Genomic DNA, 144,179 nt, shown 5'->3' on the forward strand with positions numbered 1-144,179 from the left:
CACGTTTGGGCCACCATACTGAATGCATGGTGTTACCGGAACTTTTTCTCCCTGCGTTGTGGTAAAGAAAGCATGGCTAAATTTAGACGATATTTAATATGCAAAAAAGAGGTGAGGCATGCAGACAGGATACAAGAGTAGAGAAGTGGACAACACAAACGCGAAAAACACAAGAAATTTCATGAAACTGCTTTAATACATACAATTTTTGTACTATGTTTCATTCATTATGAGGGTTCATAACCGCAACATATTTCATATATAAGCAGGTAGAATTATCAGCTTGGTCAGTTTGTACAAGCTCGTTTGAGGCAAGAAATCGAGTTTCACAACGACAACCTCAACATTCTTGATTGAAAAAGGAACACCTCAGATGACATGCATTCCTGTGAGTGGGAATTGCATAGTTCAAGAAAAACAAATTAGAACTGGCGCACCGATCTTGAAAAAAAAATAAGCACCTGCTACTGCAAAAAGCTAATTGATTGATAGGTTTTAATAGCACAAGGGCATCTTTGGCCAGAGAGCGCCAAGTCTATACTGCAAGACATAAACTTAGTGCATCTTTACAATGCAAATATATAAAGATGACTGATGCCTCTCTGCACTACACTTGCTTTGCAATCGTTGCAATTAATAGCAATTATGCGTGTTGGCGGCGTCTTCTGCACTTCGAAGAGTATAGACTACGCTGAAATTTAGGACAAGATTTATATAGCGTATAATATACAAAGCCACAAGAACGTCTGAATTCAGAAGCACGAAGATCACACAAATCCATGTGCTTCCCATCATTCCCATGGTGGTACAACCATTGCAGCGCAAGAGTTCCCTCTAGTAATTACTGTAAGAAACTCTATGGCAGAAATAACCGAAGTGCCTGGCATTTTGCTCTGGAGTAATAAACTAACTGTTGCTGTCCCACAAATCTTACTGGTCAGTAATTCCAAGTGTTAGTGCAGTCACATGTCTAGTAGGCAATTGTGGTATTTTGCATAAGCATTGCAAAGCCAACTGTGATGAAAATTCACTCTGGTAAATTGGTTATGATGGAGCAGCATAGACTACTGAAGCAATCTCAGCAATCTCTGGAAGGCTAGTGAAGTAATTTTCTTATTAGCAGCCTTTAAACAGCATTTGAGCATATGACACATGCACCTCAGAAATGCAGATATTTCCTTGACTCAGCAAGAAGCAATGCTTCAATTTCCTAGAGGCTACCTCAATCAACACAGTATTGGTGCTCTCTAAAAACAATGCCAATGCAGATGATACAAATATTTTTCAGGGGCAACAGTTATGCCTGAAATCATGTTAGATTACAGTTTATTTAAACACATGATCAGACCATGTTAGAAGTGCTTCTTAAAGTCCTCCTATTTATTAGACTAGTCATATCTCTGTACACAAAGGCTACTAATTAGGTCCAATGCTATATCAGGTCCAATGCTATATCAAAAACTTCACTTAGTAATACACATGCTGTGGTAAGATTTCTTTGAGACCACATGGAGATGCTGTACAAGGTGAATTCACTATTTTTAAAATGAAGCTCCTGTTCTTCCAAACGAGAAGAAAGGGAACTGAGGGTAAAAATTTTTAATCACAGCTGGGAGATGCCAGGGAAGGCACGTGGAAGCTTATTTGTAATTTTCTATTTAAATGTAGAAAGGATAAAGGCGAATGAAAATGGTCAAAGAAAAAAACAACCAGCCATGGGTGGAGAAACAACCTACAACCTTTGCATTAGGCATGCGATGCACTAACCACTGTGCTACCAAGGCAGCATTCAACCATCCACAATGGCCCCTCAGATTGTCGAAGCTCGAACGCGGCCGTAGTACCACAGTGGTTAGTACATCACGTGTAATGTGAATGTTATGGGTCTGTTCCCCACCCACAAGTGTATGTCTTTTCATCCACTTTCATTTCCCTTCAATTTATCATTTTTATACTTCATATAAAAAACTTAAAACATGTTCCTGTATGCTTTTCTTGGCCTCATTATCCGCTGGCTTCTTCCAGTTCTGTTACTTCGAACACTTATACATATTCTCATCTGGTAAGTAAACAGCTTTTGCATGATGCTGGAATGCAATATAAAACATTATTGCAGGGCCGTGTTACGTAGAAAGCCTTACATTGCCCAGGCAAGGTGCATTAATGTAAATCTGAAAAAAAAAATATTCCCACTTTAGACAGCAATGCTGTGTACTGCTGTGTGCAACAGGGTTTTACGAAAAGAACTTGTTCAGAAATAAAGCCACCAAACGAGGAAATATGAAACCTAGATGAAAATTTGTGCAGTTGCATGTTAAAAATTTAGCACAGCAACAGATGAAGACATAATGAAGGAAGCACGAGGATGGTCTATTTTGGAAACACGAGGCAATATACTTGAAAGATGCATATGGGCTTACATGTGGAGAAATATTGTTTATGTAGCAGCTAAACTACGGACAAGCCAAGAACACAGATACAAGGTGTTGAGCATGTAAATCTCATTGTGTCCTTGAGTCAAAGAAACATGGCTTTCTCATGATTCGCTACGCATGGCTGGCTCACACAACTTAGCCGCTTCTATATATGCCTTGTAAGTACCAGTCATATCATAAGAAGCCAACGAACACTGACATCAAGGACAACATAGGGGAAATTACTTGTACTTAATAAATGAAAATAAAGAAATGATAAATTAATGGAAATTAAAGTGGATGAAAAAACAACTTGCCGCAGGTGGGAACAGAACCCACAACCTTCGCAAGTTGTTTTTTATCCACTTTAATTTCCATTAATTTACCATTTCTTTATTTTCATTTATTAAGCACAAGTAATTTCCCCTATGTTGTCCTTGGTGCCAATGTTCGTTGGCTTCTTATGATATGACTAATAAAAATCGGGCCCCTCGGTTAACCCCCTTTCTTCTTGTAAGTACCAGGTGGTCTGTGTGACTTGTGCAAGCTTTAAATATGTACAAGTGCCACCTAGCTGGACAGAACCAAGGTAATGTCGTTTGCCATCGTTTTGAGCAAGTGAAACCAATTTTTGCATTTTTCCTAATTAGGTAATTAGTTATTAACAATTATTTAACTGCTCAAATATTATATTCAAAGTAACAGTGTCAGTGCGAAAATTGTAGAGCATCCTGAAAAATTCCCAATCCAACTTTCTACTGCTGAATAAGTACAACACAATTTTTTTTTTCAAGCTTGAATGAAGCCTGTGAATACATGCAAGAAGTGCTGTGCAGCTAACCACTCGTGCACCTCAACACCATTTGGCTCCTTCTTTCACGCTAGAAAAAAAACACTTTTTGAGAAGAATATTTTAGAAATTGATTAATTATTATTGACTATGTTTTAGGCAATATGCATGAAATAGTGTGCCTGCCACCTATTTTCAGCGACATGAATTGATTCCCAGCTATACAGCTATACATTGCGCGTTTGGAGCTGGTTCTGTAATTTAGGCTGGTTTTGACTAATTGAAGCTTCGCACCCTAATAATGGAGTCTGCAGCCTAAAAAGAAATTGGTACATAAACGGTTGCTGTCAGTACTCCATACTCCTTTAACTTAGTGCAAAGTGCTTGTGAGCCAAGAAGTTGGTAGTTCTAAGCTGTATTTCTCCTTCTGACCTGGTGCTATAATAACCCAGTTACTATGATGCCATGCTGCTCTGTCATGCTGGTCACAGCTTCAATCTAGGCCATGGCAGCTGCCCTCCAATGGGGGTAAAATACAATAACGCTTATGCACTTAGATTCAGGTGTACATTAAAGAAGCCCAGGTTCACAAAACTTCAGGTTGTGACTTTGGAATGTAAAGGCCCTTAATTTAATTTTAAAATCTAAAGGTGCTTTATTAGGAGCAGGACATCATGAGCTTTTACTGCACTGCCATGGCACCAAGAAGCTCCGAGTAAATAAAAACAATTTCTTAGACAATCTCTATCTCTTGCAAGCATTTACAAACACTTCTCTGCATGCACCTCTGTTGCTGCTATATTTAGTTTCGCATGACAAGGCGGGTTAGGATGTTAGAACTTTCAAACCTGTTTTTTTACCGCTTTAAAGTTGTTCGTTATTTTGCATCTCTGTGTGTTCCGAATGCACAATTCAGTGCGTCAATTTCTGCAGAAAGTGCACTCTTTATTTATTTGTGCATGCAAAAAGGGGTTCAGAAGAACTGCTTTCTGAAGATCTGTATAGCAAGCAAAAAACAATGCTATGTAGGCTGCACAAAGAGAAAGGATTATTTTGTAGATATATTATTTAGTTCCTTAAAAAAAAGGCAGCTGTCAGTATTCTGTTCCAAAGTGAAAATTGCCCCTACCTGGCTCTGCTTCATTTTCCGATGTTGATGGTCCATTCGGGGTACTCAACTGACAGGCTGCACTTTGGCCATGTCCGGTGTGGTCACCAGGCCCAAGGCCGATCGACAGCCTCACCAAAAGTCGAGTCCGAACTCTATAAAGAAACATCTCGTCATTTTGCTATTGCAGTTTTGTCATCTTGTGTGTTTCACACACGGCCGTCAGTGAAATATTCCGTCAGTTGGATAATGAAAAAAATTCAAGCATTTTCTAGCAGCCAAGATGAATACACAATAAATGGAGAACATTAAAGAGCAAATAGAGTTGTCACATTATATTGATCAAGTACAGCAGAAATGGAAATAAATCAGTTATACTGTGTCTGCTGACTTTGAATGCAAGAAACGTAAAAACAGGAACTTGCAGCCACGCCACTTTGAATTCCCCGCGTTTGTTACACCTCACAACAAGTTTGGCATCGTCCGGTACTCGGGGATAGTAATCACTTAAAATTAAGAACGAGCGTCGGCGTAAATTAACAGGATACTTAACGGGCAATATTCGCGCATAAAACAAATCACGTAGCGAAGCTACTGTCAAATACCCGATGACGCATCTGCGGGCGGTGCGGTTTGGGCGACCAATTCAAAAAGGAATGCCAGTTTCACTTGTTTCACGCCTACTAAGCTAAGATAGAATTTGAGTTTCCTACTAAACTATACTGGATATTTACGCTGCGAATAGAACGCTGGAAATTTTGTTACGTCACGTTGCATACGTATGAAAGTGAGAAAATTGCTTTTATCGTATTCTGCCGAGGCGGCATGTAGCAGCAACCACTCTCATGCAACAAAAGCATGAAAATGGTACTCGCGGCACGGAAAATAAACACATACAGTGCCAACGTTACACCTCTTGGAGTTAGAACTAAGCACGATCAAGTCAGTTTTCTAGCCTTCATAACGCCAAGAACACGACCAAACATCGAGCGAACCAACTGTCTGCTCTAGAAAATTATTACCGCTTCCATTTGCACACCTATCGCTGCCACAAGCAAAAGTCAATGGGCTAGCTGTCCACAAGCCGCAGGTTAGACTGACAGCAACATATTACGGTAACGTAAAACAATTTCCACGCTGACTTAGCAGCCGCGGTGTGCGCTAAGTGCCGCAGTTCTCGTTTGCCGCTCTAAATTCACACCATGATGAGGGGCACTGCATCTTTCACATGAAATAGTGCACGCTTTGCTCCGGAGCTCAATAGGAGGGCGAAACGCATTTGCACGTACCTGAAATCCGCATGCCGGAAACCCGTCGACGCTTCCGAACCCCGTACGGCCTCTTCACTTGGACGGGAGGCACTTCTATCAAACATTTCACATGCGACATGGCTCACACCGATTATGCGAACACGAGAAAATGACGCAGGCCGCATTGCGACGCCGTGCATCCACGGATGAGCTGCGTGCGCGGACTTGCAGAGAACAAAACCATACAAAACGTTAGGCGCGAGAAGATGGCGGCTCTCGTTGCGGAGACGAAGCAGCGGTGTAGCTGGTGTAGCAGTGAACCAATGTTGCCAACTGTTGGTTTCGACGTTATGCCGGCGGTGGTGGCGTTAGTTGCGTGTGTTGCGGCTGTCTAACTTTTTATTTCTTTTCCCCAAACAGTACGCTTAAGATCAGTTCTTTGTTTACATTTTTCTACTGTGTCACTTCGCATTATGTTTTTGTCTTTTTATGCGATTAAGCGGCCAATTATGGCCTCCCAGGTTCGCGCGCAAATCTCGGAGGCCATGAGACAACACGCTAAGAAATGCCGTTGTTGTCGTCGTTAACGTTTCATCATCGTTTCTTCAACTGAGATAGAGGAGTAGTGTCCCTTTTCCCGGGGGTGGGGAGGGGGCGATCAAGACAGCATTGCTCAGCGGGGGAGTAGGTTGGTGTTGGTTGTTATCGCGAAATTCGCGAACCCTGCGATTTTTTTATAACGTAAGCATTTTTATACTTACCCAACAAGAAAAACCACCCGTCTGTCAGTCCGTACCGTACGATATCTTTCAACATAGAACCCGCAGCAGCGAGTGAATTCACCTTCGTGCTAGCTCTCGCTTCAACGCGACCGAAGCGGCGAGAACATAGCGCTCACGAAGCTCTCAGCTCATGCCGCACTATGCGCTTTTCGCAGATCACTTTCAAGATAGGTGTACGCACGTCTGTTTTCAAAGCGAAGTCAACGGTGAGAACACAGCGCGTGAAGTTTTCAGCAGTTGGCACACTCTTTCCGCATTGCAGTTCGCTGTCAAGAGACGGTTCGCGCGGCCGTGCCACAAGAAGCCGCCGCCGGAGAACGGTTGATAATGGTTCGACGGGGATGAGAAGGGCTAAAGAGCGATAACGGCTCAAAATGAACGGAACGTCACTAGCGCACCTGGCCCCGCCACCTGCAGTACTTTGCGCCATTCACTTGGCGCCGCCGACCACAGCAGCTCGTGTCGCCGCAGCGTTGTCGCTTATACCGTCGGATCAAGTCTCATAACATTGATGACGACATGGACTGCGCGTAGATGAGGAAGAGTCGCAATGCTTACGCATACTCAGACAAATCCCAGAGGAGTTCCTGTGTGATTTTTTTTTACCGGAAATGTGCAGTCGGCGATGACACAGAGTTGACAATGCATGTAAGAGGGGTGCGAAGCTTTTCTTTTTATGAGTCTTGCCCAGCTCCCAAAGATCTGCCCAAGCTAAGACTTGCTGATGGCTGTATGTGTTTTTTTTTTTTTTTTTTATTGAACGCATGCCCTCGAATCACCTTGAATCCTACTGTGTAATGACATTAGAGCAGTATTCACGTCCAAAAGGAAATGCAGCCGGTAATTGGGCTGCCTAAGGTTTGCGGCCTGGCGGCAGCTCCCCTCCCCCGTTTCCGTTGACAAGTTAGGGGGAGGGGTCTAGAGCAATCTTACACCCCCCTCCCCACAGTGGCGTAGCCAGAAAATTTTTCGTGTGAGGCGGGGGGGGGGGGGGGGTCCCAATTGACCATGGAGGGGAAGGAGCGGGGCCATTGCCATAGTAGAAAAAAATTTACTGTTAGTGAGCGTTAAAAGTGCACGGCGTGCGCCCCTTGGCTACGCCGCTACTAGCCCCCCCCCCCCCCCCCCCCCACCGCAATCGACGCAAATAGAGATATCAGAACGTGCATGACGCGCACGCATGAACATAACATGAATGACATGCCGCGAAGCTGGCATGGATATGGATGTCGTGACACCATCATCATTATCAGCCTATTTTGATGTCCATCGCAGGACGAAAGCTTCTCCAGCGATCTCCAATACCCCTGTCCTGTGCTAACTGGTTCCACGTGTCTTCAAATTTCCTAATTCCATCTCGTCCACCTTATTCTCTGCCGTCCTCGACTATGCTTCCCTTCCCTTAGCACCCATTCTACAACTCCAATAGACCAGCAGTTATCTCCCTTACGCATTGCAATGTCTGCCCAGCACGACTTCTTCCTCTTGATGTCAACCAGACTATCAGCTATCCCCGTTCGCTCTCTAATCCACATCGCTGTCTTACAGTCTATCATCGTCGTGCCTAATATTTTCCATTCCATCATTCGTTGCGCGGTCTTCAACATCTTCCCAAGCTTCTTTGGTAACTTCCAAGTTTTGGCCCCATACGTTAGTAACGGTAGAGAGCAATGATTAGCAGTAAGCTCCATGGTCATCATTTGGTAATGCCTGCCGTAAGCTCTCCAACCAATTATTTATTTTTGTTAATTTCCTTCATCAGAGGCCCTAGCGAGTAATTAACCTCAATAAACGTATTTGTGCGCAGGTTCTAGAGGCTGACTGCCGACCATGGCATTTCGTTCCCTAGCCAGGCTGTGGAATATTACTTTTCTCTTCTGCATACTACCTTTCAATCCCACTTTTACACTTTCTGCGCTAAGGCCCTCAAACGTTTGTTGCAAATAGTCTGCAGCGTTGATGAGTATGCCAATGTCATCTACAAACCGTAAGTTGGTGAGCTATTTACCGTTAGCCCTCACTCCTAACCATTCCCAGTCTCACTGGTTGCACACCTTTAAGTATTCAGTGATAGCATTGTAAATATTTTGCAGTTGATCATGCGAAGCCTTTTGCAGATATCTGGCTATGCAAAGTCGGCGCGTTAGTGTCATCTATTCGATATCAACATTCGTGGGAAACTTCATTTTTGACCGCTGTTCGGAGTCAGTGCGCTGCTGCCTAGAGGCCCCGATCTAGTCATTCCAGCTACCTGATTCAAGCGCAGGTAGCGCGCGTTTCATGTATAGCCAATATCAACGCGTTAAATATGAATACAGCAATCAAACCCCGACCCTCAGTCCCCAGCAGCCGCGAAGCAACTGACCACGGTGGCGGTCAGATCTGTGACGCAGCAGAGGGTGCTAAGAATACCTGGCTCCGGACAGGCCGCCATTGGAATCTGAACCTGGCAACGTTTAGCGTTAGAACGTTATCTAGTGAGGCGAGTCTAGCAGTGTTATTGGAGGAATTAGAGGGTAGTAAATGGGATATAATAGGGCTCAGTGAGGTTAGGAGGACAAAAGAAGCATATACAGTGCTAAAAAGCGGGCACGTACTGTGCTACCGGGGCTTAGCGGAGAGACGAGAACTAGGAGCCGGATTCCTGATTAATAAGGAAATAGCTGGTAACATACAGGAATTCTATAGCATTAACGAGAGGGTGGTACGTCTTGTTGTGAAACTTAATAAGAGGTACAAATTGAAGGTAGTACAGGTCTACGCCCCTACATCCAGTCTTGATGACCAGGCAGTCGAAAGCTTTTATGAAGACGTGGAATCGGCGATGGGTAAAGTCAAAACAAAATACACTATACTGATGGGCGACTTCAATGCCAGGGTAGGCAAGAAGCAAGCTGGAGACAAGTCAGTGGGGGAATATTACATAGGCTCTAGGAATAGCAGGGGAGAGTTATTAGTAGACTTTGCAGAACAGAATAATATGCGGATAATGAATACCTTTTTCCGCAAGCGGGTTAGTCGAAAGTGGACGTGGGGGAGCCCGAATGGTGAGACTAGAAATGAAATCGACTTCATACTCTGCGCGAACCCTGGCATCATACAAGATGTAGACGTGCTTGGCAAGGTGCGCTGCAGTGACCATAGGATGGTAAGAACTCGAATTAGCCTAGACTTGAGGAGGGAACGGAAGAAACTGGTACATAAGAAGCCAATAAATGAGTTAGCGGTAAGAGGGAAACTAGAGGAATTCCGGATCAAGCTTTCTGCCGCAAGGCATGGCCTATTAAACGCAGAAATAAAGACGTATTAAAAAAAAAACAAAAAAAAAACAGAACAGGTATTCCAATTTAACTCAGGAAGAGGACCTTAGTGTTGAAGCAATGAACGACAATCTTATGGGCATCATCAAGGAGTGCGCAATAGAAGTCGGTGGTAACTCCGTTAGACAGGAGACCAGTAAGCTATCGCAGGAGACGAAAGATCCGATGAAGAAACGCCAATGTATGAAAGCCTCTAACTCTACAGCTAGAATAGAACTGGCAGAATTTTCGCAGTTAATCAACAAGCGTAAGACACCTGACATAAGGAACTGTAATTTGGATCGAATAGAACATGCTCTCAGGAACGGAGGAAGCCTAAAAGCAGTGAAGAAGAAACTAGGTATAGGCAAGAATCAGGTGTATGCGTTAAAAGACAAAGCCGGCAATATCGTTACTAATATGGATGAGATAGTTCAAGTGGCTGAGGAGTTCTATAGAGATTTATATAGTACCAGTAACACTCACGACGATAATGTGAGAGAGAATAGTCTAGAGGAACTTGAAATCCCACAAGTAACGCCGGAAGAAGTAAAGAACGCCTTGGGAGCTATCCAAAGGGGAAAGGCAGCTGGGGAGGATCAGGCAACAGCAGATTTGTTGAAAGATGGTGGGAACATTGTCCTAGAAAGACTGGCCACCCTATATACACAATGCCTCATGACCTCGAATTGTACCGGAATCTTGGAAGAACGCTAACATAATCCTAATCCATAAGAAAGGGGACGCCAAAGACTTGAATAATTGTAGACCGATCAGCTTACTGTCCGTTGCCTACAAAGTATTTACTAAGGTAATCCTAAATAGAATCAGGAACACCTTAGACTTCTGTCAAACAAAGGACCAGGCAGGATTCCGTAAAGGCTACTCAACAAAAGACCATATTCACACTATCAATCAGGTGATAGAGAAATGTGCGAAATATAACCAACCCTTATATATAGCTTTCATTGATTACGAAAAAGCGTTTGATTCAGTAGAAACCTCAGCAGTCATGGAGGCATTACGAAATCAGGGTGTAGACGAGCCATATGTAGAAATACTGAAAGATATCTATAGCGGCTCCACAGCCACCGTAGTCCTCCATAAAGATAGCAACAAAATTCCAATAAAAAAAGGCGTCGGGCAGGGAGATACGATCTCTCCAATGCTATTCACAGCGTGTTTACAGGAGGTATTCCGAGACCTGGAGTGGGAAGAATTGGGGATAAGAGTTAATGGAGAATACCTTAGCAACTTGCGATTCGCTGATGATATTGCCTTGCTAAGTAACTCAGGGACCAATTGCAATGCATGCTCACTGACCTGGAGAGGCAAAGCAGAAGGGTGGGTCTAAAAATTAATCTGCTGAAAACCCAAGTAATGTTTAACAGTCTCGGAAGAGAACAGCAACTTGCGATAGGTAGCGAGGAACTGGAAGTGGTAAGGGAATACATCTACTTTGGGCAGGTAGTGACCACGGATCCGGATCATGATACTCAAATAACCAAAAGAATAAGAATGGGCCGGGGGGCGTTTGGCAGGCATGCTGAAATGATGAACAGCAGGTTGCCACTATCCCTAAAGAGAAAAGTGTATAACAGTTGTGTCTTACCAGTACTCACGTATGGGGCAGAAACCTGGAGGCTTACGAAAAGGGTTCTGCTGAAATGGAGGACGACGCAACGAGCTATGGAAAGAAGAATGATGGGTGTAACTTGTGGGGTTATCACACCGTGCTCTTAGGACAAAGGAACGACAACACAGTAGTGCAAACAATCACCAGGGCATTTATTGCACCTTTCATAGATTAATGCCTGCTAGCCGAGTTGCTATCCCCAAAACATGCCGATGCGCGCGCGACAAATCTAGAAGTCCGACACACCGCAACCGAATAGCGAGCGAATATGTTCGCCCCATGCTGGATCCCAACGCCTGGTCATTCGCGCGTACGGTCACGCGAACGGTCTCGCAGAGGCATGGATCGGCGCACGCGCGGCACGGCACGTCCGTACTGCTTGCTGTCCCGAACCAAAAAGGAAGCGCCTTGTCTTTCGGCGCCCAAGTAACCCCGACTGTCGGCGGTGTTAGCAGCGCAACACTCGCGCCATCTCTCGTACTGCGCCTCAACCACTCCGACCGCCGCGGGCGCCAGGCCACGCTAGCCGTGCTGGAAAACAACATATCAGGGGACGCGTGAGAGTCGCTCATCCCCACATCCCCCCAACCTTTAATCACTACATATTCCGGCGAGACATGTGACACGGTCTAACATCAACCCGTGCTTCGCGAACAAGATAGTACATGCAACAGTGGCCGCGCTGAGGAAATGTCCACACGCTGTCCATAGCATGCGAGTCGACATTGTCCTTGGGTACACCGCTGGCGTCCGCCGGTCACAGCAGCAGCTTTGCAGACTCGACGGCGCCATTCTAGGCCAGGGCTCCGGAAACGACGACGCAGTAGTCGGTACGAGCAAGCGTCGCTCGCGCCGACGCGCCCTGCTGGCAAGAGCCGCCGTAGCTGTCGGTGACCGCCGGGTCTTTTGTCCGCCGCCGAGGGTTGTGAGCTGGATGCAGGAGGCCGCCGAAGTCGCAGCGCCGAACGGGCCACAGCATCACCATCACCCGGGGTGACTCGATCGTAGTCCGGGGCAGCAGCGCAGACGATGTGCAGGTGACAGCAAGCCAGGGGTGACTCCAATCACGCTGCGTACACTCAACACACTCGGCAAACACTAAAGTAGTGCAAGGGAGAGGAATTTTGCATGCGCATCGCCCACATGGTACGATGTTCAACTCGGCTAGCAAAAGATCGGGAAGCTACTCAGATGCTAAGTTCACGTGAACGAAGCTCGCTTCCTGGAGTCAAACGAGTAATTTCAATTCGTGCGAGGCGAAATAGAATGAGGGAAGCAAATTGCAACACCTTAATGCCACGGTCCACCAGGTTGTGCCCCTCCACGTGCGACAGGCAGCTTCGTAAAGCCTTAGGTCTAAAGCGTCGCTACACTGACAACAACCGGCATCCAAAAACACCCAAAATGAGCGCAACACAGGCAGCCGCGAGGCGACGTCAGCTCTGCGAGGTGGTCGTACTCCGCTCGGTGCACACAGCATCCGAGTTGACGGCGCCCACCGTCCCAGACGGTGTCGGAGCGCCTGGTGCCAGGCCGCAATACCAGTCAGCCCGTAGTGGCACCCGTGGCCCGCGGCTACCCGGCTGCCAAAGCCGCGACTTCATCCGAGTCAAAGAGATAGAAGCTATTTACATAAGAAACTCGGACCACCCACGAGGCTTCCGTACTCACTCGCTTCAGGCTTGCGAATGCTCCGCGGGCGCTAAGCCTCGCTCTCCCAGGATGCAGACCACGTGGCTCTCGTACCGACGAATGTCATTAAAAAAAAACACTTGCGAAAAGGCTTAGCATGTTGACATATTCAAACACACTACAGCCACCGTCGCCTCGCTCAAGAAAGCCCGCCGCCGACGCTAGTGATTAAAATCCACTCTAGGCCTACGCTTCGGTTCAAACAAAGGTCTCAAACGAAGCAAAACTGTTAAAATTATCGTCCGATGCCCCAGGAGCCCCACGTTGGGCGCCAGATGTGGGGTTCTCACACCGTGCTCTTGGGACAAAGGAACGACAACACAGTAGTGCAAACAATCACAAGGGCATTTATTGCACCTTTCATAGATCAATGCCTGCTAGCCGAGTTGCTATCCCCAAAACAATGCGACAAACAAGACAATGCGCTGCGGCGCAGCTATCACTTACGAGGCGCCCCGCATCGGACTTTGCACCCACCAATTCCGCGGTGAGCGTCGAGCAACGCAGCGTTCGGCGCGGCAACGAAACGTGCGCCTGAGCAAGCGGAACGAACCAAAGAACTCGTTGTCTCGGAGGGGGAAACGATCTACGCCAGCCAAACGTCGTGATCGGCACGGGCAGAGAGATAGACAGATAGTGATCTAAAGAAAGGAAGGACGCTTGATTCTGCAACTCGTGAGGGAGCACGGTGAAGCGTCGTCAGGGGAGAGGGGGTCCGGGCGCGACGCGCCTCGCACCGGTTCCCCCACAGCCCCAATCCGCGCGTGGCGCGCCACCTGTCGGGGCAGCGCTCTGCGTGTGCGGAAAGCGCAGAAGAAATGTAGCGGAAACGCACTTCGCTACTCGTGTAACTGCGACTTCTGTAAGTTACATGTTCATAATTACCGATATACACCGCAGTATAACTTTGTACGGCTCACTTCTAAGGCAACACCGCATTCACTAGAGGCGCTTTTGTACAGCTTCGAGGCATCGAACTCGTGGCTGAGTGGTAGTCGCCGTCTCACACTCGGGAGACCCTGGTTCGATTCCCACCCAGCCCACCTTGCAAGTTGTTTTTTATTCATGAAGTGCCTCCCGGGATTTATCGCTCACGGCCAACGCTGCCGACGCCGACGACACCGGGTTTTCCGCGACACGAGCTCCTTAACGCTATCGCGTTAAAACGCGTACACTAGTCAACGAAGACATCAAACGCACGGGCTAATAAAAGCGCGCGTTAGCGTTGTACCGCCGTTGAATGCTGCTGCATACACCGATGAACTGCCGTTCCCGCTGCATTTTTTGCAATTTTAAGTTCCTCAAGGAAGCTGCTTGGAAATGTACAAAGCTAAAGTCTGGCTAACTTTTGACTACTTCTTTTTAAAATTTTACTGGAGAGAGGGACCACATGAGATATATAAAGGCAGAGCAGCGGCAGTCAAAGTAGATGAGCACTGACAGCAAGGTTAGATTTAGTCCTCTGCGGAGTAAGAATAATAAGAAAGAATTCAGTTGAATACAAAATTCACATGCAAGAAGGCACTACATTGTGAAACAAACAAATCACTCGGCGTGTTAAATCTGCTCAGACAGCATCGAGGTGTGATGACTTCCCAAACGTGACGCGAACTTTTCAGCGAAAAATGGAACAAAAATAGCATATGTAGCAACTATTAGCAATTCTCGCCCCCTGAACTACCTATTTTCTAAACACGTTTCCACGCCCCCCCCCCCCAAAAAAAAAAAAAAAACTATATATAGGATACCCTCCTGCGAAATGAATAAAGCTGTTAAAGAAGAACTTGCTTGGTATCATTCCGATAAGACACAGCGTGATTTACACCCTTTACAAACGAGGCAGGGTGAAGACCTCGCAGCTCAAAAGAATCAACAAGAGTTATGCATGGAGCAACTAGCAACAGTTAAAGATGTGCGAAGCCACGCATAAAATAGATGTAAAAACATGAAGTGCGCGACAGCTGGTGCGAGGATTTACCGGGTCACATAAAACCAAAAATTTCAGTTCTTGCAAACTTCAGTAGCTTTAACATACAAGACAATACGCTCGTGCAGTCGTGCTGCCTAGCTAGCGCAACGCGGTAAAGAAGCGGAAAACAATATATAAGCGGCAAACGGCATTCCGAACTTCAGCGAAATGCCTTTAAAAACCGCATGCTGCACTGCAGACGAACTTCGTCGATTACGCGTCTAGCTATGATCGCGTGGAAAAAAACACCGACGCGACAAAGGAAAGGGCGATAAGAAATTTCCCGCCGAAGCGACGATCCTTTGCTACCGTTGCTCCCGCTGACGAGGCTTTGCGGGGAATGATTACAACCGTATCGCGGGCACGTTTTCGTCAGTATTTGAGAGCCCCCCACCCTGCAACAATTCCTCTTTGACATTCCTTGAAGCTTTGGCCAACCCAAACATGCGAAGGGTGTTGCCCACTTCGCTCTGAAAACGTGAATAAGGCAGAGAAGCACTATCAACCACACAACAAACTACGGCGCGCGGCAGGCTCCTCTCCCGTGTGTTCTGCGCAGGGCCGCCACCAATGGCGCGTCCATCGGCACGCACTACGCGTATACACTCTTTTTAACGCGGCGGCCGTTTGATGCTGTCCGTGACGTGGCGTAAGAGTAGCGCCCTTTGCAGTTCGTGTGCGGCCTCGTTGGGGGCGGCGTGATTTGGAGGTAAAACGCCACGGCATGCTCGTTTGCAGCATTGGATCCGTAGTACGAATGGAGTGGCGGTATAATGTAAGGATTCCTTTTTCTCGGTTATATTCCGTTCTTTTCAGCCGCCCTTCACGACCCTCTGGTCTCAGCGATAATATGAGCGGAGTGCCGCTCGGGTCTGTGACGAAGCGCGAAAATGACTCGCATTGGAGTAGAGTTGTGATATTATCGTGGCTGTGACTGCAGAAGCTCATGTAAGAAAAAACGTTGTCACTTGTCAGCGCGGTGGAATGTACAGCCGACAAATTCACTCAGGTCGCGCAGCCATGGTTGCGAGGCTCGGTACGACGTTTGGTATTGAACGGTGCTACGGCTCACCTCGTGACAAACCTTAGTGTCAAGGCTATTTCTCATGCGGCGACTGGAACGACGAGAGTGGTTGCAGTCGCACGCATCGCAATGCGATTTTTTAAGGGTCCATTTCACATGATTGCGATTTCAACAATGCGACTTGTGCGACACCCAGGGTTGCTTGCTGGCATGTTTTGTGGCACAAGCTACATAATTCTTTTAATATAACGAAGAAAACGTATAAATTATAATATTATCGACCTGTCTTTATTAGGAGCAAATAGTAGGCGTCTTTTGAAATTTAACAACGCTTTGAAGTTTACATTTATTTGGAGCGCGCAACGGCGGTGTCTGAAGTTCTGTGCGATGTGACACGGCGACGTAAACAACAGCTGTTCGCAGCTGGTTGTTCCGCGCTGTGTGTTTCGTGCCTTCTATGTCCGTGTCGTTCTGCCTGCGCTACAACAACCTACAAGATGATCTATCAACAAGTTCGTACGTAGTATTCGGAATTCGGCTGCAGCGAAGTCGTTGTCAGCCCAACAAGATCCTCGCGCTACCCGTGCTCAGCGTCAGCTTCAGGAGAAATGATGCGTGTAATTGCTCGTGATTGTGCATAAGCAGTTCCTGCTCCTAGCCATATTCTTGCACTAAACGCCGCAACAAGCACCAACCCGAATGCCATGACAGCCGCAACGAAGCCGCAAATGGTATGTGTGTGATTACTGAACATGGAAGGGAAATTGTGTTGTGACGTTCAACCTTAGCGCCAGCCTGGTTCGTCCGTTGCAGCGGGCGTGCTGTGAATATATATAGCAGTCTTCTCTGAGTATTTCTAAAGGCGCAAAAGCCGACACATCAAATTTTTTGAGCAGCTACCATCACTTGTTCAGAAACCTGTACGTGGCATCATACCATTCTGAAAGACACGTCTATCGTCTCTTTGTTGTCCTGTGTCTCGTGCTGTTAGTATACTGTGGACTTCTAACAAGAAGACCTTATCAATACGTGCTGTGCATAATGCAGGAACGTAAGGCCCACGGCAGGCGCACTTGCCGTAGGTTTTTTCACCTTTCTGCTCAGCCTCGCATGCAGCTCACGGTTAGCCTGTTTTGTGGAAATAAATATTATTATTGTATTATTAATGTTATTAGACGCTACAGTTTCTTCACTATAGTTCTGATGGTGCCATCGCAGCGATGTATGCATTTTTGTAAATATGTTGCCAGAAAGCAATTAATTGAACTTTGTTTTCAAATCTACAAGATGTCGCCACACAGTAACGACGACATTAATTTGCAAAAAAAGAAAAAAACTGCAGATTCAGTGCACACGTTGGAATCTATGCAAAGTGAAGTATTTGTCAAATGGTCAGCTAAATGCTGTTAAAGTAGCTGCGTGACAATATATACAGTTGTTTTTATTACCAACAATCCAACATGTCTTCTTTTGTAAGGTTTGTTAATGCACCGCTTATGTACCAACCTTAATATCATGTAATGTTCATGCAGTACACTGTCCACAAACTATACCAAAATGAAAACGGCAGTAAATGTGGATGCGCATTGCGAGACATCAACGCAGTGTCGTTTTTTGAGGGAGGTATTGTGAGAGGTGTATGCAGAGAAATGAATGACATGTGTTTGTTTATTTATTTATTCATTTATATACCTCATAGGCTGCAAGGTTGGAGTATTAGGTGAGGGGGAATAAAAAAAGTAGTTACGAAAGAATAAGGGCGCAAGCTTGTACAATACTTAACGAACAATAGCAGAAAAAAGAATGAACGCCTTTCTGCTAGAGACCAAGGCACACTAACAAAAGTTTATTGAACACACCGAGTGAATGCTAGTGGACAGTACAAAAAGGAGAAGCAAGAACTGATGTGTGTCCGTACAAATCCCAACGGGAAACGCATCCTTCTCTGAAAGCGTAATAGAGGCCATACTGGCACAACATTCTCCCATCATTTTTAGATCTACAGCTTCCATAACTTCTCTAGGTGTCCGATCTGGACAGAATGATAGCTTGTTCATCTACAATGCATGCTCAGATGTCCCGACATCAGAGCGTGCATTGTAGAGGAAGAAGCTAGCTTTCTATGCAGATATGATCAGCTGCCTTGAGAAATTATGGAAGCCGTAGATCTAAAAACAGTGGGAGAATCTTGTGTCAGCATGTCCTCTATTAGAGATACATGCATTTCCTGTCCAGAAACACACATTTGTTTTTGCTTCTCCTTTTTGTATATGTTCGGTTTATTGCTTGTCAGCCAGCATTTACTCCTCATGTACTACATTAAACTTTCTGTTGTTAGATCATCTCGGTTTTCTTGTTCGTCCTATGTGTTTTCTTGTGCCATTTGCAGCCAGGCTATTTATTTTTTTAGACTGTAACAAGTCACCTTATTAGCTTTTATGATGCTTCTGTGTACCCTATAAAATCATTTGTTTGGGCGATGTTGCAAGAGTGTATAATGTGAAGCAGTAAGAACAGGGTACGCTAACTTCTGATTAAAAGGTTTATTGTGAAAATACAGTGATGTTAAAGGTTACAGAAAGTAGTACAGCAAGAAAGCCTGATAAATACCAGTTCTTCATGAAACCAAACATAATCAAAAACAGGAAATACAGAAAATACAAATAAATATACAAGTCCAGGGAAGAAAAAGCATTCTGATAACCAACTGCGTATGCGAATACCTTCCAAAAAACAAGTTTTTTTCTTCCAATGCCACGGAACTGTATGAGGGTGCTTGCATAAGTAAGCTGTCCGTGTGTCTATTAGAAAAAGAATAGTGTTTCTTGAAAGGTGCTGGCATGCACGATTGGCGATTGCAATAATTTGTTTTTTCCTGCACTTGGAATCGCTATGTTTATTTTCTTTCTTTAACGTTTCTGTTTATGTTCGGACGCATCAAGCACCAATTTTTACCTGGCTTTCTTGCTCTCATTTTGTTCTGGTAAACTGTACAATTTGCCTCATTTTCACAATAAACCTTAGTTGGAAGTTAGCCCTCATCCCCCTCAAGTGTCATGTTTTTGATACTGCTTCATACTGTCACGTGGTAGTGACGGTGAAGAAAAGCAGCAATACGGTGGAATACAAAACTAGCTTTTATTGGGCGAACCTGTGCCCACAAAAACAGGCTACATTTATAGCACAACGATAGCGGCGAACACGGTCGGCGATCGTCGGAAATCTGATCAGCGAGTCAAGCGCGTCGGCTTTTATACAGCAGTCGTCGAATGTTGCAGACTAATCGTTCGGACCCGCGTACCTTCCACAAAGTTCTACACCATTCGCGTCACACGATGAAATCAGATAACACAACGTTCGGCGACAACAGATAGCCGGGTAGAAGTATCGATAACTTTCCAGAAACTTCGGATACATGCAGGCGCATCCCGCGCTGTGCGATTACATTTGTTAGGTGGCGAAACGTGGTCGCCCGATAAAGATAAGTACACGTGTCAATACTATGCGCCGTCGCAACATTTATGTGTGTGCGTGCGTGCACATAAATTGAACAATTTCGTTGTCTACAGATTTGTTTTATTTTTTTTTCCTCTATGTAGGTAACAGTTGCAATAAGTGCGCCATTGCAAAAAAGTAGTTTGTGGTCCTTTTTTGAATATACTACATATTGTGTAGAGATAAAATGCAGAAATTTCTTTTAGAATCCCAGGGCGATATATTCTTGCAAGTAACATGGCACTTCATTATTTATAAAGGTAGTAATCAGACAGTAAATCGTTATATGTATTTACACACTAATAAATGCGACCACAAACTTACTAGAAACGGTTATTAGAAACATGTAAGGCATGGATGTCTCTGCACACTTGATTTGCTGTGGACGTGAAACAACCGTTTATACTTAAAAGATTCAAAAATTCACAGGAAGGGATGCAACTGGCTGATTTCACTGCACATGACGGTGCAGGAGGGTGCATTGTGAGGGTGTCACTATAGCAAGCCAATAATTTACGAACTTTAGCGTTAATTATCATTAAAAGCAGATATCAGTACAGGTGCAGTAAGGATACAAAGTCCGCAGCATATTCAAGGTTTATTAGTTTCTGTGCAGGAACAAAAATTATCCAGAGAAGAGATGCATCAAATAAATTATGCAAATAGATAAACAAAAATCTTAGCGAGCATGAAATATTCCGAAACAAATTGACGACACTGTTTATTCAAGCGACGGACTTAATGCTAAGTAGAAAATTCATTACGATAGCCTGCAGGTTTGCCACGTCAAATTTAATAAGTAAGGGAGATAAGGTAACCTTTCAAGATGCATCGGGAAATTCACGCTTGAAAACCAACAAACAAGAAAATGCAACTGTACGGTACCACGTTCAGCAAAACGTTGAAACTTCGGGTACTTTGCTCTCTTGTCATTTGCCCTTGCTGAGGTTGAAATTATTGAAGCTGCTCCGCATGCGCGATTTTTGTGTGCTACTCAACAAAAAAAATTGTGACAACCCGAAAGGCCATGTCGTCTCGTGGGGATGAAGCACTTTCCAGTATTGACAGCTCGCAAAGGTGGACGAAGCTAACGTGAAAATGCACTTCATTTACTAGGTAGCGCGTCTACGAAGGCATAGGAAGGGGAGAATGGAATCTGCGGTACAAGTATTTCGTTCTCGCTTCGCGTACGTACCGAATTCACCAATCCACTACTCCGGGCATTGCACTTGTTGAGCGAGACGCCATTTCCCAAAACAAACTGGCGAAATAGCTATCCGCGCAATTTCGCCGGCAAATCGCAGCGATCGCAGCGATCGCACCGACTGTGCGACCAACCGGTTGGGCGCAGCCGAAAATCGGGTAGTCGGCACTGCGACTTTCGACGTAAAGGACGGAAATCACACTTCCGGTGCGACGAAAATCGCAACGCGTGAAACAGTCTTCATGCGGACTAAACGACAACAATGCTTCGGATGTTATAAATTCAGGAGAGCGCATCAAGCGTAAAACCTGAACGAGCAAGCCCGCGAGCGTCGACGACGTCCGTTCCATCCCTCTCGTGAGCGAAAGTGTTACCGAGAAGCTATAAAACGAAGACGTGCATTACAAGCTCACAGTACTTCAGCTTTGAGACTTCGCTCCTCATTATGAGCGTCTTGTGGCGTTGACCGCTGTTTACGTGAGGATGTGATGAAACGCTTTTAGTGCGAAAGCACTACTAGCCTACCAGCCTGGATTTCGCCTCTGTCTCTGTGAAGCTTCTTTATGCGCGCGTTTCTTCACGTGCGTTTCGCGTGCGCAGCCTCTTCTTCTTTTAACACATACGCGCGCCTGCGTGTGTGGAAAATAAATGCGAAAATATAATCGGGGATCGCATTCGGAAATGCCCAAAGAAGAGATTCGTCGCCACAAGCGCAGCGATCAACAACGAGCTCGGCGACAGAGGCAACGGGATTGAACCGGCGAAGAAGATTTGCCCAAGTGATGGTGACTGCAGCTACCCGCCGTGGTTGCTCAGTGGCTATGGTGTTAGGCTGCTGAGCACGAGGTCGCGGGATCGAATCCCGGCCACGGCGGCCGCATTTCGATGGGGGCGAAATGCGAAAACACCCGTGTACCTAGATTTAGGTGCACATTAAAGAACCCCAGGTGGTCGAAATTTCCGGAGTACCCCACTACGGCGTTCCTCATAATCAGAAAGTGGTTTCGGCACGTAAAACACCATAATTTTTTTTTTTTTTTGTGACTGCAGCAACAAAGAAGATAATTCATGGCGTTGAAACGTGTCAACGTAACTGCCGAAGAACAACAGAAGCGCTAGGAGGGCGACAGATTGCCGTGCCAAGTGCGTTGCACAAGGCTGATGAACAGCCACTACCCCGACTAGCTGCGGACGTTGCATACCAGCATCGCAAGGGTGAGGAACGTCCGTTTTTGGCAGCTGCTGCGACGACCATCATCAAGCGGGTCTTCATAAACAGCCCGTTTGGCTTTGTGGCTGTGTGTGACAGACTATTGCAGAAGAAGGACTTGGACTGCGACACAGCCCCCATGTACGCGGCCTTGGCTTCGGCGTTTCCCGACGTTTAAGAATTCTCTTCGTTTAAGGTGTGTAGAATGTGCAATTCTTCGCACGCCCAAACTAACAGGCCTTTATACCCTGTGAGCAATGGGTACAAATATCTGTCCAAGCCTTCCCACGTCCCTCCGCTCATCTGTATAGTGGAGTGCATTATTTCCCCCCGCTTAGCCTTCATGCAAGTGCGAAGGCTGCTCTACAACACTGGCCAGTACAGCCTGAAACCACAAAATGGCCTTAGTACAAGTCTGCAATCCTCCCCCTCCTGTGTCCACTGAGTAACCCTGTATGCATTATGTAACCCGGTGTACATGACTATGCGCGTCTAATTTTTTTTTGGGTCGCCTATATATACAAGGTGTTTTTTTTTTTTTTTAGCTGCACCAAAATTTTTAAAGATTGTCTACGGCAGATAGTACAATGATACAATAGTACTTGATGGAAATTACTCGATGAGGCGGACATTACCCCTAGGAGAAATCGAAATGTTCAATTGAATAAATAACGTAATTAGGCTAATTAACTTTTTTAAATAATTACGTTACGCCAGATATTTCAATCTACAAATTATAGCCGCTGAGTGCCCACGGCGTATTCACTTGGAACGAATGCTCTGGCCAACACCAGTTCCGAGATATTATTTTCAGTGTCCGACGAAATGCGTTAGCGTTTCAGTTACTTCTTCAAGAAAACGCGGTTCTATGCACTGAAGCACAAAAGTAGCTGGCGCGTCAATGCATTTTGACTGAAATTTCGAAAATTAATATCTGGAACTGGTGCTGTCCAGAGAATTCGTTGCAACTGGATACGCCGTGCGAACTCGGCGGCTATAATTCGTAGATTGAAATATGCGGCGTAAATTAATTAATTAGGAAGGTAATTCGTGTAGTTACGTTAATTATTGAAATGAACATTTTGATTTTTCGCAGAAGTAATCGCAGCCTCATCAAGTGATTTAGATCAAGTGTTAGCATTACGCTATCTGCCATAGGCAATTTTTTTTAAAAATTGCAATTTAAAGAAATTGTAGCCGGAAAAACACTGTATAGTCTCTGCCTGGGTCTTCTTCGCTGCTGGCCGAGCTCCAGACCACTTGGTCAGTGCTTCTCCTAGGGACTCGTGGGCGCTTTGCAACTGCGTTTAAAGGGGGATACAACTGTAATTTCCGTGGTACTGCACGTTTTTTGTTGTATGGCCATTGCTGCGCGTGATCGTGCTCATGATTGGCGGATGCCATGGGAAGCTTCCGCTTTGCTGCCATCATAGTCTGCCAGACGTATAGTAGTTCCTCATAGCATTAAAGCCAGTCTATCTTGAAGAATAAAAGTAGATGTCGTAGTTTCGCCCAAAAGGAGAATAGTTTGCAATAGCAAATTATTAGACAACTATACGAGGTCAGGATAATAGTTTTATCGGCTGTATAAAGCTTTGAACGTTCGCTTACTACCTAAATTAACAAGCATGGTATCCCTCGCGCGCAAGCAAAGGAACACATCACACTCTGCGACCGCGGACAGTCACTGCCAAAACGTTGGCGTGAGGAAGAGCGGCAGCAGCAGCGAGCGAGTTAGCCTTCGTGGTGTCCCTTGCTTCAGCTCGAAATCGGCAAGAACACAGCGCACACGAAGCCATCAGCCCTAAGTGCGCCTAGCATTTGTACCCACCGCTGATGGCTTTCAAAATAGGCCCCACGTTGACGGGCTAAGCCGCACCTACGGATGAATATAACTTAGGAGAGGGACAATCCCACCCGCGCCAGTGCAGGCGAGCGATGATTCAGCGGCATGCATATCGGGAGGAGGAAACTGCTTTCGGCACGAAGGCAATGTCAGTACGCGCTCGCAGTGCAGCGGAACCGTTGGTCCGCGTCCGCCAAGCAAGATAATGAGTGCGCCACCGAACGTCGTCTCCTCACCCAGTTGTGTGCCGAAGCCACACAGTTATATAGTCGGGTACAACTTTAGAAGATAGCGACATTAGCTCCTCAAAGGTGGGTGCACACGAGCCTCAACCAATGGGCGCGCACTCTAGACTCACGTAATGAGCCGGACGGCCGGTGATTCTGTCGATGGAGAAGATGGCCGCCAGCTCTTCGAACAGGGCTGAGTTGAGACAAAAAATGCTGGCAAAGTAATTCAGGGTTAATAATTGTACTTGCATGCATGTTACTTGCTCAGTCAGATAAACAAATTAAACAATGGCTACGACAAGACTGCGCTTTGAAATGCAGACTGCTAACGGTGCCTTTCAAACGTGCCCCGACTACCCATATTTCAGCACGGGGCCCGTCAAGCTCGACGGTGGCTGCTCGAATGAGCATTTTAGGCCTCACTAATCTAATTCTTTTATATTTATTCTAATATTTGCATTAATGGCATGAGCCATATAACCACAAATAAACAATGCAACCACATGAATGTGCTTTGGCGTGTAAGCTGCTAGCAGCGGCGGTCAATTTCGTGTTGACTACTGCTATTTCACCAACCATAGCTACGAGATGACTTAACTGTGCCTTTCCAGTGTAAGCTGCTAACACTGGCTGTCAGTTCCGCGTTCACTACTGCTATTTCACCATTGGTCCTGTCAAGCTCGCTGGTGTCCGCCCTAATGAGCCTTTTGGGCCTCACAAAGTTATTCAGGGTGAAAATTGTTTACATTCGGATTTGCTAGCATTTGGGCATGTTTCCATGCCAATACTTAAATTGAGCACTATTCGTGCAGGACGTCGCTTGTCCAGAATTGAGCTTCCATTCAAAAGTATATGCGATCAAATAAACTGCCTATTTACTTTAGAGGTCGCGGGGTGGATGCTCGGGCATAGCGTTCCTACAGGAAAAAGTTTGGTAGTCCTAATAAGGGCTGTTATTACATTAATAAGAAGCCGTTAGTCTTCGTGGAGTGGATCAATGCCGGGCTGCTCGCAGTCAGAGTCGTTCTCTTCAGTCTCATCTTCATCCAGTTGGATGACGATGTGTTTTATATGGTATCTCCCAGACATGTCAATTCTGAACGTTGTCTCCAGGTCCATCACGTAATGACGGTTCTTCCTTTAGCCTTGCGCCGTTACGTTCATAATTTTCTCCGCCATGATGTCCTCGACCATGGACAGTTGAAATCTGTTATCCACAGCGATGCCATTTTTGACATTTGCTTGCATGAGCTCAATGGTATTAAATACGCAGTGGTACACCGGGAGCCCAAGTACAATGCAACCGGCCCTTTCTGTTGTGTTGTGTACGATGTAGCTCAGAAAGCACGACTTTACAGATGTCACCAACTGAAGAAGCTACTTCTTCACAATCCTTTCACTGTAGGCGATGGTCTTGTTTTTGAGCTACTCCTGTACTTTTTTTACTTGTTCCAGTCCATCGTCGGCAATTACTCTTTTCGGTGGGTATGGTAAGGTGCATTGTCCGTAACAATGACGCTACCAGCTGGCAAGTTCTGCAGAACGACATAATAACATTCCACAAAGACGCTTCGTCCATTTCTTCTTGGTAGTTGCCTGTTCTTTGGCCTCGGAATACATCCAAGCAGCCGTCGACAAAGCCACCTTCACTGACGACCGGTGTCATGATCAGGCGCTGGCCTTTTCCTGAAGATTCTTTCAGACCCGTCGACAGGCCATATGCTCGAGTGAACAGGCGTTCATGCTTCTGCGCCACGGAGTCTGTCCACACGATCGTCCGAGTGTGTACCGCTATCACCCATGTCTCGTCCAGGAAGAATATCTTTCGGCCTTCTGCACGGTAGTGCTCCACGTCACGAAGGTAGTGATTCCGCCACTCGGCGATGTCTTCCTGGTCGATAAGCAGCGAGTTACGGCTCCACTACTCGGGCTTAAAGCCAATTTCGGCAAGCAGGTGATGCACAGTACACCGCTTCAGTGTTGAGAGATCCATACGCTTCGAGAACTCGTTAGTTATCTTTTCGACCGTGGGTATCTCGTTGCGGCAAAATAAATCGGGCACACATGACCTCAGCGCGCACAACGTGAACCTGTCGTACATCGTGCTGCGTCTTCTCCGCATTTCATGGGCGCTTTCACGAGGACATCGAAAGTTTGCCATCCGAAAAAATGCGAAGCTTTGACCTCCCCATCACACTGAACACTGTGCTTTCGCTGACAACGGGCATCTCCGCGACAAACGTGATAGTGTTCTCCACGCCACGTTCAGGCTCCCTGTTACGCCAATACGTGCATCAGTGGAAGATCATGTTACGTTTAGTAGTTTGTTGGGCCAGTGGGTGCTTGGTTAACGTATAGGGGGTTCTAGCAAGTACAGATGCCAGCACAAGTGAAAGGAACGGACAGGACAACGCTGGACTTAAAACTGAAGTTTTTTGCGAACGCATTGCACAAATCTCCGCCACGCATGCGTGAAAAACCAAGAACAATAACTAGGTTTATAGTCAAAGATGAACACAAGAAAGAAAAATACACCAGAAAGGCCTTGCCACCCCCCTCCCGACAAGGGCAACAACACTTGGATTAACGAGATAAATTTAAACAATTGAAGTTGTTTATTAGTGAGATGGACCGAAGGTTCACTCACACATATCTGCGCACCCAACTTTCTTATATTGAACGCTTCGCTTATTTCCCTTTCTAGTTTACTGCGCTCTCTCCCCACAATCGATACACTACCAAAAACTGGCCAGTAGTCGTGTTTCTTGCAATGCAAGGGCAAGTTCCCTCCTGTACTGTAGGAAGCAAATAGCGATACGCACGCATGTGATCACTGATGCAACAGCCAGTCCGGTCAACGTAGTAGAACACGTTGTGGGGCTAGTTGGTTCATAACTTTCAAAAGATGAAGCACCAACAGAAACAGCCAGACCAATGAAGAAACAAAGAATAGCAGGACAAGGCGCTACCTGCAACTGTTACTGTTTGTTTCTTCATTGGTGTGCTGTTTCTGTTGGCGCTTCATCTTTTGAAAAAAAAAGGGGGGGGGGCAATGTACGACAGCCGACATGAGAGAGGTACGCGATATGCGACCCAAGATGAACACTTTTTGTGAAAAAAAGTCGTGTGGTTTTTTTTCTACAGCCGCTACTCGCATCTTTCTTCTCTACTGTGATGCTTTTGCACAACCTAGCAAGTTTGCTCGGCGCCGTAAACACTAGCGTACTGGCGTACGAGTGCACCAGCGTACGTTGAAAACTCTGGATACTTCGATTTCAACGTAAGCTGGTGCTCTAGTACATGAAAGTGGTCAACGTGTCTTGATTTCGCTTTCGCGAACAGATGCTGCGGCTGGCTGGCGATTGATGTCACGTGCGTGTACTTTGCCCCTGTTGGACTGAAACGTTTTCTGCATGTGTCGTTTGTGTTCGTTGTCGCCGGACGTACAGATGCACCTACCGCCTGGGTTACGACAACGTGAACAGACCATGTTGTACCGTCTGTGGATAGGCGTTGCAGTTACGAATTCATATGCTTACTTTATTGGAATGCCCAACAGCCCCACGTGCGGCACATGCAACATCGATGAGACGCTCGCACATATTATCTGTGTCTGCCCGCGATATAGTGCCCAGAGACAAGTGATGTACAGAGTACTGGGAAAGTTGGACACGAGGGTTGCAATGTGGGCTTGTTGGTAATGCATCTTCAAGGGGGGTATGGTAGCGCGATTCAAAGACGGGACAAAAGAAGACACAAAGGGACACACACAGCGCTGTGTGTGTCCCTTTGTGTCTTCTTGTGTCCCGTCTTTGAATCGCGTTACCATACCCCCCTTGAAGTTGGGCAATCGTCCACTATCACAACTCAAAGCTTTAGGTCAGTACGTACAAAGAACGTCCGCGCTGAAGGCATTACTCGCGTTATTAAGGTTCCTGTGGTCTACGGGGCTTCACGATAGACTTTAAGAACGTCGCCCCATACCGCTCTGTAGCGTACGCGGTTTGTTCGTGCTGGTCTCTCTTTCTCTCTATCTCCCCTTCCACTCTCTTTCTCTTATTATCCCCCTTAGCCCTTCCCCCCGTGCAGGGTAGCCAACCCGAACTACCTCCTTTTAACCTCCCTGCCTTTCTATACATCCTTTTCTCTCTCTCTCTCTCTGGATACTTCGAATCCTTTTGGCGTCAGCTCCTTGGAAGCGGTGGACTGGTTGAGTCAAGCGAGATATGTGCCAACGCTGCGATGTCTGTAGATATTGAGAACTTGTTCTATTCTATCCCACACAAGGATCTTTTTACAGTTGCACGTGATCTCATTTAAGAAATAGGGGAAGTAGCTTTAATGAGTTCATGCGCTTTGTCACTTGAGTCTTTTATGGAACTTCTTACGTTTTACCTGTCAACTACTGTTGCGTCCTTTAACAAGGATGTCTTCATTCAGAGAAAGGATAGTTGCATCGGATGTAAGGTTGCTTCTGTACTGTGTCGTATTTTTTTTTAATCAAAGCTTGATAGTAATGTAATTCACACGCTGCCGGACAAACGTATTGTGCGAAATTTTAGGTATGTGGATGATTTTTTAGTGCTTTTAATGTTAAATTCCGATGATAGCCTAGTATCAAACGCGAGAAGCCCCGGGATCTTAGGTTTACCTTCGAGCTCTCAAAGAAAACTTGATTAGATTTCTTGATTTGCAAATTAAATTTCAACGTAAGAGTCATGTGTGTTGGCGTTATTGCCTTAGATAAAAAAAATTGCTCATCCCGTCGGAATCGTCCCACTCTAAATTAATAAAACGAGGCATGGCTTCCCCTTGTGCTTCACGAATGCTCTGAACAAGAGCTGCACCCACTCTGCAGGAGCGTTTTGGAGCCCAGAAGGCGAGGTTAATGTCGGCAGGTTAGCCGGCTTCACTTTTGATGGCTGTGGCTGAAACCTTGCTTAGAAAGATGACGAAAAAGAAACCCGTGGAAACCGCAGACGACAATAGATCCTCAAGAAGAAAAAAAGGTCCTGATGGCGTATCTGCATGGTCTGTCTCATAATCTTAAGAGGGTGGTCACTAGGAATGAAGTCACGCTAGTGTTTTCGCCGCCGAGCTAACTCGCTGGGTCGTGCAAATGCATCACAGGAGAGAAGAAAGCTGCTAGTAGTGGCTCTGGAAAAAAGTACACCCTTTTTTTTTTCAAGAAGTGTGCATCTTCGGTTGTGTACCACTTACCTCTCTCATACGGACTGTCCTACGTTGACCAGACTAGCCGTTGCATCAGTGATCGCATGCGTGCGCGGCGCTATTTGCTTCCTACAGGTACAGGAGGGAATCTGCCCTTACTTTGCAAAAAAAAAAAAATGAATACCGACCAGTTTTTGATAGTGTACCGATTGTAAGGAGAGGGTGCAGTAAACTGGAAAGAGATATACGCGGAGCGTTCCATATCAAAAAGTTGGGTGCACATATATATGTGTGAGTGAGCCTTCGGCCCATCTCACTGAGAACTTCATTGTTTAAATTTATCACGTTAATCAAAGTGTTGTTGCCCTTGTCAGGGAGGGGAGGGGGGGGGCTACGCATTTTTGTGTGTGTTTTTCTCTTGTGTTAATATTTGACTATAAACCTTGTTATTCTTCTTGGTTTTCTAGGCATGCGTGGCGGAGAATGTATACGGAAAAACGTCAGTTGTCCAACGTTGTACTTTCCGTTCCTTTTACTTGTGCTCGCGTCTGTACTTGCTGGAACGCCCTATACGTTGATCATATTGCGTAAATCACTCTTCAGGATGTTCCCGCTATTGTTCTTCTTGCCGAGGTTTCTCGGTGGTGTGGACATTGCGGGGACACAAGGTTCATTCGGCAACAAAGCATCGCGTTCCGATGTCGCTCCGCTGGGCTCCATGGTGGAACGCAGATCTGGAAAAAGAATGCAAACGTGAAAGTGAACAAAAATTACAAAAACCTATAACATTTTTTAAAATAAGTTTTTGAAAGCACAAAAAAATATAAAACTAAAAGTGGAGCATCCTATTTAAAACTATTTAAACATGATATTTCTACCTAAAAGACAAGCATCCGTGTATTCATTTAAAACAAGAAATGAAGCATTTTTGTAACTTTCTTGCTTCTACCGTCTTGTCGCCGCAGGTTTTAATGGTTTCAATAAATGCATTGTTTTTTTTTAAGTATTGATAAAAAGAAACTTATTCATCGTAAGCTCGGAAAACCAGTAGTAAATGTTCCGTGTAAATCTAAGAACGATTTTTTGATGGGGGTATTTCTTTTGTCAGGAGGCTATTGGCCGCGGCACTTCAGCTATCTGGGCGGGGCCTCTCCCGTCTTCTTAAGTTGAACTCGACTTTAGTTATTTTGTGTCACATTCGTGACCGCAGCTCTTTGCACGTGCTTCTGGCGTGCCTCGGCAGAGGTGTCTAGCCTTTCTCTTTCATCTAAGCAAAAAATTTAAAAAAAAACGGACAAGAGCAGCGAACTTTGTAAGAAACGCATGCGTCCTAAATATCGTCGTACTTCCCCTAAACCTCACAAATGCAATAACGTGAAATAAAAATGGTAAGTCGGTTCGCTTGGACAAACTTTGTATTCACTCGTCTCAATACCTTACATATAAAAAAAAAAAAACATCGACGCACAATGAGAATGCCCTTGAAGCCCCAAGCTCAACAATTGCAGAGTTCTCGCACATTCAATAAAGTTCAAGGATTCACAGGCATTAGCAGATAATTGAGTGGAATCAGGAAGCTATTCGCTTACTTTGGCAATAATCTTTGATAATTTCTCCATTATTTTTCGTCCGTTTCGAACAGTACCACACTTGAAAAACGCCCAAATCGTCCTCAGGGATCGTTTCTGCTGAAAAAACATGATCATAATCTGCATTTCTCGCCGAACCCCCCTCTCCCCTTTACACACACATGCACAGCACTTTCATGGTCCACAATAAAATCATTTTCTAGCAAGTTGTCTTGCGGATTGTATTACCAAATAATAATTATTGGCTTGAATTGTGAATTGTAACGTGGTTTCAGAACACCTATGACAAATTGAGTCGTTGCAAGTTCTCCATTTTTGCCACTTCGGCGGTTTGCCGATGGAATATTCGGCGGTAGTTTCCGTGGAGCGCGTGCACTCACCACGAGACTTGACGGTCAAACCAATATTCTAATCCTAAAATTGTTATCAAGGTCTTCTTGTGGGCGTTATGGCAGAAGTTCAAAGCAACTAATTAAAAAATTACTGCAATAAAGCACCTCCATTAGTCGAAATGATGTATATAGGCCGGGCCCTTACCGTTACTTACCTTACTAGTTGATTTTTGATAATTTTATCTGCTTCATTATTGTCCGGCCCTCGACACCGCCACTGGTCTCGAATCCGAACTTGTGGCTAAACATTTTGCAGACGCCTGGTTTGCAGGAAATGCCCATATAGCCTGACTAATTAGGTATGCGGCGGCCACTTCCCACACCTGACCTATTCGACTCAACGTAACCCTACCACTTTGCTATACGTCACTGTCGCTACAAGATGGCTCATTTTATCGAGGAAACACGCGCGGCTGACGCCAAAATCATGGCGCGATGCGGAAAATGCATACGGTCGCTTGGTTATTCGCTTCTATCGTGCGATAAAGCTTTACGGGCGCAACGGCCGACCTTATTTATGTTGAGTGGCGGCAATAATGTCAGCTGCACCACTTCTTTTATGGCAGCCAACACTCGATGATACGGGTCTGCTCGGGCAGCGCAGACTCTGCAGAAGACAGCGCTACGAGGGGCACCGATGCTGCCGCGAGCGCGCGACTGCGAATAACAAGCGCGGCGGACAAAAGGGCACCGACAAAACTGGCTGCGGCATATCGCGCACGGCGTTCTTCCGTGCGCCTCTATACAACCGATCGCCGCATCGGCCGTATGTCGAAGGTGGCTCTGAGCAATCGCTGCGGCCGCTCCCACTCAGCGCTTCCCGTTCTCCTTCCTGCTCGCCCAGATGATCAGGTATATGCGCGGCGGCGAGAGCGCGGTCCGGCCACAGCAACCGCTGCCACCGCCATCGCCTCGCTGAGATGGAAAGGCGAGACGAACGCGCCGATTTATGCGTATTTGCGCATATACGGCGCGCCGGTCGAGTAGTCTGGAGTTGGCAGCGCCGTAAATATTCGATGGGTGGGCATCGGCCCACCCCCCCCCCCCCCTTCCACACCCCCTCTCCTGCTTCATGAATCATTCATCGGTCTTCCCGGGCGCGGTTTGGTTTTGAGCTGCTAAGGAAAGCCCCGTACCTCCCTACTAAGGCCGCGTTCAGCGGAAGTACAAGCGCGGAAGCACGTTTTGGATGAGACAGGCAAATGCAGATCCCGCTGGACGCCACCATTCCTCCAATTTACGTTTTCGTCGTGCTTCCGTACGTGCTTCCTTCGTCCCTGTACTTCCTCATGTGTCCTCTCTGTGCTATGCCAGCGTACATCGATACCAGCGCATGCTTTTTGTGGCCACGTGGCGCTCGAGGCGGTGCGATCGTTTTTACAGCCAAGCCGTAAAATGACCACACTGCAAACCCTGCGGCGGTGGTCGATGTCCGTCCATCTACGCTTCGCGTCGACACGAAAAGAATGGCGTCTCCAGTTTCTGGCGAATGCTCCGTAGCTTTCATTCTGATGTAGGTATGGTGAGGAAAAATATACTTAAATTTGCCACTAAGACGACTCTATCATTACACCGAGTTTCATTTAATTAGTTCTCAGTGAAGTTGTAAACGTTACGGAATTCCCGTGTGCTGTCAATACACGACCGTATGCGGAGGGATTATGGTTACAGAAAACGGTTGTAACTTTTGTTTGATTGAAACAATCCGAAAACAAATTATATGAAAATTACCCGCTAAGACGACTCTAACATTACGCCGAGTTTCACCTATTTTCTTAATTAAGTAAAGTTCACAGCGATGTAACTATTGTGGACTTCCCGTCTGCTGTCAAAAGATGGGCTTCTACGGAAGAGAAACGGACATGCCCATGTTGGTCCGCTAGAATAAAACTCTTTTTATTCAGTTTTATTCAGTTTTATTCAGCTAATTAACTAGGAAGTATGATGAATCGCTAATTACAAAGAAACCTGCTATATATCGTGCGCTACTTTGACTGCACCCCGGTCAGCGCATATCATAGCTCGCGTTGAGGCTCGGTTTAACGACCACCTGCGTCCTATACACAAAGTTACCACCAGTGGGTGTTGTGTGTTGTGGATACGTCATAGTCACCTAGGTGGCCTTATACTACTACTACTACTACTACTACTACTACTACTACTACTACTACTACTACTACTACTACTACTACCACCACCATGGGAATGAAATGCGAAAACACCCGTCTACTTAGATTTACGTGCACGTTAAAGAACAGCGGGTGGTCGAAATTTCCGGAGTCCTTCACTACGACGTGCCTCATAATCAGAAAGTGGTTTTGGCACGTAAAACCCCATAATTTTTTTTTTCAGCGTGGTTACTCCCATGCTATTCATAGCTGAGAGCTTGGAGCAACTGTATTTTGTGTAGTCTGCATGCCGTAGTTTTAACGCGATAGCGTTAAGGGCCCTGTGTCGCTGAAAATCCGGTGTCGGCGTCCGGCGTCGGCGTCTAGTGAGCGAACATTTCCTTATATATTTCAGTATATGGATATGTCACGCCTCCCTATAAAACATTCAGCATATACGGGTTATATTGCCACACCATTCTATGACGAATGTTGCTCCTAGCTTGTGATACATTCTTGAAAAAAGTTATTCCTCGGAATTTTGAGAACGACAGCCTGCATACAAATGTGATGAAACAAAACACCGACAGTGCAAGCCTTTTATGGTAAATCTTCACATACTGAAATATTATAAGTGCGAAACAATAACAGAAACCTGAAAGGGATGTAAATTCTTTTGGTGCAGCTGTGAACACGCAAGAGGCCGCGTTTCTATCAGAAAGCTACAGAAAGAAGTACAATGCAAGTTGTACGTGGTAGCAGCTCCATCGAGATCATTTCTGAACCGTACCTCCCATTTGAAGAAGCATGGATTTCAGGAACTACTTTTCGACGCGGCACTTTTCGCTATCGACTTATTACCCCATACAGACCCCCTTGCTTCCCGATTGGGACACTCTAACCAATTCATAGGCTCTAATAAAAACATGTTTGCTTTTTGGCTTCCTGTGACGTGGTAATTGCGAATTAACTAAACTGTTTCCGATATAAAGGGTGTTTGACCCTAAGAAGGCCATTCGCTACAAAATTCGGGCGCCGTGCCCGTATTTTGTAACGATCTATTTCATGTTCTCAACTTCCTGCCCTTCGTCATTGTCTAGAAAACCACAGCAACCGCACACTAATCGCCGGGAACGGTCTATTGGTTAAGCGAAGAATATGAAAAAAAGTAGTGCTCGGCCGTAGTTTTGATGCGTGTAGTTTTAGTGCGGTAGGTGTTGGTGGGTGAGGCTTTGGGGCATTGCCAGATAATGTGATCGAGGTCAGCGCGGGCCTCGCACGCTTTGCAGAATGGGGAGTACGCATCGGGGTAAAGGGTAAAAGAGGTTGTATAGCACGGGGTTCGGGAAAGTTCGCGTCTGAAGTAGTCGCCAAGTGGTGGATTGAGATTTCTTCAGTGTTTCGTGTGCTGGGGTTAGCGTAACCGCTCTCTGCGGTAGTAGAGGAGGATTTCTCTGAACGTGACCATTCGGTCGCGCGCGTGACCGCGATGCAGAAGAGAAGGCTGGTCAGGATCGGAAGGCTCTAGAGAAGGATGATGCGGCCCGGTGTACGAGAGCTCGGGCGGCTTCGTGGGCGGCTTCGTTTCGAGCGAGACCCGAGTGACCAGGGGCCCAGATGGTCTAGACGCTGCGTTGCCTTGAGGGAGGAGTGGCAGAGAGTATCTTCTGCGCTTGGGTCGCTATCAGTCTTCTTGTGTAGTTGCGAATGGCCATTTAGAGCACATCTTTCGTCCTCTACACGCTGAGTTTGTGGACAATTGTTGTAATTTCAGTGGAATTCTATAGTATCTAGTCGAATACGTCATTATACTTTACTCCCTAAATAAATTACTGCACACGTCCGACGACCAATCGTCCACGTTTTATCACTACAGCCTGCTGCATGGCAGCTATTCGCTATGTATGATGTATACCTGATGAAAGTTAGAAATGCCGTCTCTAATTTTCTTTCGTCATTTCCGTACTCTCGGTTACGTTCGTTAATACCTCTCAAGGGTGGAGAGCCAACTGCCGTAGCCTGACCTGACGCAATAAACTTGTCGTCGACAGCCTAGTTCCTGATCTACACCTGCAGGTCGGCATGTAAATGATTCCAGATCGATTTAGATCATGTCGAGCTGTTGAACATACAAACAAACAAAAATCACTGACGATTACGGTACTCCCTAATGCAAAATTCGAGCGCATCTCTATGTGTGTTTTCAGTTCGCGATATATGGCTGGCGCGGACAACCTGTCTCGTGCGGCACGTTCCAAACAGAGCTAAGTTTGGCGAGACTTCCTTGCCAATCGGGAGATTGCGAGAGCCAGCGCGTGGGGGACGCGTGGGCGCTATTCACAGCTGCCGCCACCGACAGACTTCCCAGATGACGCGCGTTGCGCTGACGCCATCTGGTAGCCATCGTCCGCGCACTGCGCTTTTCTTCTCACCCTTTCGCCATATCCTTCTCCTCCGCTTTCGGCCTCATGGTTGCGCTGCAACCTCCTCATCCGCTCTCCTCCTTACGTCTCATCTCCTGCTGCACTCCGCGTTCACTCTTTCATATTTCGCTGTGCTCGTTCGCACAGTTACGCCGATGGGTGCCTAAGAGTCGCGCTCTAAAAAAAAAAATATGCGGAAACTTCACTGGAGGTGTCTAGGTGTGCCTAAGCATTGTGCCACGTGCTCATGTCCACGCAGCCTGGTGCCATTATGAATCTTATCAAACTTGATCTGACCATTATAAATACTCATCAAACCTTACCGGTCGTTATCAACCTTATCGAACTCGATTCGACTCTTATCAACCCTTATTGGTATTTATCAACCTTATCGAAATTGCTCCGATGATTTTAAACCCTTATCGCTCTGTAGCGCCTTATTCATCTGCATTGAACCATTACCAACCGTGATGAGAGCCATATAACCCCTCCTCACTCGTTATCATCCTTATTAACTCATTGACTGTTTAGTTGTCATTGCTGCGCGACGCGAAGCACAGGGCCCCTCAGAGATCGGTGGCATTCGTTCGGTGCAGGAACGTCCCAAAGGAAGGCGCTTTCCGCTACCACCGAAACGAAGCGGGGATGTGGCGCTTGTTTGGCATGAAATTTTTGAAAAGTCGTAATTTTCGTGATGTCTACAATGCTCCAAGGTGACTCTACATGGGGTCCTAGAGATGGCTTATTCTACCACCACCAAGATGGATAGGGAAAGAGAGATGCAAACGAGAGAAAAGCAGGGAGGTTGACCAGAGTTAGAACCTCCGGTTTGCTACCCTTCACTAGGGGAAGGGGAATTAAACACGGAGAGAAGAGCGGTGACAAAAAATAAAAGCGTGAAAAAGAATAGAAGGGACGGAATGAGATCATTATAGTCTTTCTAGTCGGCCAATGCCACGTAAAAAAGTCAACAAAGCCTTGACCGACTTTCGGTGCGACGACAGTTCACGTTGGCATTCCAAGACTGACTGTTCTGAAAGTGGCCTGTCATCAAGGCGGGCCAACGCGGTCTCTAGTGACAGCCTGTGCGCGCTGTATCGAGGACAGTGGCAAAGTACATGTTCGATAGTCTCCTCGCCGCCGCAGTGACTGCAAACCGCGCTCTCGTCCATACCGACTCGGAAGGCGAAACATCTACCGCCACTAAATCTTTCAGCAAAGCCTTCGAGGAAACTGTTCTCTTTTGACATTTGTTTTGTGCCACCGGTACAACACATTCAATTGGTTTGGATATACTCGCCTTTTGAAAGCGTGGGTTTCAGCCCAGTGGGTAAAAGACGCTGCCTCTGAGCGTGTGGTCTTATGTTCGGAACTCACCACCGCCCACCGTTTTTCCTTCATAACTCATAATTTCTTTATAAGGATTCGTCTTACGTCACGGACAGGCTGCCTCGTTTGGGAGCCACAGAAATGCTTACGCATTTAATATCACTATGTGGGCGTCTTTCGCTTTCCGCCTTCGCAAGATGCGGCCACCGCAGCCGAGAATTAATTTCGCACTGCAACAGCCCGGTTTCGAAGGATGCACCTTGCATCTGAGACAATCGCAGACGTCGTTTTGTGATTCAGGCGAAGTCAAGCGTAGAGGTTGGTTTGTTCTTTGGCGCTACTAGGGTAGTTTTAAAGTATCAGCTGTGTTGTTTCTCAGCTGCTCGACGAGCCAAGAAGTGGTGAAATGTAAACAGGATGAACAGATGAGCTAGCTAGCTGAAAAAAAAAAAAAAACATGAATGGTACAGGATACGATAAAAAACTAAAGCTGATCGTAAAGAATAGAAAATAACTAAAAGTATGCAATAACATACAGCACTGTAGCTGTTATTGTCGTCCTGAAATAATTGATTACGCGTTTTTACTGATTCTAGACTTCAAGGAAATAAGTTGGAGGCACAATGCCACAACAGAAGCGACTCCTGCAATATGAGGAAAACACTATAGAGTGCCGCTGTTTGTCGTGCCCGGAGGTAAAGCTCCAACTCCGCATGATGGGAGATGAGTAAACGATACCCCCACTGCCAAGTGTCACAGCAGTGAACGATAGCCTCGCCCGCTGGTCTTGAGAAGCTCGCCGGTCTCGGGAAACGGGCGTCGGGTTGCGACGGCTGCAGGCTTCTGTGAGCGCACCATGTGCAATCAGCGGGGGTATATGTGTCTAATAGTGCCTAGCTTGATCGTGCAATATCCAGGCCACGAGATCTCGGTGTACTGTTCCGAAAACACTCTGCCGTCGCTCCTCGCTGTCCAAGAAGCCACAGCTGATCCATCAGGATCCGAATGCCGCAGATCGCGTAGCGCTGCGCAGCCACACTGTGGGTCGCATATTTCGTGCCTCACGCTATCGACGTATTCACAGTCTCACTGCAACCCTGGTGGTCCTTTAGCTCGGATAGTGGACATCGCGAGATAATCTGCAAAGAGCTGGCCCACTTGAGAGAGCTGCGCATGCGATGTACTCACTGTGACAGTGCCAGCAGTGCATAGGCAGGCTGCACAGGTAGTTGCCCATGCACGACGGTGCAGCTACCGATGCTTTCGCCTGGCAACAACAAAATCCGTCTTATAGAACGCCTTGGCTGCAGGCACGCCTACTGCACGCCTACTCGGGACCGCAGATGCTCAAATCGCGGCTGTCACGCAGCGGCTGCTGCAAGAGGCTCTGTGAAGCACAACTTCAGGAGGAGCGTGAACAGGTGCATGTCCGTTCTACGCTTTGCGTGATTTGCCCAACTCCACTTCTTACCGTTATGTTCAACCACAATATCAGCCATCTGTGTGTGCTCGCTAGTGCATACTGTCGTCTCCCTGTCTCTTATTACTTTACTTTTCGCCCAACGTTTTCCGTTCCATCGACCTTGGCATGCGCCTTGGCTACCGTTAATGTTTCGTCGTTAACCTACAAGTATCGACTTGGTAGTGACGCATTGCATTATTTAGAATACTTTTCAAGGATGTCAGTATGTTGCCGATAATGATAGGATGATGTCTTTTATGTGCGCTCCAATTCCTTTTTACTCAGCAGAGCAATATATATATGTATATATGTATATATATGTGCGTGTGTGTACATGTATGTATGTATGTATTTATAGAAAATTTGAGAACACGCCGACTTGAAAGCCCAACATAAATACCACTTCATTATTAATAACACTTTATCCTGGCAACCTCTGTGTCTGACTGTTATTTGTGTTGTGCTATCAAGTAACCGCATTCTCGACATCAGGTTTTTGTATTCATTCGTTGATTTCTTTGTCATGGTTCGGGTTTCAGTGACTTTAGTATTGATAAACGTACTCTCTTCTCTGGTTCGAAATGTAACTACCAAATGCGAACTGTCGTTTTCTTGACTGACGACACTACTTCAATTCTCCTCGTAATAATATTCAAACCTACCCTTAGTCTTGCTAGTTCTGGTACTATAAAGGAAAGCCTTCTGGTACATACTTAAAATACTGCAGAAAACACCAGTAGCACTAAAATTACCAGACGGCGAGCTGACGAATGGTTTATTGGAAGGCGGCTTTCTCTACAAGCGTTTTGTTGAAGATGCAAAACCACAGCACAGAGATCCCCTCGCTGTCTTCCACGTTTTTGCGTGTTGTTTCATTATTCGTAAATCAGCTCTGTGAGCTTCGCTGTTTCGCCTTGCTTGGCACAGCATGTGGCCCAGCTAGACCACGCTGTCAAGTCAGTCGGTGTAATAATAATAATAATAATAATAATAATATAGAGTGATGATGATGATGATGATGGCCCACGCGGTCAAGTCAGTCGGTGTAATAATAATAATAATAATAATAATAATAATAATAATAATAATAATAAATTTTATTCACTTCAATTCGTACAACGTGTTCCAGCCTGCATAAGCGTTGCCGCTTGTGTGCGGAGCTGGGCAGCCAGGTTAAGCACATGAAACAACAGCGAATAAATCATAGTAGAAAAAGAAGTGAAATAAAATCAACCAAATACGTGCGCAGCAATTGCTTGTGCGACGCAAGAACAAACAAACAAACAAGAACCAACAGTACAACTGATAGCAAATTTTCCACCGTGCACACTTTCGCACACGAAATGAAAACATTAAGAACATGGCAAATCATAAATTACCTCAGTCTATATTATCGTTCAACCAAGGTCGAAGGAACGTCTTAAGGTCTTTTAATCCGGTAATGCTGGAGAGGGTTCGTATTTTATTGAAGTAATAAGGAACATAGTAGATGCGGGTTCTTTTGCCATAAGTGGGGAAGATGCGGGGTATGACATACTTTTCGGAATGACGGAGAGACCGTATTTCAATGTTGCAGATTTTATAGGAGCTGTGAAAGAAATGCTTGTATGATATGTCAAAGATAAATTGCTCGTGTACAGGTAGCATGTCAAAATGTCCCATACTGGCTCTGGCTGACTTATCGTGATAGTTGGTTCCGTAGGCGAGACTGGTTGCAATTCTGTGCACTATGCGGCTTAGTGTGTTTAATTTATATAAATATGCGGTTCTGCACATTGTTATTCCGTATCGTAATATGGACTCTCCTAATCCCTTATATACCACTTTTCTAACCGATACATCACAAATAGGTTCTAGAGCATATATATAAACACACACTAGGCGTAAGCGTTTGGCTAACTCTGCAATATGTAAGATCCAGGACAGGGTTTCGTCAAATGTGATACCAAGATATTTAAAATTGGATTTAAGTTCCAAAGGTGGGCATGAACAGCACGTACAGTTCCTCTCATGAAGGTATATATTTGAGAATGTTCTAAACATTTTATATGAGCTATGAAAACCAAGTAGGCAGGTTTTTGTAGTATTGGTAAACGTCTGATTAGCGTTTAACCATTCTATCAAAAGATGCACATCCTGTTGCATCCTGTTGGAGGCTTCATCATGAGTTTCACTTGGTATCGCCAGGGCAGTATCATCCGCGTCATATCATTGACGTAAATATTAAATAACAAGGGTCCTAAAATTCAGCCCTGAGGAACCGCTGTCGAAACGTTCAAAATTGAGCTGCACAATCCGCGTAGTTGGACACATTGGGATCGATCAGCAAAATAAATTTTAAAAAACGACATGTAGGGACCTCTGAAACCAATATTGTCGAGTTTATCTAATAATAGATTGTGATTAATAGTATCAAAGACTTTTTGCAAATCAATAAAAAGTGTAAGGACAATGTCATTGTTATCTATTTGTTTGCAGACTAAGCCATTAAAATCCTCTAGTAGGTTTACCGTACTTTTGCCTTTGCGGAAACCATACTGGGCTGCATTTAGTAGATGGCACTTCTCCAGAAATGATGTCATGCAAACATGTATAATTTTCTTCATGATACAAGCGAGGGTGGACAAGATTGCGATTGGCCTATAATTATTATAATCCTTTTTGGAGCCTTTTTTGTGCAATGGTCTTAATACGCTTATTTTCATGCACGTGTGAATGTGCCCAGTTATTAAAGTTTCGTTGATAATGAAAAGCAATGTAGTAACACTATCATAGCCCGGTGATTGATTTTGTTATTGGCATTGTTTTCAACACATCCCATAATTCCGGCTCAGTGACAGTAGGCATGTAAGCTGAATGAATGCTCGAAGCAACTGCAGTAGTGTTAACCATTTTCCTTCCCTGTCTACACAAGAAAGTAACAGATTCTACAAAGTGCTTATGGAACTCAGTGGCCAATTTTACTTTGTTTTTATCTCGAAACGCCTATTCTAAAGTATCATCAATGATTTTTTTGGATGGATTTCCTATGGTGGTTTGCACTAATTTCCATGTGTGTTTCTTTTTTGTTTTTTTACATCCTTACTGCATGCCGCGAATTGATTTAGCTGGTACTGTTGCTTCGCCAGTCGTATTTTTGCTGTAATTTTATTTCGCAGTTGCCGGAATTTTTCTCTTAGTACAAAGTTATGAGTCTGTACCTTTAATATGTTCAACATTTGCTCCTCGGGTGCAAGTTTGTGCCTTGACACCCTACTTTAAGAACCAAATGAAAAGACAAATGGTGATTATTCTCACGATGACGGTTCTTTCCATAGCGAGAGGGGAAGACGAGGCCTTTTGGCATGGGGCCTGCTACGCACTCAGCGCATTCTCAACCACTCGGCAGACGCATGCAAAATACGCGCTTCTCTTTCGCCTACCTCTGTCATATTTCGCTTTATTTTGTACCCCTAGATCCTTTCAGACCTGTGTGTTTATTGTGATTTAGGCGTTCTAGGCAGCTCAGGCACGGTAATTTGCCAGTCACAGAAATGTACGGCCACGAACTCCTATTCCTGGAAGCCCCTCGATCTCCTCGTCCCTCTGACCTCGCCCCTCCTTTTATTCCTACTATCATTCTAGGTCGTGTTACGTAAGTTGATACATATACATATTCACAAGCGCGTCTATGAGAGTTGCGATTCTTATCTTTCTGATTCAGTTAGCGAAAAATGCATACTTTTACTGAAAAATAATACACGGGATTGTCTTACGCAAGTCACTGGCTGCTTATATATGTAAATTATGATGTTAAGTAGCATAGCCGAAAGACTCATAACAGATAACGGTATTGGTACGTAAATTCCACAGCTATTTCCTTTACCGAGTTCTCAAGCACTTCCGCACCCAACATTGGCGAAACCGTTTTTTTTTTGGTCTACGTGGTCGCGTTATTCACGGGGAAAAACAAGCTATATACGTGCTCCCTGTAACTAATCTAATGGCTGCCTTCATGCCTGAGTCGTCGTGCTGCAGTTTTCTTTCTATTATTGTGCTTTTTAGGCTTGAAAAAGCAATAAACGTTTTTTTCCCTCTACTTCGCAGCTTTTTTTTTTCTTTTCTGTTTTCTTTTTTTGTTTGCCTAGTGGCTTTCTTGTCGGTAAGTCACGTCATCTCTTTTCCTTTTCTCGTCTCTTCTCCCAAGCGCCGTCCAGCCAAACCACTTCGGATATATCCGGGAAATCCTCGTTATTTATTGCTTCAAATAGAAAATTCCCACCATTATTTTTGTTCTTCTGTCTGCCCGTTCCTTTCTCGCTTTTCCCATGGCATCCAACTTTCCCTCTTATGGAAGCTTCCGACAGCTGTGCATTTCAAATCACCGTGGTCGCAGCCAAGAAGCCTGGCGAGTCACGATGTTATACAAAAGCGAAGAGCAATTGGGGCGGCAGGGTTGAGATAGGAAGTGGGAAGGGTGTATGTGTGTGGGAGCGGGGCTTTGAAAACAATTAATTAGGAAGGAGGAGGCGCCAAATTGAACAGCGCACTAATGGCACCTCTTAATCCCTGCTCACGAATGCGTACCCAGACACGAATTCCGGGGGTTGCCAGGCTGGTATAGGAAGCGACTAGAGACGGGATACTGGAAATTAGCCCCGTTGGTAGATTTACTTTTCTTTTTCGAGACTTAGAAGACGAAAGCGAAGGAAACGCACGTAAGGTAAGTTTCCGCTCGGATAGGTAGCGCACCATATGTGGGAGTCGTCATACATCGGTCAGGGCAACGTTTGCATAAGGCTTTTGCTACGTTGGGTCATTGCAGTGAGGCAGAAGAGTCGCGGCCGGTTTTGTTACACGGGCGTCCACTGAGTTTTGCGGCAGGGAGATGCGTGCCGCAGGGAGCACACATGTATAAGGCTATGCGGCATCAGACGGTCAGTGCTCTACTGTCGTTTCATTCTGTGTTGTCTGGCATTGCTCAGCAATGCGCGTACGCTGATTGACTGATGGCATTTAACGTCCCGACGCAACGGAGGAGCTGTACTGACCGTAATGATTCGCATTGATTGTGAGAGCGTACTTGTAATCCGCGCTCTTTTTAAGGTTAGTCGTTCACGGGTGCTTCGCGTGTTTTCATGCGCGCCAACAGGGCGTGGAATATTGTGCGCGCATTTGACGGGAAAGGTTGGCTACGCATGCATTTTTTGTGTGTGTTTTATTTCTTCAGTGCATTTTCGTTTTGCGTCCTGTTTGGTACTTATTTGGTATTTCCGAAGTTTAGGGGGCAACCAGTTTTTCGCTGACATATTTTGCTAGCCTTGCGTACTTGTAATATATGCAACCGACAAAATGGGATATGGGGTACATAATAAAAGAAAATATATTCCTTTTGACCATCTGGAGTACGTAGGGTGTAGCAGGAGCTCGGTACACGAACGTTTTCGCATCACGCTCGTATTGAAGCGCTGCCGCCACGGCAGTAAATATTTGCCACGCCTTCGTGTTCAGCGGCAATAGGCCATCAGCCAGTGAGACAACGGAGCAGGTAACCTTCTTGTAGGGAAAAGCGGTTTTCTTGCTTTTAGAAACGTCGACACCCTGGTTTTTCAGACCAATGTTTTTTTTTCAGAGATATCTGCGGTTTAAAAATATGCAGGCCTCGTCGGTACTGGCACACTCTTTAGCTATTAAATATTAACCAATTGGGGTGATACTGTCACGTTGCAGTGATGGTGAAGAACACCGTGTAGCAACACTGTAAATCACGAAATTAACTTATTATTGGGCGAACTTGTGCCCAGAAAAGCAAGCGACGCTCGTAGCACAACGATATATTTACAAACACGGTGGCCGATCGGCGAAATCTGATCAGCGGGTCAAGCGCCTCGGCTTTTATACATGATTCGTCGAAGTTCCAGCGTAATCGCTGGTTCCGGCCTGCCTTCCAGAAAGTACTACACAATTCGCGTAGCGCCTACAATAACATTACAAAAAAAAAAAATGTAGTGCCCTTCCACTATGTGAAGAAAACTAACTAGCGAAGCTCTATTGGAATCACTAAATTGTCAACTATATTGATTTATATAGTTATTGCTATATTGATTGAATAAAGAGGCACGTAACTTCGTGGTTCTTATCGTCATTATTTTTTCTCATTCGTTACCACAGTGACCACATCTTTGTGGTCGCTGTGGTACACAGCGAGCGGTTGTATGGCTGTGTTATACACGTTCTTACCAAATATTATATATATACACGACCGGTGACGCGTGGGCGGCACATTGACGTCCGTGTAACACTGAATTCCAAACCGTTCCAACAAAAAGGATACAATCCACTTGCCGTAGACGCTTGCTGGGTTGACGTTAAAGTCGACGATTGGTGTGTACACTTTTGCGTTTTAAAATACTTTTCGACCCTCCAATGGGAGTGAAGGAGCGCCGCCGTCCCACGTTTTATATATCGCCATGAAGGTGATGCATAATAACAGTGTAGATAAGGTGATAACATTCAGAGCGACCGCCGCGACTGATAACATCACGCTGAAACAATTGGACGACTATATATATATATTTTGCCATTATACATAAATTTTGCACACGGACACATTTTTCATCAGAACCTAGCCATATAGAGCTTCGCTGAAACGCTTTAGTGACGACAACCAATGGATAGAGCCATCGATAACATTCGAGAATCTTCCGATAGTTGCACGCGCCTTCTGCGCCTATGAATAACGTTTAACATTTGCTAGCTGATGAAAAGCGGTCACTGGAGAAAGATTAACAAGCACACGTGTCAACATACGTTGTTCCTTGAAAAAGACTGACCATCAAAACACAAAGGGCGCGCACACAAGGCAACGGCGTTAGAGACGGACGGACGCTAATGTCTAACGCCTTTTCCTTGTGTGCGCGTCCTTTGTGTTTCTCTGTGTCAAGGTTTAGTGGTTGGATTACCGAACTCTCCATTCCGGAGGGTATGGGGTGACAACAATTCCACCCCGCGTGCATTACGGGTGGTTCGACTGCCTGACCGGCGATAATGCCCACGCCTGATAGAGCGTGGACCCGAGGCACGAGGCAAGAGGTGGCCGAGAAAGAACAAAGTGTTTAATTAAACCCAAAGTCGTACCAGCGAAGTATGATGACAATCCACACAGAATACACCCATGCGGCAAGCCTAACCGGCCGTTACCAATTAATAATACAAAGATAATGCGCGACAAGTGAAGGATAAACCTGGCAATACACGCGACACACACTGCAATAAAAGTCACGACAACCGAACTCTGGCGCAACGCGCAAAACAAAGCCCAGCACGCGGGAATTTCTAACACTCGCGAAATAATAAAAGAAATACACGGCGCAAATGAAAAATGCACGCGGCAAATACTATGCTACAGAACGTACAAAAATCAACACGCTATCAATAAGAAAATGAAAGATGAAACGCGATTGAAAAAGGAGTCCGGCGGAAACTTCTGAGAGCAGGTTGGAACACGAGGCTTATCTGTGGCGTGCTCGCCGAGATCCCGATCTGAAGAGCGTCGGGCTGCTGGTACCTCGCTGCCGAAGATCTTGACGGACTTGCACCGTCTATCGATATACCGGCGAAGACTTCGGCCTGGGGGTTTCAGCCTGTCGACCACATCTTCAGCTGTCTCTCGGCGCACTACCAAGCCGCTCCGTCTTCCATACTACTCTGCCCGCTCACGGTGGCCAGCTCGTTCCCCGTCACGCCAGTCTGGCGACCCACGTCACCAACGACTCCGGCGAGCTCAGGAACAATGGGGAGCCCTCTCGATCACTGCGCAAGCGGCGCTGCGGCTGCGGCGGCAATGGCGGCCATCTCGAGATAGACGCGGGCACGCATTTTGTGACACGCTGGTATCCCTTTTTCAAGTTTTATCATGCACCAACTGGCCCAAGAGCTTACGCTAATACGTTTCCTACAGCTGCGGAGCATAGATTATAAAAACCGTAGGTAAACTTTTTATTCCAGTGTCTGTTGCACGAAACTTGACAAAAACATTCTAAATGCGCTTTGAAACATGGTCCGCCTAGTGCTTTATGATTTTGAGATGATATTAAGAGAAATATTGCTTTTTTGTTGAGTGTTGCATAAATGTAATGCTTGACACTAACGCTAGTCTTGCCAGGTGCTACACGTCTGTGACCAGATCAGTCTGTTACACTATATACACTCTAAAAATTTTCACACCCTTATGGGTGTAATGCGGGTGTATTAATCTTTTCACCCTTGTAAACACCCTTGAAACACCCTTTTTTAACGGAAAAGGGTGTTCAACAAGAAAACACCCTTGGAACACCCCAGTCTTTCTAATTTACACCCTAATTATAAGGGAGTAAGTGAACAAGCTTACAGTATATGATAAATGAACATTGCCAGTTAAGGCGTTGATATTGGCTATACATGAAACGCACGCTACCTGCGCTTGAATCAGGTAGCTGGAATGATTAGATCGGGGCATCTAGGCAGCAGCGCACTGGCTCCGAACAGCGGTCAAAAATGAAGTTTCCCACGAATGTTGATATCGAACGGATGACACTAACGCGCAGACTTTGTATAGCCAGATATCTGCAAAAGGCTTCATATGATCAATGGCAAAAAATTTACAATGCTATCACTGAATACTTAAAGGTGTGCAACCAGTTAGACTGAGAATGGTTAGGAGTAAAGGCTAACGGTAAATAGCTCACCAACTTACGGTTTGTGGATGACATTCGCATACTCAGCAACGCTGCAGACTATTTGCAACAAACGTTTGAGGACCTTGGCGAAGAAAGTGTAAGAGTCTGATTGAGAGTTAGTATGCAGAAGAGAAAAGTAATGTTCCGCAGCCTGGCGAGAGATCGAATGTCATGGTCGGCAGTCAGCCTCTAGAACCTGCGCAGAAATACGTTTATTGAGGTTAATTACTCGCAGGGGCCTCTGATCAAGGAAATTAAAAAAAAAATTAGCTGGACAGCTTACGGCAGGCATTACTAAATGATGACCAGGGAGCGTACTGCTAATCATTGCTTTCTACCGTTACTAACGTATGGGGCCGAAACTTGGAAGTTACCAAAGAAGCTTGGGAAGACGTTGAGGACCGCGCAACGAGCGATGGAATGAAAATTATTAGGCATGGCGATAATAGACTGGAAGACAGCGATGTGGATTAGAGAGCGAACGGGGATAGCTGATATTCTGGTTGACATTAAACGAAGAAGTCGTGCTGGGCATACATTGCAAACGTAAGGGAGAGAACTGCTGGTCTATTGGAGTTGCAGAATGGGTGCTAAGGGAAGGGAAGCACAGTCGAGAACGGCAGAGAATAATGTGGACGTGATGGAATTGGGAAACTTAGACACGTGGAACCAGTTAGCACAAGACAGGGGTATTGGAGATCGCTGGAGAAGCTTTCGTCCTGCGATGGACGTCAAAATAAGCTGATGATGATGATGATTATGTGACGACATCCATGCCAGCTTCACGGCATGTCATTCATGTTATGTCATGCATGCGTGTCATGCACGTTCTGATAGCTCGATTTACGTCGATTGCGGGGGGGGGGGGGGAGGGGGCGGAGGAGTAACGGCGTGGCCAAGTGGGGCACGCCGGGCACTTGTAACGCTCACTAACAGTAAATTTTTTGCTACTATGGCAATGGCCCCGTACTTCCTCCTCCACGGTCAATTGGGACCCCCCCCCCCTTCACACGCAAAAATTTTCTGGCTACGCCACTGTGGGGAGGGGGGTGTAAGATTGCTCTAGACCCCTCCCCCTAACTTGTCAACAGAAACGGGGGAGGGGAGGGCAGCTGCCGCCGGGCCGCAAACCTTAGGCAGCCAAATTACCGGCTGCATTTCCCTTTGGACGTGAATGCTGCTCTAATGTCATTACACTGTAGGATTCGTGGCAGTTCGAGGGCATGCGACAATAAAAAAAAAAAAAACATACAGCCATCAGCAAGGCTTAGCTTGAGCAGATCTTTGGGAGCTGGGCAAGACTCTCACAAAAAAAAAAAAAAAAAAGCTTGGCACCCCTCTAACATGCATTGTCAACTCTGGGTCACCGCTGAGTGCACATTTCCGGTAAAAAAAAAAAAAAATCACACAGGAACTCCTCTCGGATTTGTCTAAGTATGTGTAAGCATTGTGACTCTTCCTCATCTACACGCAGTCCATGTCGTTATTAATGTTATGAGACTTGATCCGACGACTATAAGCGACAGCGCTGCGGCGACACGAACTGCTGAGGTCGGCGGCGCCAAGTGAATGGTGCAAGCAAAGTACTGCAGGTGGCGGGGCCAGGTGCGCTGGTGAAGTTCCGTTCGTTTTGAGCCGTTATCGCTCTTTAGCTCGTCTCATCCGCGTCGAACCATTATCAACCGTTCTCCGGCGGCGGCTGCTTGTGGCCCGGCCGCGCGAACCGTATCTTGAAAGCGAACAGCATTGTGGACAGAGTGTGCCCACTGCTGAAAACTTCGCGCGCTGTGTTCTCACCGTTTACTTCGCTTTGAAAACAGACGCGCGTACACCTATCTTGAAAGTGATCTGCGAAAAGCGCATAGTGCGGCATGAGCTGAAAGCTTCGTGAGCGCAGTGTTCTCGCCGCTTCGGTCGCGTTGAAGCGAGAGCTAGCACGAAGGTGAATTCACTCGCTGCTGCGGGTTCTATTTTGAAAGATATCGTGCGGTACGGAATGACGGACGGATGGTTTTTCTTGTTGGGTAAGTATAGAATGCTTACGTTATAAAAAAAAAATCGCAGGGTTCGCGAATTTCGCGATAACAACCAACACGAACCTACTCCCCCTCCCCCCGCTGAGCGATGCCGTCTTGATCGCCCCCTCCCAACCCCGGGAAAAGGGACACTACCTCTCTATCTCAGTTGAAGAAACGATGATGAAACGTTAACAACGACAAGAACGACATTTCCTAACGAGTTGTCTTATGGCCTCCGAGATTTGCGCGCGAAGCTGGCGCGCGCGAACCTGGGAGGCCATAATTGGCCGCCTAATAGCATAAAAAGACAAAAAGATAACGCGAAACGACACAGTTAAAAATTCAAACAACGTACGGATCTTAGCTATACTGTTTGGGGAAAAGAAATAAAAAAAATAGACAGCCGTAACACACGCCACTAAAGCCACCACCGCCGGCATAACGCGGAACCAACAGTTGGCAACATTGCTTCGTCCGCTTCGTCTCCGCAACGAGAGCCGCCATCCTTTCGCGCCGGCCGTTTTGTCATAGTTCTGTTTTTCTGCAAGTCCGTGTACGCCGCTCATCGGTAGATGCACGGGTGCACGGCGTCGCATTGCGACCTGCGGCATTTTCTCGTGTTCGCGCAATCGGTGTGAAACATGTCGCATGTGAAATATTTGATAGAAGTGCCTCACGTCCAAGTCAAGCCGCCGTACGAGTGTATGGCTGTGTGCCCCGTTCTCGGAAGCGTCGACGGGTTTCCGGCATGCGGATTTCAGGTACGTACAAATGCGTTTCGCCCTCCTGTTGAGCTCCGGAGCGAAGCGTGCAATATTTCATGTGAAAGATGCAGTGACCGTCATCATGGTGTGAATTTCGAGCGGCAAACGAGAACTGTGGCACTTAGCGCATACCGCGGCTGCCAAGTCAGCGTGGAAATTGTTTTACGTTATCGTAATATGTTGCTGTCAGTCTAATCTGCCGATTGTGGACAGCTAGCCCATTTACTTTTGCTTGTGGCAGCGATAGGTATATAAATGGAAGCGGTAATAATTTTCCAGAGCAGGCAGTTGTTTCGCTCGATGTTTGGTCGTGTTCCATGGCGTTATGAAAGCTAGAAAACTAACTGGCTTGATCGTGCTTAGTTCCAACTCCAAAGGGCGTAACGTTGGCGCTGTATATGTTTGTTTTCCGTGCCGCGAGTACCACTTTCTTGCTTTTGTTGCATGAGAGTGGTAGCTGCTGCATGCCGTCTGGGCAGAATACAATAAAAGCTTATTTCCTCACTTTCATACGTATGCAATGTGACGTAACAAAATTTCCAGCGTTTTATTCGGAGCGTAAATATCCAGTATAGTTTAGGAAGAAACTCAAATTCTGTCTTAACTTAGTAGGCGTGAAACAAGTGAAACTTTCATTCCTTTTTGAATTGTTCGCCCAAACCGCACGGCCCGCAGATGCGCCATCGCGTAATTGACAGTAGCGTCGCTACGTGAGTTGTTTTATGCGCCAATATTGCCCGGTTAAGTATCCTGTTAATTTATGCCGACGCTCGTTCATCTTGATTTTAAGCGATTACTATCCCCGAGTACCGGACGATGCCAAACTTGTTGCGAGGTGTAGCAAACGCGGGAAATTCAAACTAGCGTGGCTGCAAGTTCCTGTTTTTACGTTTCTTGCATTCAAAGCCAACAGACTCAGTATCACTGATTTATTTCCATTTCTGCTGTACTTGATCAATCTAATGTGACAACTGCATTTTCTCTTTAATGTTCTCCATTTACTGTGTATTCAGCTTGGCTGCCAGAAAATGCTTGAATTTTTTGCAGTATCCAAGTGACGAAATATTTCACTGACGGCCGTGCGTGAAACACGCAAGGTGACAAAACTGATAGCAAAATGATGAGATGTTTTTTTTTTTTATAGCGTTTGGACTCTACTTTTGGTGAGGATGTCGATCGACCTTGGGCCTGGTGACAGCACACCCGACATAGCCAAAGTGCAGCCTATCAGTTTAGTGCCCCCGAATGGATCATCAGCATCGGAAAATGAAGCAGAGCCAGGTAGGGGGAATTTTTATTTTGGAACAGAATACTGACAGCTGCCTCTTTTTTAAGAACTAAATAACTTATTTACAAACCAATCCTTTCTCTTTGTGCAGCCTACATAGAATTGTTTTTTGCTTGTTATACAGATCTTCAGAAAGCAGTTCTTCTGAACCCTTTTTGCATGCACAAATGAATAAAGAGGAGTGCACTTTCTGAAGAAATTGGTGCATTGAAATGTGCGTTCGACACACAATGAGATGCAAAATAACCAACAACTTTAAAGCGGTAAAAAAAAAAACAAGTTTGAAACACGTTCTAATATCATAGCCCGCCTTGGCATACGGATCTAAATATAACAGCAACAGAGGTGCATGCAGAGAAGTGTTTGTAAATGTTTGCAAGATATGTACATTGTCTAAGAAATTGTTTTTATTTACTCAGAGCTTCTTGGTGCCATGGCAGTGCAGTAAAAGCTCAAAATGATGCCCCTGCTCCTAATAAAGCAACTTTAGATTTTAAAATTAAATTATGGGCTTTTACATTCCAAAGTCACAACCTGAAGTTTTGGGAACCTGGCCTTCTTTAATGTACACCTGAATCTAAGTGCATAAGCGTTATTGCATTTTACCCCCATTGGAGGGCAGCTGCCATTGCCTAGATTGAAGCTGGGACCAGCATGACTAGTAAGTGGGCTATAACACCAGGTCAAAATGGGAAATACTGCTTAGAGCTACCAACTTCTTGGCCCACAAGCACTTTGCACTAAGTTAAAGGAGTATGGAGTACTGACAGCGACCGTTTATGTACCAATTTCTTTTTAGGCTGACTCCATTATTAAGGTGCGAAGCTTCAATTAGTCAAAACCAGCCTAAATTACAGAACCAGCTCAAAACACGCACCATATATAGCTGGATCTGGAAATGAAAATGGAGTCAATTCATGTCGCCGAAAATGGAGGTGGCAGTCACACTATTTCGTGCATTTTGCCTAAAACATAGTCAATTATAATTAATAAATTTCTAAAATGTTCTTTTTGAAAAGTTTTTTCAAGCATGAAAGGAGGAGCCAAATGGTGTTCAGGTGCACGAGTGGCTAGTTGCACAGCACTTCTTGCATGTATTCACTGGCTTCTTTCAAGCTTGAAAAAAAAAATTGTTGCACCTATTGAGCAGTAGAAAGCTGGATTGGGAATTTTTCAGGATGCTCTACAATTTTCACACTGACACTTTTGCATTGAATGTAATATTTGAGCAGTTAAATAATCGTTAATAACTAATTACCTAATTAGGAAAAATGCAAGAATTGGTTTCACTTCCTCAAAACGATGGCAAACGTCATTACATTGGTGCTGTCCAGCTACGTGGCACTTGTACATATTTAAAGCTTGCACGTGTCACACAGACCACCTGGTAATTACAAGGCATATATAGAAGTGGCTAAGTTGTGTGAGCCAGCCATGTGTAGCGAATCATGAGAAACAGCCATGTTTCTTTGACTTAAGGGCATGATAAGATTTACATGCTCGACACCTTGTATCAGTGTGTTCTAGGCCTGTTCGTAGTTTAGCTGCTACATAAACAATATTTCTCCACGTGTAAGCTCATATGCATCTTTCATGTACATTGCCTCGTGTGTCCAAAATAAACCATCCTCGCGCTTCCTTCATTAAGACTTCATCTGTTGCTGTGCTAAATTTTTGACATGTAACTGCACAAATTTTCATCTAGTTCTCATATTTCCTCGTTGTTTGGTGGCTTTATTTCTGAACAAGTTGTTTTCGTTAAACCCTGTTGCACACAGCAGTACACAGCATTTCTGCTGTGGGAATTGTTTTTTTTTTTTCAGATTGACATTAATACACCTTGCCTGGGCAATGTAAGGCATTCTACATAACACGGCCCTGCAATAATGTTTTATATTGCATTCCAGCATCATGCAAAAGCTGTTTACTTACCAGATTAGAATATGTATAAGTGTTTGAAGTAACAGAACTGGAAGAAGCCAGCAGATAATGAGGCCAAGGAAAGCATAAAGGAACATGTTTTAAGTTTTTTATATGAAGTATAGAAATGATAAATTCTGGGTAAATGAAAGTGGATTAAAAGATATCCACCTGTGGGTGGGGAACGAACCCGTAACCTTCACATTACGCAAGTGATATACTAACCACTGTGGTACTACGGCCGCGTTTGAGCGTCGACAATCTGAGGGGCCATTGTGGACGGTTGAATGCTGCCTCGGTGGCACAGTGGTTAATGCATCGCATGCGTAATGCAAAGGCTGTAGGTTCGTTCTCCCCCCATGCCTGGTTGTTTTTTTACCATTTTCATTTCCCTTTATCATTTCTACATTTAAATAGAAAATTACAAATAAGTTTCCACGTGCCTTTCCTGGCGTCTTCCAGCTGTGATTCAGAAAAATTTTGACCCTCAGTATCCTTTCTTCTCGTTTGGAAGAACAGGAGCTTCATTTGAAAAATAATGAATTCACCTTGTTCAGCATCTCAATGTGGTCTCAAATCTTATCACAGCATGTGTATTACTAAGTGAAGCTTTTGTAAAGATGATGATATAGCATGAGACCTAATTAGTAGCCTTTGTGTACAGATATATTACTAGTCTAATAAATAGGAGGATTTTAAGAAGCACTTCTAACACGGTCTGATCATGTGTTTAAAGAAGCTAATCTAGCATGATTTCAGGCATAACTGTTGCCCCTGAAGGATATTTGAATCATCTGCATTGGCATTGTTTTTAGAGAGCACCAATACTGCTTTGATTGAAGTAGCCTCGTGGAACATGAGGCATCGCTTCTTGCTGAGTCACGGAAATATCTGCATATCTGAGGTGCATGTGTCATATGCTCGAATGCTGTTTAAAGGCTGCTAATAAGAAAATTACTTCACTTGCCTTCCAGAGATTGCTTGAGTAGTCTATGCTACTCGATCATAACAATTTACCAGAGGGAACATTCATCACAGTTGGCTTTGCAATGTTTATGCAAAATACCACAAATGCCTACTAGACATGTGGCTGCACTAAAACTTGGAATTAATGACCAGTAAGATTTATAGGACAGGAAAACTTAGTTTATTACTCCAAAACAAAATGCCAGGCACTTCGGTTATTTCTGCCATAAGAGTTTCTTACAGTAATTACTAGAGGGAACTCTGGCGCTGCAGTCGTACCACCATGGGAATGGTGGGAAGCACATGGATTTGTCTGATATTCGAGCTTGTGAATTCAAACGTTCTTGTGGCTTCGTATATTATACGCTATATAAATCTTATTGTCAATTTCAGCGCAGTCTATACTCTTCGAAGTGCAGAAGACGGCGCCAACACGCACAATTGCTATTAATTGCAACGATTGAGCTTGTCCAGGTGGCCAAATTGAAAGGCGCCAAGCGTCTCAAGGCACTGGTATGCCCGCGATAAATTCATCAGGGCGTTGCACTCGCTTGTCGTTACATGCCATGCGTGGCTCAATGGTTTCAATATCAGACTTCTGTTCTAGAGTTCCTGTGTTTGAATCCGGTCATCGGACGATTTTAATGTTTATTTATTTATTACACAGTATTTGACAAAGCCGTTTGAAGCCAAACAGATGAAGTTTAGGCAAATCCATGTACTTCCTATAATTTCCATGCTGGTGAAGCCGTTCTTGTTTGATCTTCTGTAGACACTAACGTCAGAGTTCCCTCTAGTAATTATTGTATGAAACTCTGATTTCTGCACCTCGCTCGTGCAGAAGCGGCACCACACCCGTTGCGTAAACATGCACTACCTTTCGGCCAAGTGTGGGGAATGCTGTGAACTCGCCCTGTACAAAGCCTGCACTAAGTAAAACAAATCACAACGTGCAGTTGCTGCCACGTTGAACTGGTGTAATGAGTAGTGAAATGCAGCACCTCCTGAACTAGTTCAGAAAGTGCAGGATAATCAAGTGGAGATTATATAGTAACAGAAGTTGAGTGATTCTGCTTTACATTCGCGAAATATACTTCATGATACTTTTCCATTTATTTCCTCAGTTATTAAGAATCCCTTTTGCATTATTGGACGAAACTACAGAATGCCAACATATTTTCTAGCATTCACTGGTAGCAAACATGTAAAAATTTGTTCTAGTTTCTGGATTGCCGCTTTACCCATTAACCCCCAAGTTGATTCCGGAAAAATGTACCAAATTTTTTACGTACTCAATTTTTGGGTGTCATTCTCATTCTAAAAATATATTACTTCATTGGTGTCTGGTTAGAAATAACACAAAAATAAGAGCTGCTCTTGAGGGCAGCTTTCCCTCAATGCCGACTGTAACTCATCTTTGACAATAACAGCAGCATAACATCGGGCAGAAAGAGTGTGACTCGTCATTGGCGATATTGGTACTTCCTCCAGTCACTAGTACAGCTTGGGATCAAGGGTTAAAGGTTGCGACTTCGTTGCTGCCCAATTTTAATTGTGCAGCTGTTAAACTTAGGTGTAGCGTGTGTATGCGTGTGCATGCATTAAAATGACTTCACGCTAGAGCAAAGCAACTGTAACGCAGAGAGGCATTAGTCATCTTTATATATTTGCTTTGTAAAGATGCGCTAAGTTTATCTTTTGCAGTATAGACTTCGCGCTCTTTGGCCAAAGATGCCCTTGTGCTACTAAAACCTATCAATTAATTAGCTTTTTGCAGTAGCAGGTGCTTATTCCTTTTTCAGGATCGGTGTGTGAGTTTTAATTTGTTTTTCTTGAACTGTGCAATTCCCACTCACAGGACTTCATGTCATCTGAGGTGTTCCTTTTTCAGTCAAGAATGTTGAGGTTTTGTTTGTGAAACTCGATTTCTTGCCTCAAACGAGCTTGTACAAACTGACCAAGCTGATAATTCTACCTGCTTATACATGAAATATGTTGCGGTTATGAATCCTCATAATGAATGACACATAGCATAAACATTTTATCTATTAAAACAATTTAATGAAATTTTTCATGTCTTTCGTGTTCACTTCTCTACTCTCGTGTCCTGTCTGCATGCCTCACCTCTTTTTTTGCTTATTAAATATTATATAAACTTAACCATGCTTTTTTACCACAATGCAGGGGGAAAAGGTTCCGGTAACACCATGCATTGAGTATGGTGGCCCAGACGTGTATGCAAGCAACCTCCTTCACGTGGACCAAGAACTACTGTGCAGTGTCTCGCAGACTTCAATGCGAAGCCCTCAACATTCTCGTCTCAGTGGAATGGCTGCTCATCTATCTGCGTGTCCATCACCAAGACTGCCAGTTGTAAAGCTCCTGTACCCGTTTAAGAAAGCTTAATGATCTTTATTTAGTTTTCACGGTTGGCCGTAGAATCTTACCATTTTTGATGTTTCTAGCATTTTTACCTGGCACAAAGTGGTGCAATAACTTTAAACCAGTGTAATGTATTTAAGTGATGCTCACTCTAATGTCTATCTGGTTTTGTTAGTGTTTAAGAAATTTCAATGTCTGATCAGGTAACAGCATTTGAATTTGTCATCGTGGCTCGTTTCAATGAGCTGCTAGGAAATAAGACGCAAAACTTATCACCCGACAGTTGTAGCATTTTTTTTTCATGACTACAGTATACACGTTTCAAAAGATGGAAAGTGGGGAAAAAAGCCTCAAGAACGTAATCATCCTAGGATTGTCATGTCCTTACAACTCTGCAATGACTAATGCCTCATACATCTTGGGAGCACATTGGTCGCAATGCCTACAGGTATACTTGATAAGAGAATAGCTTGCACCCAGATTTGCCACACAGTTGATGGCTGATGGCTTTTGTTTGTCGACTTCATGTTACTACTATGTATTCAATATTCATTTAGATGTAAAGGACACTACAGGCACTGAAGTACCAAATGGCACTTGCATTTCAGGGGACAAAGTGCCCAGCATACTTGTCACAAAACGTGTTCTAGGGGCTACCTTGCCTCTATAGGTAAATCGACACCAGATGCTCTGTGTATAGTGTAATCAGTGTACTTGTCTGGAGTGCTTGAAAGACGTGCTACGGGCTGTACTCGCACTGCCTGAAGATAATGCATGGTTCTAGAAAGCCTGCAGCTGAGCATCTGCCACCATACTGAAGGAACTATACTAATTTATTGTGATGATGTTGAAATTTAGGAGCTGCAATGAATAGTTGTAAATGTGGAAGCGTTGCCAAACTAAAGCACAAATTACGCACCTCGACTCACACAATGCACTCTGAAAGTTTTGCTACGTGGTATCTGTGTTTGTAGCCTGGCCTTATGGCACCTTTACGAGCAATGGCAGGTGATTGCAGCTGCTGAGGCTTTATCAACTGGCAAGTTGAAAAAAGAATGCTGTGCCACCAGTGTGGCTGCACATTCCAAGATGCAAGCTATCTTGAACCAGGTGTTCGGCAGACAGTACATGTGCAGCCAAAACATGGTGTTTGAGCCCTATAGGCAACTAGGGTTCACAACTGCCCACAAGTGTGCTGTCATAACAGAAAGTTGAGAACAAGCAGCATTTTTACCGGTGTTCGAAACATTAGTGCAAGTCATTCTTTCACCAAGGCTGGTAATCATGCATATGTAACGAGAACAGGGCATTTGTTACACACAAGGGGTCATGTGTCAAGTTTAATTAGATCAGTAATCTATGAGATGGATTTATAAAAAGTATACCTTTTGTTCCTCAGTGGTCTCTTGGAGAGATGACCATTTTCGGCAGTTTAGTTTTGACTTTTTATGTCTAGATTTGGTGTGCATATTTCAACTGTAGCTAACAGTCAGTGCTCTGTCCTGCCCAGTTTTTATGTTGTCTTTGTGATATTTGCAATATTTTGCAGTTCAGCTGCAAAATATTGTCTATACTATTATATATTGTCTATGCAAGTATATGTCTTTACTATTACTAATTTTCATGTTCAACTTTTGTGCAGTGCTCACTACTTATTACTAGCCATGTTTTGTTCACATGTGCTCTTGGATTGTTGCGCGAAGTGACACAGACACAGACTGCAAGCAGACAGGACGAGCGCTAACTTTCAGCTAACTATTATATATATATATATATATATATATATATATATATATATATATATATATATATATATATATATATATATATATATATATATATATAGGTGATTGCAAAAAAACGCAGCATAACAACATGACAAGGTATGAAGACATCAGTTAAACATATCAGGCAGTAGGGAAGTCAAAAAAGGAAACAACAAAAAGACACTGCTTCAGATTAACACACGTGTTGTGAAGATACTGAAATTCGCATTCTAACAGACAAAGATGCATGGCTAACGCAAGTCTCTCCTAATCTTTTAATGTGGAATGCCTCGATTATTTCCCGTGTGGTTTGACATTTGTGTCTCGAAAGAATTTTTGTGTCTTCAAACACAGGTTTACAACCGCAATTGAAACAATGTGACGCTAGATGTGAAGCATTAGGATTGTAAAGTGAATGTGTTCTTTTAGTCTAATATTAATGCACCTGCCGCTCTGTACAATGTAAGTCTTCGCGCACTTGAGAGGAATCTTATAAAGTATACCAGTGTTACAAGGCACAAAAAGGGACACATGTCTAACGCCGCAATCATCTTTTCTGTTTAGCCACCCTGTTCAAGTTTCCTATTTATCATAGGCACATGATAGACAACTTGCGGGGCCAAGAAAACTTTATTCAAGTCATATCTATTGGCCACGTTCCATAAACCATGGGATAATCTATGTACATAGGGCACCACAGCAAACTTTTTTTTCTGTTTTTCTTGTTTCTCAGCCTGGCCTTTTACCCATTTTAAAAGCTTTTTGCAGGTTAGTGATAATAACTGCACAGGATAACTAGCCTTCTCGAGCCTATCTATTTGTTGTGAAAAACTGTTTCATATCGTGTCGACATGACTAGCTTATTCAGCTCTTAAGTTTGCCATTACTAATCATGTCCACACAAAATGAAACGAAGTTTTTCACAACAAATAGATAGAGAGGCATTCCACATTAAAAGATTAGGAGAGACTTGCGTTAGCCATGCATCTTTGTCTCTGTTAGGATGCGAATTTCAGTATCTTCACAACACGTGCGTTAAACTGAAGTAGTCTTTTTGATGTTTCCTTTTTTTACTTCCTTACTTCCTGATATGTTTAACTGATGTCTTCATACCTTGTCATGTTCTTATGCTGCGGTTTTTTGCAGTCACCTATATATATATATATATATATATATATATATATATATATATATATATATGTTCTTCGTTTCAATAAAAATTTAGTTGAGAGTTAGCGCTCATCCTGTCTGCTTCTAGTCTTTGTCCGTGTCACTTCGCGCTACAATCCAAGATCATGTTACTGTACCAACTCGCCCAACTTTCTATCCTTGTGTTAACATAGACACACTCAGACTTGTTCTTACTTATGTGACCGGTTATTCTTGTACTTTATAATAAGATGCAGTGCTTTTCGAAGGAAAACGTGATAGTTCGTAGTGAGGTTACTTAAAAAAAGCTGTTCTGCTTAAAATTTAATTGAGCAAGCCTGTGCCATTATTCGGTGCTTATGTCTTTGTATTGGTATGGTTTTACTCCTTCTCGTCCTCTTTAATTTTAAAATGTGCAAACATTATTATGTTACCATTTCCCTTTAATGAAATAATAAATACTTTTCTTCTGACATTTTGTCACAGATTTTACAATGATTTTGTTCAATTCGGTAACCTTAGACCAGCTGATTGTTATTCTGGTAGCTTAACTTACAATGCCTGTGGGATATTCAAAGCAAGCACATGGTGAAAAATAAACTAAATTATTGGGTATAAGCAGGTCACTGGCAGTAAGGGGAGCATACATATATTTCAGGAAATAGTGCATGCTTATATATTGAACAGCATGCACAGCTACACATGCTGTTTTGTTCGTAAATGCTGAAACATTATTCTAAGTGGAAGCGCTTTGTTGCACTTTGTTCTTTGGCTTTCAGTGCTACCTTTAAGTCACATATGTGAAAGTACTAGTAGAAGCATCCCGTGGAGATAAAATACAACTTTGATGAATAGAGGTATAAAATATGTGCTTAAAACGGCAAAAAACTGCTTGACAGGCAAACTTATGCCAATCCATGCATTGCGTGCGCCCTATTGCATTCAATATGAGCTACAACAAAGAGCTGTGGCGTCTTTCCCTCCTGGTCGAGCTGGTGTTGCGAAAATTTTTGACCAAGAAAAGTGGAGGTTTTTAATTTTTCTAACCATGCTTAACCATGCTTTTGGCTGTGTGCTGTTTGGTGTGGGAGATCCTGTGTCCTTAGTGCAGCGCGCGTTGTTATTGCGCTCTGCATCCTGCTGGCAGTGTACTATCACTGCAGAGGAAGATTACGAAAAGCATAGGGTGTGTGCATTGCTGTGATCATGAAACTGAAATTTTTTGCCTGAAAGGGTCGCACGTTATGCTACCACATGACGGACCAGAAGCGCAATATGACGACGCCTCACAGATTCTGGCTCATACTGAACAAGGTAGTACCATAGCTAAGGCTAGGCAGCATTCACAACAGCTAGTCTGCCCATTAACTACATGGCTGTAGTGAACGCTAAAATACTTGCAGGGATAACACCCTTTTGGAAGGGTATTGTCCATGCTACACCCATATTGAATGGGTGGTGTCTGTGTTACACCCCATATAGAAAGGGTGTTGTTTGTTTTACACCCATAGGCAAGGTGACGTCATATTAACACACCTTCTGTTGTGGGGTTCTAATTTGCACCGCTTTGCTTGGGGTGTAGCAATACACCCAAAAAGGGTGTCACCCATGGGACAAGTCATTTACACCCTTAAGGGTGTTAAAATTTTTAGAGTGTAGCTTGTGAGCTTAAATCTAGGTGCACGTTAAGGAGCCCAGGTGGTCAAAATTAATCCGGAGTCGCCCACCACGGCGTGCCTCATAATCATCTCGTGATTTCGGCAGGTAAAACCATATAATTTAGTTTTTTTTTTTCTGCAGTGTACGCACGCGTACTGTTGTAAATAAAGTTTGGAATAGTGTGATTGCGCATGTTTTCCGCGTAGAACGGGTTGGTTATCTTTATATTGATGCATCAAGCCTTTACCGTGCAGCGTAAGTTACATCAACTCCAGCCCAACCAAAGTTTTTCTTTGCAGAAACTACTTCGACAAAACTACTACCAACGCCCCCCTCCCCTCACCTCCTTTCCCACTATGTTCTCAATATGTCAAGTGAGTTCTGCGGAAGCCGACAAGGTGCAGGAAGGTTTATAAAAGGTACAATTGTCATGAATGCCACTATAGCACGAAAGTACAGATGAAATCCATTAGAAGTTTCTCAGAAAGAAAGCTTCGTACTTGAAGAGAAATTTGTTCCGCTTCGGAAATTGAACTCAAAACAAACACACTTCCAGAACGGTCTCTCTGCCATCTGATCTAGCCAGGAAAGTATCAGAAAAGAGAGAGAGGTCAAATTAAACGAGAGCTCGAAGCACAAGACACTGCAAATAAGTTATGTGTAAGTCCGAAAGGTGGAGAAGGGGTCATGAAAGGAAAAAAAAAGTCTATTTGTATCGAGTTGTCGATTAATTCTGCCTCGCCCTCCTGCCTGCTAGTTTGCTGGCTTGCATAGGTGGTAGAGCGAGCGTCCTGGAAAGGCGTTGACATCGGGATTGATCCCCGACGCAAAACAAATTCTTGTGGAGTTGCGAACCTTTCTTTTCGAGAAACTACGTGCTCATGTAGACCTATTGTCACAACCAACGTACGCGGTGAAAATGACAACTTCGTCTTCGAAAACATAACTTTCGTAATTCCCAGTTGTCACGTAGTAAGCCCATATCAATCGAATACAATTTGATGTGAATGTGGCAACATTAAAATCGAGGTCAGTTCTTCCCTAAGAGTTGCCGATATGTGCCACGTCCGCAAGCACTGATACCTTATGTTGTTATGCCGTGTCATATGGCGTGCAAAACGCGTGTTGTGCCACGGAAAAAGAAATTCCAAGCTTATGCAAGCTTCAGCTATGCGTAATGACGAGGTCGTCGGCGTCTAAAAGGAGGACAACTGCTTTAAAATTGAGAAGTAGATGTTTGATTTGTCCGGTTGCGTCTCAACTTTACATTCTTCGAGCGTTCATAAACGATCAATGCAACAAAAATGCAGTATGCGTAAGTAAACACCCATGACACACCTGTGCTGCTGGGCATTAAGTGCGTTTCTGTCTTTGCGTGTTGTGACTACGTCATCATTTCTAAGACGTTAATAATCTTTAAAGCTTCTTAGACAGGGCCTTTCGCCTTTTGAAAGGTTATTTCTCTTAAAACGTGGTATTTCTAAACATCCATCAAGGTTTCTTGATTTAAATTATCGTGTATTAGATGTGATTCTTTCAAACGTTTAATAGCTAACCAAAACGCGAAATACATTTCTTTGGCCTTGTGAGAATAACCGCCAAGTTCCCAGTCACTTGGCATGCTCTCCGAGGAAGGCGGCACTTTTAGGGGAGCTCGAGAGCTTCATCGTTGCTCACTTCAAACATATATCTAATTTCTAGCCTACCATCTGCCGTCGGCTTTTGTTTATAAGCGACAATGTACACTTATCTGCCATTTCTTTTTTTGCTTGCCTTTTTTTCGGAAACCTCTGAAACCGTCTTTCTATACCAAGCGCTAAAGAAGAGAAAAGTGATACGTAAAGACACAAAGGTTACCCTGTTTAAATACAGGCTGGCTACCTTGTGCTGAGAAAGCCTGGTAAGTGAAATGAAAGCTTATAGTAGAGACAAGTTAGCAATGAAAACGAGGAGAAAAAGCCACTTCGCATTGTAAGTGACTGTGCCACTTATAAGGACGTTCGATCCGATTGGAATACTGTCCTCTTCTGTCGTGATGCCGAAAGCAATTGTGCTTGCTTTTACCTTGTTACTGGTGTTCGTAACCAACACTGCGGCATCTAGTTGTCTTCCCACCAACGGAAAGACCGAGGACAGACAGACTAAACTGCAGACAGGGCTCTAGTTGTAATCCATTGGTTTGGCGCCGCGGCCCAGCAGTGCCCTAGGCTTTGGGAGGCCCACTGAGAGGATCTGAGTAGCGAAAGGTAGTTGAGATCCCACTTTTAACCTGGTTCGAGCTCTCGCTTGTCTGCTCTTCTGAAGTTTTACTTTGATTGTCAAAGCATTTGCCCTCCAGAAAGCCAGATCAGCCAACACTTGGTCTCTTCCGAAACTGTTCTCTGTCTAGAAGGAATGTAACAGAAACGCACCGACCCGGAAGTCTTTTTCCCTTTCTGAGAGGTTAACAGCGTATCTCGCCGAAGAAACAGTGCTTCCAGGGTTATAACATTTATTCCCTCTCGCTCTTTCTTTGTTCCACTACAGCCACTAGCAAAAGACGAAGCAGTAGTTTTGTAGAGAACCAGCTGGTCTGGTCTGATGGAGACAATAAGGGAGAGCCTCTCGTGCGGGAAGCGTAGCCTGCCTCCTCGCACTATCGCCTCGCAGCATTTCATAACCTTTCAATTCCGCTATTACTACTACCTTCTGGAGAATTCATACGGTGCAGCATTGCCTCAACGGTAGTATAGAACTTCTAGCGTATAATAAAACAGTTCTGACGGGACCTTGTAAGACGGCATTTTATAAATCAAAGGTATACTGGACGTTCCGGTTTGCACAACGCATGGTTATCTTAAAAAAAAAAAAAGAACAATGAAAGCGAGACTTTCTGTGCGGGTGAAACCAGCTCCAGGTTGTTAGCCGTCTCGTGAAGATGGCGCCAGTATTCTTTATGTACTTATTATTTACTTAAAATTTAAATTATTCACTTTACGGCCCGGCTGTTAATACAAAGTTTGCATAGCACACTTCAAAAAACGACTTTCAATTCTTTGCGGCGCTACGCCTTGCGTAGCTCTTTTTTCCTTACTTAACCCCTTAAGGTACATGGGACATAAATGTCCCCGAATTTGAAAGACACCTCAATGCGCATGTTTTGGCCATACAAACCTACTGAGGGTCATTCGTGGATGGAGTTAGATTCCTCGGTTGACAACTCTATGATAAAAGACTCACGAAATGTAGGTGGAATCGCGCAACGATGGGGTGCTTTGCCTTCTAGGAATTATGTACTTGTTTTGCAGGTTTCTCTAATCAATGAAGGAAGATAATGTGTGGAATATAAAGCGCAGTGATCAAGGGTTCTTAACAAACCAAGATTCTTGAATTTAAACGAGTACAAAGTACCTTTCTACGAAGAAAGGGGCATTAGAAAATATGTGTCCCAGTGCACCGTGACGGAATGCTGGATGCCGATTGGCGGCGTTCGCTTAGGAGTGGCACTTTTTATGTTCTAATAGCCTCTTGAAAGGAATCAATTTTTGTACTTTGTGCCTTTACGTGTGGCCTGGTTTATTTTAGATAAAAGCTTTTGTTTTCAAGAATATGGCAGGAAAATAACGCAAATTACTCGTACTGGAAGCAAAGATTCTATAACATTTTGTTTGAGGACAATGACAATGATTCTGCTGCCCAGGTTGACAAAGGTGATTTTTACAACGTTGGTGCAGATGTTTATGCAGAACACCCCGAGAAGCCAGAATATTTACAGCCGCCAAAAATTTGAAAGAGGGAAGTTGCGTCAGGCCAAAAATCTTGCAGTTACTGCTACCCAAGACTACGTGTACAGTCAAAAAATCATCGAATGGAGGACGACGTACGAAAGAGCGAATCACAGCTGACTCCTGTGTGCAACGCAGAGAAATAAATAGCGTTCTCTCTTGTACAAACAACGGGTGGATCGCATAGCACTAAAAATATTTTCGGTTGCGAAGTTTGAGAGCTTCGGCAGAATGCTTGTAAAAGAATTTGTTATAGAAAGCAAAATGGGAACATCATAACATTACCAGAAGAAATCAAGGTCTTTCTAGCTGTTAACGCTCTGATGAGCTATCACGTCCTGTCAATCCTAATGTAACTTACGAAGCGGACTGCAAGTGAAAAATAAAATACTACCCCCGAGTGTTATTTGAATTTCTGGATATTGCAGTAAATATTGTCTGCATTATGTACGTGAAACTGCAAGCTGACGAGCTCACTATGCCCGCTCTGACATCGCTACAGTTCTGCCAAGCAGTCGCACAGGTTCTTACCAAAATTTTTTGAGCTGAGAGCGAAGCTCAGGTCTTGAACAGATATGGAGCTCCCATAGACACGGAGACACGGAGCTCCCCCTTACGAAACTACCAAAGCTCCCGCTCGAAAGAGGTGCACTGATTGCTCCTAATCCAAGAGCGAAAACCGAATATTTACCTGTGGCAACGTTTGCAATGTTCATTTGTGCTTCCCTACCACAACAAATTGCTTTGTGGAGTTTAATGCTCGGTGTAAGCAGCTAATAAGCCCACGCAAATGCTCGACTCCCTTAAGGTACATAGGGACACATATGTTCCAGACTATAATAAGCTATCGGAAACATATTTTTTCAAAAGTGTTTCATTATTGTTTCGAAGGCCCAAATATACGAAACAAAATACAATACATCGAAAATTTCTCAGCTCATAGGCTTATGTACCTGAAAGGGGGTTAAAAGAAGGCCGCAGTGGCCCACAAGCGGCATACTAAGGCGGCTTTTTAATTGTATCGCGGGCTTCTTTCACCGTATGGAAAGAAAGTTAAGCCGACGGTAACACGTCGCAAGCAACTGAAAGTGATGTTTTCAAATATGCGCTATAGTATGAAATCCCGAGAGATGCCCTACCACTGAAAGATAACCCACCCCTGTCTTTGACAAGGTTTTCTACTTTTATAATATAACATGTACTAGTTCCTGCAGGTACACTGAAAGTTAGTTAGCCCACCTCAGATTTTCACCCAATTTCCTCTCGGTTTTTGGGGGGGCTCTCTCGGGATTTTAGGGTATTCACATTGTGGCCATACAATTAAGCAAGGAATGATTGGTCACTCAGTTGTTCGGTGCTAATTGTTCTATTATTACGAACATAAAATATTAGAAGCTTGTTCAGGCTGTTGCCGACAGGACCAAGTTGTTTAATTCGCAGAGAAAGCTTTAATTGTTGTTTTAAATCGTGCTCCGTGTTAACTGGGACATTCGGTATATAGTCTCATCAAAAAAAAAAAAAAAAAGCCAGCGCAACTTTTCGTCATAATATTACGAGATGACATGTTGCCGTCCCAACATAACGGGTTTTGTTGTAACTGCAACAGTTGCTTTCACAAGCGTGACTTCTTTGTAGTACGAGAAGTCGCGATCTGCTCCAATGAATGGCAGAAAACTGAGTTTATCGTCGTGATGAGACGCCATGCTTACCACAAAAATTTATGTGCCATTTCGGAACACGCCTTATCGTATATTCCATCTAGAGCATAATTCATTGCGTAGAGATTGCATTCATAAAAAGAACCTTATTTAAGCTTAGGCCATCTCAAAGCTGATTTTAAGCAGGATAGTAGCCTAATTAACACTGTAAATGTCACTAATGACTGTTAGTGCAGTATAGAGCAATATACAGCAAGAAATCATTATACGGAACTAATACTGTTATTGACATGAATTATTATTATTATTATTATTATTATTATTATTATTATTATTATTATTATTATTATTATTATTATGTCGTTGTTGCTTGGTTTTTAATACATGCACCCAACCGACACAAAGGAAAGAAGGGAAGAAGCAGGCCGACAACTGCCATCGAAAGGGTCAAAATACATGCCTACTCTTTATGTAGTCTATGGATTTTTGTGGTCATTATTAGCAAAATCGAGACCCTCAGTTCGCCTCCTTCTCTTGCCTACTCTTCAAGAAGGTAGAGTTAAAAATAGATAAAAATACAAAATTTGAAGTTGAGAAGAAGAGAAGAGGAAAGGAAGAACAACATGACAAATTGAAAATAATAAAGCGAAACAATAACGAAGACTAGAGTACTGCACTCGGTTCAGAAAAAAATCACGGAAGGTCGCAATAATCGCAATATAGTACTTAACAGAACAAAATAATTAATGAAACAGAAAAGTGCGCATACACTGTAAAACAGCAAACAGTAAGCAACTCGTACAAAAGCATTCAGACAAGCACGAAATGACTCAGTTTTATAAAACAAATAATCACGCGCAAGATAAGCGTAACGTAGTTTTCTGAATACGGCATCCTTCTTTGATAAACGTTCAATTTTCAAATTGAGAGTTTCATTGGAGCTATCAAAAATTCTGCACTTGTTTCATAGAGCGCATCATATCTACTTGAAGCTACATGAAATTTTCAGCTTGTATTTGTTCTACAAGTGGAACCTCAGCCTGACGCCATCGTTTCGTCAAGGGGACTTGGAAGGACTGTGACGATGTTCGCATCGGGCTGAGGCTTTCCTTCGTCACCCACCATTTATCATGAATTTGAGTGTGCGTGTTACTGTTACTTCTGAAGACCTTGTTTAAATCTTAATTGCTATCCACTTGCCTATTCATCGAGAAATTTTGATTGTGAAGGACACCCGCTGGCAATCCCGGTGTGACCCAAACGCTGTTGACAAAGCGCTCACCCTCTAGGAGGGTAGTATTGCGGCAAAGCACGCTTTACAGATGAAAAGTACTCGTGCCTGTAAAGGGTTCGGATACACATTCCCAAATTTAGCCGAGGTGGTAAAAGTTCCTAATTACTTCCGCTTTACATCACAAACGTGCATCAGTTTTCGAGGGACCACCGGGTAGGAGATCTTCAGATTCGTTAGACTAGCAAGCATCTCTTGATGCTTGCTAGTACTGCTAGCGAGTGTCGTTTTTTCCTGTTTGTCTTCACTGTGTCCGTGTCAGTGCGCTGCTTCACCAGCAAGGTATGATGATCACTTGATGCGGAGCGAAATCTCAGTCCACAATGTGTGTTCCGCCTCTGTGTACATGCGGTTGCGCTGCGCGGTCGGAAACCGAACTTGTGACACGTCGTAACGCTGCTACACGTGGTGCGATTTTCGTCGCTTCGGAAGTGCAATTTTGATGGCATGCGACGGATATTGGAACTGAACTCGTCGCACCGATCGGGGCAACTTTTTGGACGCCCTCACCAAAAAATAAAGAAAACAGGAGGGGAGAATGTCCGTCGAAATTCCGCCGACAGCTATTTGACGGTTTGTTTTGGTGATATTGGGTGGTTGGCAAATGCGGTCTATCGCTAAACAAATCCAGAACACTGCTACTAAATGTGACGATCCGTGGATTTTCGAATGCGGTTCGAACCATCAGCACCCAACGCGCGAACACGGGCAAATAAGAATTCCTTACATCACATTCTATCCTCTCGTTTCTATACGTTCGTTAGCACGCTAGCTTGCAAATGAAGTGCATTTTCACGTGCAATTCGTGTGCTGGTAGGTAACGAGATTACGTTCTTTTTCGCGCCTTTCAAATTACTGACACGCGCTGCGAGTGACCGAGGTGTCCCCTACGAGACGAAATGGCCTTAGGATGTCAGGACGATTTTCTATATTGCTTGTTGTTGGAGGGGGGGGGGGTCGCTATTCGCGATGCCAGAAATGGTCGCAGTTGTAGCGCGATCTATATTGTACGGTCGTATGCATTATGGCTAAATCGCGAGTGTGGAGCAGGCTAAATAACTGCTACCTATATCAAATAATGTATCACGTGCAGTGATCGGCAGGATTGTACCCGAAGGTCAACGTGGAGATGCATGCGCAACCATTTAGTCGCATTTTGTCCGTTTTCACGTGTAATTTTCCCGGTGGTGTAAACGTGTCAATAAGAGGTTTTGTTACCTCAGCTGTGAGGCGTGCTTGCTTGGTAAAGCTCATGTGTGCGAAACGTGCAGAGTATGTTGCAACTGAACTGCTTGTTGGCCTAGTTGGTGCTTGCTAAAAGACATGTTTTTGCCGCAAGTTAAAACACACACAAAAGGAAGAAACATAAAGACAACACAGCCGGCTATGTATCTTGCTTTTGTGTATGTTCTAACTTGCGCAAAAAAACATGTCTTTTTGCAGAGTATAGCGCAGTGCATTTTCTATAGTTCCATATTAAACGCTGTGACCTGGAATAAACACTATCGTAATTTCATTTCGAAGTGTTAGTGCACGATAAGTATTTTAAGAGTTTTATCGCTTGATATGATGCGGCATCTTTTTTTTTTTGGCACATGAACCAGTTAGCGTACTATAATTTGCAGACTACGTATCGTTGCTACTTCTATAATGAACGACATTTTCAGACATAATTACCGCAGTTACGCAACCGGTGGCGTCTCCGCACACATAACTATATTTTTTATATTATTGTAGATTTAGTATTATACATCTGACTGCACAGACACAACGACATGGCAAGAGCAAAATGTTATGAAACTGCGAGTAGCTGTGAACTTTCGCCAAGTTTCCTAGCACTGAATTTCTGTAATCACTGTTGCGCACTCCAAAACAAACCTAAAACTTCCGAGAGCTTGTTTAATTAAAAGGATGGGTATATCTTGCTCCAATTACAGAGAGGTCAACTATGTCATGACATACATTTCCGCAGTACATTTAACCCTGGCCGTCGCACCAGCAGATTCGCAGCCATGTGAAAATGGCTCCTCGAAAATCACATTGCGACGATGCGTGCGGCTGCCCGGATTTTTTTCGTTGCAGTCGCAGCATGTGTAGCAACCTGTAGCCGCCGAATCACTATAGTTATTCAGCGGTTGCAGGCTATCTTTATTCTTTTTTACAGCGAATAACTGCTCAGATGCTCACCGTGCCAGAGAGTTTCATGCGTTGTCCACGCATGTAATATGCTTCGGTATTCTCCCAGTGTGTCGCTTTCGAGGAGTTCCATGAAAAGTATGCTTTAACTGACATGTGAAAAGCACCGGGCGTGTGAAATACTTGATTGGGATAGCAATTATAGACACTCGAGAGGTGTTCACGCCGTCGTGCTGCCAGGGTATAGGCGCTTGCGTGGCCCGTGAGCGAATGGCCAGAAGGTCTCCAGAGACGCGAGTGCTGAGCACTGCTTTGGCTGAAAAACAACAACAACAACGCCAACGCCAAGTAGACGCACCATCACGCCGTGGCTCGGCAGCGGAATCACGACGCAGCGTTTTGCCTTCAGCTGCTCCCATAAGCGTTGTGCACGCCTGCTACCTGCTGATTCCTGCTGATCAGCTGCGTGTGTACCATAACGTACTGCACGCAGTACGGTATGGTACACAGTACGCAGTACGCTCAGACCGTAGCATACAGTGGTCTGAGCGGAACGGACAATAAACGTCGAGCTAAATCTGATCCTTTTATTGGGTGCCCACAAACGCTGACGGTCTTCCTTGCGCTTATCTCCTGCGACATCGAGGTGCGAGGCCTGCAACACCGCTGGAGGCGCTACTCACAACGCGAGCGTTACGGGACGCCTGGTAGCTGCCAGAGCGCTGTTTACGTGGCAATGCAGGAGTTGCCTCTCGTGCGTAGTGATGCCAACACGTGGCTCCCACGTATTAGTAAATACCGCACCAAGAGCCCTAGTGCAACGCTAAACTTTGCTATTGCTATCAATGTTTGCTTTTCGGGCGAAACTTACAATATTTGTTGTTTCTTCGGGGTAAATTTAGCCGTATCGTCGCTTATATTTATGAAGTGGGAAAGTTTCTAGTTAGACAAATAATTGAAAAATGAGGTGTTTGAATGAAATTTCCAATTAGGCAAGATAATCCCTGCATCGTAATATCAATCTTGTAGCGCTCTCTGAATGTACAGTGCAATCCAGTGCTAGATGGAATAAATTATTCTAGAGCATCTCTCAATTTTTCCGAGTGCCACAGCGCTCGGCTTTGTAGATAACTTGTAGTTAGTGGCGCTGACATCTTTCCATGCCCCTACGCAGTGCATGAACATTGCTGAAGCCGACACTTGAACCTGGAGCGCCAGCAAAGTGAGTAACACAGTGACGTGTTTCCTTTATCAGTCGACCACCGTGTTCGCACCCGTTGACAGATTCCCACAATATCGATAATACAACTATATTTTTATCCCAATGAATTCGAACTCTTTGAACCACCGAAGAGAAGGTGTGTGGACTAGGGCGCCCAGTGCCTAGCGCAAACGAAACAGTCCACTTCGGCGTCAAACATTGTTACCGCCATGGCTCGGCGACTCCGAATAACCAAACGGTGGCCGGCAGATGCAGCCGCATTGCATTGACACGTTACAGATAACCTCCGACCGACTGTCGTTTCTGGTAGCGATATTAGCGGTAGAGTGGCTGGACTTCCTGAAGGAAGCACCGAGGGGTGCTCTTTTTCGAAGTACCACTTGCGCTCCTCTCCGCTTCGGTTCAACATATCAAATAAGCCGTAATTTGTTATGTGCCCAAAAAACTCGTATAGTTATTTTTATTCCTAATGCAAGAGCATTTGCGGAGCCACCATTACAAATATCTACTCTCTTTAAGCTTAAAAAACTAATAGCTTATTTTCGCTAAGTAGTTGCTAAATCCTATATTTTGTGCCTTATTAAATGTCTGAGAAAGCGGTTTTACTTGGGTTGTGGTGGTGGTTGTGCTGCTACAGGCGGGATCAGCCCGGCAGACATGCCCGGTAATCGTTCTGCCAGAGTGTCTCCTTCCGCGTCGAATATGGTACCATGATTCAATCAAAGAACCTCATGCATATCTCGCACTGTGAAATGATCTACCTACAGGTTCGCGCCGGTATATATTTATTTTCTTTATTTATTTATACATACTGCTGCCCCTTTATGGGGCTATTGCAGGAGTGGGTTAGAAAAAAAGAAGTCATACAAAAAACAAGTAAACAATAACATTAAAAATTCTCAAGAAATAAAGCAGATGACACAAATGAAACTCAAAATAACAGCAACACTGAGAGTCAATACAAAAACAAGAATGAGTCAATAGACTGTAACAACAAGAAAATACATAAAATCAGGTGTAGTTAACTTTTAACAGGAAATCGTTTAATGGCAGTGACCTAATTGTTCCGGGAATGAAGTTCCAGAATTCAATAGTACGTGGGAAAAAGCTGTATTTAAATTTATTAGATCGAGCATAGTAAGGCTTAATATTAAGGCTATGGTGACTCCCACTTGACCGACTGATAGTAACTTTTACATCGCTTATCTTCCAATTTATCATCAAGCATATTTAACAAATGCCATCGAAGCTGTACAAAACCGAGCTACCAGATTTATTCACTCTTCATACTCATACGACGTTAGCATATCATCTCTAAAATTACAATCAGGCTTGTGTGATCTTTCTGCTCGCCGTCGCATTGCCAGTCTTGTTTTGTATCACAAGTTTTTTTATTCGCCCCTAAGACAAGAACCATACATCTGCGAACCCCCACCAGGCAGATCCCATCGCTTCGGTCACCCTCTTCAAGTTTTGCGTCCACGAGCCCGTACTACTACCTTCATGAACTCATTTTTTTCACGAACAGCAACTGACTGGAACGGCCTTCCCCACCATGTCGCTGACATAACCTGTCCATCCACATTTTGGACTTCTGTGAACGCCTGCATCTTGTAAACCCCACCCCTTATGTAACACCCCGAAAGGGGTCTTTAAGGAAAATAAAGTGATGTGATGTGATGTGATCTATGCGACGCTGGACTTTCTTTTAGTCGGTCAAGTAGGAGTCACCAGGAGTTCAGGAGATGCACATCTCCTGAAGATGCATATCGGCATCTTTTACAGCGGCGGCGAAGCCTTCCTCTCCCCTGTGGTGCCTGCGACAGCCTCAAGTGAATTTTGCTATTCCTGGAATTACAAAAAAGTCCAATCATCCAGCGCCGGCTCTGAAGCAACTTACGCTCCTATTAATGCACCAGACGTATCATGACCACATTCATATATATAGCGATGGTTCGACCTCACCTACCAGGTCAACTGCCGCATTCGTCGTTCCAGCCAAGAACGTTACAGTTAAATTCAAATTGTCGCACACGACTACATCTACATCGGCAGAACTTGCAGCTCTCTATGCCGCTATGATGTACAGTGCTCACGGAATGAAACGCGACACGGGGCATTTAGTAGAACCCTGCATGTGTGCAAAGTACGCGAGAGCACCATGCCATGTCGCAAAGAATTTGGTCACCAAGGGTGACGAGGGCTCCGATGTAGGTGTACACGCAAAAATTACGTCGATGTGACACGAACTGCAGGCGGTGGAAACGAAAGTTTGCGCATTACTTAGCCCTAAATTGACGCGTTTCATTCCGTGCGCACTGTACATCACCAAAGAGCCAACAGAGAAATGGGTCGTATTTTGTGACTCTAGGGCAGCCCTTCACAGCATGAAGTCTGCATTACGTCACAGAACTTACGAGCAGATGATATCTGACATCAGAAAAGTGCACCACCATGCTCTGGAAAGAGGACACCACATTATATTTCAATGGATCCCTGCTCACTGTGGCATCGTCGGCAACAACTTAGCTGACAAGGCTGCCCGGTGTGCCCACGAAGATACCAAGACGCGTCCAACGCCTTTGGCGAGGTCGGACGCTGCCAGAGAACTTCGCCTACTTGCACGCAAGAAGTCACAAGGTCTCTGGATTTCAACTGCCTTCAATTGCAAATTACGTAAACTGGACCCCACGCTACGGCTACAACTGCCATCTAGCCTTTCCCGCGGCGAAACAACCTTGTGTCGCTTGTGGCTGGCAGTGGCGTTCACGAACGCATACTCCTACCGTATGGGAATGGCCGAGAGCCCGATCTGCGACTCTTGTAGGTGCGAGGAGACCATCGAGCACCTATTGTGTACCTGCCCTCGCTACGATGTCCAACGCCTCTCTATGCGGGCAACTTTACGCCGACTGGACTCGAGACCGTTCACCGAGTCAAAGATACTCGGACCGTGGCCACACCCGTCACTGGCTCGAAAAGCGATTCGTGCACTAGTGCAGTACTTGAAGTGCACTGGCTTAAGAGACCGTTTATAGTGTCTTTGTGTATGGTGTCCCTCCCACACGTACTCAGTGCTTACTCTCTTCCTTTCCTCCTCTTTCTATTCCCCTTTCCCCCACCCCCAGTGTACGGTAGCAAACCGGATGCTGTTCTGGTTGACCGCCCTACCTTTCCCATCCCTGTTTTTTCTCTCTCTCTTCTACTTGACCGAGGAATGTCTGAAGGAATATATATGGGACGTGAGACGTGAGGATATGAGATGTGAGGATATATAGTGTCTGCTGAATAACTACATCTTACTATTCGTATGATTTGCCTCTCAAAAGCTATTGATTAGCCGCAAGGAGACTACAGCGTATTCTTAAGTGTTGTGTGCGACACATTTCCGTTAGTGAACGCACATAATGACTGGCAGATGATAAGCTGCAGTTGGGAGAATGAAGGGGCCAGGGCCAGGTGAACTAAATATATTCATTGTGGAATGAGGTGTTGGTGGAAGTAGAACAATGTACAACTGATTCAAGAGCCAGCAGTGCTTCCAGCAGATCCCTCGTAAAACTCGCTGACACCTTCGTAACCACAGCATGCAACCATATGGCAATGAAGAAGGTGCGTAATAGATATTAACAGTCCTCCTTCTAAATTCTCTTATGTGAGGTCAAAGCAATGCCGCCGGTTAGGTCTGTCCTAGCTCTAGCAGCGCGGTCGTTTGACGTTGCATTGGGTGCTTCGTTTGTCGATATGAAACAGGGAAGGAGGGCAGATAAACTACTCGGTCACCGAAGGGGCTCATCTCGTCATTTCTCAATAGTTCGGTCGCAGTCTTCGGACCCAAGACAAACCCCTTGACCCGTGGTATCTGCGCAGCACCCTGGACCTATCTTGCTGGGTTTTCATCGCCGCAGTTAGCATGCACAAAGTTTTATTTGCGCCAGCCCGCCTAAAGAGTGAAGTACGCCATAGCGCTTGCATACGCTCTACTCTTCACTTCGGTACATACGCACGCCACCCAAACAGTGGGATATTAAACAGCGTGACAGTGATCCCATGTAAGCGACAAGTTTGCACCGGGCAACCCCGATGACGCAGGTTGAAACGCAGTAACATATCGCGCCGTATACAGCTGGAACATGCCACAGTGTTGAACGAAAACCACGTCCTAACGCAGGTGACTGTTGATCGTTTTTGTATTCTGACGTATGAAGTCAAAGGAAAGTGCTTAAGAAGTGGATAACACTGCTTTATTTTTTTCGCTTCATACTCTCTTTGTTTTCCTGAAACAGAAACTGAACGCGTTATACGTTTCACGTAATGATTACAAGTGTTTTACGCACTGCAAGTTACGTTGCATTGTCTCTCGCATTCCTGCTGGAACAAAACGTTTCAGGCAAAACTACTAAACTATCAACAGTCACAGCTGATCAAATCGCGAGCCGGGGCAGGAGGGAGAAAAAAAGACAGAGTGTGGTGGGGCCAGCCAAAATTGGGATGAAGTCAAAGAATCAAACATTCTGCAGAGCGAGAAATTCATTTTCTTAACAAAACTACTGCTTCATTATTACCGCAAACTTCTTTAATGTCAAATGGCTGATGAAAAACGAAGGAGGAAACTTATCGTCCATGAAAAACATCTAGCGGATGTAAAAGGAATCGACAACAGGCAGTGCCTAGCACCGGCGTTGTGGTTGCCAGGTAACAGCGAGGTAACCACGAGGTAACAGAGCAAGTATTTTGGGCATGCATCTGTGCACCAATAGAAACGCTTAACCACGCTTGTACGACCTTGAGACAGTGATCACCAACAACAACGCATAGTGCAACAGACTCAAAAGCGGCAAACACTACGAATGGGTTAGCGCCTAATGGCAGTTTAATGAAGCTTCGCTTCGAAGCGCATAGCCTACATTCCGACTAATGTATGCAGGAGCCGCCTGCTCGAAGTGAAGGAAGGATGAAGGAGCGTGTGCTAGGAAGCCTTGAGTAGGTCGATGGGCATTACAGTTTCGCCTGCTAATGACGTCGCCGGTACATTTGCACCAAGGGTTAATTGAGCCATTAAAGCTTCTCCGTTGCATTTTAATTTATCATCCATTGACCAAATTCACGCGCTACTGGCTCGGTGCACGGCGGCACAAGAAATTTACATAATATTATTGCTATTGCCGCTTCAAAAATCGATTCATTGGGAGCACCTTGCGTGGGTTCTCATGTCGTGCTTTTTCCAGCAGGCCAGAAACAAAGTGCTGGATGGTAGGATGATATAGCGGACATTTCTTAGGGGCTCGTTATCTACCCTTCATGGTGACAAAATTTATTTAAGAAGTCCTTATTTGTAGTTCTGCGTACAAATAAACTCAGAACGATGGTTCAGTAGATGGGCGAGTTGGTATTTCATTTTCATGCAATGAGCGCCAAAAATTTAACACGATAGAAACGTGTCCGTCTTCCTTTCTGTCGTATTAAAGATACAGTTGTGTTACAAATGTATATAAGAAGTAAACATAACAACTAAACTATTGAAGCTGCTGCAGTGGCGGCGAGGAGCTGTACTGTGCGGCTTGTCACAGGTGCGCAGCAAGGCACGAGTATTTCAAATGTGAGCTTTGTGTTCAAGTAAACTTCAAATCTGCTTCTAAGACAGCCGCGGTAATGGAAGTCGCATTAAGGCAAATAAGCGCAGCATATAATTAGGTTGTAACGGACGACTATGCTCAGATTTAATTGCACAGACATTTTCAGCGCTGGTTGGCTAATATAAAGATGTGCTCTTGATCGGCAGTTATTATTAGAGAGGTAGCTGCCTTATGAATTTTCTAACGAGATTTTAACAGCTTTGTGCTCGCCGTCCATTACGCTCGCACTGTCCGACCTCAAAAGTGAGGTTTCCCTTCTAGTTTATATAAGAAAAGCCAGTCATGTTTCCTTTTAACTAGAAATAAAATATGTACAATTAAATTTCTGGGTTTCACTTAGGAAAAATACGACATGGTTATGACGCCATAGTAAGGGACTCCCGATTAATTTGTACCACCAGGGGTTCATTAACATGTACCTAAATTTAAGCGCGCGAGAATTCTTGCATTTTGCCCCTATCGAAATGCGGCAGTCACGGCCCGGATAGAATGCGTGACGACAATATCAGCAACACAACGCCATAGCCATTGGGGTACCACGTCGAGCGAATATTTTATACGTAAATTATGCGCGTATATACAAATGTTGCTGTCCACCGAATGGTGGCGTTTCTAAAACTACCACTAGAGAAAAAATTGGTACAACTCATTTCGTGGTGTCTGTCGACGGCAATATGTTTAGCACTGAATAAATATCGTGAGACAACGTATTGCCATCGTCGAAACGAGTTATGTATGAGGCATGTACTGCAGTGAGAGTTCTCTTTCGTACTTCCCATGAACAGTTGGCGCCATCTAGCGGTGGCGCTGCGTAACCGGCGCGTGGGCTCCGAAATTCATAGCCTGCCGGTGCGTGCGAACGCTGAGAAACGCGTCATGCTGCAGCCGGACTCTTATGCCACGCTTCTTTCTGCACACTCTGCGCCATCCAGTGGCGCTGCCGATAAGTCTGCGCGTGGCCTCCGAGACGAGAAGCGTGGCGCGTTGGTGCGTGCGAACCCTGGTGCGTGCTAACCCTGTTCCCTCGCTTTCCACACACCCAATGGCACACACACAGTGACCTAAGTTGGCGAAAGCTGCATTGAGGAGCGGCATGTACCAAGTGCATTCATGGCGCAGCTCGCTAAAAGCATTGGCACGAAAGACTTTCATTAAAAGACAACCGCACTCAGTGCATACGTGGCGCAGCCTGCTGAAGTATTGAGTTGCTGTCCTTGAGGAGGCCGTGTCAGTGGGTTCGATTGCGCTCAGCATCAGAGAAATTTCGAGGATCTTTTTTGTCAGTGTACAGTTTCACAAACCTTCTGGCACATGCCCAGTGACCCAAGCTGGCATCATAGAAGTTTAAGACAAGCACGGGCCGATTTCAGCATACCCAGTGCTCCAAATCGGCGTTTCATTTCGAAGAGCTTCATTGAAGAGCGGTAAATACCTATTCCCGCATTTGACTCATGTAGGCGCGAAAGAGGTTCCTTGAAGAGCGGCACCGCGTACTGATCGGCTCAAGTAGGCTCCATGGTTGGTTTCGAACCCTGTTCCCTCAGCACAGCAACCCGATGCTCTTACCATTCGACAATGGACTACACAGTAACGCAAGTTGGCGGGAAAACGGTTGGATACAAACATACATAGATAGTTAGCACCCGGAAAGTGCCTGAAGTATACCCTAAGAATGCTAACGCGTTAATAACATCCCATTTGCCAGACCATTCGGTATGTAGTAAGTGTTCTCGCCTCTGCCTTTTCCGCGTGTAATTCTTTAATTTTTTTTTTTTTAAATTCAGCCAATATGTATGTCGCCTAGCTAAAGCCTTAGTTTCCAAGTTGTTGTACTAGCCTGCTGCAGGAACCTTCAACCATTCTTGTGTACCTGAGACACGCGTCAGCTGCAGCCATGGACTTTCACGCCTCCAGCGCTCGCATCCCAGATTCCAACAACTTCTAGACTGCCGTGGCAATCCCCTTTATAAACTGTCTAATGGGATCCGAATTCTTAAAATACTTCACGCACTTTCCGGTGTTCGTCTGCCTGCCCATCGATTCGTCTCTCAATGTCCCTAACCGTTTTCCCGCCAACTTGGCACAATGTAATTTAGAATTTCTCTGGTGCGGGCGCATTCGAACGCGCGTATATATATATATATATATATATATATATATATATATATATATATATATATATATATATATATATATATATATATATATATATATATATATATATTCAGGCATTCTTGTCTAAATATTCACACGCGCGCCGATCGCGGCCATCACGATGGCGCCGCTAGGTGACGCAGCGTTTCCTAAGTGAATCGAGAGAGAGATGCCCCGTCACATACACGCCTCAGCGGTGACGCGTACTTGCGGTGAAAATGTACGGTGTGCCGCTACATTCATTCAATGCTAACCGCATTAACATCGGCATTCATCGCGAGATAAGTTCTGCTGGAATTTTTCTGCGTGTTTTATTTTATTTGACAACTTCTCTCCATATATTCTTTGGGCCTGGGCCCTATTCCAAATGAACGAATGAATGAAGGATATTTTTTTCCGGGCCACTGCGCAGTTTGCTCCAAAACACGAAGACGAGCTCCACGGCCACCGCATTCAAGGCCGATTAAGCCCGCTGCGGTATAGCTCAGTGGCTATGGCGTTGTACTACTGAGAATGAGGTTGCGGGCTTGATGCCGCCCGTGGTAGTCGCTTTGCGATGGATGCAGAATTGAAAAATGCACATGTGTCGTGCATTGGGTTCACGGTAAAGAACTCCCCAGCTAGTCCAAATTAATTGCTAGGTCTCTTACTACGACGTGCCTCGTAATAAGATTGTGGAGTTTATTACGCAAGTAGACACCCCGCAATAAGAAATAAACGGCAGAAGAGGACTTAAAACCCCAGAAGAAGATGTCAGATGTTCTGCCTTTCACAGGCACCGCACCTCTGAACTCGATGCACCGAACGTCCGCGAAAGGCAAGGCTTGGCGCGGCCGCTTGTGCTCCACGACCTCGACAAACGACGTACAGCCTGAAAAGCCTGTGACGCGGCGAATAACCTACTTGACGGTGAAGTCCGAAGACGATCAAAGCAGAGGCTCTTGGTTGGTGGTGTTGGCAAAAGTTGACAGCGTAATAAACACGGGTTAGGTTCATGAGCGAAACGAGCACTGCATTTAGTTACAATTGGCGTATGCAGCCGTTGCTGCCAATGTATTGATGGTTGGAAAGGGCCAGGGGTATTTCTAGTCGTCGTAACTCCTCCTCCTCCTCTTGACTCTGCTCCGTGTAATAAAATAAATGGAACTATTCCACTCAAGAATCGGACCCTACGCGTCACCAATCTATGCCGTGTTCGGATAAGGCCTCACGTGACAGAAAAGTGGAGGCACTCTATACTGGCGGTGTTTCGGACGCCGCCTTTCGGCTGTACACGACGCCATGCTGTAGATCGGTGGACGCATAAGTTCTAGGGATGCTGTGTCGTTTGTCTTTCTTCGCCGCCGCTTCCTACGAGTGCGCATTCTTCCCTCATATCACTGTAAATCACATTTAGGGCACCACGCATGGAGTGCACGGACGAATATACATGCACATACATATATACACACGCGCATATATATGTCGCGTATACGGCATGACAGATGGTGTCGCGCGCAGCCGCGTACGGACAGGCAATGCGTTTGTTCCGGTGTTTACCTGCCACACGGCGACACCCCCCCCAGGCCTGGCCGGAACTCGCTACCCGCATGTCGTGCGTATACGCACGCGAGCGCGGGGAGAACGGGGCGTGCCGGCACATATAGGAGCCTCTGCGACGCGCCCGGCATAATGGGCGGCCATTCTCTCTCTTCAATCAGAGTACACCCGCTCTGTGGATGTCAGGATGGAGCGGCAGGAGCCGCCTCGTCGCACACTCGGAATCAGAGCAGCGCTTCCATAGTTGTGTGCACGAAGGCGCGGTAGCGAGAAAGGACGATCATGTTCCGTGTATTTTTTACGGTCAAGGGCGCGGAGCTCTGTATCGGATTGGGGATTCAGTGCACAGACTCTGCGCTTACTTGGCATTCACTACAGCTGCCGGGTCACGATGTAACGGACCTTGTAAAGGAAGATCAGCTGCTTGTCCTGCTGGACCCAGATAGTTTGCCTGTGTGTCACATAAACTAGGTATGGTTGATTATATTGACAGAATAAGTTCCACTTTGGGCTTTTATAGAAATTCAGTAAGGGCACATCGCTTGTTAAAATCAGTAGGTACCAAGTTGGAGCGAGATAGGCACAAACCTAGGCACATCGTGGTCCCTCAGGAGAAAAGCCGCATCGTCCGAGGTTCAGTGCAGTGCAAATGTGTGCAATTTGGCGAAGGTGTCTACGTACCAAGGACCATTTATTTCCGTTTCTTCCCTACAATGTAATGTATTGCATGATGGAGTGCTCTTACATCGTTCTGATAAGCTTTTGGTTGGAGAGGGACTGTTCGTACTTACCTATGTAGGTGCTCAGCGGGGACTTTGTGCGGACACGTGGTGGTTCGATCACGCCAGCGTTGGGTGTGATAGCTCGACAATGCTGATCGTCGGTTTTACTGTGTGTGATCATCTGCAAGCAAAATAAATAAATAAATAAATAAATAAATAAATAAATAAATAAACAAGTAAATAAATAAATAAATAAATAAATAAATAAATAAATAAATAAATAAATAAATAAATAAATAAAAAGCTGTATGAGGAAAGAGATGCACAATAGAAAGGAAGGGAGAAAATGTCAGTGTATGGTAAGATACTAAGAAGCGTTTTGAGCATGTTAACGGGCACACGTCAAGGCGACGCTAGTACAGATGGGCGGAGTGTGTGGAGAAACAGTGAGCACAAAGTTGTGGGTTGGGAGGGTTTGGAGGAGTAAAGGAAGCAGTAAAAAGCTATATATGTATATATATTGTGATGATGGTGACTTGGACTTCTCGATTATGCCCGATCGGAGCATTGCCTGGACCTCTGTTTCCACGCTTTCACGCAGAGTTAGGGGAATAGGGTACTGAGGCACGTAAATTGGTTTCTCGGAGACCTGCTTCAGGGAGCATTCCATAAGTCGTGTCTTGCCCAGCATGTCTGAAAATATATCTGCATGCTCATTACACAGCTGCTGAACTTGTTCAAGTTGGTCCGTGTGTAAGCAACGCGATATCTTGACGTTTGTGGCAATTTGTGTTCGGCGTCGACTCAGATATTGAATGCTATCTTCAGAGTCGGCATTCTCCGTGTTTGCATCTTCAGTACCTTGGGGCCTTACAGCGGTGACTGCAGACACCTAAGGAGTGGACGTCAATTGGCGTTTCTAGTATTTCTTCAACATATCAGTGTGGAAGACCTGGAGCTTTTCACTTAAATCAATGGCGTAATCAACGTCGTTCATGACTTTAACGATCTTAAATGGGTATTTCCATTGCATGAGAAGTTTATTTGAGTCGGTTGGTAAAAGAATGAGAACCTTGTCACCGGGTAGTAGTCTTCATTGCCTGCTCTTACGATGGTAGTAAAGCTTCTGTCTTTTCCGTGCTTTACCAAGCTCCTCGGAAGTGAGGTCGCATGTTTCTTTGAGTCGGCTCCGAAAGTCTACAATGTAGATTAACGTTGTTCGCACCTCGTCGTCAATGTTGTCTTTCGTCCACAACTCTTTCGACACGCTCACAGGTCCACGCACGTGTCTGCCATAGATAACTCAAATGACGAAAAGCCCAAACTGGTTTGTGGTACTTCGCGATAGTCGAAGAGGAGCAATGTAGCGATCCCATGACCGTGGCTTCTCTCGGCACATCCTTTTGAGCATCGCCTTCAGCGCGCCGTTGAACTTTTCGACCAAGCCATTGGCCATGGCATGGTATAGAGTGGTACAAAAAAACTTGACAGCGAGTAGTCGGTCCATTTGGTTCATGAGTTCCGATGTAAAAATTCTATCGGGATCGGTAACAACTTGTCGGGCAAGCCCACTCTGGAAAATATTTCAAGTAGGGCTCCTGCAATACTGACAGCGTCGATGTTGGGGAGTACTACTGCATCAGGATAGCGAGTAGCAAAGTCAATTAGGGTAAGCACCTATCGATTTCCTTTATCTGATTGGGAAAATAACGGTCCAATCAGGTCAACAGCTACCCTCTGGAATGGTGTCCGTATGAGAGGCATGCTGCCGAACGGAGCGACTCCGACTTTCCCTCTTGGCGTTGTTACATGTCACACGACTTGACAAACCGCTTGATATCTTCATGCATCCCTTGCCAGTAGAAATCTCCGAGGATACGGTCTGTAGTCCAGTGAATGCCCTGGTGACCAGCCATGATGCTTTTGTGAGCAACTTTCAAAATAGGTTGTCGAAGTCTGGTTGGCACGACTGCTTGTTTAGAGTTTCTTCCTATAGAAAGACGGTAATAGTGAGGCAGAAGACCCGCTTTCTCAGAAAAAAATGTACGTAGTGTCCTTAGAGTGAAACCCTTGCCAATCTTATTAAAGCAGATCTTAAGACTTGGGTCCTCTTTCTCTTTCTTGGCTAGCTGGGATAGATTAACTTCGAAAGAACCAACTAGCGAAACTTTCAACCTAGTCTACGTTTTCCCTGTGTCCAGGTGACGGCAGAAACCAAAGTCGACTTTTCTCTATATAAGGGCGATTTGCTCGAACCATTTGTTTCAGGAGACACGTCGTCATGGTACTCCCAAGAAGGGTATGGCTCCTGTGGCTGCTTGATTTCTGGAATGTTGCCGAGCGCAAGATCGTACAGGGGATTACTCATGCATAAAGCATTCACATCTCGAACGAAGTAGGGCGTGTGTATTCGGGTGTTTGCTTCGGGTAATTCCTCGGCATTCTCATCCAAAAGCACAACTCTTTTGGTTTTCCCGGTCAGGCATCGATCGGGTACTAAATCACGCCGTACCATCGCTGTGTTGCTGCCCGTGTCTCTCAAGATGCGCGCGAGTTATCCAAGCACCCGTCCTTCGACCACTGTCATGTTGTTGATTAAGAACATAAGGGGCTTCTCGCATTTCTTGGGGCATTCAACCGCAGCACATGTCACATCCGTGAACTTGGCGAGAGGAAACACATCGTGGTTTTTCAGTGAATCTACCATGGCACAAGATACAGACTTGTCTTTAATCTGGTTCTTGCAGTCGGCGGCTCTAGCCGCCTGCATATCTTGCATTTCGCAGACTCTTTCGGCGCGTTACGACAATCAGAAGCGCTATGTGCTTTGCTGTGACAAAGGAAGCAACTCGACTGCTGTTTGTTTTGTGCTGCAACGCCGGGTTTATTCACATACTTTGCGTCCTCTGTGACTCTTCCAATGTTGGTAATGCCCTGTGCTTCGAGAAAGCGGTCTGTGGAGTCTGAAAGGGATGTAAGGGTTTTGGATTCCCTCGCCTTGAGGAAGATGGTAAGCTTCGGATGGCACCAGCGTAAGTATTGCTCAGTTATATCCCGAAGACCGTCAAACGTTTTAGGAACGTCAGCCATCTCGATCCAGTTATCAAAGTAGCTTGATATCCTTGCCGCTAACTCTTTCCTGTTTCACCATCTTCTGGCCGGGCTTCCCGAAACTTGTCTTCATATCACTGAGCTGTGAATTTGAAGCGCTGAAGTAGTGCTTTTTTTCACTTTCTCGTAGTCTAGAGAGTCCTTAGCTGTCATACGTCCAATGACAGTGAGTTCCTCGCCAGTTACGCACACGCTTACTGCGACAGCCCATTTATCTCTTGGCCAGCCGTGTCTAGTAGCGACGCGCTCAAACCTCTGCAAGTATGCATGGAGCTCATCGCGTCGCTTGTTGAATAGCGGCCGTAAATTTTGGGGGTTGAGGCATGCAGCGTTCACCTATGATGCGAGTGCTGTAGCGGCTGATGGCGCACCCTGAGCGCCTTCCTGAAGGTTGAACTTCAGCTGCAGGATTTGTAGCTGCCGCTCGTCGGCTAACTGTTGTCTCTCATCGGCTAAGCACTGCCTTTCTGCAGTTTCTTTGGCTTCTTCCCTCTCCGCTGCTCGCCCGTCCCTCTACCTAGCCTGTTTCCACTCAATCCACACGGGGAGTTCTGCGCCAGGTAAGCCTAGTTGCGCTGCCACAACCGGTAACTTATCTAAATCCCTGTCGTTCGTCTTGTGTTGTTTGCACACACCTCAATGCCGGTTTCCGCGTTGGGGATGTTACTGGTAGATCCTGGTAGGCTCACCAGTTCGTGATATGATAGATAATGTGGGCCCCGGATCCTTAAGAACTGACACGGCAGTCAGGTACTCTGTACGGACCACACAGTCGGGAGTCCAGCATCACCAGACGTGGCTTTTACTGGACCATGACGTAGCGGCAGCAGTGGAGGCGTGCGGCATACCGGCAGTACACCAGGCCGCTGCAGTACAAGTCAGTGGCTAGCTAACCACTGTTGCTGCTGGCTGCAGGCACATCGGATCAGCTAATCCGTAGGCGGGTCCCTCCTTCGTCTCAAGCCGCGCCACCAGGCCCTCAGGTCAATACGGCACCTTGCTGCTATGACAGCAGGCCGCCGCTAGCTGGGTGAGCAGCGAGGGCAGAGCGGATATCAGCCTCACCAGGTCTGCGTGGCTGAAGGGCGCCTGGATATAGGAGGCCGCGACTCGAATCGCCGGTCAGCGAGCTGCCGTACGAATCGTTTCACGCTCCATTCCCTCGAGCTGCACGCCGCTCTCGCTCTCGTCGCCATGCGTTTCCTCTTCATCGCGTCACGGCCACAGAATCCACTTCATCATCACTACCGTTCCTTCTTCACCTCGTCGCAGCCACACAATCCACATCATATATATATATATATATATATATATATATATATATATATATATATATATATATATATACATGATGAGGGTGGCAGAGTCGGCGTTGAGGATCGGGGTCCGTTCAGGAATTTGATGTAGTGGTTGTTAGCCTAATCGAAGAGAGAGACGACAAAGTAAAATGGAAAGCTTGCTGAATGCTGTCGAAATAGGCTCTGCAAAATGAAGAAAAAAAAAACGCATAAACCAGCGAGGCACAAAAAGCTCGGAAAAGGGCACCATTACCCTTTAAGCTAGCTAGCAGGTGCTACCAAGAAACCACCAATGTGCGTGCTATAAAAAAAAACGGAACACGAATCAAAGAAGGAGCGTGGCAGAAAGGCGCAGAAATGGGGGCCACTCCGTCTTGTTCAGATTTACGATGGCGGGGTGCGAAGGAAGGAAATAAAAGCTGCAGAAAGCGGTGTAGCCAGGCACCGGCAGCTGGCGTTGGAGCGGCTTCTCCTCTACGAAGCGACGGATGGAGGAGCGCCGGCGAGCTCCTCGAACCTGGGCGACCATCCATTAGACGAAGACGGATGGCGGACGAGCGGCGGCGAGGCAGCTGCGGAGCGAACGCCCGCGTGTAACAACGTGGCACCGCGGCTAAGGATTAGTTCGTCGACGACGGCCGACAGGGAAGGGATCTCTAAATCTTGTTCGACAAGACGAGGGGACAATGGGAACACGGAAGTTTGGCTAACGCTTGGAAATTTGGCGTTGCGCTGTAGTGCTTGCTTTTTTTCGTCATAGGAAGAAGTGTGGATGGAACGATCTGTTGCGCGGCGCGAAATCGCTTAGCGCAAAAGAATTTGCTTTTTTTTTTAGTTCGACAATTTCCATCGAAGTCGTTTTGGCGGCTACCCTAATGAAAGCAGCTATGAGATTTGTGTGCGTTTGAACGGATAGCGCCGCACGTAAAGTTTACTCTTAAATCGGTGGAATATTTTTTTTCTATTAGTCGGCCTGCTACCTAAATGTCATGGAAATAAAAGTCTTCATATTTGCCTCATGTGTGACCAATGGCGGCGCTATGAACGGCGCTACGATGGCGTCAGGAAACAGGGTGGCCTTTGTCGTCAGGTGAGGTTCTCGCGGAATAGCTGCAAATTGATTTGCTTCCTTCGTAAGTGCGGGAGTGGCATAGTGCTTCTAATTGTTGTCTCTAAATGTGAAATTTATTAAGATCAGCGTGATTAAGTAAACAAGCGTCTTATTCTTTTTTTTTATCTATATTTCATAAAACAACAGTGGTCACGGTCAGGAGCCCAGCCGCGATCTCGTGATTCAGTTGCAGAACGTCACGGTGAACAGTCAAACACAGTTAAGCAGCCTTGAAACCACAGCACGATGTTACGACTCATTCAGGAAATGGTGACTTGAATGAGGCACACGTTCGTTAAACTGTGCATAAGTTATAGACACTGGTCATAACTTTACCTACCCTTGGCTGCATAATTAAAGCTAGTGTTGGCACAAAACTCTGAAACATTTACTGCGAGACGGTTACGCTCAGGCAGTACTTACGAGATTAATAATGTTTTGCAGTCATTAAGCATGCTTTAGACGAGGTTCTTGCTAAGCAATTTAAGTCTTTTTCATTGCGAAAAACATCGTTTACTTGGTCTAGCATGACGTAGCGCTTTTTTATTTCATTTTTAGTGCACGTTTAGCCAGCTTCGAACCTGTCAGAACAACATGTTGTCAGTGAAAGTATAAAATTTTTTTTGCTTTCAATAGATGATACGCACAAACGCCTCAATTCAAGGCTGTATGGGGATCTTTGACTTTTTGATGTATTAGTTTTATTACATATGATGCACTTATGGGAAAAATATAACCAAGACAACACGTGACTTGAATCTGTATCTTGTCAAGGTTGTCCCCTGAGTACTGAATAATATTGTGTCGTATTATTTGACAAATTTCGCTCATCAACTGCGCGTGCTACAATACCGATTGGTGAAGCAAAGAAAGATACGACGAGAGACACATAGGCACATGTCACAGATGCTGTAACGTGTATCATTGTCTCTTTGTGCTTGTATCCTTGTGCTACATATGTGGTTAAGTAAGCACAAGCTAGCCTGACAACATATGCCCCCTGTAGATGCGAAGAACCAGGTTAGTAAATTCGTTTCTTCGTTACTCGTTCGAACGCTGTAGATCAACCGCACTCAGAGCTCTTTCGCGCGTGTCGCTCGAGTGCCTATACCGGCATGGTAGAAGTTATACAGTGTCATTTTCGCCTAAATGAGCCTAGCATTGCACCACTTTACTGCCTAACTGTCTCTATTTTGTCAGCTGTTTTTCGGAGGGCTTTTATAAAATGATATACCGGTTGTTTCGGCGTATACTTTCAAAATATTTTAAAAGTTGTTTGTGCCAGATAGCACAATTCTAGTACATTAGCTGGTCTGCTCGAAGGGGCGGACGTACATTAGCTAAAGAGAATTCAAATGCATAATCAACTAATTGAGAAAAACACATTAATTAGGTTTTTAACTAATCACTTACGGCCCTTATTACAATTTACATATTCCAGCCGTGGAGTTCGCAACGCGGATCCAGTTGTAACCAATTCTCAGGGTGGCACCAGTTTTGAGAAATTAATTCCCGATCGTTGTGGAAGAATGCATTGACGTTTCAGTTACTTTTCTGCTTCAATGCAAGAAGCGACGTTTTGTTAGGAAGGAGAACGAAAGTGTTCATTTACAGCAAGTGTGACGCCGCATGTCTAGTAAGTAGTGTCATCCACACAATTCTCTTCCAGCTGATGTGCCTCGCAATCTCACTCACTAGAATTTGTAAATTGCAATATGGGTCATCAGGTAATTAGTGAACAATTTAATTAGTGAGTTATTGTTAGTCAATTCTGCATTTCAGTTTTCTTGCGCTAGTATTGTCTGCCTCTTCAAGTAGACCAGCTCATGGACTAGAATTGTGCTATTTGCCACAGGCAATTTTTCAATCTTTTTTGAAGTGTTTAAAAGAATCACCGCTTTTCATAACCGCCACGATCGGTCCTACTAGATAGTTATAATTACCTAAAGCTAAGCCACAGATAATTCATGTTTTATTTTTAATACTGCAATTAATTAGCGACTATCGCACAATTAAGAATGTACGCTGGTACCAATGATTGTCACCCTAAATACAAGCTCTTTACCGGAATGTTGGTAAAAATTATTGAAAGTCTCAGCGAGAATTCCTCGTATGCCACCCGGGCTCGGATGATGTAACGATTCTATTCCAGTGCCATTTCTTTTTGCGCTTCGTCAGTGGTCCGAGAAGCGTTAGCATCGGCGTCGATTCGCCTTAAACGTCGCTCTTAAGAAAGGAATAGAGTCGAGTGAGAGAAACCCTTACATTATGCCGCCCCCATTCTCATTATCTTTGAGCTTATTACTTCCGAAATATCCCCTGTGCCAGCCACAGTTCCGCCATTCCAGGTATGCTACACGAAAATAGCAGCCATTATTTGCACTAAAAAGAGGAATACTAATACATATAATTAATTATATAAGGTGTGCCAATTAACGTTTTTTATATATTCAGTTTAAGGCACTTGCATTTATTGTGGGATTGAGGCTGGACGTTGTGAAGTCATACCTATTGGGTAAAAATATTGAGATCAACAGAAGCTTCTAAATATCGTTATCCGGATTGTGGTGGGAAATTCAAGCGCGTTCGTTTAGTTTAGTGCTTCAGTGCATTACGGGGGCTTTTGAAAAACCTCCCTCTCTCTCTCTCTCTCTCTCTATGTATATATATATATATATATATATATATATATATATATATATATTCTCCATATTTGATCACAAATTATGCGAGTGAGTATCTTTAAACTTGTACAAGCATCATAAAATATACTAAATTCCCAAAGCCTCAGTAAGTTCTTTAATACAACTTTGACAATTGTCCATAATGGAAAAATGAACACGTGAAACTTCGTTACCTGTTTCATTTACCATTAGGATTTGTGATTGCAAGTAACATTTTCCCGTTCGAGTAATCCACAAGAGGCTGACTTGAGTGACGTGTGTGCCACAGGGCATGTTTCAAACGCACACATGCACGCACAGACAGGCACACACCTGTAGCCACAAGACTTTCAAAACTTTTGGTGATTCCTGTAATCACACTAGGTGTCGAAGTCTTAACAACAAACTTTGTAGCGCGAACCCGTTTCCTTGCATCTTTTGCCTTGTTTGCCCTTAGGTCCTTTCTTTCTCCTTGTTCCTCTTTTCTAATTCATTATTCTTTTTTAGTTGAAAGCGCATCCTTGCTAAGTTTCCATGCCGGGGTATCAGCTATACCTTAAGGCCCCAATGAGCAAATGTGCTACTTTCGTCTTCCTCAGGCCACTAAGAGTGGTTAGGCCACGCCTGTCAGCCACGACACATCATAGATGCCGTGCGGCTGATGTCTCCCGGTGTCGGATGTTGTCTCGCTAATAATTTCATGCACGCCTCCTAACGACAACCGCCGGTGCGCTGTATAGGAGGGAGGATCTATATTTGACGCCGGATAGGGTGCGCGAACTCAGGAGTGCGGCTCGGCTAATAGGCAGGCTCGGATATCCTATTATCAGCAGGGAACAACGCGTTGCTCGCTGGACCTGCCTCCGGCAGCTGGAAGAGAACCGGCACCGCTCATTAGCAGCGGCCGTGGCAGGCGTGCCCTGTGGGAGGCTACAAGAGGCCGAGGGCGCATGGCGCGTAAGGATCACGCCTGTCTGGAGCACCTGTTTCTTGCATACCTACCGAGCAGAGCGCATTTGCAGATATGTCTTCATGTGCGAATGTTTGCACCGTCGCCCTGTGAACCGTACACAAGGTTTCCGCGTCGCCTTGCACTTTAATAGGGCTCACGCTGCTGTCAAACTAGCGCTATCGAGACTGAGCTGTGGAGCAGGCTGCTCAGCAATACGGTCTCCCGCTTCTTCCAGGATATTGCTGCCGGCGCATCTTACGTGAAAAAAAAAAACGGCTATTGTTTACCCGTTCGGGAGCAATTTACGAGTACTTGTCTTACGGTACAGACATGTATGGTGCACAGGTGCACCATACAGTTATGCTTCTGTGCACCATACCTCGCACAGAAGCATACCTACTAACATGAAATGAACTTCTTGTCTTCTTGAAAATGCAAACGCAAGCATTATGCGGCATATACAAAAAGAAAAAAATGTTATGTAAGGCTCGGTTGGTTCAAAAGGAACTTTTTGAATTCTGTAATAAATGAATGTAGTGTCATTAATTCTAAAACAAATGCTACCGAGTTCCATAATAAATAAGCGCTGTAATGAACAGATTGCTTGCCGTAGTTCGCTCGAACTTTAGGCAAGATGAGATTTTTCTTAAGAGCAATCTGGTGCTGTTAATGCTGTCTAGGAAAGAAGAACAAATGAAAGAAAAGGGGAATCGATTGTTGATATGTTCATATAACCTGATACCTAGATTATATTTAATTATGTCGGATACTGTAAGGATATTATTGGCTTGTAATAATTGTTTGGCGTTGGTGTAGTATGAGCTAAAAGTTATTATTTTGATTGCTCTATTATGGACGATTTGTAGTGGCGCAAGATGAATACTGTATGTATTACCCCATGTAATTATACAGTAGTTAATTTGTGAATGAATGAATGCACAATACAATGATAACAGAATAGAATACGAAAAAAAAAAATGGACGAGCTCAAATGAGGATGCGTATACCATAGGACATCTTTTTTTCACGTTTGAAATGTGGTGGTAGTTTCCAGCTAATCTGACGCCCAAACACACGCAGCCATCACTAGCCTGGATCGAGTACTGTGGCATGCAAATGGAAGCAAAAGGAACTAATGACAGTTGATGTGAAGTAAAGACAATGAACATAGTTATAGCTGGATTAAATTCTAATCTGTTTAATTTACATCAGTGTAATATATTGAGAAGGTCCGCATTATCTACTAGGCAGTTCATGCTTTTATCCAAGTCAAATATTGTTGTACCGTCAGCATACAGCAAACAATTACAGTGCGTGATGAAATTAGGTAGATCGTTAATATAAATTGAAAACAAAAGTGAGCCCAAAATTGACCCTTGTGGTACCCCTATATTAGTCATCATTTGCTTTGAGTAAGTCCCGGAAACACTGACCACCTGGTTTCTATTATGGAGGAAACTACGGATTAGTAGCAAGGCAGGACCAAATATTCCCATTGCTTCTAATTTTAGAAAGAGTATCTGGTGATTTATAGTGTCAAAGGCTTTAGTTAGGCTAACAAAGATAGAGCCGGCATAGGTACCATAATCAATAGCTTTCTTTAGATAATCTGTGAGAAATATTAGAGCGAGATCTGTAGAATATCCTGATCGAAAACCGAACTGATAACGTGTAAGAACATTAAATTTGTTGATATAATTTGCTAGGCGTTTCTCGATTATTTTACAGAAGAATGGCAGCACACAGATGGGTTGGTAGTACGTTAATACGTTAATAATGAACGATCTCCCTTTTTGAATACTGGGGTAATCTGGCACGCTTTAATTCACGAGGAAACGTCCCTGTTTTAAATAATAAATTAATAACAACCGCAAGAATATTAGATATTGGACAAGCAATTAATATTATATGACATGGCCTAATATCGTCGAGACCGGCACTTGTGACTTTTAGATTATTAATTACAGTGATGACTTCATCAGAAGTAGTAGGGAACATGTAAAAATATAGAGGGAGGCGTGTCAATTGATAATCAAAAAGCTTGTCCGAAGCCAAGTTGTTCGAGAGAAAGAAGTCACTGAAGACATCTGCTATGTCACGAGGGTTTGAATATTCATTGCCACAGTTGCTTATTTTAGTTACGGTTTCCTGGTTGCTGTTTCTATTTGGGAAAGGATTTACTATTTTCCATTTTTTATCAGAGTTGTTTCCACACTCCAATATTTTCTGCTCAAAGTAGCTTCTTTGTGCTCTTTTAAGGTGTGCGCAGATATGGTTGCAGTATTTTTTGTACGGGGCTATCAGTCTAACATTAAAGGACTTTATTTTCTTTTTTTTAAATAAAAATTCTCTCGTCTCCGCATTGCTTTCAGTAATCTATCAGTAAGCCACAGGTTTTGCGGCGACGCTAGTACCTTCTTGGATTTTTTCGTGTGGGAATGGAAATTGAATTGGTGTAAAAGTATAGACAAACCGCGCGAGAAAGCTTGTTGAGGGTCGTTAGTTTCTTTTACTGTGAACCAGTCTACTTTTGTTACGGCTTCGAAAAATTTTTCTTTATAAAGAACAAGTTTGCTGTAGAATACGATACGGGAAGAAGGAATAGAATTGATCTTCAGAAATATGGGATAATAGTCTGTGATGTCACTAATAAGAATGCCTGCTTCCGGTGGGACTAAAAGGATAGACCCGCCGTGGTTGCTCAGTGGCTATGGTGTTAGGCTGCTGAGCACGAGGTCGCGGGATCGAATCCCGGCCACGGCGGCCGCATTTCGATGGGGGCAAAATGCGAAAACACCCGTGTACTTAGCTTTAGGTGCACGTTAAAGAACCCCAGGTGGTCTAAATTTCCGGAGTCCTCCACTACGGCGTGCCTCATAATCAGAAAGTGGTTTTGGCACGTAAAATCCCATAATTTAATTTAATTTTTTTAAAAGGATGGATAATGCGTGATCAATCAATGAGCTTCCGCCATCGTGAGAGCAACGTGTTGGTTCAGTAATTACGCACTCGTACCCGAAACTATGATAGCAACTAGAATATGCCCTGTATTTAACGGACAATCAAATTAATGTTCATGTCGCCCATAATTATCACATCCTTGTTTTCAGATGATAATGATTCTAATACATTATCTAAGACACTACAGAAATCGCTGATGGAAGTGGAAGGTGAACGATAAATGCGACCGAAAATAAAATTCTTGCTGTCAATGTTAAGGAACGAATGATCGAATTCAATCGAAACAGTTTCACAGTTAGTTAAATTTAGTGCAAGATCGTGTTATCGTTTGAACTTTAAGTTTGCCGAAACATAGATGGCTGCTCCGCCATGGCTACTTGATTGAGTATGTGTGTATTCTGACGTGTAATCGGAGAAGCAGTATGGATCTTTGTTATCGTCACAGAGCCAAGTTTCTGCGACACAAATGACGGAAAACGATTTGTTCAACGTAGAAAGAAGATTTTGAATATCGTCATAATGCTTTCGCATACTACGTTGAAATGAATAAGCGAACAAGAGCTGTTAGAAAGAAATTGTTCTAAATCAGTTGTTGTAAGGTGCGATGACATACTGGCTCAAAATCAGTAATAAACGAAGAAAAAGAGGTGTTCAAATGATAAAAGAGAGGTAGGATTCGCTGGCAGTGCGGTACACTTGGCTATCGGTAGTTTTTCTGGCCTTGATTAGACAATTGTCAGTCCACAGGGACTTTCAGTTGTTGGCTTTCTTTAGAGCGAGAGCCTTGGTGAATGATGACTTGCTTTGCGGCGTCGTCAAGTGGTCATTCACGTAGACTGGGGTATTGATTGAAGCTGTGATGCCCAGATCGCCAAGACACAGCTTAGCCTTACGCGCCTTACCAATGAATTCGTTTTTCTTTGAGCGCGAGCAGAACCGAGCAATGACGTTCTTTCGTGAGAACACGGTGCACAATGTCAAGTTCGGCAGGCGTCAGAGGGCATTCAATTGCTTCCCCAATTTTCGCAACACTACTACACAGTTTTCCCCCTGCGTGCAGGGAATGCCCTTGATTTCTACTTTATTAGTTCTCGAGTACTTCTCTAGTTCTTCGACCTTCTTCGAGAGCGCGCAGTTGTCACTCTTCCGTTTTTTGTTGTCGGCGGCGAGCACAGCCTTTTCAGAACGTAATGTTTCGACAACACCATTCAAGATTTTCATACTCTGTTTTAAACCTTCAAGAGAGAGAGAAGTTTAATGATACGAAATGCTGAGAGGTCGGCCTGAGGTATATTCCTCTAGCCAGCTACTCGGCATTGGGGGAAGGGGAAGAGGGAAAGAAAGAGAGAAGAGGTACATGATGGGTGACGATGACAATAGAAGGAAGATGTAGAACATATCGCAAGCAATTTGGCATGCTCAAAGTCTGCAATCCAAGCCCGTAGTTTTTAAAAAGTTCAGTAATGCCTGAATGGCCTTGACACTCGATCGAGCATCTGGCCAAGGGCCTAAAATAACGTCCTCCGACAACGGTGCGCTGTCGAGACGCGTAAGGTCGTTGTCCAACCTTTCACGCTCTTCCACGTACTTAAGGCAGTCACAAAGCACATGACCTATAGTCTCAGGCACATTGCACACCTCACAGTGTGGAGACTCGGTGCGTCGCATGAGGTGCACGTATCCGCGCGTAAACGCTACCCCCAGCCTTAGTCTGTGCAGAAGACTGGCACCGCTTCGATGATCTCGTTTTTGAGCTCTTGACATCAATTCCTGAAGAGTGCATCCTTAGCAAAACTTTGCCGAAGACATTGTGAGCCAAACGATCAGTCTGCTTCCTGAAATACGCTTTTATTTTGTCAATTTTCTTCGCGAGCTTGGCATTCGTAGGCATATCTCAGCAGGTCACTCTCGCACACCAATGTAAGCACAGTGAAAAAATTGAACTGAAAGAGCCGGAGCGACAGGGCACTATACAATAGGGACAACTTAAGAGATGGTACCACTAACCTGCACAGAGTAAAGGAATTTGTGTCAAGATGTGTCCGTTGCACTGTCGCGGCTGCTAATGAATGTTAGTAAAGAAATATTAGTAAAAACGTTGGTAAAGAAATATTTCCTTTAAAATGTGTGTCACTTGCATATTCTTCCAATATATATACATGTGTAATGATATATACGGTAGTCAGTATGCAACTGTACCTCTACCAGCCACGGTAGCATAGCGGCTATGGCGTTTTACTGCTGAGCTCGTTGTCGTGGGTACGATCTCGGCCGCGGTGGCCGCATTTCGAGGCAAGCTGAATGCAAAAAAAAAAAGAAAGAAAGAAGAAGAATAAATAACATCCGTATACTTAGCAATGGCGGCGAAATGCAAAAACACTCCTATACTTATAATTAGGCGCACATTAAAGAACCTCAGGTGGTCAAAATTATTCTGGGGTCCCCCACTGCGGCATGCTTCATATTCAGATCGTAGTTTCGGCACGAAAACATCGGAACTTTTATTTTTACTTCACCTCTCTGGCTTTCTGACGCTTACAGCATGATAGAATCGTCTCTTCCATGAAGTCAGTTTGCGGCACTGGATAACTCTCTGCTTTTTTCCGCTAGTCCCTCAAGGATTGAAAAATTAAGGTTCCACTCGGAGGAATTCCCGTGTACGCATGTTCACTTCGGCTTGGCGCTCTCGGGCACACAACACGCGGATACAAAGCGCGATTTCCGCTTTTGCCGCGCGACGCTTATCTGTCCCCCAGGAAAGCAAGCTTAAAGCAGGCTTCCCCTTTCGCCCCATAAACGTTCGCGTGGAAAGCGCAGCGCTCAATTTTTCAGCAGCAAACCTTATACGAGAATACTGATGCTGTTGGCGCTTGTTAAGCACGCAGCTTCGGAGTCCTTTCCTCTGAAAGGCCGCAATTTCCGCTTTGGTAATGAGGTTCTGGCTGTATCGAGCCGGTCGTGCCTTATCAGCTAATCTTTCTCCCAGCGTTCTTGCCGAGTGAAGGCTTATCTGCTCCGAGGTACGGGAGTGCCGAAATCCTGGCTTCGTAAATTATAGTTTGATTAACGTAGCGATCAGAGTACGCCTGGTTCCGCTCGTGAATGGCATCTACACGCACATACATAAAAACGACTTTTCTATTATGTACGATATTCCCCTTCTTGCAACGTCTTTTTTTTTCATGTACGACTGGCATTCGCACAATGCCAATAAATAATCAATTCCTAGACGAAAAAAGACAATAAAAATAACGAACTAAGTGGAACAAACTTTTTTCAGTGACTACTGCTGGACGAGTTGGGGCTGGTGCTGCCTGTTTTTTGTTGTTGCCTTTCTAGATGTTGCGTTGTCACAGGGGCTAAGTTTACTACTAGGACTGAAATTAAAACAAAAAGCTGGGAAGTTTTCAGAAGAATATAAGCAAAATTAATTTTTAGGAATATCAAAAACGTTGTTAGAGTGTGAATGGTACTTCTGATCATCTATATTTAGCTACTTGCACAATAAAATGCGTATGAATTGATTTGTGCACTCGAAATACGCGATGAATTTAAATTGATTGTGAATGTAAAACCATCAAGCACACTAAAGAAATTTTGAGTGACTTATTTCATTTCATTTTATTACCTTAAAGGCCCCAATAAATGGAGCGTTACATAAGGGCTGGGAAGAATAAAAATACATAGTAACAATAACAGGAAGTTTTTTACATTTTCGATGAACTTCGATGGGCACATAATGACAGCAACGTCGTTAGGAAGGCCGTTCCAGTCTGCAGCTGTGCGAGGAAAAAAAGAATTTGAAAACGTGACAGTGCGTGAGCGTGGACGGGCAACCTGTAGCTGATGGCTGGTGCGGTGAGATATGCGTGTAGGAGGAAGGATATAAGGTGCGATGCGCATAGGGCTATGAAAGAATTTGTGAAATAAAGATAGGCTCGCAATGCGACGACGGAGCGATGAGGGGGATAATGCGGATGCAGTTGTTTTTAAGGAGGGAACGCTGATATTAAAGGAATATGACGAGTGAATGAAACGAGCGGCGCGATTTTGTACAGATTTGAGATCAATAATAGGTATGCTTGATGAGGACTCTAAATAGGCGATGAAAATTCTAGTTTTGACTTGACTAATGATTTGTAGGCTAATAAATTTACATGCTGAGAAGCACGATGTAGATGGCGTTTTAAAAATCCTAACGTCCTGCTCGCCGATGATTTTAGGTTAGTAACATGCTGATTCCAAGAAAGGTCGCTCGAAAGTGTTACTTATAAATACTTGCACGAGTGAACTAGTTGTACCAGAACTTCAGAGAATACGCAAGGAAATACGAGAGAATTACGGCGACGGTGAATGGACAAATATTTACACTTACGTGGGTCAAGTTCCATTAGCCATAGCATAGCATATCAGGCAACCATGCCGAACCGCAAAAAGAAAGCGCGGTGTGCCTCCTTTTTACAGCGACGCTGTCTACGGCTAGGATCCCGGAATTTTTTTCGTGGCATAACGTCGACAGGAAACTATCATCTGTGACTCATGCCTCCAAATGCAATGGCTCGTACTCCTGTACGGCGGAAGCTACAAGTACTCAGCAAAGTGAAGCGAACAGTGCATTGGAATCACGCATGCAACATACAGAACAGCATACGTTTAAAATAAAGAACAAGCTCAAAACAAGCATCCGAACCACATTATTCGTGATAAGGCTATCCTGCGCTTACATGCAATGCGAAGCACGTAGCGCTCCCCCTATACGTTTCCCGGTAAAGATTACCATTGCGCAAGCTGCCGCGGCGACGGCAGCTTGACTATAGCATACGAAGCAGGGAGTGACGTAACTATACTTTCGCCCGTAAAAGAAGAACCCGCCTAGTAACTGATTTGTGCGGTGGCGCTGATACGGGAAGGCCACGTATAGTGAGGACTTCTGAAGAGCAGCGTGCATACGAGGCGCGGCGAATTTTTCTTCTCTCTGGTGCACTCTTTGTAGGTGCACGAAGACAACGTATTACAGACTACAAATATGGCACATGACGTATGCATTCGAAGTGGTCATTAAACAATTGTTTAAACTTTTTGGGGTTGCACTCGTTGACATGGCCATCAGGTTCTGCGTTTTCTGAGCTCATTTTGAGGAAACATCGCTGTGTGTTCCTTAGAGTTTTCTCTCTCCCTCATAAGTTGGACTTTCTGGGAGCTTTGTTTTTCGGCGCATTAAAGTACGCAAGTTTTCGGTCTTTAAACATACTAACCTTAGAGTTTCGCCAATATCCCCCAAAAACATTGGTTTCAATATAGCAGTGCAACTGCAAGGACGTCCTTTTTTAATTTTCAATTAACATTCACATTAGCCGGAGCTTTAGCAGCGTTCCTATATACAGCAATAGATAAATACAGGTTTACCAAAGTTGAAATCGACTATTTCGATGCACTACTTCCAGTTAAGGGAACAAAATATTAATAACTTTCTTGAAACATTAGCAGTGGAGAATGCAGTGTATTTAGCTCAGTATACGTGAAACGATGGGCCAGTCTCGGCCATATAGCCTTCAGAAAACAAGGGGCCTCAACTGTATCTTCAGCAGCAACAACCTAATATTCTTTGAACTCTCCCGCCAGCAAGACAGTGTCACGCACCTGTTGACAAAAATGACAACCATTGCACTCTGTGAAGATGGAATGGCAGCGAAAGCTGACGACAGTCTGAAACGAAAAGCAAAGTGCTTTCGCTGCCATTCCATCTTCAGAGAGTGCAATGGTGGTCATTTGTTTGAAGTGTCTGATGATGGGAGCTGATGTGTTTGAATGGACGATTTAGTACAGACAGCGATTGACGTTCGATTGAGACTCTGTTTGGTCAGGGCATATAGTCACGATTGCTTTATCCAGAAAGCCTCGTCGGAACTTGTTATCCGCACCTTTGAAGTCATTCACTCTGTCCACCCCGTACCTCTGCCGCAGTATTGCATTGCGAGTCTGGCGTCGTTGCTCGTTCGAGGTGCCCAGGCTGCCGATTGTCGTTTTCGTTCAGCATTGCGGGAACGTTCTTTGTCGGTGGTCGTTTCGCGCCAGCGCCGTTTACATTCTCGTTGCTGTTCCCTCCAGCTCTCCTCGTACGCGTGTTGTTCTTCGGGTGTATGAACTATACGTGTGTGCCCCATCAATAACGCAGCTGTTGAATCGCTCACACTCCCTTAATCAATGGCTCATACCCCCGTAGACGCAGCCTCCCAATTACAACGACAGAAGGAAATGAATTCTACGCTGGAATGATGAGCGACAACGGAGCCAGCTGTGGAAGGCCACGACGTTCGCGCCATTGCCGATGATGAAAGTCCCACGTGTGACAAGAATGGTTCAAGGGCGCGTTACAGGCTCCCGAGCCCACACGGGTATGTGCCATTGAGCTTGGACCTTTTCTGCTCTTTATATCACCAGGTTCGGCCCACATGGTGCTTTTTCTGTTGCTGGCCGCCGAAAAAACTACGGAAGGTTAGTCATATACAGTTTTAGCTGTATATATGCGCGTGCGTCTCGAACGAAGCTGGAAGTTCCGCCTTCATGTTTCGGTTCACGAGCTGAGCGTGGAGACAGGCCGACTCGTTGACGCCTGCGGCTAGAAGGGATGACCACGTCTGCCGCCGTGGCCTCGAGCAGCGGTGGCTAACGCTTCCATGATTATTCTTGTGCTCACGCACAAATACCCAAGAAAGCTTACGGGAAGATGGCCGATGAAGTAGCGTAGTTGGTAAAGCACTGCACGCGCGTAATGCGTACGATGTGGCTTCGGCTCCCACCTGCGGCAGGTGATCTTTTCGTCCACTTCCATTCTCACATTCCTCGTTATTTGTACATTTGAATCAAACACAACAATTAATAATATAAAACAAAATAACATAACGAAAGAAATTGGGAGATTGTAAAGAAAGCTGTTGGCAATCCAGCTTCACAAGGCGTCTTACCTGACACTATCCATGCATACACCAGGGATAACTTTAATCAATATTTCGCTGAAATTGGTCTATCATTAGCAGCGCAGTTCTCTTCTGAGAGAAACAAATACCTTTCACACTCTTTATCGAATACGTTTGCTGTTCACAACATTACTTTAGCGGAAATTCAGTATACTGTTGCTATTATGAGCACCAGTAAAGCTAGCAGGTCAGATAGGGTTGCTGTGCAGTTAGTGAAAGATAATATTGATATCCTGGGTCCCGTCTTATGCCATGCATTTAACCATTCGTTGCGTACATCAAAGTATCCCTGTTGTTTAAAAAAGCTAAGGTCATATCGATATATAAAGACAGCGATCGTTATGATCCTTCAAGTTACAGACCCATATCTATTTCGAGTATTACGAATAATATTTGAGAAAAAATTCTTGCAAAGCGTGTACGCATCTTCGTAGAAAAATACCATGCAATTTGCCAGGCGCAACATGGATTCATGCCACATCACTCCACTTCAACAGTTGTGCTCGATTTAGCACACGAAAATTAACACGGCATTACACAACAACCTGCTTGCAGTTTTAGTTTTCCTTGACCTAAAGAAAAGTTTCGATAAAGTAGACCACGGGATTTTTCTAATGAAATAAAAAAAACTGCAGTTTCAGCGGCAAAATTTTTGGCTTATTTTATAGTTAAATAGGCGAATGCCGGCAAATGGTCATAATGCGCAACCTTTTGTCTTCCCTACTTACAATAAAACAAGGGTGCCGCAGGGATCTCTACTTGGGCTCTTACTGTTTTCGCTGTACGTGAATGATCTGCCAAACGTGTTAAATTCCGCCGAGATGCTAATGTAGGCTGACGATATGGCGATCGTAGTTACTGCTAACTTATGTGAACTGGAGCATGAACGAATGCAGAACTCAAAAACATTTGTAACTGCTTTTCAATGAACAAATTAACAATTAAAACTAAATACACAATTTTTTACTCGTCTTAAAGACCTTTAAATACTGTATCTTTTCACCTAACAGTAAACAACTGCCTGATTGAGCAGACTTCAGATTTAAGATATTTGGGTGTAATTTTCGACAGCCACCTAAGCTGGCAAAGTCATATCAACTCAGTATGTGTTAAATTAGGGTCTGGGTGCAATATGCTGCTAATGGCTAGGATATTTTTTAATGATAATAGTCTGCGAGTTCTATATTTCGCTTTTTTTTTCTTGTCACCTGTCATATTGCGTCGATTCATGGGGATGGACGTTTCAAAAATACCTTGAATCAATACGGAAGCTACAGAAGCGGACCCTTAGTATAATAACTAACACTAGATATTATAACTCAGTGCACCGTTGTTTCATGAATGGAAATTTCGTCTTTCTATATCTTAGTACAACATAAGACTGCTGTTACCGTCCATGGCGTCACTGAACACAACAACCCCTTTGATCCATCATTCTTTTCATGATCTCGCCTAACTTCACACAATTTCAATCTTCCAGCGACTAAAAATGTTGATGGAGAACGACTACTGCAATTTAATGGAGTGGAAGTCTGGACCGAGATACCACGCCTTGTAAAATAAGCCCAAGGATTTTCAAGTGCACTTAAAAAAAAATAACTGCTCCTGAAGAACGTCCAAATCTATATATTCGCACATGGTTTTTGTGTTAGGTAACTTCTTATTAATGTAATAAAACATATTTTTCTCCACTGTAATTGTCATTGGTATCCATAAGTTATTTTTTCCCGTACTTGCATTCTATTGTATTGTAGTTGCAGTGAATGTAGCAACATATCAATTATATGTCAGTTGCATGCCATTGGATATGTCATTTGTATTATCAGGCATTTTTCCTGTTATGTATTACCTTATAATTACTCACAGTCCATGCTTTGTTTTTCGCGTTTATTTTATTCCTCACCGGAAATGGATTTGTTATTTATTGTTTGCTTTGTAAAATTTATTGCTTGTACTTACACACTTTAGTTTAGACCCCCTACTAGCCTTTGGCTATGGACCTAACCAGTTTTGTCTATTCTTATGTATTGTAACCAAGAATGCGCAATAAAGGAAATAAAGAAATTACATACCTCTATGCTTTATTATTACTTCATTGTCTGTTAGTGCTTCGTATGGCTGTGACTAACAATCATCGAGCCCTTTCATTCTTCTCGTTCCTCGCCGGTCTAACGGAAGCCGCGAGTAGTACTCTCGGAGGCTGTTAAGGACTTCGCAGCTCTTTGTCTACAGTCTCAGGCATGCAGTCACCGGACATAGGTTGCCGCGCAGATGTCTCCTTACATCGAGTTAACGGCGCCTGCGGGCGCATGGCAAAGAGGCGGTGGCGCATCATGGAAAAATTATGTACCCAGCGTTCAGGTGCTTGATAATTGAGACGAATTCGTTTGAAATTTTTGAACATCACCGTTTAGGCTTGATGACCGGATTGTGCACGGGCTTTGTTGTCACGACAACGCCTTCAGCTTCTCAACTTTTTTTTTCCTGTAAAAGTATCAGGGCACTGTCAGGAGACAACAACAGATGGCTCTGGAATTCGTATATTTTTGGAGAAATCCGAATAGTTCATTCGTTTTTTGTCCTTAGCGGTTAGTTTTTTTTTTTTTTTGTTTCATGGGATTAAGCACAATACTGATAACTCTATGTTCAAAACGTCAGCATCGAAGAACATAACCGGGGCCATATCTCGTATCATTTTTTTTTTTCATTTTTCATAGCTTTAGCTCTTCGTTATTCGCTCACACGGATTCGCGCGCCCACTGTTGCCGGGATTTCCCACACGCCGTGATGGATGGTGAGAAATGAATGGAACAGCAGGAAAAGAATGGTTACGAAACACGGCCCCACGTTCCCAGTATGGAGCGTGGGATCCTATTGGAACCAGATCTACGTTCTATCATCAATGATCAATTTTATATTAACAGACCAATGTTCTATCTTACTCACAAAGGAGCTCACACGCAGGGGCTTTTCGTAACAACAGGCGCCATGGCAACTGAGATAGCGAGGGTGACCAAGGCGGCCCGACAGTGACAAGCTCTTCTTACCATTTGAAAGCTCTGAGTCGCACCAGTCCTAAACGTTCTTCGTTTCGACACACTTCGAAGCACAGCATATACTTGCGGCCTGCGTAGGTGCGGAACTAAAAAGCCACCTGCCGCTGCAAATGTGCCACGTCTCCCTAACCGTGTTCACGACGCGCAGTTCGGCCTCGCGCGGGGAGATCTATGCGAGCGTATTCGCTGCATAAAGCATGCTTCGCTTGCACCTTTCGCGCTTACTTTCACAGCCCAGCTGCGAAATTGCGAGCTCGCTTGTTTTTTTTTTTTTTACCAAGTGTACAAACTGCGATCAGTTAGCTCACATAGCAGATCAGATATCAGAAGTATCGTGATGTAGTTGACACTGATCTTGTGCGGAGCAAAACGAAGAAAACAAAATGGAGATCAATGCAATTCGCTGCGCGTGTGTTTCAATGTCCTACCGTTGTGATGGCAGCGCGGTATTATAAGACTGGGATGTATTACCCCGTGCCAATATATATATATATATATATATATATATATATATATATATATATTGGCACGGGGTAATACATCCCAGTCTTATATATATATATATATATATTTTAGTGGCACGAGCATCGATTGACACTCTTGTATCTTGCGCAGCACTTCCGGTTCACCTCCTGAGACGACCGTGGAGGAAATTCAAAATAAATCGAAAAAAAAAGGTCAGTGCAAAACTCATGGGTTGCATTATAGATATGATATCAGAGCATGAGATTACCTGCAAGTTGAGTTACCGAAGTGTCTGGAATAATTAGAATCAGGGCATAGACGATATTCTAATAGACATTAAGAGAAAAAAAAATGGCGCTGGGCAGGTCATGTAATGCGCACACTACATAACCGTTGGACTATTAGGGTAACAGAATGGGTACCAAGAGAAGGGAAGCGCAGTAGAGGACGGCAGAAGACTAGATGGAGTGACGAAATTAGGAAATTTGCGGGTGCTATTTGGGATCGCTTGGCGCAGGACAGGGGTAATTGGAGATCGCCGGGAGAGGCCTTGGTCCTGCAGTGGACATGAATAGGCTGATGATGATGATGATGATGCTGATGATGATGACTTATATACGAGACAGTTATGATGCTCTAGGCCTTTTTCTTCAATTTTCTTTGTCGCCGTAATTTACGATCAAGTGCCCTATAGCTATAATATCATAACTACGACTCCTCCACTATTTCTTCTACTTTACTGAGCACATAATCGTTCTAATTGATCACTTGTACATATGTGCTTGAATTTAGTCCAACTGTGAGCATCGATCACCCCTGTTCATCGTAATCTTCCGTTGCCATATTAAGAGCTGTAGTTTCGACAAAATATTGGCGTAGACTTCCGCTAGGTCTAACTTAATTGCAATGAACGCGCATTGCGACTAACATTATTGAAAACAAAACTACAATGTATTGGATAAGATCTTGGGCTTGAGAGAGGTTTGGAAATGCGCAAAAATGTCTTCATTATGATTAAAACGCCTTGAGGGGATAGTTGGTTCATTCCAATGACTGATGCTAAATGCGCAAAATTGGGAAACTGGACACCGCACAAGAAGAGACATGCAGAGAGATCGAGCCCAGATCGATCGGCATTTAATAAGATTATGCATATTGCATGCGTAAACTACAATAATTTATTCCTTCATTCCAACTGTCAAAACTCGGGCTGTTGCCACATCTGTTTGAATTGAAATCTCCTCAATTAAAGAGATGCATTCCCCATAGACTCTGAGAAAGGAAACACAGAAATAAACACACGAACCAGCATCTAAATGGGCATGAAATTAGAAATGCCGTGCTCAATTACGGTACAAAAGTGGTCAGAGAAAGCATTGTCAATGGGTAAAAATGGCATCCGAAAGGAGCTTCGCCATACATTATGCAATAAGATATTGTAGCCGAATAACAACAGAGCTATTATTTGTTTTGACTCTTAAGGGAGCACCACATGAACTTGCGACGATACTTTGTAGCGATCCATTGCGGTATTTATTCTTAGCCTCCGTTGCTTAAGGTTACCTACAAAAATTACCAGGGGCTACTCTGGCGCTAGTGCCTCCAGAATCTGCAAGCTTGCCGGTTCAGCTCGAATAAGAAGGATGGTTAGTGCGTGGATTTGCCTATAGACTTAGTCCTTCAGGCTTCAAATGGCTTTGTAATTTCGCAAAGTGATCGTTTCCATCAAAATAGATGTATTATAAGTGCAACAATTCGCAGTGATTATGTATGCCCGCAGAGATTGACCACCTTCAGTGTATTTAAGGAAATGGGATTGATTCAAAACTGCAGTGAATAAAGGCAGATAAAGCGTAGTAAATAAGGCCACAAGATCACCTGAAGGCAGAAACGCGAAGATTAGACAAAATCATGTGCTAACTAGCCATGATTACTAATGTGTAGGTGAACAATCGAAGAGCCAGATTGAGTAATCTTTGTAGGAAAACGTTCTATCGCACTAAGCAGCCGACTCTGGAGATAACGGCGGCACGGCGCTTTTTCGGCCAGTAGCCGCGTTCACATGAATGCAGCAATGGCGTATCGTATTTGTTTTGGCGCCTCACGGCAGTAGTACGCGACTGCGTGGGGAATAGTGTGACTATGAATAAAGACGACGATCTGGCGAGAAGAGCGTGCAGCTGGTTCGGGCAGTCATCGATTCGCATTCCACCGGCGAGTGAAGTATCGATTTTTTTTCTCTCCCTCGATGGGATGCGGCAGCGTTTACATGAACCGCTTGAGCTAATTTTATTCAATTTGGGACTGTCGCGACAATACGATTCGCCTTACTAGTGATGCGGCACTGTCGCGTTCACGTAAACACGGCTTATGATGAAAATCGTGAGGAATGACAAATTTACCGATGATTACTATGCTCCCTAATGCGAAATTCGAGCGCAGCTGTATACGGGTTTTTATTTCGCCGTTTATTGGCTGGCGCGGACAATCTGTCTCGTGTGGCAACTTGCAAACGAAGCGAAGTGTGGCGCGACTGCCTCGCTAATCGTGACGCGTGGGCGCGACTCACAGCAGCTGCCGCAGACGGACTTCCGCTCATGCAGCGCTTTGTTTCCATAGAGACGACGCGCGCTACTCTGGCACAATCTCGTGGCCATCGTCGCCGCAAAGCCTGTCGTGCGTGGCACTACGCTTTTCTTCTGACGCTTTCGCCATACCCTCCGTCTCCGCTTTCCGCCTCGCGGCTCTTAGCTATCGCAGTCTTTCATCCACACTCCGCGTTCGCTCTCTCATCCTTTTGCTGTGCTCGTTCGCTCGGTTATGCCGACACCGACACTCGCAGCAGGAACGGACGCCTGGGAGCAGCGCTGTAAGATGAAATTGATTTTTACAAGATATGGCTTATGGCACCATCTCAAATGGGCGAATGAAAATCAAGTTTGTGTATGTAATGTGCTACCTGGCGTCCTGAGCCTGATGGTGACAAGCTCTATCCAGCTGAAGTGAGCAATAAGGGCAAGCGCTAGTTTTCACTTTATTTTCACATCACATAGGAGGTCCCGTTTGCTTTGCGAAAATGTAGGCTAACATGCTCACATTAATGACACAGTTTCAGAATGTTGACCGTCACAAGGCAGTTCAGTACAAGGTGTGGTTGATGCTTTATTTATTTCTGATGAAAGCGTCAACATATTTTCCAGGTGTAAACAATAAGCATACTGCACTCTATACGTGTAAGATATACCCACGAATTAACGTATAGCTAGTAATGAAGTTGCAGTGGAAGATGGTATCAAGCTTTGATTTGACTGAATGAAAATAGCTGCGAGACATTTCGCGACTGGGCGTGAACTAGACGTAATGATAAGTGTGTCGTTTCGAGTTATGGCGTTGCAATATATGTATTTTACATACCGGTAATTGCACCACACCTAGAGGGTCATCGAGTTAAACCATGCAGACCCATTGCGTCTCGATCAACGAACAGCGCCTCGCTCGCACGCACAGCCCGGACAGAGTGGGGCGGTCAATAAAACGAGCTTTACCGAAAACAATCGGCTTTTTTTTTCAGCGCTGAATAGATATTGCTTTTTGTTTGAGCAAAGCCGCCGGGGCCTAGAAAACGAATTGTGCCTGGAGTGATGTCAACGGATGCTTCTTATATTGATTTTTTTTAAGCGTTCTGTAGAGAATGTCCGATAAGACCACGATAACGCTAGTATCACAATACTGCTTTAGCTCATGGACACGGACACAAATGATGGTATGTCGAATGCGACAAGAAATGCATGTGGCCCATCATGAGGTATATTTAGCTTCTCTGGCCAGCATACCGTAACTTAAATGAAGAAAGGCGTAAAATGAAGCTTTGCTATACCGCACGATCAAGTGGTCTCTCTCGCCCCTGATGCTGAACTGACATCGAATCTCTGAGTACCGCACACGCGAATGCAAATAAGCTCGTGGGAAGAGGGACAGCAACTTCATTTTAGGCTTTTAAGTGTTCAAAATAGAACAAAAAGCTATACGGAATGCGACAGAGCGTCTGTCCTGTCAAGTCTTTCTTCATCCCTGGCGTTAAATCACTCATACGTTTACGATACGGAACACGACGCGAGAAAATTGGGTATGCAATGTAACCTAAAATGCCAACTAAAAGATTAGAAATAATCAAGTTTCCAAAATACCTTAGAATGAAAGACAGACGCAGCGTACACTCTAAGGATATTCCCATGTGCATTTATTTCGACTTCATCGTTCACCGTTAAGGCGATGACAAAGTGCCTCCTGATACTGGGAAAATTATGGAAGTTCGATGAGGATGTGTTTTACAGAATTTTCCTGGATGCTACAAGGTACGCAGTATGAAGAAGTTTTTTCGCATGCGACCTAGAAAAGGGTGTGTGTACGTCACTCCGAGACGTAGACGATCGAGGTTTGGTGACAAGCGTAATACAAGGTTTATCTTGTACAAGAGAGACGATTTTGTTCTCTCATTGAACCACATAGCCCCTGATAATTTGCGCCCCAGTCCCCGAGTGCTGCTTTTGTGTAGGGCAGCAAATTATATTGATTTAGGTTCATTCGAAATATGAGCCGCAGCATCCATTTTGTCAGCTGTACTTCATTTCCCGTTAGCGTTTCAAACTTGGGCCATAAATCAACCCGTGTGGTGAAGCTAACTGCAGAAAACGAAACGGCTGCACTCTTTCTCTCTATTGACAATGAAGCAAGACCTTTCCAACTGGTATATTTTCAGGGGTACACGCTTATATATCGACGTCCTTTCTGCTTGTTTTGCTCCCAGCGCACCTCGACCGCTAAGAGTGGGTATGTTTTTTTTTTTTTTTATTAGGCAACACTTCTCCGGCAACGTTTATCCTAATGCCGGTCTGAGAAAAACAATGGCACCTCTTGCACTCAGTCAGGTGCTGAATTATTGTCTGCGTAAGCCGTAATTCCTAACGCAGCAAAGAGCTGAGCAATAATTATAAACACGGCAAGCAACTATCGGAAACAAAGAAACACTCCAGCTTAAAAAGCTTGGCAAAACTTCATGCACCCTTCACAAAAGAAAGAAAAGAAAGGAAACAAAATGAAAAAAAAAATCGCACATGCCGCAGCAAAACATACACGAAAAGATGTAACGCACATTCATTCGCTTCCTACGGAAAACAGCTACTACGCTTCCATTATTGTTGCTCGAAGGCGAGTAGTTCGATCCACTATTCACAGGGGAGAGCATAGCAGGAGACCATAGAAATGCCTGTACATCTTGTTCAGCGCCTGCATAGCAATACTCCTTTCCAGAAACGACTGCCCTCCCGCCACCCATGGAGCCGGCAGCTATTTCGGTTACCACATATACGACTAAACTTTGTTCTGCGCTCTTTGCAGAGCGCGAAAGAATCGAACAGGAACGAAACAATGAAGTATCCAACCCCCCCCCCCCCAAAAAAAAAAAAAAAAGAAAGAAAACGTAGTCCCGAAACGAGCAGCATTGACAATCACCCGAACGCGCATATAGGAAACTTGCAAGGTGAGTGCCTCTCTCGTGCGCGCCAATTCATCAACGACAAAAATAGGGCGCACCAATTCTTTCGGCTGTCCTTATTTATTCCCGTCCGCCACGACGCCTTTATCTCGCATCCAGTGGCGCGTGCCGTCATATTTATCGCCCGCTCTCGCGCCCCGTCAATTTTCCATTGTGCCTTTGCGGCAATGTGCAGGACTGCGTGCAAGCCGAATTCAATACACTGGCCTTATCGATAAACGTAGCTGGCAGGCTGATTCCTTTTTTTTTGTTCTCTCTATCTCATTCGGTGTTCCCATGCTATTGAAGCAGCAGTCGTAACTTTTAGACACGCCCTGGCGCAGAGTAAAGCAGAAGCAAGGTTTGCGCGAGCTAGAAGGAAATGAATGCAAAGAGACCCCTGGCATTCAAAACCCGGCACGCCGGCCGACTTCAAAGAGTGGACCGCTGCGTCGACGGGAATGCTCGCGAATGCCTTTTGTGGGAAGCCACCTGCTGAAATAGTACTGACTACAAAACGCCGCGCTGTTTGTTCGAATATACCGCGTGTTTCTGCCGACGACTGGCTCAGATTACTAAGCGTAGGTGATTCTGGAAAAAATTAAATGGTTTGCCGGCCGAGCATATAGTACAGAGGGTACACCAATGGCGGACATAATTTGTGACGATGAATCACGAATATGAATATAATTTTGAATATTCACTATACAAAGCTTTAACTCTTTCTGGTCCCTCCAAGTTTTAGAAGTGAAATGAGAAACTTATGTCTAGTTCTTATGAATGTGAAGTGGTAGGAAGAAATAGAGGAAATATTATCAGCGTAAATTTAGGCAATGTATAAAGATACCAGCAAAAGTGGTCTTGCAACCCCACGCTCTTTCTTAATTTAGGGGTGTTACTCAAACCCCCAACCCCAAAGCTGCCTTATATTTTGCGCACGCGAACTTGTGGCTCGCTATTTTCTCAGGTAACATGGTCGTCTACGACGATTTAGATTGGGAGGATCAATTGATCATCGAATGTGAAGCAATGGCAATTAGTCACTTCGTTTAAGGATTAAAGAAGTTAACCCGAAATATTTCTCTTGCACTGTTTTTACACAAGCAATGTCATTACATGCAGGACATCAATATAGCATCTACCTAACGTAAAAATGACATATTCGTATATAACGTAACATAGCATATACATAAATGTAATCTCACATAACGTTAACGTATTACTAACACAGAAGTCCATATCACAGCAACTTCGTGTCCACCCACTGTCACACTGCGTGGGATTTTTTAAATGCGTAAGCATTTCTATGCCTATATACCCAATGAGAATCCTGTGCGTTCGTCACGTAAGACGAATGCAATAACTCATACACCCCTAAACAATTGCTCGTACCAACGTAAGCAATGACTCATACTCCCGTAAGCAAGCTAAAAGTTCAATGGCTCATGCCCACTTAAAACAGAGGGTACAAGCGCTCAGCAAGTGAAGCAAAAGTCCATACATTCATTGAAATCACCCATACAACACACAGAACCGCATACGTTTCAATAAAGAACAAGCTCAAAACAAGCATCCGAACCATCAATAAAGGACTGCATACCCTCCCCCCCCCCCCCCTAAGCAAATGTAGTGGTGGTTTTGCAACAGCTTCGCTGGACATCCAGGTTGATAACGATCGATAAGAGTTGATAAGGGTCTGATCATGTTCGATAAGGTTGATAACAACCTATGAGGGTTGATAAGCCTTTATACGGGTCGGATCAAATCTCATAACATTGATAATGACATCGGGCTGTGTGGAGATGCGTGGAGATACAACGGGCACAATGCTTACACATACTTAGACAATTCCCAGAGGAGTTTCTGCGTGACTTTTTGTTCGTGTGGATGCGGGTCCTGTGCCTTGAATATTAATGGAGTCCAGTCGCTTCAATGGGTGAAGTCTTGGGCAACATATCAAAATATCAACAAACGCTTTTTTTCCACGAATTGCAAAGAAATCAAGGCATTCAGGGCAGTGAATGATTCTTGGAGCTTTCTAATTTACAGAAACAGCGGTGTGAAATATGGTCATCCAAATATCTGAAGACAATGTTTGTGCCAGTCAAGGCAAGTAAAATGCCTCAGGTGGGGTATTCCTAAGATGCTGCACGAAGGGCGAACTTCAGCTTAATGTGACACATGGAGATTTCCGTAATCTCAAGGACAACTATATTTATTTGCGACACCAAACTCACAAGTTATGTAAGAAGATTACCTAACGCTCTGATTTCTAGGATTAGATTTTGACGTTTGTTCTTCTACATGTCGGATACATTGTCGTAAAGCATTGTGATTGCTACAGTAAGGATTGGAGCAGAACGGCTTAATTACGAATTTAGGAGGCATGTGGTAATTGCAGAATAAGAGTAAGCCATGGCTCAAAGCATAACATGTTGGTCAAATGTGTGTGTCTTGCGCAGACAAATACAGGTAGATACTTAATACTCCCACAGAAATGTACTTTCTTTTCTATAGTATAGGTTTAACACGATGTTTTATCTGTTCAAGTTGTTCTTGTTATAAAGAGAGAATTTTTTTCTTATTTTGATCCTTTCTTAGGGTAGGTCTTATTTATCACAACCATTTACCATCAAAAGACCATGCCATCGAAAGATTATGCCATTGTCCTCCCCACCCCCAGCAATGCCTGCAAAAGGTCTTTGGAATAAATAAAGAGGAAAAAAGTATTCTTCCGCACTGCGGCAAAAAGGTAGTATGGAAACATTAACTAAAGCAGCAATGCATTTCACTGCACATTTTGAGTCCGTGTTTTTTGTAACTGGTTTTTCGTAAAAACCTTTCTGTAGCAAAAGGATATGCTTTGAGTACTTCCTTACTTCAATTCTGCAATTATAAAATGCCGCCTTAGGTCACTACCGAAACTCAATTACTGAATTTTTGTAATGAATCGCGTTGGTAACTATCGCGCAAGTTCTGATGTCAGCCATGGCTATGAAAGTTGGTGAGTGAAAGTGTTATGAAATTGACCTCCAAAATGAACAGAAAGGGATGACATAGAAATAATTCAATGACAATCACACTTCTTGAATAATGTGTATCATGTGCCTTGTACACTGCCGGCTGCCACGTCATCTCCTCAAGCTGTTTCTTTGCGTTTAACGAAAATTCCTTTCAATTTCGACTTAAATACGGAAATTTTATGCGCAAACTGTGTCTGGGACTCGGTCGATATCAGAACAACGGTAAACAAGTGTGAAACAGAAAATACGTTTACGCTTGGTTGGTACATTGCAGTTCCACCATTGCAAACAGGTTTGTGCCACTCTTAGCAATGCTAAAGGTGCCTCAGGCGAGAGAGAAACCAAGAAGGACAACCACGCCATCTTGAACTTGTCGCACCAAGTGGCGTACTTTGTTCCCGCAATGTATCGCAGACGCACGTTCATCATAGTGAACAAGGATGGCATTGTATTGAAGAAAAAGCGCAGGCTAAACCTGCCACACCGTAATGGGGCACTCCGGATTAATTTTGATCACCTGAGGTTCTTTAACGAGCACCCAAAGTCAGTGCAGGATATTTTTTTTGCATTCCACCCACATCAGAATGTGGCCGCCGCAGCCAGGTTCGAACTCGCGACCTGCAGCTCAGCAACACAGTGCCATAACCACTGAGCCGCCACCGCAGATGCATGAGTGCGAAGGCTTTCGCCAAGTGAAAGACATAAAATTTTTTTAAAAATGTGAGTGAGGACTCGGATGAGCGGAAGGCTTTTCAGCTCGCAGGCTCTCGCTCTCTGGAGGCCGTTGGCAAGCTTTGCTTTATAGTCCTTTTTATACTACCGGCCATGGTGGTGAGCTGAAGTCACCAAACTAAACGCATCATTCGTGCGTGCGCATTCAAAAACTAAAGCACGGTGTATAGGAATTTGTTGAACGGAAAACTTCCGGACAGCAAATGCATGTGCGGCGAAACGCAGCCCAGCTGCTCACAGCCCCGAAGGGGTGGGCCGTACGAAGCTCCGATTGTTGCCACGTGCTAGTTGGATATCGCACTAAATCGATGCCACCCGGAAGCACCACCACGCCTCGCAGTCCGTGCATGCGCGTTGCATACCGAGACGCGCATATGAAATTCCACCGGCCGCGCTTCGTTCCACCCACACCGGTATGCACACACGCGTGCGCGATCCACTGCTTTCCGTCCATCACTGCACCGTCCATTTTTTTATTTCTTCCTTTTTCTCCCCCCTTCGGTATTGTTGCTGCACTTTATCCAGCCGTGATGCCCGGCGCTCATTTTGCGGATGAGAATTGATCGGGATGGCTTCACTTCGTCTGCAGTTCAGCCGATAGCGAATCGGGCCATATGGCGAAAGGGGGAATGCAGAAACGGTGGGAAATGCTTTTTTCTTCTTATTCACTGTAGCTGGCAGCAGTCGGCCCGCAGAACAGACGCCTTCGTTGTGTGCCTTGGCAGCAAGCGTCTAAGCGGTCCTATAGATTCCACGAGTTCCACCCAATCGAGTAATTGTCACTCTCGGAAAACTATACCAACGCTACTATACAGTAGCACTCGACAAACGGATCTCTAGTTCCCTATCGACATTTATAAAAGAAACACTCACTTTTAATTTATGCCACGAGCAAGGATACGCATTACAAGTACAGGTCCCTCTTCGCAGTCGCGCATATTGACGAGTGTTTAGTTCTCGCTCTCTGAAGAGCATAGCTAAGGTGGCTAAGGTAACAACCCAGTTTGGCGAAGTTCCTTCTGCAAATGGTTAAGGGAAGGAGAGAGACGGAAACAGCCTGGCCACGTCGCGGAGGCAGTGAACGACTCAGGCTTCGGTGCGAGGCGTTCCTGAACTGCTTTAAATCGGTGAATGCATGTGCGCAGAAGCGTGGTCGTGACACGCCACGCATCAATGACCACACAAGGCTGTGTGTGTGTACGGAGCCCATTATTTTTGCGTATCTTATAGCAAGTGTATGGTGAAGATAAAACTCGCATGTTTGAGGTAATGCTACGCGATTGCTCGAATGTATCCCAAACATTTTTGTACGAAAGTCAATGGTTGCATCGCGCGCAGCGAACATTGAAGCCACTTTCCTGATTTTAAGTGCGACAGGAAGTGTCAGTACCAAACGCATTAAACGTGAAGGGTGTACCATATACTGCTGCAGTTAGCGTAGACATTTCATGGCGTACTTCTCGCTGATTGATTTATGCGCTGTTCCAATAATCGAAAGAGGATCTGTAGGAATAGCGAGTACGCCGTTGTAGCGCATTTCACATGTATTCGTGCCGGCCATTGTCAGATTTCCCTTCCTCCTCCCCTCCCTCCGTTCCTTTTCGCTATGTGTTTGCCTTACTTACGAAACACGTGATTCTTTAGTTGAGAACACCACACAAATAACTATAGTTGTCAGTTGTCAAGTAAAGTAGGCTCCCCTTAAACGGGACTCGAAGGGACAGAAAGAATAGTTCCGTTTATCAGAAGTTTCGTTTGTTCGAAGGCCGCAAAAATTACGAAAGAAATCATTTTATTTCAAAAGTGCCGAGTGTTTAAATTTCACTGCTGTGAAAAAAGTACGTTATTGTACACTGCTTGGGAGTACCGCAGCGTATTTCACACAAGGCATTTATTCATGCACTCTCACGTTCTTTACTGTCGCCATCTCGATACACAAATGAACGAGAAAAATAGACAACGTGAGGGCCTGCAGAACCGTCGCTAATGCCACTACAGCGCGACCGGCTGATATGTCTTATTTTCTTGGCTATTTTGCATCACCATTTGACATGTTTGTCGACCTGCTCCTGTTTCTCATGTAGTATACGACGACCGATGACGTAAGTGCAGTTTCGGTTCCAGTTCCGTTTAACCGGCGTTAAGAAATAGAAGCGTTCCGTTTAAGCGAAGTTTTTAACATTGTTCCTGTGTGTGGCCAGCCAAAGTTAGTACCCTCGTCGTGTTCATACGGCATCCCGGTTTTAGCGAGTGTCCTTTATCTGGAGTGCACGGTATTAGGCGTATTTTCGATAAACGTTCTTGTTCATGGCATAATCGATCCTGCACAGTGCAAACGAAAAAGAATGAATTATTGTTTAGACACTATTGTCACCTGTCAAACTTCAAGTTAGCATCAGCGTTTGCATTGTTCTAGTCGCAGAACTAGATAAGTATAAAATAGAAAGCTGAATAATGAATGAACGTAAATCACAAAACAAAGGTCAGATAAAGGCGAACCAGGCATTCGTTTTGTACTATGTACTTTCCGCTCCAAGGGAAGAAAATTGTAAACATTTCATAGAAAAACAAAGACTCCCTAGAGCTACACGAAAAACTTTTCTGGAGGTTTCGCTTTGATAATTAGGCGCCATTCTGAGAAAGACTTGAACGACGGGGAGAAGCGCACTTAATCTTCCTCTTAATGCCGTTTCCGAGGCTCTTTCCGGCTGATTAGTATCCTCGTGCGAGTGTGGGTATGCTATAGAAGGAGGAAGAGATAATCCCCTCCTTGTCGTGCAGTACGCATCTTTTCTTGAGTTCATGGCACTCGTACTGCAAACTTCGTTTTTCAGTTCATGTTGTTCTCTTTGTGAACACGGAGAACAGCGAAAGCATCGCGGATAAAGCGAGCAGGCAGAACTCCAGGGGATACTTGCCCATCTCCAGGAATACAGTACGCTTTTGTGACAGAAAAATAAAATAAACACAAAGAAAAGAAAAGGTGCAAGTTTCACCCCTTAGTGCGAAACAAGCTTCAAATACTCAGTGTCAGAACTCACCTAACCCTTTCCCGCCATCTTCCAAATGTTTCTTCTTGGCAAACGAATTTGTATTAGCGTGCAGTGGCTTGCCGATGTCTGGCCTCACGGACGTGCGAGCCCGTACGTATTCGCATCATTAGGGCACGGTAATTAGAACACTCTTAAATAATAGAAGTTCTGTCATAGAAAGCACAGTTTCTGACGCACGACGTGTTCTTCTCATGCAGAACATGTCAGTACACGAGTGAGTATGTTAATGGAGGCGCTGCAAACGAAGGCAGCGACTTCATTCCGAATGAAGCAACACCCACGCCGGCGCATGGATACAAAGCATTTTTGGAGCGCAATCAGCGCCTTCGAGTTGCAGCCGTGCCCGCATTACTTCTGCATAAACTACCGATTTCCTGCTTTCTACTTTTCACTAGTTCGCTTCTTGCGGTCAAGGGGCCTCCACGATAGGTTGCTTAGTGACGTGTGCCACCACAAAACTGTGTGCACCGGATTCTTGTTTCCAAACGCGTATACTTATTGCTCCCTTTCATTTTAAATCGTTTTCCCCCTTTCCTCTCATGCAAGGTGTCCCAAACTGGAATTTCTTTTCTCATTAACCTTCTTGTCTTTATTTTGTTATTTGTAGCTCTCGCTGGTGATAGCCCAGCTGAGAAGCACTGCTTTTGTCGACGAGTGCGGACGCGCATACCTGCAGGCTCGCGTCAATACATGCGCATATTGCTCTGGCCCTACTATTCCTGTGACCGATATACGACTTTTAAATGTACCAAAGATAAAGGGATGACAATTTGCGTTGCAATACTATCGTTATTCCTTCGGCGACATCGAAAGTCATTTCTGTGGCAATCTGCCACATTTCATTTATTTCATTTCATTTCATTTATTGTACCTTCAAGGCCCGAAGGCGTTACAGAAGGGAGTGGAACTAAATACAGAGCATGTGCAGATAACAGAGTATAATAATAACAAGAAAAAAATTAGAAAGTGCGGATTAACAAAAGTATTCTTCAATAGTAGTTCTAAAAGCAGATGTATCGGTTATGTTAACAATTGAGGCCAGCAGATGATTCCATTCATTGGTAGTTTTAGGAATAAATGAATAAAAAAATAGGTTCGTGCGACAGTGTGGAACACTCAATTTATGCCGATGGTCAGTACGAGATGATATATATGCAGGTTCGGACAAAAGTTCACTTTTTAATTCCGGATTGTAATAATAAATTTTGTGCAGCAGTGATAAGCGTGCTAACTTCCTACGGGAAGAGAGGAGAGGGAGGTTTAAAGTAGCCTTCATAGATGTTACGCTTGATGTCCGAGAATAGTTAGTAAGAATGAAACGCGCGCTACGATTTTGTATAGATTCTATTGCATTTGTTAAGTAATCCAAGCCAGGGTCCCATACAGAAGAGGCATATTCAAGCTTAGGACGTATTAGTGTTTTGTATAGAAGTAGCTTTAAGTTAGCGGGTGCCATAGAGAAATTGCGACGGAGGTAACCAAGCGTACGGTTAGCATTGTTAGTGATGTGGTTTATGTGTGTTTGCCAGGAAAAATTAGATGTTATGTGGACGCCTAAGTATTTATAGGAACTGACTTCTTCGAGTACGGAGTTCTTCAAGTGATAGTTGGATATGTTAGACGAAGCAGTATTGCGGGAAATCCTCATTAGTTCGCACTTTTGGCTGTTAAGTCACATTTTCCAAGTGTCGCACCAGTTAGTTACCTTGTCTAGATCAGATTGTAGTTTCAGAGTCTCAGAATTTGATGATATTACTCTGTAAATGACACAATTGTCTGCAAATAACCTCATGGAGGACGCTACACAGTTAGGCAAATCATTAATATAAATGAGAAAAAGCAAGGGTCCGAGAACGGGACCTTGCGGCACCCCGGAACTGACAGGACAACGTGAAGACTCAATATTGTCAAACATGAAGGAAGCTTCGTGAATGGATAAATTGGCATTCGCCCATAGGAAGCTTCGTGTCGCATTCGGGTGGCTGAACTTTTTCTAGAAGCTTCTTGCACCTTGTGGATTTCCATGAAACTAATTTGCGAATCTCTGTATCCCTTCGCTTCAGGTTGTGTATTAATCCTGTCTCGCGCTATTTTCCGTTAGTCTCCTGTTTAGCTCTTAGCTCAGATAGCGACAAAGTGACCGCCCCAGAAAGGCGTTGGTACCGGTCTGGGCCACTGAACGAATTGTTTCTTCAACTATAAAGTTTATTTTCCGAAAAACCTTTTAGTGTCTTTAAGCTTCGCGTTATATACTGTCAAATGCATGGCAATTTTCGTTTTGACAATATTCACTGCCTGATCGCTTCTCGAGGCCCAGGGCATTGATAACTTGACATTACTGTGAAACGCTCCAACACGCATACACAAACAGCAGACAACCTGCGTATTTGCGGGACATGGTTTAAATCACAACCACACCTTGCAAGAATGTTTCACCTGACTCACTCGCCAGCACCTTTCCCGTATACCTACTTCACACTCCACCTTCCCGGAATTCCTTCCTTTGGGTAGATGAGCCCATCTAACGCTGACCGCTGTGACCCTGACGAAAGACAATTGTTGTCGTCGAAAGTTGGTATCTGCCATGGCATCCCACTCTTCTCACGTATTTTCTGTACAACATCTTTCATCTGCGAAAACAGCTTGTCTCGACAGCTTATCATGTAAATTCCGTCTGTTATCTCGCTCATAGTATGGCGTAAGCAATTTGCACATGGAAGGACCCTCGTCCACAGAAGACTGCCTCTGCAGCCTTAATCCGAATTCACAGTTAAGCGCTGGCCGCGAGCTTTACCATTGAACGCAAAGTGTTATTCAATGAGTCCCACTTCATGCGATATACACATCTTAATTTTGCAGGGGAGAGAGCAAATGGTTCGCCTTTATATCATGACTGCGGAGTAGTACGTACAAGAAAACGTAGAACACGTCCTGTGGAAATGTCAAAGTTACGGCACCCACCCGCGAAAAAGAAAACAAAAGTAACAGACAAAAGCCCAGTCATTTTCGTGAAGCGTAAACAGTATAGAATGGTTGCATATGCGAGAGCCACTAAAGTCCTGAGGCCGAATTATCAAAATTTCTCGTTAGTAAGCGCTCTTTGCCATCGGCCACTTAAGGAATTCAGGAAGATTCTCGTTCTGAAGTGCTGTTTGCCGGTTACCGGCCGCCTCCGGTAATAATATCTTCACCGTTGGGATTTGCTGGATGTTTCGCTTACGAAGAATTGTAGCGTAAGAGTGTTTATTCTTTAATTGCGGATCCAGAGCTCGTATTCACCGCACTATAAACCAGTTCGTAAAGGCAGATGCAGGCCAATTCTAATGCTGGACATATTATTAGCAAGGGCGGCCCTTCAAATGACAAAGAGCACTTACGAACAAGAACCTTCCTGAACTCGGCCTTAGTTTCCTCTTTCTGCTGTCTTACCCTCTTGAACTGCAAATAACGCTTCACACTCATTGATTTTTGCAGGGAATCATACCGGCGCCGACGTCCCGTTGCCTTTAAGAACCGCCGGTACGTACTTGTTCCTCCTCTCATTTCCCACATTTCTCAGCCCACATTTCTGCGAAGTGGAGCTCCTTGATCTGAGTAGTCACACCCAATATTATGCTGAGGCACACTCTCGCTATCGCGGTGCATACGGGAAGTAGTTTATATCGCCACTTTATAGAACGTACTGCAACCGCTGGGACCGGATAGTGAGCCCGCGGCCCTGTGCCTTAGAATTTATCTCTCTCCTATACGCTAGCGCAGCATGAGGACGGTGGACCGTACGCTGCAACTAGACCTCTAAGCGCTTCTGTGCCGATAGTTAGCGCACTTCGCGCGGAATAGTTTGCTGTCCCTGGTAATTGTTCTCCCCCCTTCTGTTGTCTTCCAACTTCTCTGCTTCTCCCGACGTCAACCCTCGCTCACTGCCGTAGTTTATGCGCCCAGAAACACACGCGTTTTTTGCAGGTTAGTCGACGCTCATCCCAAGCTCACGGTCCCAACTAACGCCACCATGTTCCCACTCCGAATATATAGACATATATATGCCGGCCCACACCAGCACGTCCGTTCAAGGGTATGCAGATAAAAAGTGCGCCTGGCTGTGTTTGCGTTGCTTCGTCTTCGCGCTCCGCGCGCACCTCACGTCTTTCCTTTCTTTACCACGCTGCTGCAGTCCCTCCAGTGACAGGGGAGCGCCAGTCGCGCGGCGAAGCCATGGCACTTTTAATGAGTGCACCCGTCTTCTGCGGCCGACGAGCAGCAGAAGAGCTCGAAATGACGAGAGAGGCTGTGCCGCGGCGGCCGGGCAAGCGAGCGCGCGGAACGGCGACGGCGAGCGGGAGTCTGCGGCCGCGACTCCCGCGTCTCGCGCACGCACGCACCTTTTCACGCGGCGTTCACCGGGCGTCGCGAGTAATTAAGAGCGACTATGCGGGCCACACTCCTTGCCTGTACGCGCTATTGCACGCACGTCCACGGCGGCGGCGAAATCAAGAGCGAGACGAGGCCGAACGAACGGCACTCGCCTTTAATTACGTCGCAGCGCCGCTCCTATTGAAATGCTCGCGCTCCGCGGCGAAAGGAGCCAGATTTTTTTTTTTTTATTTTGTAGAGCGCGTGGAAATGTGGGAGCGGGTCGGCGAACGGAAGCTGCGTATACCTGCCGCTGGCAGCCATTGGCGATTAATATCCGTCATGCGCGGAAGTCATCTCCGATATCGGGAAAACTTGTCTATCTCTCGGTTCTGATTTTTCCACGCCACCAATGAAGAGGCGCATGAGTGGGGCCCTGTTTGCGCGAGAGGGCCTCGAGCGCAGTGAATAGCTCGCAGCTGCTGAGTTCAGTGCCGAAGAGTTTTCCAAAAGCGTACCAAAGCTATGCGAGGGGTTTGTTCGCATTTCGTTCTTTTTCTCTTTGTTCCTGCATGGATCCGAGAAAGTTTGCTGTCTTTTGAAATGCTTGTTGGCCTGGCTCCATGTTTGTACTCCCAGAGTTTACGAGCACTCTAACAAAAAAGAAGCGCGAAATAATTCTCAGGTCATGTTCTAATACCTTCTATTATGCCAGTGCGATTCGGTATTCGCTGCTATATCATTTCACGTCTTAGTAAACCAATGCTCGAAACGATTTCTTTTGCGGATGCTCGTGACCCATATAACTAACTCGCTTATGTGAGAAAAGATTCGCGAATTGTGTATTCCTAAACGTACCCAGAGAGAGGTAAAAAATACAATATAGGTGGAAAAGAGGCAAACAGAAAACGTGTTGATTGCCAGGACAGCCGGAGTAATGTTTTCAGAAGTCGAAAAAGAAAGGTGTCGTGTGATAGCGCCGTGAAATTCTACAACAACGCAAAGAATGCGGCCGCTATATGGTGCTAGCCGAATATTTGGGTATACTGAAGCCAGCCCGACCTTTTGCTGGATCACTTATACAAGAAGCGAATATTATTTTTTTTTCCTTTTCGCTTTCTGTATATAAATTCAAGCTATTTTTTTCTTGCAATTTGATTTACGTTGCTCTTTGTTCGAAAGACCGCTTATGCATTCTAAACTATAGTGCAACTAAACGTAAGCTAGTTGGCTATATATTTATAGTCAAAGAAGTAAAACCAAAGATTGTGATAGTTTACGTGCCAAAATAACGATCTGATTTTGAGGCACGGCCTAGTGGAAGACTCCGGAAATTTTGACCACCTGGGATTCTTTAACGAGCAGCTAAATCTAAGTAGCCGGGTGTTTTCGCATTTCGCCCACATCAAAATGCGGCCGCCGCGGCCGGGATTCGATCCCGCGGCCTCGTGCTTAGCAGCCCAACACCACAGATACTAAGGAAACGCGGTGGATAAAGTAAAGTCAGAAGATGGAGTGCCTACAAAACCCCGGCATCTCTACCTTTTATTGACTATGCAAAAAAAGGCACCATATTCTATCTCATTGTGCTAATCTCTTATCTGAGCGGTCATTCGCTTATCTTCATGCTGCAAGTTTGCTTAAGGTAGGCTTGCTCGATATTCAAGTGATATGTAAAAAAAATTACGTAAAATTAAAATTTTTTCGTAATTATGCAAACAAATTCTTACGCCGTCTCTCTTCGTCTTTTCGCGCTGTTTAACTTGCAGTTACAAATCTCCCGGCATTTCGGTGAAATGGCGCCCTAACTTCTGAAGCAAAAATTATCTAAGTTTAATCGGTTACTGTAGTTTATTATTTTTCTTTATCTTTTATTTAGAAATACCTCACAGGCCTCCAGAGAGGCATTGAGTAAGGGGAGAATGTGGTACAGTTCAATTAAACTTGAAGACAATTGCGCTACAAAAATCGGCAAGGAAACAAACGATCACGCATTATAAAAAAGGGGAAGGGTGGAGGGGGATAACAAACCATGAAAAAAAAAACTGCAAAGCACGCACACGCAAAAAAAAAAAGCACTGGAAAGGCAAAGTTTATCGCTATCGGCATTTCTAACGTGTATTCAAGTACGTAATTTGCACATTCGTAACATAACGTAACGCAAACTACAAGAAGCACGTAAATTGAAAGAGGGTAATGACACATTACCCGTATTACAGAAGTGTTCGCACAGTTTGAAAAAGAAGTAACAATGAAAAGATAGCAACAACGTCAACTATCTCTCGTGGTAGAGCGAATGTAGTTTTTTTCTCTTTTTTTAAACTTAACGACTAAATATTCTGTAGCATACCGTATTTCTGTAATTTGTAGGTCACCCGAATTCCACGATTTAGCATGATTTATGTCCTCTTCTGGCATACCAAGCTTTTCTGCAGGAGAAAAGTGGTGTCAGTTGCTGTTTCATGAGTTTAAGCTTGTCTTCAAACACGTAAGTAATGTCAGAATGGTCTTTAGTTATGTTCTTGCATTCTGCATCGTTTGCTGTATACTCATTGGAAAAGCTGATAGAATCACTTGTAGCTTTACCGCCTTCCGACATTGTCATCATGTATTTCAGCAAGCGTTATTATCAGCAGAAGATACAAAATCAGACGCGAGAGCGGAGGAGGTCGATGTAGCAATGGAAAACGCAACGACCGAAACGCAAGGAATAGCAGAATGCCAGACGCACCCTTAAATGAAAGAAATGAAAGGCTTGCCAGAAGCATCAAGAGAGAGAAGTGGTTTCGATTGACTCTTCGATTGACCCACACGAACCCTGAGGGTGCGATTGTGCAGGAACGACGAGAGGAACCCCCGCAGGTTGCCACAGATGCCGAGGAGGTCCAGGCCCTGCTGGACAACTGCGTGAGGGAGGCTGTCGAAGGCACCCTCTACGTCGATCAGCAAGAGCATCACGAGGTCCCCGCCGGCCTTGGTGTCCTCCAGGGTGGACACCATGTCAGCGATGGAGTCTGCAGTGCACCGTCGCTGCCGGAAGCCCGTCTGTTGGCCTGCCAGGAAGCCGCGAGCACGGGCCATACAGTCCAGTCGTGCTAGAGCCACGGCCTCCATCACCTTGCAGGCAGTGGAGGTGAGAGAGACCGGTCGATAGAATGACAGTTTCCTAGCCGGTTTTCTGGCCTTGAGGATGGGTGCCAAAATGGCTGTGCGCCATGCCTCTGGCACCTGCCCTGGCTGCCAGGTCTCATTGAAGCACTCGAGCAGGCGTTGTTGCTCGCTGGCGGCCAGGTTGCGGAGCATCTGTGGCGTTACACCGTCTGCTCCTGGTGCGCTGCGGCGTTTCCCTTGCCTCAGAGCCGCCTGGGGCTCGTGCAGTGCAAGTGGCTCTTGGCAGAGGGCAGCGACCTGGCTGGACGTCCAAGCAGGGTGGATGCTGTGTAGACAGGTGGGCAGCTGGACAGGGGGGTGTCCGACCGGCAGGATGGCTGCATGCTGTGGCACGGGAGGGGCGAACCGGTTCGCCAGAAATTCCGCGAGGGCCTCTTCGCTGATTCCTAGCGAGATGGCCACAGTGAGGACGGGTTGACGGCTCGTCCTCTTGCCGGTGAGTGACCTGAGTAGTCGCCACGCTAGGGGGCCCCTTGAACGGTCCTTGATGCTGGAGCACAGGCTCACCCAGCTCTGGTTCCTCCTGCACCGGGCCTGTCTTCCACAGCAGGCGTCAACTCGTCTGTCTTCAGTCCAGTGCTCTGCCTTCCCTGTCCGAATTGCTCTGCGCTCCATGCGGCGCCTGGAGGCACGGAGATTGAGTAGGTGGAGATCCGGGGCAGGGGTGTCCGGTGGCGCAGAGCACTGAACGGTAGCCGCCTGGGCGCACTCCGCTAGAAAGTCACAGCGATCGGCCGCCTCACTGCAGTGCTTCCTAAACAGAGACCAGTTTATGACGTGGAAAGTTCTGGTCTTTGGCTTCGTTCCGTGTTCAGAGGTGATCACAATGGGGAAGTGGTCCGAACCCCAAGTGTCCGGAGTTGTGTCCCAGGAGTAGGAGCACTGTTCTTTGGTGAGGGAGAGATCGATGGCTGAGTTCACCTTTTGGCGGACATAGGTGGGTCCTCCGCTGTTCAAGATCACCAGTCCGGCTCTGCTGATGGCGTCGCGGAGGCTTCGGCCTCGGCTGGAGCACCGGCGACTTCCCCAGTCTGTGTGGTGGGCATTGAAATCGCCACATAGGACTGCCTGCCTCCCGAGGCGTAGAGCCAGCTAGTCAAGGATTGAGGAGTCCCATGGCTTTCCTGGTCGTACGTATATGCTTGCCATGGTTGTGTCTTGGCTGCCGAGGCGCACTGTGACAGCACAACACTCCAGGGGCCCTCCTGCGACGTCGGCCATTGGAACCCCAGCGTGCGCCAGGTTACACCGAACGTAGATGGCTGTCCGTGGCTTGCCGGGCTGGTGGGCGTCGTCCAGGCGCGGCACGTCCGTGCAGCCGCGTGTCGTGCAGGTGGTGGCACCTGAGTAACCGGTGTATCCCGGGAGTCGCAGGTCCTCGGCCATCGCGTACACCTCCTGCAGAGCAAGCACGTCGTAGTCGCTCTGCAGGAGATGCAGGGAAAGGTCTGCGTGTCGCCGCCTCAGAGAGTTAGTGTTCTACTGGAGAACACTCGGGCGGCGGCGACCCTTCCTTGCTGTGGGCTGATCAGCCATGGTGGTTCGCTGGCTGATGGCAAGCGACTGCATGCAGGCAGATGGGTCGGAGAGGGTGGTCAGCTGGCAGCACTGCTTCCATGATGAGCAGCAGGTTCGCAACCAGCTGATCCACGGTGGTCTGGGCAGGAGGCGCGGCAGTGTCCTGTGTCTCCTGGCGGCGGGAGGCACGAGGGGCTGGTACCGGAGGCCTGGGTGCCGGGCGGGGGCCCTTCAGCGCGCTGGCATAGGACCTCGCTGAAGGTGAGGACTGCTGCGGCCGCTGCTCCTCGCGGACTGCTGCCCTGACAGCACGCCTCGACAATGGCGAGGTGGAGGAAGCCATGATTTTGGCCACCTTGCGTTCTTCCTGCCATTTGGGGCAAGCAGGAGTGTCCGCCCTGTGGGAGCCCCCGCAGTTCCTGCAGCGTACGGCCTGGCAGGAGACGTTCGCCGCGTGGCTTTTGCCACAGCAGATGCAGTCGGTCGGCCACTGACAGGACTCCAGGACGTGCCCGAAGCGGCCGCACTGTCGACACTGTACTGGGCGGGGCCTGGCTGGCCTCACCCTGAAGCCGAGCTTGAAGAGGCGTACGTGCTCCGGAGGGACCAGTCCCGCGAAACGGATGGTGACGGTGCTCCATCGTTGCCGACAACACAGGGATGCTGGACTCGATGGCTCCCAGTAGGTCCCTGCCTGCAGGCCGCCCGCTCACACCGTGTAGGAAGCCGGTGCTCTTGCCGCGCTCGGCCGGTAGTCGGGCAGTCACAGGGATCGCGTGCAGCTCGGTGAGCTTGAGCAACCCCTCCAGGCATTCCTGGGTGGTGGTGTCGGCGGCCACGATGTTGCGCCTGTGGTTGACGCGAACCGCTGATACACCGGGCCGCGAAGAGAGGGTCGCGGCAAGTACGAGGCACGGTGCTTCTCGGAAGGCTCCACCAGGCGCCGAGGGACGGAAGAGCACCGTCCCGACGACCGCAGGGTCCACCGGGAGCGCAGCATTCTCCAGGGCCCGTGCACGCCACCTGTCCCCCTTCGACTGCACCAGAGTGAAGCCGTCTGACGTTGGCTCACGGGCAGGTGGTGTCCCCCTCTGTACTGCCGCTGCAGGCATGCTAGGGGTGACCGGGGGAGCGGGTTGGCGCCGCGAATCGTCCGTTGCCTCGGGAGAGGAAGGCGAGACGTTGTTGTTGTTGTCCTAAGTGGCCGTGGCACATACCCACAGTGGGGGATTGGCGAAGAATCGGGTGGTTCAATTAGGTGCATAAAAATAATAAAGATAACAAGGGAGTTAACAATTTTAGCGTTGGAGTTTAAAAGTAAACGTTTTGTGTTAGGAGAAAAAGAAAATAATCGGATGAAAACCGGGTATAAAATAATAATAATAATATTAATATTAATAATAATAATAATAATAGATAAGAAATAAAAGGAAGCTATGGTTGGGAGGGAGAACGATCACTCTAACATGAAAATCTATTGGTTTCAATGAGGTAATTTTGGATTGCCAAGCAAACATTTCTGTGGCTGAACCCAATAATGGAGGCTCCAAAAGATAGGATCACAGGCACTGATAAAGTTAGACCAATAGAGGGAAGCGGGATTTCGAGTAGTCGTTTTCTTGTAATAGAAAAACGTCTGCAAGACAACAATAAATGGTCTGTTGTCTCCGCTTCGCCACAGAATTAGCATAATGGTGCGGGGACCAGACCAGACCTGTGGAGGTAGAAGTTCAATGCAGGTATACGGCAGCGCAGCCTCGTGATGAACACTTCAATTTTCCGTGTTCGGCAAAAATCTCTGTTCCAAGGGTGTAGGAGATGTCCGTAATCCACAGAGTTATTAATTGCGGAGCCTGATACTGTCTGAATAATGACACTCCTGCGAAATCTAGCAGCAGTAACATAAGCAGTCAAATGGCAGCAAGGGAGAATCGGGCCACTTATCGATGCCTTGGCTAGAGAGTCTGCAATTTCATTTATGATTAGTCCTTTATGGCCAGGCACCCAAATCAATCGCACGCTTCTCAAGTAACCAGGTACCAATGTATGAAATGTCCTCATCACGCGAGAATCACTAGAAGCAGTAAGGGATGCGCACAATGATAACGAATCAGTGGCTATCACGGCTGGTGTAATTGATGGTCCTTTTTGCGTAATGCAAGCACCACGGCCATGAATTCGGCTAAAAAGATTGGTATAGAATCTGGCAGCCGAAGAGAAAATGTCCAATCGAGAATTGGGGAAAATATTCCTACACCTGACTTTTCTTCGCATTGTGAAGCATCTGTAGCAATTACAACGTTTGTTTGAAGGTTTATTCAGATGATATTGTAATATACCGTCTAGAATACGGTGTGGAAGTAATTTTGCATTATTAAGAAAAATGTCATCGAATTGAATATCCGTTGCAACAGCTCTGTCGGGAATAGGAAGTACATCGCATATGCGCACGCCCAAGGAGTCAAGTAATTTTTGCACGAATATGATTTGCGGAATATGTAGTCGCGGACAGATGACACCGAAAAACAATGCAGGTTGTGAAATAAATATTGTTTGAGGATGATGCAGCGGTGATTCATAAATCCTTAAGAACGTCTGCCCCGTCAAAAGCCGGAACCTGCACGAAAGTGGGGGAAAACGGGATTCTAGATAAAGAATAGAATTTGCAACAAATTTAGGAAGACCTAAACACAGACGTAATGCTTCTCTTTCTAAGAGGATTAGAGGACGGGACATGTAGGCTGGAGCTCCAGAGAAGAGCACGCAACCAAATTCTAATACACTGCGAACGTACATACGATATATCATTAGGAGTGTATCTCTTCTCAATCCTATTCGATGACTGCTCAGCCTACGCAATATGCCAATTGCACGGGTACCTTTTCCAGTCACATGATCTATGTGTGAGCGCCAGTTGAGAGAGGCGTTATAAATAATTCCGCGGTATTTAACAGATTCCACCTGTGGTATGTCTTGCGGGTGGTAAGACAATGAAACGTGCACTATGTCACGTATCGGAAAAACGAGAACAGCACATTTTCTGGCATTGAGTGGGAAGGGACTAACATCTTCCCACCTCTCCAGAGCATAAAGGTAAGTTTGCAGTCGTTGGTATAACGTGTGGATGTCGTTTGCAGATCCAAAAAACGCAATATCGTCTGCATAAACATAAGTAGTTATTTCTTGATGACAAGGTAGTGTGCTCATCAGAATATTAGAAAGCACCGGGGAAAGGACTGAGCCTTGCGGTACGCCTCTCGTTTGTTTGTGTTTAGAAGAAGAAACACCGCTTTGGTAGCAATAGAATTCTCTTTCACCTAAGAATGACTGAATCCACGCTACTATATACTCAGAAACACCACAGGAAGTTAACCGATTGATCAATACAGTGTGCTCCACAGTGTCGTATGCTTTAGCGATATCGAGCGTCACTAAGGCATCGTATTGCTTATGACGTCGAGCGAGTTGTACTCGGCTTTCTACGTCGACGTGGGCATGCCAGATGGAGCAGCCGGCCCTGAAACCAATCTGACAGGGACTAAGAATGGAATTATCATTAATAATTTTCATGTTACGACGGTGAAGAAGCCTCTCAATGAATTTTACTACGTTTGATGTAAGCGCAATAGAACTAACGTTCTCCAATACATACCTTCCTTCTTGTTTCTTAAGCATCAATATTACTTTGGCGAGCTTCCAGTGCAACGGAATCCAAGCATATTTAATTGAATAATTCACCAGGTCTAAAAGAAAGTTAGGCGATTCCTGTAACAATATTTTTAACATTGCATTTGTAACACCATCAGGGCCAGGGGCTGAATTCGGTAAACATAGTGCAGTCTCATTTAGTTCAGCTAAGGAAATTGGTGTAAAGCCATCCCAAGGATCTAATGTAGGATGAATAGCCGGAAACCTGGCCGTAAATCGATTTTCTAAGCCTTCGGCAATCTCTTCTAGGGAGGCGCTCAGTTCCTGCGAGGTCAAAACAATTGAGTCAAATCTCAAAGGTGTTGGTAGCACCTTCCTAGCACGAAGAAATGCAAATAAAGCACGCTTATTTTTTGAATTAGACAGATAATCGTAATGTCTAATATCGTGTTCCTCTTTGGCTCTATTAACAGTACGCCTAAATACACTAGCGTGAAACTGATAATTTTTCCAATTTGTCGGGCACTGATTATGCAGAAGCATTTTCCAAGCGGCCTTTCTTTTTCTATAGTACCGCGTACACTCATTATTCCACCAACGACAAGCGGTGCCTTTAGCCGAAGGGATGACAAATTTAGCTTGCTTCCGGAATCCTCTAGAATTGAGCAAATGGTTGAAGCGATTTCCTTATCATTGGCATTGGCAAGTTTCGAAACGGCAGAACGCAAGAAAGTCTTAAATTTCGTATGGTCCTCAAATGTGCATGCCTGGTATTCTAAAGATGTTATTGGATAATTGATTTCAAATGACACAGGAAGATGATCACTGTTGGTTGCTGAGTCAACCGCTACCCACGACAAAACCTTGATGCCAGCGCTACAAAATGTTAAATCTAACACTGAACGAAAGGGTCCTCTAGCAAACGTTACTGTCCTGTGTTCTGACATGAAAGGTGACTATCAATAGTCCACTCCCAAAATCGCTTACCACACAAATCTATTTTTTAGCCCCCACGACACGTGATGCGAATTAAAATCCCCTACAAATAATATTTCTATTCTACAGGCAGCCGCAGCCCTATCAAGTTGACGTGTACTTTGCACACCGGTGGGGAAATAAGCATTTATAATTGAAAATGGATGGTATCCTGGGAGACATAAACCTATGGCCAAAATTTCGCATCCGCAGTCCATGATTTGAAAAGAAATTTTTGCCTTGTGACAAGTTTTACTGGAAACAAGTATCATTAATCCTCCACCTCGCGAGTCTCGATCTAATCGGAAAGACCGAAAACCTTTTAAATGAAAATTTTTCTCTGGTGAAAGCCGAGTTTATTGAAGAAGTAAGATATCTGGATTGAATTGAATGGATAGGCAAGATAAATCTGTTAAAGCTGAAAATATAGAACGACAGTTCCACTGCAGCACTTTCAACTGTCCAATGGTGTTGAATGCACAGCAGCGGCAACTGCCGCCTTTAGAATACTTTTTGTAAGCACAGGAGATGGTTGACTCTTTTTTGATTTTGGTTTCACAGTTTTTGAAATTGGGGACCCCATACGTTTGGGAGCTCGAGTGTCAAGTTCCATATCTGTGACACTAACAGTGTCTGAATAAGAGGGCTCATCCTCGCGTGGTTGGACAAGCGAAGTAGTGTCTGTGGAATGTTCTGCAAGTGTGGAAGGCGTCTCTACCTCGTTGCTAGGCATTCGAGGTGTGGCGTTAGATACTGGGGACTGCATTGGTGTCTTAGTGGTCTGTATTATTTGCATCATTTGACTCGAAATGATTTGTGCTAAGCAATCAGAGAGACTGGATATCAATTTATCCATAGCTTTAGCCATTGCCTTTTTCCACAGCAGAGTCAATTGCTTCTGAGAGATTAAGATCCATGCTTGGAGTGTTGCGCGCTGTAACACCAGAGTATCCGAAGGCCCTGTCTTTGATAACTGAAATTGCATCTCTTTGGGAGCAGCGACGGCGGTCGATTATTTCAAGAATTTGTGTTTCTTGAGCGCGAGCTGACCAGTTCGAATAGTCTGCTGGGTGTTCTCCCCCACAGAGGCAGCACTTTTGAGATTGAGTAGAGCATTCACTTGGAGAATGACCATCCCCACAGGTGCGGCAACACAAACTAGACTTACATCCTCCTGCGCTGTGGCCAAACCTCCAACAATTCTGACACTGGATTGGACGTGACGCAAGCGGCTCTACACGGAACACAAGAGGCCACACCTTTATTTCAGATGGACATGATGTGCCCACAAACGTTGCAATTACAGATTCTGTCGGAACCCTCTCGTTATTCGCCAGTCGATTGCAACGGTAGATAGCAATGATGCCTGCTGCGGATAGCTTGTCCAGGGTTTCAGTAGGGCTTAATCGGGAGTCTACACCCCGTACAAGACCCTTGTTGCACGCAAGGTGAGGCGGAATGAAAGCACTCACCGGGGTGGAAGCGAATGAAGTGCATTTCAAGAGGTCTTCAACACAGGTCTGGTCGGGTGAACGACACACTATACCTCCCCGTCCGAACGCTCGCAGATCAGTGATGGTCTGGAAGTGGTTGGACGTGGCCTTCAGTGCCTTCTGGACAACCTGTGGATTCGTGATCCTGATGGACCCTCCATGGGTAGGCACAAGCGCCACAGGAATGGTGCTGACGCCACTGCGAAAAAAAAAATCTATGGGCAATTCATTAGGTGGCAGGGATGCTGACCAGGCGGATCGTGCCTGGCCAGAAGAACTGGTCGACATCAGCTCAAGACGGCTGACGCAAGGAATGCCAATCAACCAGGAACTAAAATAAGGTTATTGAGGCACCTGAAACCACCCGATACTCAGCCAAAACACCACTGCAGGTCAACGAAACGGTCGCTCTGTCGAGGCCAGAAGGAACCAGGGAACCAGGAACGCAGCCTCACCACCGTTCGTCTTTTTCTTCTCCGTGCGAGCTCACGGCTGATGATGACATTCGCAGGCTCCTTTCTCTGCTTCTGCTTCTTCTTCTTCCCTTTTGGCTTCGGCCGCGGAGCAGTATGGCATGGCGGGTCGTTCAGGAACCGCGCCGCGGGGTGCACGGGGCCCTGTGGTGACAAAACGGTGGTTGTCTCCTCTGCCAGCTCCATCGCGTCGGTAGCGTTCTCGTGTGCAGCCTGACCGCTGGCAGACGACGCTGCGGGGAGCGCGCCGCCATCGGGAGCAGACGGCGCGTCGGGGGTGGTGCCAGGCACGTCCTCGCTCGGAGGAGGCGCGAAGGAGGTGGCTGTCGCCCTTTCCGGAAGGGCTTGCTCCACGTGGTCGCTGGGAAGCATCAAGTGGAGTATTATGGAGTTGCTGAGGAGGACTAGAAATGCCAGATGGGCGTAGCGGGTATATGTTAGTCTTCTTGGCTACAGATTACGTGACTTCTCGGAAATGAACGTCGTTGCTTTGCGATCAGGGTGAAAGTCACACAAATTCGGACAATTTTATTAATATTTAGGTGACCAGAACAAATATGAGAAGGATCGTTTTTTTTCTCTTCTTCGCTCGGATGTTCAATTCTTCATGTCTCCCTGGGTCCCTCATTGATTTCTGTATGTTAAAGAAAAACAAACTGGCGGTTGCCTCAGCGCTCCTTTCTTTGCTTGATACTTTTTAATTTTTACTATAAGGAGGGGAGTTTAGTCTTCCACTGTCGCACTTATTTTGACGAAATGGATGTGTCGTTCCGGAGTTTACGCAGCAGCGCTTCTCCTTCTCTTCTTTTTTTGCAATGGCGATAAATATTGCACAACAGCATTTTTTAGCATGCGAAAACCTTGCGATATTGTGAAGAGTGCTTGCCCTGTTTAGCTTGCACCGTGCACATGGTGGACAAGAGCTATAACGATAGAATGTAGAACTACTGGACCCGGTCGCAACAATCTATGACTTGCTTGGGATCAAATGTAGACTTCTCAAAAAGCGCGAAACAATTGACGGTCTTGTACGATTCCATGGTATACCGTATATCAAAGAAACTGGGCGTGAATCCTTAAACGTTGTTTTCGATTGGTGGTAGGGCCCGTCAAGCTGACGGGACGCAGTTTTTTTTTTTCGCTATCCTTGCCACTTATGTACAATTTCGGAATACGTCAGTTTGATAGAAGTAAACTTAAAACTTAAAACAAATTTGATTTCATACAACACAAAGCTTTCACATGAAGATGGAGATAAGAAGGAGAATGCAGGGATACACATGAAAGTGGCTACGCACGGGCTCCGCCAGCAACTGTGACAGATGCTCTGTAGGTGTCTTCTTTAAATCCCTTCTCTCATCTTTCTGATAAGTTCTGCTGATTTTGCGTGCGACGACCAATTGCCACGGCTGTCAAAAGGCCTTCAAGTCGCAAGGAAAAACCTGTTTCCTCTGGCGGGCTCCGTAACACATATCTCAACGCACTTTGGGGCGACATTATGCTACCCCCGCCTACTACAAGTGGGCACCAAGTGTGTACAAGCACGTTCACTGAAACAAATTTGTTGCTTTTTGTTTCGTTGGATGGTCTTTGGCACGCGGATGTGACTGGTAATGAAACGGTGTGTCAATTAGCGTGCGAAGTCCTATCCGAGAGCTGGGGCCGAACTTTTAAAGCTTTTTCGTTCGTGAGCACTCCTTTTAATTGGCTGGTTGCCTTCGCTATTACTATTTGCCCAAGGTAACGAATTCGCTAGCAGCTGCTCTGAGGAAAGGTCTCCTACGCACAGGAACATTCTTACAATAGAACTGTTTGTTCAAGTTCTTTCAAGTTCAAGATCTTTTATTAATCGCACGAAGTACATTGGGTATGGTATAAAGGAGGGGCTTTACAACTCTCGTAGGAGTTGTGATAGGGGTCCCTATGTTATATACTGTGATATAAACACTATAACGTGTGAGAAAAATGTCTAAGGCAGTACAAATATGGTACATACTCATGGAGCAAGTGACGCGAGCATAAAAAAACGAAATTTAGTTTTGTAGCTGATAAATGGTGGTTGTGCTGTTAGATCTGTTGGTAATTTATTCCAGAGCTGCGATGCGGCTTGCGAGAATGTAAATGATCCCTAATTAGTGCGATATTTTGGAACGGTTAGCGTTTTTGAGGTGAGTGATCGTAATGGATATGTGGTATTTTGATAATTATTTTTACAGAAGGACATAGTATAATATTGTGCATGATTTTGTAAAGCAAAACGAGAACGCGGTAATCACTGCAATGTGTTTCACGAGTAGTATATATCTTAAGTAATGGGTACGCGAATGTGATTGAGCCCGATCTATTTAGGAAGGGAATAGCTGAAAAAGCTGTATTTTGTGCTGCAATAATTGGCAATAAAGTGGTGGGGTACGTGAGTCCGTATATGGCAATAGCATGCGTAATATTTGAGTGTATAAAACTGATCTAAAGAGTACGGAGTGTGTTGATATATATATATATATATATATATATATATATATATATATATATATATATATATATATATATATTCCTATTGTGACGTCGATAAGTTGGCTCCGGCTCACTTTATTGACTCGCATGTTTGCTTTCATCGCTGCCGCAATTAATATCCAGACAGTTCTTTTCAGATAATGTTGACCCATTTTCTGTGCCACATTTACGTGTCGCGGCTTCAACCTAAGGGCAAAAGTTGGTGCTAGAAGTGAGTGCTGCGCTGAAATTGTTGGCATTAGAATTTAACAACGGCTGCACGACATGCTTTCCTCAAATAATCAGTATTCTCGAAATTAGAGTTTGTTCTCGTGGCTTATCTTTTGGGGCCTTCATTAAACAGAGCCCCATTGCTTTCGACCGAGCTCTTGAGAGTTTTGAAAATGCCGCACCGATAATGGATGCAGGTTGTCAAAGTAGGGCTCTCAAAAGTTGAGTTTGCGAATGGCACACACCTCGGAGACACGAAAACTGAATTGGTCACCGCGCAGGTGCATGTCACCAACACGTTGTAGGCGCTATGCACTACCTTTCGACGTTTTAATCGGAATTATTAGGAAAACGTCACCAGGGCACGCTTGCTGGATGATTAATCCTTCTTTAAGAAGGTACTCACGAACGGACGGAGAAGATCGGTGGCGGAATTCTGAAAGCTTTTCGAAAGTCGTAAGTGCTGCTTGCCATTGGCCAGCCGCCTTCGTTAGCCCGCCTAACATCACAATTGGCTAGTTTGTGATCTTACGAACAGCTCTAGCGTAAGGAATTCTAAGCAGAGCTTACGCTAGAACTGTTCGTAAAAACCATAATTCTGAACGTAATAAAGAAGCCCCTGAACTAGATCAATCCGCAAGAACAGCCAATAGTGACAGCGAACACATTAGCGAAGGCGGCCAGCAAATGCGCTTACAAAGCTTTCGATTAGTAAGTACTGTTAGCCGTTGATCAGGCCGCGTTCTCTCATTAATATGTCCAACATAAATGTTGGCTGGTATATTGCTATCTCCAAGAGCTTTAGTGTAAGGATTTTTTCGATGTGTATATGCGAAGCTTTGCTTGAAAGAACTGAAAAGAAGAGGAGATATTTAAATATGGTGCAAAGCGTAACTTCTAAAAAGAACGTCTTAAAATATAGGTACGTATTTATCGCAACCTAATTTGCAGAACAAGCAGAGGAAGTCACTTGGCATACCCTTGCAGAATGCAAGTATCTGGGCACGCCCGGTGAGAAACGCCTTCCGACGCCGCTCAGCGCTCCTCGACCAAACTTCTGTATGCGGCCGCACAAATTGGCAGACGAGTGCAACGTGTATGCGAATTAACTGGCGGATAAACAGGCGAGCATATCGGCTCTCGAGATTACTGACAAGTAGAGGCCGCCATGGAATATACTGGAACGGGTAGATGGCGTGCATATATATATATATATATATATATATATATAAAGTCAATGTTATTCATTCTCGTCTATTGCTTCAACACAAGCAATGTATTCACATGAATGACAACGACAGAGTATTTACCTAACGTAAAAATTATATCGACACAATACAACATAATATCTACACTAATGTAACATCCTATAACGTTAACAGCGCACTAACCCAGAAGTCTGCATCTAGGCAGCTTCGTGCCCACCTATTCTCCTAGTGTGTGGCTTACGCGTAATCTTTTTTGTGAGTGGGTGTGTGAATACGGGCTCTATCCTTTGAACGTTAAGGGAGACAAATATTTTCAACAATGAAAAAGTCGAAACATTTCGTTGAAAGAACCATTTAACAAAGTGTAATGGAATTTAGGGAACATGTAGGGATTGTCAAGGGCAATGTTTGTACAGAGTTACAAGTAGGTGGCATCATTGGGTACGTTGCACAAAATTATGGAAGTTCTGCTTACCGTATTTCGAAGGTCTCTGGGTTGTAGTCAACAGCACATGACTTCCTAAACGTGATGCGTACGAAGATGAAGCTTGGCATAAATAAATTGTTTTACGGGAGATCATGCTTGGGACATCTCAATGTTGAAGGTGCTTTAGGGGCGCCGTATGAAATGATGAAAATTTTTGTAATGGAGGACCTCGATGCTTCCAAGAGAAATGAAACGTTTGTGATTCGCGAACTTCAAACATTATTGAGATGAAGCGTTCCAGAATTGGAACGTACATCTGAGAGAACTTTATGGAGAAATTTCAAAGTTGTAGATATATTACTGGCTTCCAAGACAATATACACTACTATTTCTGAATTCCCGTACATGCGCATTGTATGAATTTGCCTGTCAACGTACTGTTGTGAACATGAAAAGGCAGTATTTTCATTATGACAGGCAAAAAAGGGAGCCTATGGGGCCGATGAAACGTCATGCAGCTCAAGAGACATTCAAGGTAAAAGTGCTCCAACGTCCGATCGAGTTAGATGTGCTCCTTTCAGCCTCGCAAAATTTATAAAACCAGCCGCGTAGAGCGGCTGTTTCTAATACTGGCGATCTCGTATATAGGAATGCTGTCGAAGATGGAAACAACGGGGTTTCCTTTCTTCCTACAAGAAGGAACTAACTAGCCAACAAAGTAACGAACTAACACGCTGACTAGCTAAATAAATAACTAAACACACACATCAAGTAATACGCCACTCCTTCTTTTGTTCCATTGGAGATTTCCCTTTCCAGAAACACGGACAGCGGAAGAAGGACATGCTACAGCCGCTTCTTGACCAAGCTCCTAATCTCGAATCTTCCGAGGTGGCCGATCTCCATCACTCCTAATGAATAAACAAACTAAGGTAATCAGAAATGTTCATTAAGTGCGCTTCAACCAAAATATTGACAAAGCTTATTAGTGTATTTATTCTTTCGAATTTAATTGCATTTCTTTATGTGTCATGGTTTCCCTCACCCGAAATGCCTGAATCAGAGCTTAAAGAATGACTACGATCCATGAAGCAGGCTCCTAAATTTGGCTCACCGTCCGTATTTTTCATAATGCGATTTTCGGGGCCAGTGTAAATCATAACCCGGTGGCTGGTTTTCCATATTTAATAGCAGCGACAAATTTATGCTGCTTATTCGGTGGCCTCTCACTTGGATGCATCTGTGCGGAATTACTGCTTGCCATACAGCGACACCCCTTCCCCAATCACTATCCTGTTCCGGCGTTTACACTCACGCTTGTGTATCTGCGCGTCTCTCTGATTATTCCCTCTGCGCTACGCCGGGAACTTGCGTCGAGACCGAGAGAACGCGCGCCAGGCGGATATGCGGTACGTGCTCTTGCGCGTGACTGGGCAAACACTTGCCGCCGTTCGTTCCGATTTCATTTCCCGTGGTGACAGGATAAACTTAACGCGTGCGACCGGAAGTTGATGGAAGCGGGGGGGGGGGGGGGGGGTGGAGGAGGGTGCGCTAAAGCAACTAAAGCAGAAGAGAATTGTGCAGCGAGTCTAGAGAGAAGGTGGGGAACAGATGGTGGGGGAGAGCGAAGAGCTGTCCTGGCGAAAGGGGCCATGCAATTCGGAGCGCGCGCTCCCAGAACGGGAAGGTCGTCTGCTGCCTTTATCCCACCCCTGAGATTCCGCAGAGTCCATTACGGGACGAAACGACCACTGCCACAGAAAGGAAACGCGTGCGGCTTGGCGGGGACGTTTTGCGAGGCAGAAACCGGCTCAAGGCGGTATGCGCCCGGTTAGATGGAAGAGCTGCCACGCTTCAGCGTTCGATGTGCGTCAACTGGCGAGGCGCACTGTAATACAGAATCGACTTGAAGATTCTCAGTCATTTGCCGTAGCACACGTGGCCCCTGTTTCGCGCGCTGTGTGTGCGGTCGCAGAGTGGCGAAGAATGGTGGCGTCGCTGACGTGCTGCGCCGGCCAGACAAGCAGTGACAGAAAGCGCGTGAGTGTAGAACGGTTGCGGCCACCTGAACAGTTGCGCCACCGTAGCCTGTGTTCGCGAGAAGGAAGTGGCGTGTGTTCTTACAGGAATTACTAATCCACCGCATTTAAGACAGAATACAGTAAGAAAAAAAAAACACCCTAATGGGCATTCTTAAATAGTCGAGTGCTCTGAGTGCCATACGAAATGTCGTTGTCCAAAAGACGTAAGTGAAAAAAAAAGAACAATAGGAGATGGCAACGCGTTTGTGCAGTATGAAGACAAACCAAACCATTGACGGGCAGTTAGCTTTTGCTTAGACTACATCTGAAGTTATGCCATGAGCGAACTTAAATATGGGCAGGTTGGTAAAGAATGATCCTTAGAGCCAATCGCCAACAGACACAGGATGCAGAAAAGGCAATATATATATATATATATATATATATATATATATATATTGCCTTTTCTGTAACCGCTGCTGAATGAAACCAATGACATATGGTTTAATGACAATGACATATTTGTATCCCGCTTAATTAGTTAATTAACTGAGATCAATTATGCAAAACTTTGAACTGTTCACTTTAGGACCAAGTGCGTTTAGTTACGTTGTAGAGGGAATTCAGAAACGACTGATCCAATTTTTCTGTGGCAACATACATGCTGCGCGGTGATCTTTTCCGGCGTTTATAGAAAGTTGGACGAGTTGGTACGGTAACATGATCTTGGATTGAAGCGTGAAGTCACACGGACAGAGACTAGAAGCAGACATGTTAAAGAAAGCCCGCGAGATACGAAATAAAACCACGTGACTGCGCTCATGCACTATCTTGGTGCAGTGCTCTCAATCGTGCTTCGACCGAAAGAACCACGCACATGGAACGGGGTGAAGTGCGTGGTCGCAGTTTTAGGCATCCGCTTTACAGTGCATCACCATCTTTGACAGTGGCACACGTTAAAGAAGTGCCATCGTCTCTGAAAAGCGATAGGCTCGACGCACGGTTGAGAGCGCTGCAATACAATAGCGCATGAGAGCAGTCACGTGGTTTTATTTCATACTTCGCGGGCTTTCTTTAAACGCCGTAAAGAATCAACAAGCAGCACGCACGTCGCCACAAAAAAATGAATTCGTCGCTTCTGAAACCCCTCTACAACGTAACGAAACGCACTTGGCCCTAAAGTGAATATTAAAAATAATGAATTGATCTCAGTTAATTAACTAATTACGCGGAATATAAAAATATTTTGAGGAGCGACACCTGACGGCAAACCATATGTCGTTGTTGTCACCCAGCTGAGGTTGCAAACTTTCTTTTTTAATCATTGGTTGAAGTTACATGTATATATGCAGTGAAATATTGATGCAATCTTCACGGGAAGCGGAAAACAAGCCTGTCTTTCCAAAATTGTACAATCCAAAACAGGCTCCGAAAATAATTAAGATAGGCGTAGTTTGTGATAAGTTCAATAGTTGAGGTTCGTGTGGCGTCGAGTCATACTGCGCCACATAGCGCGTCATGCGCAGCAGTTCATTCGACTCCACACGGGCCTCAGCCAACGCACTTTTATTCAGCAACTTTGAAACATCTCGTCAGTTTGCGCTGAGCTTTCTTCTTTACAATGTGCGCAAAAAAGTCCTCCTAGAAGTTAAAAAATAAAGAAGCTGCCTTTTCATCACTGAACCGATCGCCGTAGCACCGCCAGTCGGTGTCGCCGCACTGCCGCAGCAGCGTTGTACCACTGACGATGCGCCGTGCACGTTTATCTTCCAGTGTGGCTGGAACGTGACACACTGTTCGTGGCTCGTTGGAATGTTATTTAAGCTAGTACACTGAAATATAAAGCCTTTAGCTTTACTTATAGTAGCAAAAGCCCACTTCTCCAGTCGTAGTATCCAAATTCAGGTCTAAACACGATCGCAATAACCAGATGAAAATACATTGCCCCTATGGGATGGTGACCGAAGGCGACGTATTATCCCGAAAACGAATTCGTATCAAGAAGATTCCACTGCACACACGCCCTATATATATATATATATATATATATATATATATTACTTTGTATAAACCGCGCCAAATTTCTAGATAAGCGAATTCACGAAAATGCGAGGGTTATTCAAAAAGTAAGGGCCGTTTGCTTGTATTCGAATATTTACACGACAGCATAAAGTTTATTTGTGCAGCGCCATCTGTTATTTCTTCGCGAAGGGAATGATGTTATTGTTTTGGTCCAGTAGCCATCTGCTTTTCGGAAAATGCAGACGACAATGTCGGCAAAAATTGCGGCTCCCGCCTGTTGTGACGGGCGAGCTGTGATTCGATCTTTGTATGCAAAAGAATCATCATCATCTCAATCTAATGGGGAGTTGTGCCTAGTTTACGGACCTACAAGAATGAGTGAAGGAAAGGTCAGAAAATTGTGTCTATACTTCAAAAATGGCCGCACAAATGTGCCCGGTGAAGAGCGGAGTGGCAGACCCAGCATCCAGGCCAACTGTTCAACAAGTGGACCCGGAATTGCGATTAGATCAACGACTCCTAGTGGTCTGGCTGATAAATTTCCTCTTGTTGGACGAACTACAATTTACACGATTGCAACTCAATAGCTCGGATATCACAGAATGTGTGCAAGGTGGGTATCAAGAATGCTTACCGACCAACTCAAACAGCAAAGAATGTCAAGTGGACGAGCGTTTATGAACGGCTCCTGACAAGACAGAGATGTGTTGTTTTCACACATTGTTACAGGCGACGAGACTTCGATATCCTATGTCACTGCAGAAACAAAACAACAATCATTGCAGTGGCGCAACTCTTCACCAAAACTGAAAATATTCAAGCAATCTCCTTACTAGAGTCAGAAAATGATGGCTACCGTTTTCTGGAACGAAAAGGCCGTTCCTTAGGTTGATTTCATGGAACGTGAGACCACTGTTATAGCTGACGCCGTCTCGACGCTGATGCCCCGGCTGCGAGAAAAGCGCGGGCTAACGTAACTCCCGAACAGCGACAAGCTATGTGTACTCGACGGGCGAAGGAGACAGCCGAAGAATATGCCGCGCGCTTGGTCAAATACGTTCATTGAAGAGCAGCACATACCTGCTGGCATATACCCAATAACCCAAGTTGGCATGAAAGAGATTCATTGGAGACTAGCGCATATCGACTGGCCTATACCGATGATCAGCCAAGACAAAGAATGCAAAACTTGGGTTAAAGGTGATAGCGCACACAAGTTTGCCTTTAGCCAGAGCTAAACCGTTGGCCAATTCCTTTGTAGCCAGCATATACCGTGACCGTCAATGTCACCCTCCCTGGCGCTTGTGTTCACGAACTTATCGCCTTGTAGCACAGTGATCAATGTTGCATGGCGCTGCTCGGTTCCTTGTGCATTAGGAAACTGGCTGACGGACACGATCTAATCGCAAATTAAACACCGTTGGAGCAATCCTCAGGGCTCCACCGAACTGCGAATTGTCATCCCTAGGTCTACAGACGAGGGAATTCAATCTCCTTGTCCCGGCCGATCACAAGGGTCAACTGTTCGCAGCACTCCGCCCATTTCGTCGCCCCACCTCACCAAACTGCGCCTTTGATGTTGCGCCTTCGCTACCGCATATGATGCCATCGCGAGGCAATCGCGACGCAGGGGGGGAGAGAGCGTAAACTTTATTTTGAAATCAATAAGGTTTGAGTCCGGCGTCATTTTAGTGGGTGGAGACATTCGCCGCGGACGCGGTTTCGAGACCTTGTCTCAAAGCGGCTTTCTCGGCTCGCTGGACGACCCAGAGTTGTGCCGTCAAGCTCGAGCTGAGCAGTGCGGTCTTCCAGCGCGAGCGGAGGCTGGCGGTGGAAGAGACCGAGGGGTCGGCACAGCCCGACTTGTTCGCTAAGTGCTGACATTCCCATAACATATGATTAAGTGTGGCAATCTCGCCACACGATGTGCATCTGTTTGTGGTGTACATGTCTGGATACATGGCATGCATGAGTCTGGGGTTTCTGTAAGAATCCGTTTGTAAATGTCTGAAGTGTACTGCTTGCGTCCTGTCTAACCTAACGTGATGGAATGGGTATACGCGTCTTTGTAACTGGTAGTGTGTCGGGGGTCGGGGCCATTTTCACGGAAGCCATCGGACGCTGTCTCATTGCGGCAATTAGCTGGCTCTCCCTGACGGTAAACTTGGGCTACTTGCAGGGATTGCGGTTTCAAACGAGCATCGCCAGATGACAGCTCCATGACAAACGCGAGGGTTCTGCAGACGAGTTCCACAATGACAGCAACGTCGGGTTGCTTGAATCGGCCCTCTTGAGCGCTGCGCAAAGCAAATGCGCTGTTCCGCTTTAATTCTCAGCTTGTCAGCAGTCCAACGACTCCCCCTCCTCCACTTCTCCTATTGTAACAGCACCTAATGCATGCTACACGAGCGTTTTTTTTTTTCATTTTGCCGCCATATGGATAGGGTCGCAGCTGTTGGGTTCGAACCCAGGAATTCGTGCTTAGCAGTGCACCCTCACAGTGGGTATGTGCCACTGTGACACGAGGGATGTAGAATCGTCATATGCACTTTTATGTTTGTGCTGTGACGAGAGTGGTATATTACTATATGAGGTTGTTCTTTCTTCCATGACATACCTTTATAGAGTGCAGCCGGGGTCACCCGTCCTGCCAGGTGTGCGGGGCAACCCAGACGTCCTCCTCACCTACTTTACCTATCCTAGTGCTAAAACACCAGTGTATTGCCTCCACCCCTTTCGTCTTTCCCCTTCCCCACTTGTGGGCAAGCTGGACCTCTCCACCAGAATACCTCCACCCCATGCTCTGGCGACTTCTCGTTCAGCACATTCAGGGAATTTAACTACCTCAAAGAAACAGCTCATGTGTTACAAGCGGCGACAGCTCGGACAAGTTCGAAAAATAAACTGTATCTTTGTATTTCTGCGTACAGCTTTCCTGGCCATTCTCCCCCCGACAAGAATCAAACATCGCCTTTGTCCTCGTGACATCGCGGCGTCGACGGCTAACAGCGTGCATCCATCTTAACTGGTGTTTGCATTTGGCCAGCGCTTGTAAATAGTCAAGTGCAGGGACCTCCAAACACACCTCCGCGGGCCGCAGCAGGCCCGCGGAGGTGTCCGGACTGGCCCGCTGCCGGCGGTGGGACATCCCATGATGGTCGGCCCGCGAGCCATTTTTCCTCGCAAAGCCTCCTGTACGCTTCCATCAGCAAACCGGACTTCTTCGCAAAACATTGCGCTATTGCGCTTTTTTCTCCTAGTCAACTTCACTGAAGTTGCAAGGTGACGACACCACCTCGTCTAAGGTAGCGTGGTGGCATGACCTTGTAACTTCAGTGTGGACATCTCTAAAGAATGAGAAAATGCGGTGTCCGCGTACAGCTTTTGTGAGGCACACTACAAGTGTGTCACAGTTGAAGCAGCGAAAGACATGTTCGCATTTAATAATGGACTGCTATGTCAAATCAGAAAATTTGCTTAATTTGACGGATTTTGAAAGCCAAAGCTTTAGCTCTGCGTGATACATGAGCAGGCCTGGGTATCTTCTGGGTATACCTGGGTATGTCCTGCGTTCTGAAGACTTGTTTCAGCTGCTAATATTACAAGTTAGGATTGGCTCAATCACTGCCAGTTCCGTAAATTTCTGAATACAACAGAATTTGTGTTCGTAGATGACCTACCGCATGGAAGTTAGATGGCCGAGCTACGGAAAAGTTTTGTCTCGTTTTTTTTAACCTTAGGGAAGAAATACAGTTTCTTGGACAGGATACCCCTAGTCTGGAGACACTACTTTTCAGTTACGAGTGACTCTTAAAATTGGCATTTTGCGACGACCTAACGAACCTCAAGAATTAGTGCAAGGTAAAGCTGTAACACCAGGCTTGTAGACCTCGTTCATGACCTGTACGTGATCATAAACGACTTCAGGGTAGCGCTGCAGTTTTTTTTTTATAAGCAGGTGTAAAGCCTCAACTGGGCGCATTTCAGCTGCTATTCAAGAACTAGGCCGAAGGCTAATACGACATTTATTTCCCCTTTTGTGACAAGATCCCTTGGTCAT

The 144,179-nt window shown here is 45.1% G+C and overlaps 2 long non-coding RNA genes across 3 annotated transcripts; both read left to right on the top strand.

Annotated features, from left to right (window-relative positions):
- Positions 1–15,560: 15,560 nt before the first annotated feature.
- On the top strand, positions 15,561–119,610 carry LOC129381158 (uncharacterized). 2 transcript variants are annotated; one of them, XR_008609395.2, is made up of 4 exons: positions 15,561–15,715; positions 71,056–71,103; positions 103,899–103,960; positions 119,564–119,610. It is a non-coding gene; the product is annotated as an uncharacterized lncRNA (long non-coding RNA). The 2 variants fall into 2 exon arrangements; XR_011892305.1 differs by lacking the exon at positions 119,564–119,610 and having other exon boundaries at positions 103,899–104,050.
- On the top strand, positions 47,436–57,299 carry LOC140214211 (uncharacterized). The gene is made up of 3 exons (XR_011891133.1): positions 47,436–49,899; positions 51,047–51,183; positions 56,261–57,299. It is a non-coding gene; the product is annotated as an uncharacterized lncRNA (long non-coding RNA).
- Positions 119,611–144,179: the final 24,569 nt, after the last annotated feature.

The sequence above is a fragment of the Dermacentor andersoni genome, chromosome 1 (assembly GCF_023375885.2).
Source record: "Dermacentor andersoni chromosome 1, qqDerAnde1_hic_scaffold, whole genome shotgun sequence".
Classification (NCBI taxonomy): Eukaryota; Metazoa; Arthropoda; class Arachnida; order Ixodida; family Ixodidae; genus Dermacentor; species Dermacentor andersoni.